The 143,420-nt window shown below is 43.3% G+C and overlaps 4 protein-coding genes and 2 non-coding genes across 13 annotated transcripts; 4 read left to right on the top strand and 2 right to left on the bottom strand.

Moving 5' to 3' along the window:
* Nucleotides 1-11,132: 11,132 nt before the first annotated feature.
* On the bottom strand, nucleotides 11,133-41,366 carry NDFIP1 (Nedd4 family interacting protein 1). Its single transcript, XM_012749050.3, has 8 exons — nucleotides 41,079-41,366; nucleotides 29,173-29,260; nucleotides 28,733-28,863; nucleotides 25,391-25,478; nucleotides 24,384-24,508; nucleotides 22,246-22,312; nucleotides 18,122-18,227; nucleotides 11,133-12,184 (listed from the first exon to the last, which is right to left on the bottom strand). Exons 1-7 carry the CDS (start codon nucleotides 41,139-41,141, stop codon nucleotides 18,124-18,126), a joined length of 666 nt encoding a protein of 221 aa, XP_012604504.1. The 5' UTR covers nucleotides 41,142-41,366; the 3' UTR covers nucleotides 11,133-12,184; nucleotides 18,122-18,123.
* A 3,411-nt stretch (nucleotides 41,367-44,777) lies between these two features.
* On the top strand, nucleotides 44,778-44,905 carry LOC142863443 (U11 spliceosomal RNA). The gene has a single exon (XR_012914209.1). It is a non-coding gene; the product is annotated as a U11 spliceosomal RNA (small nuclear RNA).
* Nucleotides 44,906-60,353: 15,448 nt separating this feature from the next.
* LOC142863041 (serine/arginine-rich splicing factor 5) lies at nucleotides 60,354-60,818 on the top strand. Its single transcript, XM_075995974.1, has one exon. The coding sequence runs from the start codon at nucleotides 60,442-60,444 to the stop codon at nucleotides 60,763-60,765; it is 324 nt and encodes a 107-aa protein (XP_075852089.1). The 5' UTR covers nucleotides 60,354-60,441; the 3' UTR covers nucleotides 60,766-60,818.
* Nucleotides 60,819-67,090: 6,272 nt separating this feature from the next.
* On the top strand, nucleotides 67,091-67,197 carry LOC142863410 (U6 spliceosomal RNA). The gene has a single exon (XR_012914178.1). It is a non-coding gene; the product is annotated as a U6 spliceosomal RNA (small nuclear RNA).
* Nucleotides 67,198-90,654: 23,457 nt separating this feature from the next.
* GNPDA1 (glucosamine-6-phosphate deaminase 1) lies at nucleotides 90,655-103,450 on the top strand. 2 transcript variants are annotated; one of them, XM_012749090.3, is made up of 7 exons: nucleotides 90,655-90,806; nucleotides 91,714-91,843; nucleotides 95,424-95,525; nucleotides 97,114-97,296; nucleotides 98,323-98,507; nucleotides 100,335-100,509; nucleotides 101,183-103,450. In XM_012749090.3, exons 2-7 carry the CDS (start codon nucleotides 91,720-91,722, stop codon nucleotides 101,281-101,283), a joined length of 870 nt encoding a protein of 289 aa, XP_012604544.1. In that variant the 5' UTR covers nucleotides 90,655-90,806; nucleotides 91,714-91,719; the 3' UTR covers nucleotides 101,284-103,450. The 2 variants fall into 2 exon arrangements, with proteins under 2 accessions (XP_012604544.1, XP_012604545.1); XM_012749091.3 differs by lacking the exon at nucleotides 90,655-90,806 and adding an exon at nucleotides 91,389-91,407.
* Nucleotides 103,451-113,007: 9,557 nt separating this feature from the next.
* RNF14 (ring finger protein 14) lies at nucleotides 113,008-136,975 on the bottom strand. Of its 7 annotated transcripts, XM_012749082.2 has the most exons (10): nucleotides 136,959-136,975; nucleotides 132,704-133,019; nucleotides 130,326-130,496; nucleotides 128,272-128,441; nucleotides 126,715-126,866; nucleotides 123,401-123,928; nucleotides 122,250-122,478; nucleotides 119,184-119,356; nucleotides 117,781-117,911; nucleotides 113,008-115,386 (listed from the first exon to the last, which is right to left on the bottom strand). In XM_012749082.2, exons 4-10 carry the CDS (start codon nucleotides 128,423-128,425, stop codon nucleotides 115,329-115,331), a joined length of 1,425 nt encoding a protein of 474 aa, XP_012604536.1. In that variant the 5' UTR covers nucleotides 128,426-128,441; nucleotides 130,326-130,496; nucleotides 132,704-133,019; nucleotides 136,959-136,975; the 3' UTR covers nucleotides 113,008-115,328. The 7 variants fall into 7 exon arrangements, 6 of the variants coding, with proteins under 6 accessions (XP_012604536.1, XP_012604529.2, XP_012604535.2 ...); XR_012913967.1 differs by lacking the exon at nucleotides 136,959-136,975 and having other exon boundaries at nucleotides 119,287-119,356; nucleotides 132,704-133,102; XM_012749075.2 differs by lacking the exon at nucleotides 136,959-136,975 and having other exon boundaries at nucleotides 132,771-133,102.
* Nucleotides 136,976-143,420: the final 6,445 nt, after the last annotated feature.

Raw genomic sequence — 143,420 nt, 5'->3', positions numbered from 1 at the left:
AGAGAGCTCTCCCGCCACTGTGGAAGGGGGGGTGTTCTGTGCCTGAAGACCAGAATCCCTCCATCTCTGCCTTCAGTGAAGGGGGCAGCGAAAGGAGTAAGGGTTGAAGATGGATCAAGAGGGGGCAGGAGGACAGAAGGGAGAAACAGAAGGTGAGCTCACAGGAAAGAGTGTTGAGAGCTCATGCTCTGACAACATAACCGTATGAGTCCCAGCCTCCGCTTACTCGAGAGGTAAGGGGCAAGTCAGTCAACCTCTCTGAGCCTTCATTTTTAAAACTATAAAATAAGGATAATAGTGCTATCAACCTCAAAGGGTTGGGGAGAAGATTAAATGAGGTAATGCCTGCAAAGAATGAAGCAGGGAGGCCAGGCACAGTGGTTCACGCCTATAATCCCAGCATTTTAGGAGGCTGCAGTGGGAGGATCGTTTTAGGCCAGGAGTTCGAGACCAGCCTGGGCAACATAGTGAGCCCCCATCTCTACTAAAAATAGAAAGATTAGCTGCGTGCGTTGGCACTTGCCTATAGTCCCAGCTACTCAGGAGGCTGAGGCGGGAGGATCCCTTAAGCCCAAGAGTTTGAGGTTGCTGTGAGCTACAGTGATGCCACAGCACTCCAGCCAGAGCAACAGAGTGAGACTCTGTCTCAAGAAAACAACAAAAACAAAAGGGGCAAGAAGGGGTGAGCCTATGAACATTGTGACAAAGGCCACATCTGTGAAAAGCTCCCCAGATCCCAAATAAAGGGGGAAATAGGCAGGGCCTCCCTGGGCAGGCTTGGATTGGCAGGTGTGGGCAGGGACCACCTACCTAGGGGCACTTGGGGAAGCGACCTGAAGGGCTTCAGGGAGAAGGTAAAGCACGTGGTCCTCTTGTTGGGTGGGGCTGAGTGGGATGAGAAGGGAGATGGACAGTACCTAGGGTTGGAATGGCCCAGGCAAGCCTCAGAGAAGTGGCCACCGAGAAAATGGCCCTATCCAAAGCTGTGTAGGTCACCTGACGGATGCGGTGCGTGCTTTCTGGGGGATGGACACGCCTGCAGCGCTGACTCAGGTGGTGCAAAGGCAATTCATGAAACCAAAGCACCTGTGCCCCCGTAACACTCCGAAATAAAGATAAATAAATGAATGAAGCTGTGTAGGAGTTTCAGGACACAGAAGGCAAAGGGACGGAGCGGTGACCTAAGGGAGGCGTTCTAGGCGGGTGACGGAGATGCGTGGAGAGCAGGGAAGCGGCGGAGAATGTCAGGCACGTGCAGGAAGAAACCAAGCAAAGGATAAGAAGTTCAAAGGATGCTTTGAAGACCTAAATCCCTACAAAGATAGTATATGGCAAATCTTGTAATACAATACAAGAAAAAAAGGGGCCAGAGTGTCAGCCTATAGAACTCAGGGAAGGAAGTGAGAATCACAGTTTATTGGATATTTAGAGTGTTTTGATGTGACTAAGTGTTGAAAAATTATTTGCCAGGGGGAGGGAGGCTTTGGTTGCCTGGTGGTAAAGAATGTGAAATAACCCCTTTTATAGTAATCTGCGAGCATCAAATGAACATGTCTGTGAGTTCCTACATAAACATGTGATGGCATTACCAGAAAAGCAAGAGTAAGTCATATTTTCATCTGGGCTGCAGGAATTTAGGAGGAAACCAGTGGTCTGATTGATCAGGGATGGTCTAATGATAGCCTTTAGGAAAGAAGGAGTGAACAAAGGCAGAGTTTATGGAAGCTATATGGTTCTGAGAAGGAAAGGAATGCCCTTGGTTTGAACTCGTAAGTCCTGCCCTCGGACCCAATGCTATAGCTGGTCAGAGAGCTGCCACGAGCTGTCCTCTATGTGCCAGGCACTTTGCCTGCGTTAACCTATTTAGAACTAAAAACGGCCCTGTGAGAAAATATTCTGGCACACAGATTAGCAAAGCAAAGCTTGGACAGGGCAAGCTAATGACCCAAGATTATGAAACTGCCCTTCATAAAGTTAATAAAGGGCCATAAGGTGGGAACTGGGGAAGGGGCCTGAATTCTGCACAGGTATAGGCTTAGTTAAAAATATATATAACCAGCCGTTGTCCCCTTGCTTGCTTTCCTGTAATTGCGTACGGCTCAGGAGCCACACGGCTGATGGTCATGGAGAGTCTCAGTTTTCCTCATTGCTCCCATAGGTAACATCACCCCTGTGAAACCCAAGGCTGGTCTTAGACATATCTTCCAGGCTCTGCATTCTGCTGGACCAACTGACCCAACTAGACCATACCAAGGAACCAACTCAACTGGTCAGTCTGGGAACTGACCCAGCACAAGAAGACAATTTCTGCTCCCTGACCCTATGAGTTCATGCCCAGCCAGTCAGCAGACCCAATTCCCCGGCCCTCTGCCCACCAAACTATCTTTAAAAATCCTTTCTTCCCAAATTCTCAGGGACACCGATTTGAGCAGTTCTTCCCATCCCCTTGCATGGTGCCCGCGATGTTAAGCTCTTTCTCTGCTGTAACCCCTGCTGTCTCAGTGTACTGGCTTCCTCTTGCGCAGCGCGATGAACCTGGTTGGGCTGCAGCAATTACACGGGCGGCAGGTGGGGAGCCAGGGGAGCCAGGGCTCAAGCCCGAGCCTGGCAGACTCATGCTCACATAACCCCGGCAGCTGGTTTTCCAGGTCCTGGCCTCACAACACCCTGAGACGTTCCCCCTGCATCCTTCTCGGCCCTTTTGGGGGTAGCTTCTCCAGGTGGTAGTACTCTCTCCTTCGAGGGTGTTTGGTTTTATGAAGATTTTTAAAAGTGCCCTTCTGGTGAAAATTAAACTAGCAGCAAATAAGCATAGCTTGAAAAGTATAAAAAGCTTCTTCCATCACTATGAAAATAAAGCAGAGAAACATTAGTACATATTAAGATGTCCAGTCTTAGAACTTAGCACAGTTATTGTCATGTAGACAGTTTTCAGTGAAAACTTAAGTATATTAAAATTTCTAGATTCACAACATGGAAAATTTATGAAAGGATCCAGGGGACGCTGAGTCATGGCTTAAGCTGAGAACCCTAGTCCCTAAGACTGAGAAGTTTGTGTGTCTACTTAATAAACCTGGATTGAAGCCTTTCCTTGTGGGATTTACCATTTTGAGGTACACCTGTCACTTGGTGCCCATGCAAAATTGGTTCCAGGACTCCTGGGGATACCAAAATCTACGGATGCTCAAGTCCCTTGTACAAAAAGACATAGTATTTGCATATAACCTACATGTATCCTCCCATATACTTTAAATCATCTCTAGCTTAATTAGAATACCTAATACAATGTAAATGTTATGTAAGTAGTTGTTTACTGCACTGATTTTGATTTGTATTTTTTTTTTTTTGGTTTTCTTTTAGAATATATATATATTTTTTTGAGACAGAGTCTCACTTTGTTGCCCAGGCTAGAGTGAATGCCATGGCATCAGCCCAGCTCACAGCAACCTCAATTTCCTGGGCCAAGGGATCCTCCTGCCTCAGCCTCCCGAGTAGCTGGGACTACAGACATGCGCCACCATGCCCGGCTAATTTTTTCTGTATATATTAGTTGGCCAATTAATTCCTTTCCATTTATAGTTGAGACGGGGTCTCGTTCTTGCTCAGGCTGGTTTCGAACTCCTGACCTAGAGCAATCCGCCCGCCTCGGCCTCCCAGAGTGCTAGGATTACAGGCGTGAGCCACCGCGCCTGGCTCTTTTTGAATATTTTTGATCCTCAGTTGGTTAAATCTACAGATTCAGAACCTACAGATGCAGAGGGCCAACCATACTTACATTCTTACTGATGGAAGAGTTGCTACCTTAATAAGGAGTCTATTTCTGAGAGTCAGGTGGGCCAGCAGAAGGTATTGATCTGCAGAAGGTGTCTTCTTAGGCAATATACCCCACCACTATGCCTCAAGGCAGGACCAGACTAAACAGCTTCAGATGGCTATTATGAATATTATTAAAATCTCCCCAAAAGCTAAAAAAAAAAAAAAAAATATGTCCAAGAAAACAGGAAAGTACTTTTGTCATATGTCCTACCCAAGCCCACCCTAGACTCAAACCTCCTTGTGGTCAGAGGCTGTCTTGTATACTATCAACCTTTGTATTCACTATATTTAGCATAAGGTCATATATATCATAATGGGCTAATAAAAATTAATATTTATCCAATGAAGGCCCAAAACAACTATATGCAAGAAGCCAGAGTGCAATTATTTATAATATATGGAAACTATATTTATCAAAAGAAGAACTTTATCACTTCTGACACAGGTGATTTTCCAGATTTCATCTGTGATTCTTTCTTAGGGGAATAAAATACCATGGACGGAGGCAAAGCCAAGGCCACATGGAATTTGAAGATGTAGGGAATGTTTCTTGGCTTCTCTTCAGCTGTCTGGTGTCACCAAAGAAATACTCTAGAGGCCCAGCTTGGATAAACTTATGACCTCTGTTTGGCCCTGTGTTCCTAAAAATTTTATGGGAAGGTCACTAATAAACCAAGTGTGTAAATGCTCCACCATCTAGTTAAAAAATAACTGCTACTGGAGCTGACTTATACTACATATTTTCTGCAAAACACATTTATTTACCTTTCCTTCTAATAAAATACACCCGGCAATAAATAAAAGGCAGTAAAAGTATCCATGGCTTGCTATTAAACTTGATATATTTTTAATGACAAGTTTTAGTATACTGTTTTTGGAAGGATCAGGTATTTGAAAATAAGCACCCAATAAGGACATGATTGAGATTGGCACCAAGGTACAAATATAATAATTTGTCCTAAGTACAGTGTCTGTACTCAGAGAATTTAAACGTCTCCCTCTGAAAGATCAGATTGCACTTTAAAATGGTCAATATACTTCTAGCAATGAGTCACTTGTACAAAAATGCCACCATAAAACACATTAGTCTTTTTGGGGGTTTTTTTGTTTTTGTTTTTTTAAGTTTAAACTACAGTCTAGTGAATTCAGTTCATCATGCTCTTACATAAGTGCTACAGTGGCAGGGAAAGAGCCTTTGGAATTTCAGAGAATTTTTTCTTTCTATTTTGTAAAGTAAACCCCTCAAGAGGGTACCCAACCACTTCTTGGAGACATAAGCATATGTAAAGCAAAGTGACCCAAATAAAGGAGGAATTAAAAAAAAAATCCTTAGTCACTCTTAAATTTACTCTTCAATTTAGGCCAATCCTCTTTTACAGGGGCTCCTAGTAATCAGCCGACAGCCTGACTCTGTGGGTCTCAAGGATTAAGCAGGAGCACAGGACAAAAGGAACAGATTTGCTCACTCCTCCTTCAGCGCTTTCTGAACAAATCAGACTTCACTTCCTCTGGCGCCCTCCTTACGCACCTTACCTTTTTCCTCTACCCATAGCCCCTTAGAGGAAGGACTGTTAAAGATAACATGAGGTATGCCACCCAAACAAAATTCCTTTGGAAGCAACAAAAGTTTGAAAATAGCTCTAGAAATGTAGAGCGTGGTTTTTTGGTTTCTCATTTTGGAATTCTGGGCTAAGCACAACTTTTTTGGATCACTGGATCTGCAAAAAAAAAAAAAAAAAAAAAAAAAAAATGGTAGCACCAGGTAATAAGCCACCCAAATTAGGTTTACCAGAGGTTTAGATACACTCCTTTCCCTCTTGCAGACAATGTAGGACAATGCTCCCCGAAGGTCACCACATTAAAGGAAGCATCGCCTGGGAATGGCAGACGTGACATCTGTTGAACTTACTGTTCCATCTGTCACTGACATGGGCCACGTGCAAACCTCTAGAGCTCTAGGGGTCTTTAGGAAGCCTGCTAATCCATTCCTTTCCCCTTACCCGTAAGCCACTCCAAACAGAAGAGGATCTGCCCTGTGTTTAAAGACCTCCAAGGAAGAGTCCCCAGTCACTCTTAGCCAAATATTTAGAAATCAATTTCCCTGTAGCCATTCCCCATTGCTCAGGATACACATTCCTTCCCATAGTCCTGCCATAAAAAGGAAAATATTGTAGCCATGAGCTTTGAGAAGACCTACATAAGACAAAATAATTCTTAATCTTACCCAATAATCAATGCCATGAAAATATTATTAATGAAAAACTAACTCATAAAGTATAGATAATACACATTCTGCAAGTCTGCTCTATTCAACCTTCTTCTATGGAAAGTGAAGATTAAAGATGAGTACTTACCCATTATCCTTATCCTTACTCGGAAGCTTTGTGGAAATGCTGTAGAAACTAAGCCTGACCATGCATAGTTTAATGGGATGGACATTGGAAAAACATTAAAAATTTAATTTCAATCCCTGGAGAACTGCTAAATCACAAAAGAGCTTAGGGCCCAAAATAGGTTGTATAGATTAAACCCCATTTCACACCCATAGCTTCATGGACAAAATATATAATTAACCAAGAAGAGGAAAAACGATGATTTTTGTTACATACATGACCATAGGTACACAGATCTATGGCTTGAGAGCCACTGAGTCAAACCTAGAAGAAAATGGACTGCTAATTCTGCTTCTTCAGTGTTCACACTACTTTTGGCAGCCACGCAGTACCAAACTATGCTAGTAATAAAAGGGTTGGTGAAAACACTGATCCATCCAAAGGCCCACTTACTAATTTACCGGCAATTTCAGTTAAAATATAAACTGGAAATAAATCATATATGTAAAAATTCTCAACGTTGATAACCAGAGAAAAAAAGCAACATGCTAAAATGACCACAAACAACATCTCAAAAGAGCAACTGCCTGGGAAATGTTCCTTCGAAATAAAGACGTAATCAGGAAGCAGATGGCAGCATTCTAAAAGCTCACTTAAGGAACATTTTAGGCATTTCTGACTGTTCTGCAAATGAAAAGAGGGGTGTTTCATCAAGAGTAACTCTAGCCGGGTCATGATAATAATAGGTTGCCCGGATCCTCTTCACTCAGCTCAGGAAGTAACTGGCTTAAATTGAGGTGCGGGCAAGGGAGGGGCGGCCCTCAGCCTCTCGGCAGGGGACAGGAATGCAAACTCTAATCACGCAAGGTGAAAGTCACCACAGCCCTGGCATCTTGCATGAATTTCAGAAAAGCAGCTGGGTTTCATAATCAGAAGGCAGCACTTCCATAGCTCCATACTCTTTCCAATAATGCTTTGTTAGGGAATCACCTTCTCTATTTAATTGATTTCTTTTAGGTTTTTGACCCATTTTCTTGTTTCCCAGGCTGCATATACCACCTTCCAAACAACTAAAGAATAACAAGGAATACTGCCTCCTTTCCAGAGCTCCAGCACTAATCTTTGTAAGACTTAAAGGAAACCACTTTTCTCAGTTTTGGGGTCTATAAACCCACAATCACTAATAGATGGGGAAAAGTCTGAAAAATATTTCATTTCCCACATGATTAAGTGTTTTTGGAGCAAAATGAACATACAAAGCAGGCTGGACAACTGCATCTCTGTTTCTGACCTGGGTGAAATCCTGCATAAAATCCTACGTTTCATACATTCTGTATTCAGGTGTAAGCAATTTGTATCTAAATTTACATTTTACTAATTTGTCAACTGATGAACACAAGAATTAAAACTCTCAAAATCATTAGACAATGCTTTTGGTAAAGAAAAAAAACTAGCTTTTAAGTAAAACATATCAAATTAAAACAAAACCTTTGAGTAATATATTCTACAGGTGGCAAATTCTGAGTATAACCGGAGGGCTGAGGGGATTAAAATACCATGGTAGATGGACTAGTTCAGGTTTTGGAGGCAGTGAAATTGGCCTCAGGGCAGCTTGCCATTCATATATTTTGCATAACAGCAATTCTTTCTATAGGCCAGAAAGTTGGGGATACAATAAACTGGGTTATTAAATACCCTCTTTTTAGAATGAGGATGATACAGAATCAATTTCTGTAACCACCTTTCCCTCCTGAAAACCACTTTTACCCTCAACCTAAATTTACTCTCCCCTTCAGGAATTCCCAGTGTATTTCTTTGAGGTGTCTTCCACTTTAGTAGTGGACCCTACAGAGAACCAATATTCAGAGGCCACTTGTAGAAGAGCACTTCTTGTGGGTGGTCTAAATGAAGACAACTATACACATATAAAAGCACACAGGTATATGCAAAAGGGAAAGGGACATGCAAGAGTACTTTAAATGCTGGTTTAGGCTGGGCGTGGTGGCTTGCGCCTATAATCCTAGCACTCTGGGAGGCCCAAAGTGGGAGTATCATTTGAGCTCCAGAGTTCGAGACCAGCCAGAGCAAGAGCGAGACCCCCATCTCTATCAAAAATAGAAAAAATTAGCTGGGCATGGTGGCACATGCCTGTAGTCCCAGCTACTCAGTAGGCTGAGGCAGAAGGATTACTTGAGCCCAGGAGTTTGAGATTTCTGTGAGCTAGGCTGATGCCATGGTACTCTAGTTGGGGCATCAGAGTGAGACTCTATCACAATAAATAAATAAATAAATGCTGGTTTAATAAATGCTCTCACTCTGCAGTATAGCTCATTCTGCTAGAAAAAAACAAACAAACCATAAAACAAATGCTCTCACTCAATCCACCTTATCTACCTTACAAATTATAAATACTATTTAGGCCTAAAAATATACAAAAGTATGCAAATGGACTAGGTGCAGTGGCTCACCCCTGTAATCCCAGCATTTGGGGAGGATGAGGCAGGATTGCTTGAGGCCAGGAGTTTTGAGACCAGCCCAGGCAATATAGTGAGACCCCACCTCTACAAAAAATAAAAAACTTAGCTGGGTGTGTTGGCATGTGCCTACAGTCCCAGCTACTCAGGAGACTGAGGCAGAAAGATCCTTTGAGCCCAGGAGTTTGAGGTTACAGTGAGCTATGATCAGGCCAGGCTACTGCACCCCAGCCTGGGTGACACAGTGAGACCCTGTCTCAAAAAAAAAAAAAAAAAAAGAAAATGAAAAAAAAAAAAAAAAACACAAACCATCTATGGAAACATATTTTGCATTTTGTTATGTCCTTCATCATTCCTCAGATCATCTTCAAAAAGTCTGAAAGGTGAAAACTTCTATAATAAATAGCTGAAACACCAGCAGAACCTAAAATGTATTAAACTACATTTTGCACATGATTTACCTAAATTCAGTGTTGATGTTTAACCAAGAACCAGATTCAGGTAGGTAACAGGGGCCATAACTGCTTTTCCATAAAATATACCCTCCTACTTTACATAAATGTACAGTTTTCTACCCCTTCTTAGTATGTTTTAAGTTAAAATTCGATTACTGATGTTTATAAGAATCAGGGACAAGTGATTTTTTTTTCCCGCTATGTCAGTATCTACTGTGACAGATATCTCACGGTCAGGACAATGAAAGAAATTTCATCTGTGCTACTAATGACTCATGGTGGGCCACAGCTCAAGTCAGGTATTTAATAAGAAAGAAAAAAATTAGATTATCATTTCCTTCACTAAAAATGTCATTTCTTTAAAACAAAATTGATACTATTAGTAAAGATATTGGTTCTTATTTTTTACAAATTTTATTAGTGTCTTTTATTTCCACATAAAGCAATCTAACTTTCTGAAAAAAAAAAAAAGAAAAGAAATGGCTACACAGAACCCTTTAAAGCTAAGAGTGCATAATTCCAAATGGCAACAAGTAAAGAGACATAGGGACCTCTGTCATCATGGGTGAGTCCTACTTGTCCTTGCAGCTCAGGGTCCAAGCCAGTTTATTTCATAACCATAGGCAAATAACTCAAATGGTGCCTCTGTATCCCCTTTCAAAATAATTTATCATAAAGACCCACCCTTTGTCTGTTATCATTATTAACCTATAGGCTAGGTTAATAATGAACACATGAAGGGAGAAAGAAAAATGAGAAGTGCAGCATAAACATTTTCACCCTACTGGTAAGACCTCTAGCTGACATATGATACCAACTTTAAGTACCTCAAAAGAATTTAATTTTCAGAACATTTAAGAGAATAAAGAGAGCTCATCATCTTGACTAAGTGTTTTAAAGCACATCAAACAGTAACTTTATGTTTGACAAAGTCTTACAGGCCACCAAATACATAGAAATAGGAATTCCAAATATTTCAGTTCACTGAATATACAAAACCAAATAAGGCACAAGGACCTAAAGAATAAACACAAAGCTAGTCTACAATGTTTGAGTTAATGTGATTTAGGACCCTTCTATTTTGTTCTGCAAGATAATTTACATAGTTCTCTCTGCTGTACATGTCCACGTTTATTCAGATTGTTAATCTTTTCATTCTGGAACTTAGAACATTACGGGCCATAAAAACTTCCAAACTCTGTTGGTATAATCTGATTCAAAATGAAAACAAAACAAAACCTTCAAAGAGACTTTTCTCTGCCTTTTCAACTGCAAACTATAACTTTTGAACAAGAACATACTATATACTATTACTCATAATAATCAATAAACTGGTGAGAATGATCATTGAAACGTCATTCCAGGAGGCTCTTAATTTTCCTGTTTGGTTTTCAAACAACCTACACTTCTGTGCATTATATACTGACACCCCTAAACACACGTTCTATACTGATTCCGGATGTTCACACACAGCAAATGAACGAACATTTGCAGCTAGTGCTGGTTTGTGTAATAATGTGACCATCTTGCTGTATTTTTCTTTATATTTCTTAAGTAGAAAATGAAAAAAATCAAATGGCGGTTATTATAAAAAACCCTGGTCTCTAAATTTATGACCAAGACAAGAATAGAAATCAGGAGGAATGAGAAATCCTTAGCTTTAACTGAGTGCTCACAGAACTTAAACCAATGGGCTGTGTTCAAATGAGAAAAACAGTGAATGCAGAGAACATACAGAAAACACTGGAAATAAATTGTCTAAAATTATGTCTAAAAATTGAAGCATAATTGGGAATTCCAAAATGACTTAAGATCTCTACACCTCCTCTTTTTTTGGTCCATTATCTTCTGCAGAGCCAATGTTCACATACATTTTTAGGAATGCATTGAGTAGAATATGAAAGAAGGGGACTTTCTCTATAGAAAGTGAAGAAAAAATTGACCCAAGACCAGTTTTCTTTTTATTTACTGAATGATTCTGTAATATTAGAAAAAACATTGCCTTAGCAATCAAATGCAAACCAAGAAATTAAACACTAATCTACAGTAAAAGGTGCTACACAAGAGACATTTATTAATGTTCTGTTGTATTTACAGTTTTAACATAGCAAACCAAGGTGAATTACCATTTGGGCAGAAAGCACATCATTCTACATTTATAACCATTGGTTTCTGCTAACACATTGTAAAAGCAAGTAGTACAGTATGTTAGGGATCATCTCAAAAGTTCCAAGCTAATTCTTTCTTTGTTCCAAGTATCTAATCCTCTCCCTACTCGAGCCTTTGGCCTAATCATGAAGAGACAAAAGAAAAAGAAAAAAAGAGATAGGGATTCTAATCATACAGAGAGTGTCAAGAATTACATTTTAGTAATTAAGCTGCATTTGTCCTAGAGTCCTTTCTATTTTATACAGTGACAACACCTTTAGAATCCATTGGGTACACACCACAGACCACAAACAATAAGGTACTGCAGAATTTTGAATATAGACTATAAAAAGTTAATGCTTATTATTTACCAATTAAGGATGTATTTTTTGACCACACCTTAAATGTATTTTGCACTATGATTTTGCTTCCAGGTGTTCACACAGTACAATTGAATAAATTTCTAGATTAATTTTAACAGCATATATGGTATATGTGCAGAAATGCAGTCATAAAAGTTTTAACTTTTGAGAAAACCCCTTTAAAGTGGCCAGCATTATACATATCTTACAATAAAATATTTAATTCCAAATTCATTTTGAGATGGAGGATGAATAAAGCAAGACTGCCCCCTACTGACTACAGGGACATGGCTCATGCTACTTAAAATGACTACAAACAATATATAAGGCATTATTAATACATCACAGACTTGATTGCAAGAGCTTTTTCAAACATTAACCACTAATGATTCAATGATTACAGAATTCTGCATTAACTATTAAAATTTTACACCTAGGAACAAATAGAGAGAAATGATCTTTTTCAACAGTACTTTTATTTTTTAAAGCAGGTGATTATTCCTCTGTGTTCTGCATCTTGATTCACTTCCTGCAGGTGTTCTCTTGCTTCTGGAGAGAGAATTCATAAATGCAGGAAGGCCTTCACCAGAAAACATCTGCCAGAGAAGGATATTGAATATTGAAACTCTAGTTAGCTTGTTATTTTGGCTAAGAGAAGGATGTAGTCACAAAAGAAGGCAGGATATTTAGAGACACAAGAAGTACATTTTAACATAGTTTTAAGATTACTCTATAATGACATCATAGTATTCAATAAACATTAACATTTCAGTTTTTAAAGTTACCAAGGCCTCCAGAACTAGAAAGACCTGGAATGTTTTCTCTAAAAACTCATCAGGTCAGGAATCTCTTTCTCCAAACCTTCTAACAAAAGAACAGAATGGAAGCAACATTTCTTCATCCAATACTTACTCCTGTCAGTAATAACTGAAACTTAGGACAGAGAAGGAGTAGAATTCAAGTGCACAGGTAATTTTCCTAATACACCTGAGGCTACTGTTTACTCTAAAAATTCTGCCAAATCTCACACAAGGAAGACTTCCAATAAGGATGCCAATGATGTCATACTATACTTAAACAGAGCATGGCAAAATTAAAAAACAAAACAAAAAAACCCTGTAAATTCACAAGTATCACAAATACTTTTTAAAGATACATTTTCTTAAAAAGTCAATGTATTTTGGGGGCATGTTTCTCTGAAAATAATAAGTATATGTAATAATAAGTAGGCTCAAAGAGGCTTTAAGTTTAAGAAAGGAATATATATGACAGAAATAAATGCTCCCCAAACAATGCCTATATATTTTATTAAATGCAGTTTTCATCTTAATACTTTGAGGCATTTCTATACTGGCATACTATACTGTTTTGGTTCTCATGGAAATAACTTAAGAAAAACTATAAGTAACTCCCTATATTAATGCTAAAAAGGGAAATACTAAGGAGGTACATTAACAACCTAATGAAGATTTGCTGAGAAACTACTTTGTGGTACCCAGCACCAAGTGAAGAGTTGGATGGGCTCATATACAGGCCCTTAGCTTACTTTTCCATCTCTCCAAATTACTATAAGAGCCACAAGAAGCCCTTTTGTATCTTTTTTGATTAGACTACTGCATAAATCTTTAAAAGGCAGCCAAAATGCAGAGAAGCTACAATACTGGAGGAAATGAACATTCTTTTAAAACTGTCAACATTTTTCCAAACTCCAAATTCAACTGTGTTTTGATGTCAAGTAAACCAATGAAATGAACACACGGGGAACTTTTCTTTAGACTGGGATACATATAAGAGACTGAGAGACTTCAGAATGTGCAGAGAATCAGACACAAGAATATAAGGAACACTAAAAGCCAAGCAGAAACAAAATTAGGACACTGATGTTGAATGGAGGTTTTTGCAACAAGACCAGACTCATTACAAACCTAATTTCAGTTTTATCAGTTTCTGTTAAATAGATGAAAATGGATGAAACAAACACTATTAGGTCAAAACACTAGAGTCTGCAACAACATACAATATGGGACAATTACCTGGCCCCTTCTTTAGTTTACACTGCTTCAGCACAGGTTATCAGTTTTAATAGATCCCTCAAAGTCAAAGCCTGCCACCCAACACACATTAAAAATCCCTTAAGAGGACACAGATAAGTTACCAGTGAGTAATCTCAATGACCACACAAACTCCAAATGAAAGAGACTGCTAGAAAGGCACTGCTGTCTGAGACCTGGAAGCCTGGTTCAGACCAACCTGAAGTGTCATAGAAAGAGTGGTGGTACACGACTGTGGGCATCATTACTGAACTGTAGACAGGATCACTCTGGAAACAAAAGGAATCCAATAGCCTACAGATCGTTTAATCATAAGAGGAAGAAAATCAGTTCTTCTTGAAGACATTATGAGAATTCTTTTAGCAAAAATGCCACTGGAAACACCATTTCTACTGTCTTGCTACTATATAATACAGTCCAATAAATCAAGCTTTACCTTGAGATGAATTTCCTTTAATAAAACAAGAAATGTATTCAGAAACAGGAGGAAGCTATACAAAGGGAGAAATTAAAGTATCTGTCATCATATGAAAAAAATTAAAATATTTGATGCCTAATAGGTATAGCTTACTGGGTCAAAGGAATCACTTTTTTTAAAATTATGAAGAGCCCTAGCTCATTAATGCTAGGGCTTAATAAGATTTTTCCTTCAATTTCAGATGTGGTTAAAATAATAGATTTGAAAATATTTTATGCTTCATAAACATTTTTGGCACAAGTAGTGTTAAATATAACCAATTAACTGTGTTATCACCTTACAGTAACTGTACCTAACTCCTCATTTACCTGGCAGCTTCAGAGGCAGTATTCCATAAAAACCCATTTTCCAGTGACTGATAAATAAGAACAAGTATAAACACTTTATACTGTGCCCACCTTCAGCCATAGTTCCTCCTTTTGGCATTTTGTTATGACGTGGGAAACCGGATAACTGAGCTTACTAATGCACTTTCCCCTGTGGATTCTGACAGAGACCCTGACAGCTGCCTCTAGACAGTAGCATATGAGCTTTAGTGTTCAGCTTTTGTTAGCATCCATTTTGACCAGTCAGAAGGAGGTAGGTCTTTTGGGATCATTTTGAGATTTGGTTTATTTGTACTATACTTTCAGTAGCTGAAATAGAAAATTCACTATTCTTATACCCTATTCTAATAAAATGCACACTCTTAGTATAGCACAGAAAGTATGTTATTTTTCTATTATGGCAAAGTTATTTAAAAAATTCCCTACCTTGTGTATTTCTAGCAAAAAATAAGCCTACAGCTGACTTTTAACTAATGACATCTCCATCAAATACAGATGTCAATAAAAAGAAAACCATAGGCCGGGCGCTGTGGCTCACGCCTGTAATCCTAGCTCTTGGGAGGCCGAGGCGGGCGGATTGCTCAAGGTCAGGAGTTCAAAACCAGCCTGAGCAAGAGCGAGACCCCGTCTCTACTATAAATAGAAAGAAATTAATTGGCCAACTGATATATATATAAAAAATTAGCCGGGCATGGTGGCGCATGCCTGTAGTCCCAGCTACCCGGGAGGCTGAGGCAGAAGGATCACTTGAGCCCAGGAGTTTGAGGTTGCTGTGAGCTAGGCTGACGCCACGGCACTCACTCTAGCCTGGGCAACAAAGCGAGACTCTGTCTCAAAAAAAAAAAAAAAAAAAAAAAGAAAACCATAAAGCCTCCATACTTCACATGACAGTTTTTGAGTACATCCTCTAAACTAAATTTGCTCTGAACTGAAAGAAAGCACTCCGCATTTAGATCTGGATGAAGAGTTCTCACCCCTTTCAGTGGCCAAAGGGAACTCAGTCCCATAGGATGCTATGGCTTCTCAGGTTCCCCCTGGGGATCCCCTGACAATTAGTGAAGAAGTCATTAGAGTTCTAAATGCTGCTTTAAGTCCCCCAAACCCTTAATTTGGAACTCTTAATCCCATGGGTATGTCAGAAATAATTTCAAATCAACAGGATTATTGAATCTGGACAGAAGAGCAAATAAACTATATTATATCCTCCAACGGAGTGCACTCATTTACCTTGGAGTTAGTTTCTGACAGCCCTAAAGCACACTCCCAAAGCACTGTCAGGCTCCTGACTTCCAGCAATCTCCCTAACAGCTCCAAAGCATTATTACTAAGGACTGGCTTACTTCAAATCACAACCCTAAAGAAGCATTGTTTTAAATTTAGAACACTCTCATAAAATATTTAAGAAATTTTAGAAAAGAAAACAGAATAACAACAATAAGATTCTCATAAGTCTCCCACAATACAGGAAAGCTGAGAATTTCAGGCTTTCTCTCAACCTGGCTGCATTTGTTATGCATTAAAAGCAAGACGAAGAAGGTATTCAATCCTCTAAAAAGATTCAAATTTCCTTCTAACTGAAGAATGGACAGAGATGTGACCTCAGTCCACTTAGAAATTTTGAGCTACCATTAAAGTAGACCTACAGAATCTATTATTTAAAAAAAGAAAGAAAACCAATGAGGTTCAACTCACAGTTGTAAAAAGAAATATAAAAAAATAGAAATGTATTAATATATTTATTTATATTTTAAAAACAAAAAAAATTTAAAAAAGAAATAAAAAAAGAAAGAAAGAAAGAAAGGAAAGGAAAGATAAAATAATATAAATTATCCCCTCAGGATATTTGGGGCACTGATGGATTAGGGGAAATCTTTGGGTGATTCTAGCACCCTTTGTAAGGAGGACTTGTAGCAACCCCAAACTATTAACTTTTGAATTTGTGATAGGTAAGAGTAAACCTAATGCTAACTATAGATTACAGTCAGATATGTACACGAAAGATGACAATGGTAGCTGAATAAAAGCACACAAAACATTTGATAAGCCTTCCAAGTTAGAATGTCCTAGACACAAAGACGCATAATAGGCGTTAGGGCCCAGGCCAGTGATGACAATGTCCGTCTGTGTCCAGATTTTGTGACTGAATTAAAATTGATGTCATACCACATATTTAAAAATATGTAATAAAAGATTCCCCCCCCTTAAAAAAAATCATAAACACAAGTATAAACTCCCTTAAAGAAACTAATTTTAACACAAGCCTAAAAGCCATCTTTACTTACTGAAGTACATTTAATTATTCATGCAAAATGCTTAATACCGTATCTGATACATGAAAAACTCCATAAATGCTAATGTTAGTTATTAATATATTAATATATTATGAACTATGCTTGAAGAAACTTTTGTTACATTCAAGAAGGTCTCATATTGTTGTTTAAAGGCTTTCAATACTGTCCCATCACCTGGCAAATTAAATATGGTGGATACCTTATTTTCTTGAAGCATACATGCTGAGACGACAGTCTTCAAAACTGAGAACGCCACTCTTAGTGTAAGATTACCTATAACTATGATACTCAACAGCAAATACAGAACAAATTGATGTTCACCTGGCTTAGCCTTGCACTGAGGCAACATGTCAATGGGTTTAAAGGGCAGCTCTATGAATCTGATGGTTCCACTGCAAACAGGCTTGGTACTCCAGATATTCGAGAACACTGTTTCAAAATGACTTTCTAGCCTTGACTCTCAATACTCCCTTCTTTCCCTAGAGTTGCTGTCCCTTGAACAAGCTCCATGGTTCCCTGTCTCTATTTCTGTTCATTCTGCCCCAGGTGATTCTGAAATTTCCCCCACATTATCCAGGGTCCACTAGTTGAAATTCTATCCATCCTTTAGGGTTTGTCTCAACTGGTACATACACCCTATACAAAGCCTTGCCTGAGGTCTTCAAGTGGAATAACCTCTAGGTGGTGCTCGATATTCCCCTCCATGATCCACCAAGTCCCCAAATCCCCAAGGAACAAAGAGCCAAGTCCAAGAAGGCTATTCGATCTCTTCCTTCAGGTAGTTGCTAATGAAAGATAGAGTCAGCCTCGGGGAAAACCATGTGTGAATCAAAGAAGAGCCCTGGCAGGGCTTAGTGCTCCTGTTCTAGGCCAGGGAAAAGGGCCTTTCTCCTCTTCCTTTCCTGGGGTTTGACCCTCCTCTCCAAGGGCCAAACATCTTGTTATGATAATATCAAGGTGTGAACCTGAAGAAAGGTACCAGAAAGCCTCAATGACTGATTTTATGAAATGGAAGCCTTGGTGAGCTTGTCAGTAGCTCAGGCTAAAGGAGTTCCTGAAGTGCCCTACAGTCTCTCCTCACTCTGGGGATTGGGGGCAGGGAAGGGTAATTGGGCCTTGAAGGTTCCTTCCCAATCTCGTCCTCTGGAACTGCCTATAATGCACTGTCAAAACTCCTATGGCAGTTTTTTTAAACTTGCCTTGTCAACAGCTTTTTGTAGAACCCTCCTCTTTACGATATTAAACTAGAAACTGCTAAAACGCAGGAACTATGCACCTTTCTTAACGTGTCTATATCCCCTAACACAGATACTTCCTTTAAAAACTGAATGGAAATCTGCATTGTCTCACATGATTACACCGGGACTAGAATAAATTTTTTTAATACCTTTAATAAATAAAGAGAACTCTGGTCCTGGGGAGATTTGAGAACGTTTCTGGCATCTTCCGAACTTTTGCATAATTGATAAATCCTCTGAGAAACAGGAGAAAGCCTAATTTAAAAAAGAAAAGTCAAGAATAAATTTATAATTTCCATGTTAAGTACCCCCCTGCCTCCTGATAATAATGTTTTTCTCCTAAAGGCTATCAAAATATAAGCAATTTCTTCCAGGATCTCTCAAGGATTTTCATACCAAATTGTCTATCCTTCAATGAAAAGGTATAATCACAAGAGTCTCTTTAGCATATTGAGAATCTAATTGGTCTAAAAAAGGAAATAAAACATAAGATGGGCCAAACTTTTACGTGTGAAAACCTCACTGAGAGACATAGCAAAATCTACCTCCTATGTCCCAAAAAAGTATTCCAGGATAATTAACAAGAAAGAAGTTTATAACTGTGCTTTTTTTTCTTGAGTTAAAAAAAATATTTTTCCCCTTTCTTGTCATGGGATATTTTTCTGTCGACAGTACATAATGTTGTCCACTAGATGTCAGGATCCCCTTACCTGTGACAGAAATTTTCATAGTCTCAACTCTAAAATTATTGCTTTGTTCTTAGTAAGACTGATCTGTATGACTATACCAGAATCTATACACTCACAGAAGTTTGCACCTCTTGAAATAGTGGGGAGGTGATGTGCCCCTCCAATGGAAATTCAGACACTCCTGGCCCTCCTTCTTCAGAGATGGTCCCTTAGTCTTTAGAACATTTTTAAAAACACTTTTAATGAGACACAATTTACATACCATAAAGTTCACCCGTGGACAATCCACTGGGTTTTAGTGTATTTATAGAGTCATACAACCAAGACCACAATCTAATTTTAGAACATTTTCATCACCTCCCAAAAAACCTGTACTCATTAGTCACGTCCCATTCATTCACCTGCTCCCTCTTCCCCTTTCCCTGGCCCCAGGCAACCACTGATCTACTTTCTGTTGAACATATTTTAAAATATACTCAAGTGGAGGAAAACTCTTTGTACTCAGACAGTGGAACTGATGTTGAGCTTGGTGAACACCATTATGTTTGACACCACAAGCAACAAGTAACTACAGATGAGGGGCCACCCCTTCAAATGCTGGTTGTGTATGTATTGGGGGAGGGCTCTTAGGGAACTGAACAGCACACATCTGTATGGAGGGAACAACTCAGCTCTAGCCAAAGGGTATCAAGTGGGAATGTAGGCCAGCTTTGCTGGATATTTCAACTTTTGGGAAAATTTTTTTTAAAAAATGCAGATGTTTTACCTGAAATGTTTATTTTTAGATGTTATCAAGTAATAAAAAAAAAAAAAACAGTTGGGGGCTGGGGCCAAAAAAAAGTGATTAAAGAAAAACCTTTTAAAATAACTGTGGAACAAGCAAACCACAACTCCAGGTTAGCTGCGGCTCATGAGCAGCTGGCCTGAGAGCTCGGCATAGACTCCTGCAGGAGAAAACCCCCCAAAACTGGTTCTCTTCGAAAGAGAAATTGCAAAAATGACCCATGCACTGGGTCACAGAGATGTAGCCAAAGTCTTATCTTTTTTTTTTTACTTATAAATAAATGGTACCTAGCAAGAATGATCAATAATAATGTATTATAAATCCCTCTCCCATGAAACTTGAACATACAAAAGAAATAAATCCATTAAACTTCTTTCAGTTATTTATGCTGTAAACAATCAATCTGAAAATATGCTTAAGGGCTCTTCTTTGGTCCATGAGGATTAGATTTGACTTTAGGCCTGGGGGAAGAGGAGTGGTCAGCATTTGTCTGAAAGGTACAGTTTAGAAAATAAGCAAGCCAAGGAACTATTCCTAAGTTATTCTGTCTGTCATTTTTATTATTAAACTTCTCAATAATCAAGGGAGGAAAAAAATCACTATTTCTTTTTTCTTAGAATTCTAATGCCCAATAGTGGAGTAAATGATGCTATTTGAGGTGGCGAAAGAATGCTGTGATGGATGATTTCTTTTTTTTTTAAGAGACAGGGTCCCCCACTGTCACCTAGGCTAGGGTGCAGTGAGACAATCATAGCTCACTGCAGCCTTGAACTCCTGGGCTCAAGCCATCTTCCTGCCTCAGCCTCCCAAGTAGTTAGGACTACAAGCACATACTACCACACCTGGCTAATTTTCAATTTTTGGGTTGGGGGGGTAAAGATGAGGTATCACTATGTTGCCCAGGCTGGTCTTGAAATCCTGGGCTCAAGCAATTCTCCCACCTCAGCCTCCCCAAATGCTGGGATTACAGACATGAGCCACCATGCCTGGCCAGTATTTTCTAAGTAAAATTTAAGGTCAGCAATGCATGGCTCTGTCAGTCTTGGCAAGGCAGATCCTGAATCTACTAAGCACCTATTGGGCATGGGTGCTAGGATGTGCTAGCCAGACCCATTAACAGTATCACCACCACCAAGGATCTTAACAAGGAAGCAACAAGAAGGCCTGAAACAGGAGATAGAAGAAAGGATGTCACAGAAGAGCAGTGAGGCAATCACACCACCTTTAACAGCCACAAGATGGCCCTGCCGTTGTTCTGTGGAAATGACAGCAGTGATAGTGGGCTCTCTCACTGTATCATATACATTTTCTATACAAATAATGAAGCAGCCAACATTAAAATAACTCACCCAATGTCCATTTCTTTGTTCTAATGTCTAGGACATTAGATTTTTAAAGGGTATTGCCTAAGACATTGAGAAGATTTTAAAATAAATATTTTTATTTTTTAAAAATTTTAAAGATTTTTAAAAGATTTTGAAATAAATAAGTAAAAAATAGTCTGAAAAATACAATCTGAAGTAAAAAATATAATCTGAAGATCAATAACATGAAATATGTGGTATATGTTTTTTTTAAAAGCCTCTTCCTCTCTGCATCCACACCAGCATCTGTTGTTTGGGACTTTTTGACAGAAGCCATTCTCAGTGGTCGTAGGTGATTATCTCATTGTGGTTTTCATTTGCATTTCCCTGATGATTAGAGACCTTGAGCATTTTTTCATGTTTACTGGCCATTAGTCAGTCTATCTTCTTTTGAAAAGTTTCTGTTCATGTTTTTTGCCGACGTTTTAATGGGGCTGTTTGATTTTTTTCTTGTTGATTTGCTTGTAAATTCTGGTTGTTAGTCCTTTATTGGATGTATAGCATGCAAATATTCTCTCCCATTCTGTAGTTTGCCTATTCGCTCTATTGATTATTTCCTTGGCTATGCAAAACCTTTTTTATTTAATAAGGTCCCATTTATTTATTTTTGCTATTGCTGTAATTTTAACAACCTGGATAGAACTGGAGACCATTCTTCTAAGTATTGCAAGAATGGAAAATAAAACACCACACGTACTCACTATTAAATTGGAACTAATTAATCAATACTCATGTACACATATGATAGTAAAATTCAATGGAAATCAAGCAGGTGGGAGGAGGAATGAGGGGATGGGTAAATACACAATGGGTATAATGCTATCTGGATGATAGACACACTTATAACTTTGACTCAAACTGTACAAAAGCAATTCATGTAACCAAAATGTTTGTAATATTCTGAAAATAAATAAAAATTAAAATTTTAAAAATAAATAAAAAGCATCTTCCCCATTGTAAAATACTTCTTATTTTCACCAATGGTGAACTACAGAATTCTGGAAAACCAGTAGTTCTTTTAGAAGTTATGCCTAGCAAGGCTATATATTTTCTGTTTTCCACTGACAGATTCAACCAAAGATGGGCCACATAAACTTACGAGTTAGTCCAGTTGGTTACAATATGCTTATAATATGCAATTTGGAGTTAAGTTTATGAATGCTTTGTGGCAATAACTTACAAGAAGAAAAAATCCACAGACTTTTCTCATCGGTATACCCCTTTGATCACATGGGGGAGAAGTATATATATATACAGGTTAGAGAAAACCTACTATCACAGAATCTTTATTAACGTGTAAGTTTCTTTGATGGTAAGAATAATCTTTAAGAAAGAAACGTTTAAAAAATTATACTTATTATTTATAATTAATATATAGTACTAAAATGAGGTTTTACTAAAAGTACATTTTTCTCCTTTATGTTAAAAACACTTACCTAAAACCAGGAACACCCACCAGAGCCAGTACTGACCATCAAAGTATCCAGGGAAATAGGTGGAAAACTAAAAAATAAAGCAAAATGCTTTATAGCAGCTTAACGGACACAATTTCACATTTTAACTCAAGAAGCACACAAGACATAAGACGTTTATTATTTGTTATACCAATGTCATTTAGCCCTTATGATAATTTAAAAAATATAAGTGAAAATATTTTATATATTACTGATTAGATATGGTTAGGATAAATGCAAATCTATTTCCTTTCATGGAAGACTAATTGTTAAATACGCTAGCTTTCAGCTTTATAAATTCCTTGTTTTCAAAATGTACAAAATTTGTTTTTTTTTAAAAAAACTTTTCTTTTTCCCCACATATATTTGCCCTTCTAGAAATATGTTTAAATGATAGTATTACTTTGCTTATTTAGTACCAAAATCAATTATTTGGCTAGTATCATTGCCTCCTTACTAATGTGGCCTGATTTTGTTTCTATTCCTCCAGCCTTGCCTTGACTTTGGCAGCTTTATCACGTAGGACACTTTAATCCCACTCCCTTGCCTGTAACTGGTTTAGGAAGGGCATCCTGGGCAATGGGAATTTAGGAGTTATGAGAAAGCTTCCTTGCTCTTACAGAAAAAAGAGAAGAAATAACTAACCTCCAGGACTTATTTTTATGGGAAATAAACTTTTCCTATTGTTTTATTTTCTAAGCCATTTGAACTAGGTTTTCTGTTACAGTCAAAAGAATCTTACTGACACAAGTTCATTCATTCAATCTAGCTAAAAAATTTAGTAAACTTAGTTAAAAATTTAGTTTAAAAAAAACACTAGTAACTAATTTTATTTTTGTTTTCTTTGGAGGCTTTGGTGTCCACAGTTTACCATAGTTTGAGAAAAGGAATGAAAACCTCCTTTGGCTTGAGTTCTTAACCTAAAATCTATGCTTTAGATGAGTACTTATTAGCTGCCTGGGAGAAAAGTTTATAACTTTCCTCAGATTCTCAAAGGCTTCTGGAACCCAAAATGTGAACAACTGCTTTAGAATAAAAAAGGAGGAACTAAGGCCGGGCGCTGTGGCTCACGCCTGTAATCCTAGCTCTTGGGAGGCCGAGGCGGGCGGATTGCTCAAGGTCAGGAGTTCAAAACCAGCCTGAGCGAGACCCCGTCTCTACTATAAAAATAGAAAGAAATTAATTGGCCAACTGATATATATATAAAAAAATTAGCCGGGCATGGTGGCTCGTGCCTGTAGTCCCAGCTACTCGGGAGGCTGAGGCAGAAGGATCACTCGAGCCCAGGAGTTTGAGGTTGCTGTGAGCTAGGCTGACGCCACGGCACTCACTCTAGCCTGGGCAACAAAGCGAGACTCTGTCTCAAAAAAAAAAAAAAGGAGGAACTAAAACTACAGTGGTCAAATCGAAACCTATTAATTAGTTAAGTAAGCAAATTTATGATAAATAAAGTGGTTTTGTCCATAAGGTTGACAACAGTAATAAATTAATCTGAAATCAGAGGATACTTTAAAAGCTTAGATCTTTTACAACTTTAAATGATTTCATTCATTTTTAACTAACAGGTAACCCCCCAAATCACCAAATACATTTCTCTAATTTACCTCAGAGATAGGCCCCTAATGGCACTAATACCTGTTAAACATTTTGGCTCCCCAAACATTTTGGCATAACCAATTCTGGAAGGGAGGGAGAAAGAGAAGGAGAAAAGAAGGAAAAAGAAAGCTAGATTAAAAAAAATTTCAGTAGAATTAATGAGAGGAATGCCTGTTTTTGATGAGATACCAAAGAGGTAATATCCTTCCTCTTATTATAAAAACAACTAATTTCAAAAAATGCACACATATATTATCATATTATAAACATCATAAACAAAGAAAGCAGCTGGTGCTAGACCAATATCCAATAGACATGACTACAATATTTGTATGCATGAGCCACTTGCAACTGATTTTAGTTCAACTTCATTATGAAACCAGAAAAAAGACAAACCAGAACAAAGACCAAAATCATTTAAAATGTTTAAGTAACTTAAAAAATGCAAATAAAAAATCAAACATTCAAAATCATTCTAATTATTGTCTCTCTGCCAAGTCTATCTTTTCTGTTGTACAACTTACCCTGACAATCAGGATCCATTTAATTAGAGAGAGACCAAATCCTGAAATGGCTCCATACCTTCCTGCAGCTGAGGTGGTCAGGCAAAAAGACAGGAAAAACCCAATCCAGTTAAAGAGGAATGCCACTGTAACAGCAGAGGGAGGAAAAAAAGTAGTCAGACATGTCCATTACCCAAGAAATCAGAGTGTGTTCCCCAGGATAAAAGAAAGCCCGCCCTCCACAACCTTCACCTATATTCCCCCAAAACACCTGTCCTTCTGTCTTTCCCCCAAAAGCAAACAAGAAAACATCCTCTCTGAATATCAGGTTTAACATTACTGTGTCTACTGCTGTTCACTTTCAAAAATGCCTTAACATTTACCTAACTGTGTACTTATGATCTGTGCTCTGTACTATGTTATATACTTCAATAAATAAATGCTTTTAACATTAAATTAGTGCCCCCAAATAATCTAAGTTATTCATCCTCCTGTTCTATGAATTTTGACAGCTTATATAACATCACCTCTAAGAGCACTGCATTTTCTTTATCATTCTAATACAGCAAATGAAAGATGTAGTTGCTCACTTCTAAGTTGAGGCACATAAAAAATAAATGCAAAAGAAATAACATCAAGGGGGGAAAATCAGGCTGACTTTGCTCTATCAGAAATAGAAGCTTGCAGAACAAAATTCATCAGACAAAGGCACTTAATCACTATTCCATGGGTTAGGTATGAGTAGGATTGCAAAGGAGTCCCATAGAACTGGAAGATGAGGCTTAGCTTATGTAAAAATGCAGCATCCCCATAAAGGCTTTAATTATATTTTCCATAGGTATTCATGGAAATAGAAGAAGAAAAGGGATATTAAGACAAAAGTATACTAAGTTCAGAACATTCTAGTGAAGGCACCAAATAACGTATTAATGTATTAGCTCAATCAGTTATTTTAATTCAGTCACATTCACCCATAATCCAAGCACCCTGGTTTGTGGGAAGTGGCTCTGCTATGCGTTTATACTTACTGAAAAAAGTTAACATGAAAATCCCATCATTTCCTATCCTCAGCTGGTCAGCATCATCAAAATCATCCCGACCCACAAAATCCTCATCCTAAATGAAAAGAAAAAGAATTATTTCCAGGCAAACAAAGACATAACAAAAATAAAGAAAGGAGTAAACAAGTACCAAGAAGAAAAGTTATTGCTTTGGCTCAATTCAAAACTATGAGAATTAAAGGATCAGTAAGTGTTAAAAATTTCATTTTGCATTAAAAGTAAAATATATAATTAGAGAAGAAACATATCTTCCTTCTATCACCATAGTTTTCTCTTTTTTTTGAGATGGAGTCTTGCTCTGTCACCTGGGCTACAGTGCTGTAGCATAAGCCTAGCTCAAAGCAACCTCAAATTCCTGGCCTCAAGCAATCCTCCTGCTTCAGCCTCCCAAGTAGCTGGGATTATAGGCGCATGCCACCACACCCAGCTAATTTTTCTATTTTGGTAGAGACCACATCTCGCTCTTGTTCAGGCTGGTCTTGATCTCCTGACCTCAAGCGATCCTCCTGTGTTAGCCTCCCAGAGTGCTAGGATTATGGGTGTGAGCCACCGTGCCAGTCCTATCATCATAGTTTTCTAAATGAAATTTTCATTTTATAACCCTTAATTCTTTAACAATACACTTCAAAAATTTTAAAAGTTCACAAAGAACTATTTACTATTCCTTTTTAAAAATATACATCAAGAAAAGAAAAAACGCAAAATTTACTTACACATTTGTCTTAAATTCTAGATTATCAGTAATCCAAGGTCTGTTTTAGGGTTTAGAATATTAGTAACCCAGGGCCTAGTAAGGAGATAAAATCGACCAGCTTAAGTGCTTTATGAGACTGACATGGGGGAGAAAGGACAGCATGATCATACATGAAGAATCAACATAGCTGCCCACTAAGCATTTCTTTGTATTGGTATACAGGTCTGAAACTATCTCATGTCTAATCTTATCAGCAGGTAGGATCTCTTCGATCCTAACTTGGAAACACAATATTGCAGTCTAGAAGGAACATGATCTTGACCAACGCTAACACATGTGGCCTTTCTCTTCAACTGATGTAGGTTATGTGTTGCAATATTAAAAAATAAAGGAATATACACTAAAAAACATAAAAGTGATAGACTTCAATTAAGGCTCCACAAATGAAAAGAAAACATTTTAGGGGCAATCAAAACTTGTCCTACACAGAAAGGGGCTGGAAGATCCATACCAAACTGTTAACAGTGGTTCCCCTGGGGAGTGAGAACTAGAGAAAAAGGCATTACGCAAAACTTTTTACCTATCTACCTTGTATTTAAAAAAGTGCTCTGTAGATGTCTGCTGAATATTAGAGTCCTTTAAAAGGTTTCTAAATACATATATTTATCAAATAAAAGTATTCTGAAGAGTTCTGTGATTAGTTAGAGTTAATTTCCATACTAGTCTATTTACCATATATTCTAACAGGTCTGCGAAATACAGTGAAACCTAAAGGAATATTTGGGTTTCACCTTACTTCTGCTACTTATCAGCCATATGACTGGGCAAATTAAAATTACTTAATCTCTCAGGACCTCAATTTTTGCATCTGTAAAATGGACATAATACAATCTCTACCATTTGAAGTTATTGTGAGGACTGGAAACAATATATAAAATATATAAAAGCATCGAGCACAGGACCACGTATATCACTTGCTTCTAATATAGGGCAGTTACATTATGACTATTTTACCCTCAGATAGTAAGCTCCATGAAGGTTCTTTAGTTTCTTCCTGGCACCTACAAGAACTGAATGCATATCACCATGTAGGATTAGCCTTGACTGAGCTCATAAACTATTTCTGTCAAGCAGTGGTTTTAGGAGCTTCACTCCTCATAGCAGGTGTGGTCTGTAAGCAGCCTACTGCCCTTAAGCCAGGCCAGGGGGAACCTCTGGGACGTATGCCATTGCAATTTCCAGATTGGGCTTCTTTTTTCTTTTTTTGAGAGTCTTACTCTGACACCCTGGCTAGAGTGCAGTGGCATCACGCTAGCTCACTATACCCTCAAATTCCTGGGCTCAAGCCATCCTCCTGCCTCAGTCTCCCAAGTAGCTGGTACTACCAGTATGTGCCACCACTCATAGCTAATTTTTTCTATTTAGTAGAGATGGGGTCTCACTCTTGCTCAGGCTGATCTCAAACTACTGAGCACAACCAATCCTTCCACCACAGCCTCCCAGAGTGCTATTAATAGGATTACTGGCGTGAGCCACCTCACCTGGCCTGGGCTTCTCTTCTTATTCTTATCATTCACTCCAGTATCTTGCACGACTAGAGCCTAGAGCTCTAATGGTCCCCACATCCATGGGGTCTTACCCTGCTTCCATTCGCCCAATATTTGACCCAAGGCCCTACATGCATCAGCCCAAACTTGGATGAATATTTACAAAATCACACTTAGCACTTATAGATCTGACATCAAAAACCAAGGATGAGGCCGGGCACTGGTGGTTCACGCCTGTAATCCTAGCACTCTGGGAGGCCAAGTCAGGCAGACTGCTCAAGGTCAGGAGTTTGAAACCAGCCTGAGCAAGAGCGAGACCCTGTCTCTACCATAATTAGAAAGAAATTAATTGGCCAACTGATATATATAGAAAAAATTAGCTGGGCATGGTGGCACATGCCTGTAATCCCAGCTACTCAGGAGGCTGAGGCAGAAGGATTGCTTGAGCCCAGGAGTTTGAGGTTGCTGTGAGCTAGGCTGACTCCATGGCACTCACTCTAGCCTGAACAACAAAGCGAGACTCTGTCTCAAAAAAAAAAAAAGGGCCTGGCGTGGTGGCTCACGCCTGTAATCCTAGCTCTCTGGGAGGCCGAGGCGGGCGGATTGCTCGGGGTCAGGAGTTTAAAACCAGCCTGAGCAAGAGCGAGACCCCATCTCTACTATAAATAGAAAGAAATTAATTGGTCAACTGATATATAAAAAAAATAGAGAGAGAGAGAAAGTGGTGGTAGTAGGAGAGATACAGGAAAAATGAGCTGGCTTGACTAGTGATTCTCTGCTCATTTACTCAACTTTACCTCATCATTTTCAGGAAGAGATGAGCTTATTGTCCTAGAAGAAAATGTACTTTAAAAAAATTTAACTGTACTTTTACTAATCAATACAATTTTAAGTAATAAATGAAAATTAGATAATGAAAGTTGGTGAAGATCTTCTGAGTGGAAGTGGGGGTGGGACCAGGGCCTTGTTGGCAAATAAAGTTTAAGCATGTAAAAAAAAAAATTAGATGATGAAAATAATGTAAGTGTCATAAAGCAGCCATCAAGTAATATGGTAAATTGTACTTACTCTTCCAGGAACCAAAGGAATAGTAGCTTCGGCCTTGGTTCGCTCAGCTTCATCATAACTGGGCAGTGTTGTAGCCACATTGTAAGATGGGGGCTTTGGAAACCCAGACTCATCCTTGTAGTCAAAATATGCTGCAGAATAAAAGAGCCACAATTATCTGATCAGTAGCTGAATTCAAAAAATAAAAGGATTTTCACTAACTCTGGCAAACAAAACCCAGCCATTCCCAAGAGTACATACATAATAAGTGAACCAAAAGATATTTATAGATGAATGTAAGAGACTGGGGGCGATTTTTAAATTTAGCCACTTTTCAATTATTTAAAATTCAGACTCACTTTGTACCCTTCCTTCCAACTGCTTTTGAACCACTTTTTTAACCGTCATGTCAAAGCATAGAGTGTTTTGAAGGTCAGTAATCACCTTGCCTTGTTACCTACCTGCACTCTCTGCAGAGATGCTGCTGTAAGGTGGAGGAGCATCACCTGCAGCCTGTTCAGGCTCTCCAGACTCTTCTTCATTCTGCAACTAAATAAAAATTTCATATTTTAGGGCCAGGTGCTGTGGTTTACGCCTGTAATCTCAGCGCTTTGGGAGGCCAAGGCGGGAGGATTACTTGAGGCCAGGAGTTCAAGACCAGCCTAACCAAAATAGTGAGACCCTGTCTCTAAAAAATGGAAAAAAGTAGGCAGGCGTGGTGGCATGCCTGGAGTCTCAGCTACTTGGGAGGCTGAGGCAAGAGGAATGCTTGAGTCCAGGAGTTTGTTACAGTGAGCTATGATGACACCACTGCACTCTAGCCCCAGAAACAGAATGAGACCCTGTCTCAAAACAAAACAAGAAAATTCCTATTTTAATGCAAGTATAAAGACAATTAGAAATATGAGACAATTAGAAATCTGAGGCAAGAGTGAGACTCCGTCTCTACTAAAAAAATAGAAATAAATTAGCTTGACAACTAAAAATATACAGAAAACATTAGCCGGGTATCGGACATGGTGGCACATGCCTGTAGTCCCAGCTACTTGGGAGGCTGAGGCAGAAGGATTGCTTGAGCCCAAGAATTTGAGGTTGCTGTGAGCTAGGATGATGTCACGGCACTGTAGCCCAGGCAACAGAGTAAGACGCTGTCTCAAAAAAAAAAAAAGAAAAGACATTTCAATTAATTTTTCCAGTGTGACAATAGACTACATTAACTCAAAAGATTAGTTGGCTGAGACTGGGAATCAGTTAGGAAAGGAATAACAGAATATTTATTTTTTGAAAGACAGAAGGAAAAACAAGAATATTTAGTGTCAGCAGAATAGGATTTGGACTAAAAAAAAAAGAAAAAAAAAAAAAAGAAGAATATTTAGTGATGTAACTGACATGAGGGTCTGGTCCTGGCTTCAGTACTACCATGATATATAGAACCAGCTGAAGTACTATATAATAGAACACACACAACTTCTAAATCACACTGCTACAAAGAACTCTATCTTGAGTTGAAACAGAAAAACAGAAAGCCTGAGGTGTCATAACATGAAGTAGAGCACTCTAATCCATTAAATTTTAACTGACAATCTCAATCTCCACTTCCTATGCCATTCAAAACCAGAGCCCAACAAACTTTCTGATTAATATTGCATAGCATTCAATTTCAAATGAATTCTTATGTCAGATTCTCATCAGCATTTACCATCTGGGCACATTTTTGGGGGCCCTAGTAATCTAATGTTAAACTTAAGACACTCCCAAAATAATTGCATCATAACCTAAAATAATTTTTTCCTTTAAACAAAGGTATATGGGCAAAATAGCTCTAGTAAAGTCAAATGTTCCTAGAACACCCAATCAATGAATTATTTAAAGAGAACTTCTAGGACAATGGTTCACCTGAAATACTAGTTTTAGCATAATTTGAAGCTCTAGTCAGGGTATTCTGAGCCTCCGCACACATAACCACTTTTGTGCCATGGGAAAGTTGCAAAAAGCAGCAAGAGTCAGCAGCAAGAATAGAAGCAAATACAGACTTTTATTTATTTATTTTCTTTAGAGATGGTCTCGCTCCATCGCTCAGGCTGGAGTGCAGTGGCTTGAGAACGTTGCGTCAATACGCTGTACAGCCAGTTATGTCCTTCATTTAGGCCTAGCTTGGTATTTCTAACCCGTGTTCTAACTCCTGAGCTTGGTCAAAGTAATCACGTTACCTATGCATAATGTAGGTTTCAGAAAGGAAGCATGGAAATTCTAAGAAACATAGAAGTCCAAAGAATAAAGAAGTAAAAAGGTCTTATACGCCAGTATCTGTAAGACAGGTTACCTGCTCTCCTGGCAACCTGGAAATGTTAAATTCAATCATTTAACACAACGGGTACAGTAAAAGATAACAGAGCAAAGAAATTCCAACCTCAAACACCTCAATTTTCTCTTTGGTTAGGAAAAAAAGAATTCCAGGTGAAGATTTTTGCTCCATCAAAATTCACTAGTTTAGTGGTTCCCTCATTAATACCAGCACTTTGGGTGGCTGAGATGGGAGGATGGCTTGAGGCCAAGAGTTCAAGACTACCCTGGGCAACACAGCAAGACCTCATTTCATTCATTCATTCATAAATAAATAAATATTAGCCAGGCATGGTGGCATGTGCCTGTAGTCCCAGCCACTCGGGAGGCTGAGGTTGGAGCATGGCTTTAGTCCAGGAGTTTGAGGCTGCAGTGAGCTATGATTGAGCCACTGCATTCCAGCCTGGGTGACAGAGTGAAACATTGTCTCTAAAAATAAACAAAATTCACTACTTTAGAATCATGTCAAAAACAACAATTAAAAACACTCATTATGACTATGGGATAATCCTAAAACGTCAGTGGACAGCCCTCCCACTCTGGCTTGTTTCTATAATGCTGGTGATAAGATTAAGCTCCATCAAGAAAGCTATTTAAAACACTACAATGTGGGGGGAAAGAGGCACTCACCCTCAAAAAGAGGTATTTAGCAACTACTGTCTGTGTGAATAACAACTTGCTGAGCAACAGAATCCTTAAACATACATCTTTTTACACTTTGGGGACAAGTCAGACATTCGCTAGCTTGGGGGTGTGGAGCATGTGCCTTAGAACCAAAGTGAACAATAAAATTAGTTGCTTGGTTCCAAAATGTATTTTTGAGATAGAGTCTCAAAACCTAAAACTTTGCCGGGCGTGGTGGCTCACGCCTGTAATCCTAGCACTCTGGGAGGCTGAGGCGGGTGGATTGTTTGAGTGACTGGCTTCTTTAACTATAATGTTTTCAAGTTTCACCCACATAGCATCTATCAGTATTTCATCCTTTTTGCTGGCTGAATAATATTCCATTATACTGGTATACTACATTTTGTTTAGCCATTTGTCAGTTGATGAACATTTTGTCTATTATGAATAATGCCACTATCAATGTTCATGTACAAGTTTTTCAGGGGACTTTCACTGTGCTCAAGGGAAAGTAACCTAATGGCAGGGGACAGGGAGGAGGTACTCAAAGTCCCCTTAGGGCAGATGAGTACACTAAGATGGGAGGGGCACTAGTTAGAGCAGCCAACCTTTTTGGTGTCAGGGACCAGTTTCATGGAAGACAATTTTTCTAAGGGGTGGGGGAGGGGGAGGCAGAGCTCTGCAGTTCACTCCCTAACAGGCCGAGGCCAGGGGAGTGGGGACCACAGAGGGGGAGGAAATAGAGGGAGAGGTGGCCTCCAGGTCAGACAAGGTAATGCATTCTAGGAACACAAACGAATTCCCCATGGAAAAAACAAATCATGAGAGCCCACCCCTTCCCCCAAAGCCCTATCTCCCTGTTTACATCTTACCCATCCTTTAAGGCAGGCTCAAGTTTCATCTTCTTAGAAGCTTTCCTAGAAGTCTCTGGAACTAGGTGCTCCCTTCCTTCTCTAATGTCCATCCCAGAATGATGCCTTTTATCTAGTATCTCATTCTCTCAATTAGTACAACATTACACCTGACTCTATGTCAATACTATAATACGTTCTCATGGATTGGAGTCACTCAATAGGTATTTAGTGAGTACCAACTATATGCATAAAGTTGTGCTGGGTGCTATTAAATAAAGAAAGGAAAAAAGGAAGGAGAAAAAGAGAGAAAGACAACAAAACAGCAGTACACATTTAGTGAACAGGCATTTAGTGAACTCCTTTTAACTAAGAAGGCCTATGGCACACACTTTTGAATTCCATAATATTTGGGGTTTTTTGTTTTTGTTTTTTTTTTTTTTAAAGACAGAGTCTGGCTCTGTTGCCCAGGTTATAGTGGAGTGGCGCCATCACAGCTTACTGTAACCTCAAACTCCTGGGTTCAAGGGATCCTCCCACCTAAGCCTATTGAGTAGCTGGGACTATAGGCACACACCACCACTACAGGCTAATTTTTCTATTTTTTATAGAGATGGGATCTCATTTGTTGCCCAAGTTGGTCCAAACTCCTAGCCTCAAGCAATCCTCCAGCCTCAGCCTCCCACAGTGCTGAGATTATAAGCAAGAGCCACTGCCTGGCCTACGTTTGAGATTTTAAATATAAATTACATTATTTAGAAAAATAATAACTCCTATTATAACAGCAGGATGCACTGAGTGATGTCTGAGTATACCTGCTTTTTTTTTTTTTTTTTGAGACAGTCTCACTCTGTTGTCCAAGCTAGAGTACCTTGGGGTAAGCCTAGCTCACAGTAACCTCAAACTCCTGGGCTCAAGTGATCCTCCTGCCTGAGCCTCCCAAGTAGCTGGGACTACAGGCATGCACCACCCTGCCAGGCTAATTTTTTATACATTTACATTTTTAGTTGTCCAGCTAATTTCTTTCTATTTTTTTTAGTAGACATAGGTCTCGCTCTTGCTCAGGCTGGTCTCGAACTACTGAGCTCAAATGATCCATATGCCTCGACCTCCCAGAGTGCTAGGATTACAGGCGTGAGCCACCACGCCCAGTCTACACTTGCTTTTTATTACTATACTTGATGAAGTCAGCAACACATACCGTATAATCATCCCTTGGTATCCACAGGGTAAGGTTCCAGGACACGCCCTCATTACCAAAATCCATGGATGCTCAAGTCCCTGATATAAAATGGTGCAGTATTTGCATATAGCTTACACACATCTTCCCATATACTTTAAATCATCTCCAGATCACTTATAATACCTAATATAATATAAATGCTATGTAAATAGTTGTTATACTACATTTATTTGTGTTATGTTTTATAACTATATTGTTATTTCCCTCAAAGTATTTTCGATCTATAGTTGGTTAAATCCGTGGATAAACAACCTGTAGATACAGAGAACTGACTGGTACTTCCACCTAGCCAGCCACTGCAAGCAATTATAACTGAAAAGTATGCAAAACCCAACATATTTGATATTACTAGTTGCCTAGCTTATTGGCAATAATGACTTGAGTAAAAAAAGGTAAAACCATCAAGTCAATTTTTAGCATTAATCTCTTGTAAAAGTGTTAAAAGTTGCTTTATCTAAATGGGTATCATCCATTACCACCAAAATATGGCAGCTGTATTTATTCAAAGATAACATAAGAATAAATTAAGAAACCAATGCATTTATTTATTTTTTTTTTGGAGACAGAGTCTCACTCTGTTGCCCAGGCTAGAGTGAGTGCTGTGGCATCAGCCTAGCTCACAGCAACCCCAAACTCCTGGGCTCAAGCAATCCTTCTGCCTCAGTCTCCCAAGTAGCTGGGACTACAGTCATGCGCCACCATGCTCGGCTCACTTTTTCTATATATTTTTAGTCAGCCAATTAATTTTCGTTCTATTTTTAGTAGAGATGGGGTCTTGCTCTTGCTCAGGCTGGTCTCAAACTCCTGGCCTTGAGGGATCCTCCCACCTTGGCCTCCCAGAGTGCCAGGATTACAGGCGTGAGCCACCACGCCCGGCCCCCAATGCATTTATTTTAAAGCCCTAAGAACAAATAAATCAGAGGACGTCATTTGAATCTCTTCAAGCCTTTCTGTTTTCTCTTAATAAAAAGTGATTCTCGGCCAGGCGCGGTGGCTCACGCCTGTAATCCTAGCACTTTGGGAGGCCGAGGCGGGTGGATCGCTCAAGGTCAGGAGTTCGAAACCAGCCTGAGCGAGACCCCGTCTCTACCAAAAAAAATAAAAAGAAATTAATTGACCAACTAAAAATATATATACAAAAAATTAGCCGGGCATGGTGGCGCATGCCTGTAGTCCCAGCTACTCGGGAGGCTGAGGCAGTAGGATCGCTGAGCCCAGGAGTTTGAGGTTGCTGTGAACTAGGCTGACGCCACGGCACTCACTCTAGCCTGGGCAATAAAGAGAGACTCTGTCTCAAAAAAAAAAAAAAAAAGTGATTCTCGTGTAGGATTTATTTTATAATATAATTTAACACAATTTAATATAATTGATGTCCAGGATAAAGTATTTAAAGTTATGTACGGGCAAACCAGTAGATGGCATCCGCTTAGAGCAGGATTCCCTAGAGCACCTCAACCAAGCCTTAGTCTCTGCCCGGAAGTTCTGCCCTGTTTCCAGAGTACAGATAAAATGATTAAGCCAAATGAATCTCCCTTAACAAGTGGTCACCAGTGGGATCAGGGAAGAAAATAAGAAAATATCAACAGGAGTTCATCACTGCTACAAAACAACACAAAGCGTGAGGCTTGCCAAGAGTGAGTCAAATCAAATACAAGGGACAGTTACACATCTGCAGCCCCTAACACTGACAAATCCTGTTTCCATAGGCCTAACAGACTACAAAAAAGCTCCTTCATGATATATTCCTCATGTGATAATACCTGCTTAAAATATCATACCATATGTTATCTTTAGAGTTAGACACAGAAATATCTATAGATGAAATGATATGATAATTTCCAGGATTTACTTCAAAATAATGGTGGAGAGTATAAACAAGATGAGATTAGCCATTAATTGATAACTGCTGAAGCTGGGTGATGGGTGCATAAGGCTTATGATACTCTATTTTTGTTATGTGTTGCACATTTCCATAGTAAAATGTTGAAAACATAAATATTAAGAAATAATTCTACTTCTATAACTCAACCACAAAAAGCCCAATTCAAAAATGAACAAAGCTAGCACTCTGGGAGGCTGAGGTGGGCGGATTGCTTGAGGTCAGGAGTTTGAAACCAGCCTGAGCAAGAGTGAGACCCCGTCTCTACTATAAATTAAAAAAAAAAAAGAAATTAATTGGCCAACTATTATATATAGAAAAAATTAGCCGGGCATGGTGGTGCATGCCTGTAGTTGTTAGCCGGGCATGGTGGTGCATGCCTGTAGTCCCAGCTACTTGGGAGGCTGAGGCAGCAGGATTGCTTGAGCCCAGGAGTTTGGGGTTGCTGTGAGCTAGGCTGATGCCACAGCACTCACTCTAGCCTGGGCAACAAAGTGAGACTCTGTCTCAAACAAACAAACAAACAAACAAAAAATGAACAAAGGACTTGAATAGACATTTCTCCAAAAAAGATACATGACCAAATAAGCACATGAAAAGATGCTCAACATCAGGGCCCAGCACAGTGGGCCTATAATCCTAGCACTCTGGGAGGTGGAGACGGGAGGACTGCTTGAGCTCAAGAGTTCCAGACCAGCCTGAGCAAGAGCGAGATGCCATCTCTACTAAAAAAATAGGAAGAAATTGCTGGACAACTAAAAATATATATATATTAAAAAAAAATTAGTTGGGCATGGTGGTGCATGCCTGTAGTCCCAGCTACTTGGGAAGCTGAGGCAGTAGGATTGCTTGAGCCCAGGAGTTTGAGGTTGCTGTGAGCTCGGCTGATGCCATGGCACTCTAGCCCAAGCAACAAAGTGAGACTGTCTCAAAAAAAAAAAGATGCTCAACATTACTAATTATTAGGGAAATGTTAATCAATACTACAATGAGATACCATTTCATACCCATCAGACAGCTACTATCACAAAAAAAAAAAACAAAAACAGAACATAACAAGTGTTGTGGAAGATATGGAGAAATCAGAACCCATCTGCACTGTGGAGATCTAAAATGGTGCTATGGAAAACAGTATGGTGGCTCCTCAGAAACTTAAAAATAGAATTACCATATGACCAATCAATTCAACTTCTGGGTATATCCAAAAGAAACGAACGCAGGGACTCAAACAAAAGGTGGAAGCAAATCAAGTCTCCATCAGCAGATGAATGTTTAAACAAAAAGTGGTATATACATAGATGGAATGCTATTCAGCTTTAAAGAGGAAGGAAATTCTGACACATGCTATAACATGGATGAACCTTGAAGACATTATATACTAAGTGAAATAAGCCAGCCACAGAATGGGTACAGCATTTCAGTTCTGCAAGGTGAAAAAAATTCCAGCATATTAATAGATTGGTTACACAAAAATGTGAATGTACTTAATGTCACTGAACTACATACTTAAAAATGGTTAACATGACAAATTTTATGTGTATTTTACCACAATTAAATAAAGTTTCCAAAGGAGTAATGTACTCATCTTCTCAATATTTTTATAAGTTTTCCTTGATCACTGACCACAAAGGCCATTAAAAAAAGCAAATAACCTAAAAAATCTTGACGTAACATTCTAAGGGGCATTATATAATTACTTTTGAAACTAAAAAATTAAAATAAAGCAAACCACATAGGCTCTATTCACTCTTTTCCTCCAGGATCATGAGTTTATCTAATACCTTAACGTGAATATGTTTTGATCTGTCAGAGATAAAATCTTTTCCCTGATCTATCAAAATGTTCCTCCACAATCCTGAGAGAACTTACCCAAAAACCTATCATTCCCAAAGCTGCTCCATAATTGTCATAAGACTACACTATGAACTTATTGGTGATACAAATGAGTAACTTCTTTAGCAGGCAGTAAGTCCAAAACTAAACATTCTGCAGTCTGTTTTTAAGTCAACATGACAGTGTCATCACAACTCACCTATATCAAATTCAAAATCCAAATATCTCAAAATACTTGGTATGAATTGGCAAAATTTATGATATAGGCAAAGATCTGTTGCAGTAAGGCAAAGAGAGTTTAGGACCCACAAACAGGAATGAACATCCTCAGAAAGAGCAGCACATAACAGGTTTCTCAATAAAACCTAGACCTTTCTGAAACAGTGGTTCCATATGTTTGGACACACAATTTCAGTTTCAAAATGCAAAAAAACAAAAAAATAAAATAATGCCACAGGGAACCTATTAGCCTGAACTTTCTGCATTGTCTGTCACTATGCTAAATTCAAGTTGCACAGATATTGCACTACCAATAAAAAGACCATAAAGACAAAGTTGTGGCCCAGAGCGGTGGCTCACGCCTATTATCCTAGCACTCTGGGAGGCCGAGGTGGGCAGATTGCTCAAGGTCAGGAGTTCAAAACTAGCCTGAGAAAGAGTGAGACCCTGTCTCTACTATAAATAGAAAGAAATTAATTGACCAACTAATATATAGAGAAAAAATTAGCTGGGCATGATGGCACATGCCTGTAGTCCCAGCCACTCGGGAGGCTGAGGCAGTAGGATTGCTTTAGCTCAGGATTTTGAGGTTGCTGTGAGCTAGGCTGATGCCATGGCACTCACTCTAGCCTGGGCAACAAAGCAAGACTCTGTCTCAAAAAAAAAAAAAAAAAGAACAAACAAACAAAAAAGACAAAATTGTGTTTGCATTTATGAATGAATCATACAGCTTTCTGTTACATTTACTTGGCTAGAAGACTAGCTCAATTTGATTAACCAGGTCAAACAAGTCAGAATAGCCTTTTGTGACGACCATACTATCATGCTCCTATCAAGTTGCCTGGACAATTCACCAACATTCTATAATTCAAAAGTCTTTTTTTAAATATGCATATTCTCTGATCAAGCATGGAAAGATATTCATAACATATTATGTGATGAACATTACAAAACAGTATTCCAATATGAACTCATTTAATTACATATCTAGATTTTGTCCCTTTGTACATACATGTGCACAATATACATATACGCAAATTTGCAATGCACATATGCCTAAGAATATGATACACTGGACATATGTGCAAAAGTATGTGCAAGTATAATCAGGGGCTCATAGAATTGGACAAGTGTACCAAGATGTACCTATATTTTATGCACCCATATGTATATATGGGTGCATAAAATAATACATATGCATGTGTATGTAACTGCTAATGCATGTCTGTATTTGTGAGCCTGTGTTTTAAGTAGGTGAGTATAAGTGTGTGTATATCCTTATAATCTCTACTTAGCAGCTTTGTGACCTTGGACAAGTTACTGAGCCTCTTTGAATCGTGACTTTGCCATCTATCTATACAATGATGAACAAACCCTGACTCATAAGAGTTTTGTAAAGATTAAATGAAAAAAAATGGATGTAAACCACTTAGTACTGGGATTGGTGAACAGTAAATCAATATTAGCTTTCCTTATCTGTACAGATGTATACTGATCTATACCTATGTATATTTGCATAGCTATAAACCCACAATGCACATCAAAATGTTAACTTTGATTATCTATGGGTGATAGTTTTTTGATCGGTTTTTGTTTGGAGAAGTTTTTTTCCTAAATGTTTTACAGTTTTTCTAGGAAGACTATTTTTCATTCTTTCTTGAAGATTATTTCTTCAAAATAATTATTTAAAAAAGAATGAAATAAAGACGGCCCATCCCTGACATACCTCAATTCTACATAATTAAAAGCTATTCAATACTACACTAAGGAATATACAATTTTCATACTCCAGGAAATTTTTTGTATTCTAGCAGTATTATCAGCATTACCTAAAAGCTCAAGAAGATGGCAGTACAAAGAAAAAACCACAGCTCCTTTGCTTGTTTGCCTTATCCAAGTCAGGATGAAAAGAATGAATCAGATGACACTATACAGTACAAGCGATTTGCAAACACCGCTGTCACAGTTAAGTGACATCTGTCATTCGAATTTTACTAAAGCAGGGAAGAACCCCAAGTCTTGCCCGATGTCATACAAAAAAAAAAAAAAAAAAAGCATGTGCTAGACCCCAGGCTGTAAAGAGATCTAATGATTAACTGCATTGCCACAATGTGGGGCGTGTTTATGAAACCAAGAAGCTAAATTCTTAACTAGTCATTTCGGGAGTCCCAGCGGGAAGGGGTAGGATGGATTACAACACACGGCTGACAGCAAAACAAACCAGTAACTGGGCGCTCCAGGGTTAATCTACATGTTTTAATCGCATTCGTTTTCCTCACTTTTAAAATATAAAACTGTACATCATCTAAGATAGGCCATTTGATTTCATAAACAGGACTGACATTTGTATGCAAATCATACCGTAAGAATCTGAAACATGACAGAACACAAGCAGTTATTTGCGGTTCCAATTAACATCAGTTACATCTGGCTCCATTCCCACAATTACAATGTGTTAGATTAATACCTCTAAAAACCCTGCAAAAGGTCTCTCTACATTTCCGGGGGAACTCAGCTACAGACGGAGAGTAAAACAAGCAGCTCTTTTCCCTGGGGCCTAAATTTATATATCATACCAGAGATAATAATCCAATCATCCTCTATGCATTTCCTTCCCAGCAATGCCATGAAATATCTTAAAACGTCACTTCTGAGCATTTAAAATACACCCAGGCCACCATGCTGAAATTCTGGTATAAAAAAATAATAAAATAAAATAAAATACACCCAGGCACACGCCCTGCAGCCTTCGCTGTAGCTCTACATTTGGGGGCAACACCGCCGCCAAACATCACCGCCTTTCCCAAATCTTCTGCAAACTGCAGGCTCCTCTCTCGCTTCATTTTTGACTTTTGTCTTAAAACAGAGGCAAGGGGGATGGGTTTCCACAACCAGACCAGGCGCTGAAACCCTGAGTAATCGTATCTCGCGGCGGGGAGCTGTCGGCTGCAGTAGCAGCGATTTTAATCTCTTCCCTCCACCCAGTTTCCCCTTCCATTTTCAGGCTTTCTTTTTTTGTTTCTTTCTTTCCGATGACATCAAACCAAAGGTGGAAAAAACAAAAACGAATGCCCTCAAGAGGGTCGCGGGTTCTGACTCAGGGACCCGCCCGCCCTAGGAAACGGGAGAAACACCAGGCCGGGAGGAGGTTTTTCCCCCGCCCGGGTCCCGCCCGGGGTCGCGAGGGGCGGGCCCGGCCCGCGGCGTCCTGGAATCCCAGCCCGGGGCCAGCCCGGCCCGCCCAGGCCCCGCGCGGCCTGCCAGGCCCCAGCGTCGAGCTGGCCGCGGGCCGGCGCGGGAGGCCTGAGGCGGCTGGCGGGGAGGGCAGGGCCGGGGTTCGGGGTCCGGGGCGGGACCCGGGCGCTGCTTACTTACCTGCTGGTACCGGCTGCCGCAGGCCGGCTCGACAGCCGCCAGCGCCGCCAACGCCAACGCCATGGCGCAGCCGGCCGCAGGGAGAGGGCGAGCGAACGAGCTGGAGGGGCGCGCGCTGCAACCTGGGAGCGCCGCGAGGCTGAGGGAGACGGGCCTCGGGCGGGTCTCGATGGCCGCCGCCGCGCCCGGGCCAAACGCACTCCTTCGGCTGTAACCGCCGCCGCCGCTGAGGCTCCGACGCGGGCCCTGGAGAGGAGGCGGGGACGACGACTACGACGACGACGCTGCGCCGCCGCCCCGCCCCTGAGTCGCGCCGCCCTGCCCGGCCCGGCCTCGCCCTGCGCCGCCGCCGCCGCCGCCGCCGCCGCCGTCGCCGCAGTGCCCGGCCCGGGTGCAGTCGGCCTCGGCCCCGCGCCTCCGGGGCTACAGGGTCGGGTTCGACTCCACTAAAAACGCATTACTAAGAGGCCATCTCACAGACAGGGTGACGCTGGTGAGGAGGACCTGGTGCCAAGCCCCGAGCTTCACCTGCGCGTTTCCAACCCTTGTCACAGCCCCCTGACACAGGGACCACAGCCCCATGCTAGAGGTCGGCGGCAACCTGGGAGGCTGAGGATTGATCTGATCCCTGGTGTCTGGCCACAGAATCGCTGCTCACATCCACTCCCCTCCTGTCAGCCGTCCTCGTAAAGCAGGGGTCAGCCAACCACAGGGTGGGGGCCAAATCCAGTCCCTCGTCGTGACCATGAAAAGCGTATGAAATTCAAGTTTCAGTGTCCATAAATAAAGTTTTATTGGAACACAGCCACTCCCATTTGTTTAGGGTGGCCTGAAAACCCTAAAATACTTGCTGTCTGACTCTTTACAGAAAAAGCATGCTGACCCTGATAAATCCTGGAGAAACTCCTTAGATCTCAAATCCTACTTAGGGTGGATGATTAAACTAGCATCTTCGTGATTATGCAGTCCTTTATTTTTTTTTCTTTATTAATTTTTTTCTTTTTCTTTTCTTTATTAATTTTTTTAACCTCAAAATTACCCCTTATTAAGAACATGCAGTCTTTTAGAATTTTAATAGCATCGTCTGCGGATACAGAAACCCTATTTTCTAAAATAAAGCTCTCTGAGGAGGTGACATGAAAGTCCAAACTTAAAGGACAGAGCCATGCCAAGAGCTTTCCAGGCAGCAGGAACATGTGCAAAGGCGGTGACAAAGAGCTTGAAGAAATGAAAGGAGGCTGGCATAGCTGCCACACAGGAGACGGGAGTATTAGCATTCAGAATGAGGGAAGTTATGCCTGAAGAGATTAAATATTTCACCCAGTGACCCAGAGCTAGTAAGGGGTAAAGCTGGAATGCCAGCATGTTCAGCCGGCTTTCTGAACCACTGTCAATGCAACTAAATTATAAGCTTTGTGAAGACAAGAGTATTTGTCTTTTAAATCCTTTGATTATCACCCACAGCATCTAGCACAGTACAGCAGGCATGCAAGGTCTGTTTCTTTCTGTTACACCCAGCCATCTGCAATTGCTTCTACCCACATGTTCAACAGAAGGGGAAAAAAAACAACCCACAAAAACCCTCCATCTTTGGAGCTTCTTGCAATTCCCATTTCTTCTCGATTGCCTTTCCAAGTTGGTAGTGATGATTATTGTCTTATCTTCTAACTTTCTAGTTAACTATATATTAAATATTTTTAAACATAGCTGTGTTTTGAACCCCCCCGCCAAGGCTTCCATATGCAGGAGAGAATTGTAATCAATAGAACTTCTATTAATAGATATTTATCATTAATAAACTAACTATTGGATACTGAGTTCTCTCTCAATATCCGGACTCCTACATATCTGTCACTGTTTCCAAGTGTTGGCCTCACATGTTTACGTGCTGAGAAAGTGAACAAATCCAGCAACATGACAAATTTGAAAGGTCTCCTTACTCCGAGAGGCTCCTTATTCTGTCCTTCAGTTGTTTTTCATCCAGAAAAACAACCTTTAAATGTAATAAGTTACGGTGAGTCAAACAAACATAATGTCCTGCCATGTGGTCTTATATAAGTGGGAGGGGAGGCTAATTTGAAATTAAAAAAAAATATATCAGCAAAGTAGAAATCCAGACTTCTTTGTCCAGATTGTCTAAACTTATGTGTAAGAAAGAATAAAAAAGAATATGTCTTGCCACATATGGCTGTTGAAGCAACAACTGCCATCTTCACGCATGTCTGCAGCACTGTGGCTTTGCAGAAAAGTGGTTGCTACCCTTTCCGTCTACTTTCCTAGGTTACTTTCTTCCTCTGTATCAGTAGGCTTCCTGCACGTGAGCACAAATATTTATCATACTATAAATAATGGGCTTTCTCACAGAAATATTTTCTATCAAAAGAAAAAGAAAGTTAATCAACTTCCAGTTTCTCTTTCCTATTTCTTTTCTGATGTCTTCAACCAAAATGTTTTGTAATGACAATAAAAACTTTGGTCTTTTTTTTTTTTTCTTGAGTTCCCCAAAGCCTTTAATGAGTAAATTGAGATTTGCCTTGATTCAATGAGTGGATGCATTGGAGAATTGAGAAATTGAGTCACCACTATATAAGGCCTCCAGTTGGCAAGCAAATTGTACAATAAAGGGGAAAACTGAATTTCTGGCTCGCAGATCCATGCCTGGTACAAGCCAAGCAGACAGAGAAGATAATCCAAGGCCATAAAAATTGTGCTCTTTGGCTTCATCTTGAGATGTTGTCAAGAGAGTTTCCACAGAGAAAGTTATTAATTTCAGATTGCTGCACTTAGAAACTTATTTCCCCACAGAATAACAGTAATACTTTCCATGTGCAATATTTTTTATGTGAGTTGCTGACTCTGAATCATCCATCCTGAGAGAGAAGAGAAACATTATGGACAAGTAAGAGCATAGCTCATGTCTCTATCCTTTCCTCCCACCCCCAATTTGGATAAAAATCTCCAGTATAGACGTGGTCTTCTGTCCTTCACATCCACATGAGGCTTGACCTAGGTAGTGCTGAGCTCAGTAAGTAACCAAGAAGTGTTTGTTACATTTGCTTAAAGCCTCATTAGTCTAATATCTCATTTGAGGCCTTGAACTTCTCCAGCTAATCTTTTCAGGGATCCAACTGAACCATGAAGTTTCATTTCTACTGACTTACTACTTCTTTTAATTCTCACTACATTACTAGGAGTTTCATTAAGGGCAAAAAGTGCTATCTTCATATGACAAATAAATTATCCACTAGTGGCTGGGCATGGTGGTTCATGTCTGTAATCCCAGCACTTTTGGAGGCCAAGGCAGGAGGATCACTGGAGGACACGAGTTCAAGACCAACATGGACAACATAGCAAGGACTTGTCTTTACAAAAAAACAAAAACAAAGAAATTATTCACTGATAAATATTACTGTTGTGGAGCCCTTCCTGACTCTTACACCCTATCATACCTCATCTGTTAATCCCCATAACAAATCCATTCTACAGATGAAGAGATTCAAGACATTTACATCATTTGCTCAGCTGGTGAACGGTGGAGCTGAAATACAAACTCAGATTTGTCTGACTCCCAAATGTGAGCACTGCTCTGTGTGTGAAGGGAACTACAAGATTTGGAAGGAACCAGTCCTAACCTTTGGGGTATTCATGATGATATAGACAAAACAGTAAACTCATATTCAAGATACTTTTAAAATATAAAAAAGGGGCTTCTGTCATGAGTGGCACACATAGGGCAACTCAACTGCTCTTCGTGCGGAATTGACATCAAGATATTTTGGAAATATAATAATTGCACGTTAATTACAGCTGTGTTGAGCTATATTAACTAACACTGAGGGATGGTGACGAGAATTATATGACTAGGTGGGATAATCAGGTAAGGATTGGGAAAAAAGGGTTTTGAATGAGAAAAAGGCTTCACTGTCCTGGGAAGAGGGAAAGGTGTCAACCTAAAATAATAATGGAGAGATTCCCCAAAGATATTGAGTTTACTTGGGAGCAAGCGGAAGGACTGGGATCTGGGAACATGAGTGCCATGGCACTGCATGGGGCTCCACGGGGATACCCAGGGAGGCAGAGGAAGGTAAGGGTTTTTAAAGGCAAAATGAAGAAAGTTACAATAAGTTGTTTTGAAACTGTCATCCTTGGCTACAGAGACCAATAACAAGGGTGGCATCAATCCAAGGTTGAATAGACAGTTGCTGGGCAGATGTCCTTTTAAAAGCATTCTTTGTGTAAGGTTGTGGTGGCTTTTGTGCAATATTGTGATTTTCAGAGAGTCCTTGCAGTAGGTTTTTTTTTTTGTTTTTTTTTTTTTCTGAGACAGAGTCTCGCTTTGTTGCCCAGGCTAGAGTGAGTGCCATGGTGCCAGCCTAGTTCACAGCAACCTCAAACTCCTGGGCTCAAGCAATCCTACTGCCTCAGCCTCCCAAGTAGCTGGGACTACAGGCATGCACCACCATGCCCAGCTAATTTTTTCTATATATGTTAGTTGGCCAATTAATTTCTTTCTGTTTAGAGACTGGTCTCGCTCTTGCTCAGGCTGGTTTTGAACTCCTGACCTTGAGCAATCCACCCTCCTCGGCCTCCCAGAGTAACTAGGGTTACAGGCGTGAGCCACCACACCCGGCCTCCTTGCAGTAGTTTTGATCATAGGCATATGTGCATGAGAGCCCCTCTTGTATGGTGTCCTGACCCCACTTTGTCAGGGAATGGCATAAACAACTCTGTTTTGATTCTGACAGCTTTCCCAAAGGCATATCGAGTCACAAGTATGCTTGTCCAAAAGCTTAGAACAGGGCTTAGCGAACTTTTATGTTAAGAGATAGAAATATTTTGTGGAATTTGTGGACTGTAAGCTCTCCCTCACAACTACTGCCCTTTGCCAATGTATCACAAACACAGCCATAGATGATAATGAACAAATTGGCATGCCATTTGGCATTCCATTCCAATGGAATTTCATTTATGGACATTGGTATGTGAATTTCATATGATTTTCATGAAGTATTGTTTTTCTTTTGATTTTTTTCAACTATTTAAAAATGTAAAACTCTTCTTAACTCTCAAGCCATGCAAAAACAGTCAGTGGGCAAGATTTGACTCCTGGGCAGTAGTTTGCCAACCCCTAAGTTAGTAGCAAGACAAAAGAAGTTATTTAAGAGCTTGAGTGGGAAGTTTAAGCCAGAGACTATTGCAAAGACCTACCAGGAAGGGAAAGGAATGAGAGAGGAGGATAAGAATTTATAAAAGATCCTAAAGCACAGGCAGGTAAGTGGCTTTTACAAAAAAGTGAGTCAGAAGAATAGGGTTAATCAAATAGGACTCCAATGTTGGACTCCTGATTCCCTTGTTTACCTTTTTTCCGCTGGAATGCAACTGATTCATTCATTCAGTGAGTATTAATTTAGCACCACTATGGTTAATCACTGTGGCTTTCTGCCTAGAACCTAAAACTATAAAAAAAAAAAAAGTCTGTCATTTATTCTAAAAAATGAAATTAAGAAATGCCAAGGGTGGTTACTTGATTATTTTAGCTGCATATGTGTAAGTTTTGGTATGGTGTGTCTTATCTTAATTCATCTCAAAGTATTTTCTAATTTACTTTGTGATTTCTTCTTTGATCCATTGATTATTTAGGAATGTGTGGTTTAGTTACCATATATCTGCAAATTCACCAAATTTCTTCCTGTTATTGATTTCTAATTTTGTTCCATTGTGTTTGGAGAACATGCTTTGTATTATTTGAATCTTTTAAAATTTATTGAGGTTGGCTTTATGGCCTAGTGTATGGTTTTCCCTGAAGAATGTTCTGCATACTCTACAGAAAAAATATATATTCTGCTGTTCTTGTGTAGAGTGTTATGTAGGGAAGTTTAAACTTTCCCTCTGAAGGTTTGATAATTGAGTATGCTAAAATAAGTCGACAAAAGACAAATTAACAGGAGACAAGGCATACAGATTTATTAACATGCAAGCACATGGGAATCACACAAAGTATGAAACTCAGAGCAGGGCGGGATAGATGAAGCTTAAATACCCTCTTCAAAGGGAAGATGTAGGTAAGTTTAGAGGAAGACTAATTATTTTTAGGGGAGATGAATGGGCCTGAAGAACGGACAATAGCCTGGGACAAAGTTCCTCTGGGCTCTGGGGAAGGTGGTTACAAGCCACAGGAAGGTGAGGGGCAGAGCTGCACTACAAACAAAGGTCATTTTATTTATTTATTTACTTTTATTTATTTAATTTTTCTTTCTGAAGCAAAGCAGCAGGTAAAAGGCCATTTTATTATGCAGGTAGTCTCAGGAAGAATAGATGAAAAGTCTGTTTGGGTGGGTCTGGTGACAACCTTTAGTTTCTTTTTTATGACTATTCTTCCCCAGGTAATGAGACAGTGAGGTAATTTAGACAGTGGATTGAAGACAATGCTGTTTCTTTTGGAAGAACTTCCCTCAGATAACGGAACTTCAGAGAAAGCCCCTCCAAGCACTTGGGGAGAGAAACAAGGGAAGGTCAGGGGGACCTTGATTCTGAGGCGGGCTTCTAAGGCCTCCCAGTTTCCTTTAATTCAAAGTGCTCAGCATGTCGAAGCACCGGACTTTGGAGTATTGTTTTCTGAGCCCCAGAAGTTCTATAGGAGTCTATAAGCTCTAGTTGGTTTATGGTGTGAGAGCCGGTTTCCCTCAGCCCCAGGAACAGAAAGGCAGAGTAACCGAGGCTGCAAATAACAAAGGAGTTTATTGATGAGCTCGAGCTAGGGTCCAAGTCCCAGAGCACCAACGCTGTGACCTCCCTCCTGACGAGGACCCCACCCCGGGGTAAAGGTTGAGCTTTTATACTTTTTTCTGTGGGTTACATACGCAGGACACACCATCCCTCCTTCCTCCTTAGTTCATTCGCTCCTTTAAAAGTGGCAGGACTCTCCAGTTGTAATCAGCGTCATTTTGGGGAAGGGAGAGGACCCTCGTCAGGGAAAGCTAAACTTAGGCCTACTCCAGGAGGTTCAGCCTGTCATGGAGTCACTCCTACTCCCATTCCCGTTCTACAATAGTGTAGTTCAATGCTTCTATTTCCTTATTGGTCTTCTACCTGGTGGTCCTAGTCATTGTTTAGAGTGAGTTGTCGAAGTCTCCAACTGTTATTGTTGAATGGTCTATTTGTCCCTTCTATTGTGTCCGTTTTGCTTCATGTATTTTGGTGCTCTTTGTCAGGTACATATATGTCTATAATATCTTTTTATTTCATGCACTTTCTTAATCCAAAATGGATTTAAGTGGTTAGAGTATAGCAAGAAATCATAAACTGGAAGTAGATAAGAAAGAAAAAGCAAAACAGGAGGCGCAACATAAAATAGGTTTTTGTCTTCTTGTTTACCATTGTCATGTGAATAGAAACCTGTTACAGGTTTCTATAAACCTTCCACAGGTCCTTGTGGAATTATTATTATTTTGAGACAGTCTCTGTTGCCTGGGCTAGAGTGCCAGCGATCCTCCTGCCTCAGCCTCCCGAGTAGCTGGCACTACAGGTGCACACCACCATGCCTGGCTAATTTTTTCTATTTTTAGCCTGCCTGGCTAATTTTCTTTCTACTTTTAGTAGAGGCGGGGGTCTCACTCTTGCTCAGGCTGGTCTCAAACTCCTGAGCTCAAGCAATCCTCCCGCCTTGGCCTCCCAGAGTGCTAGGATTACAGGTATGAGCCACCACACCCGGCCTGGTCCTCCTGGAATTAAAATAACACCAGGAATAAGGTTAACACAAAAATGAAGTCATATATGTTACAAGTGCACCATAAATTTGGCATCCAATTAAAGTGGAAACCTGATTGGTTATCCAATTGTTGGTGCCCCTGAGCTAAATAAAACAAGAGATGATACCAAGAACAATAGAGAAATTTCTTCCTAGGGTCATCACTAAACTGAGTCCTCCATCCTAAACAGAATATATGCCTTAAGTTTAGGACTCCCCTCCCCCCCAGGAGTGATGTTACAGTTAGTCTATGTGGGCTGGCACATTTGAGTGTGCAAATTGTGTAGTGCCCAACTGCAAGATAGCCATAATATTGTAGTTTATGCAAACAACACCTGCCCCCACTCTGCATTTGGGCAATAATTAACCTGGGCAGCCATAGGAGGTCCATAAAACCTATGAGTGATCCCTGTTCTGATACTGTGCACTATATATTTAGGAATTGTAGGAGAACAGAGTATGCCACCCCAAAATATGCCCCTTTTGCATAAGAATTATTTTAAGCTAATTATTTTGAGAAACAGCAGACACAGGAGAAACTCTGAAAACAGAATAGATGTTACCCTTTTGTAAGAGAAATTCACATTTATAAAAGAAATCTCCATGTATGGGGATGTCTCCCTGTACTAGGAAGAGAAGGACATTCTAAATCACAAGAAACTCTTTATCAACGGAGAAAGCACTGACTTAAACCTGAATTACAAACCTTACCCTTATTTACTTTACATTTTCTGCTCACCTCATAATTTACCTCGCTCATACCTTTCTTTCTTTGATTTAGCTGAAGATGGTATTTATTTATTTATTTATTTATTTATTTATTTTTTTTTTTTGAGACAGAGTCTCACTCTGTTGCCCAGGCTAGAGTGAGTGCCGTGGCGTCAGCCTCGCTCACAGCAACCTCAAACTCCTGGGCTCAAGCGATCCTCCTGCCTCAGCCTCCCAAGTAGCTGGGACCACAGGCATGTGCCACCATGCCCGGCTAATTTTTTGTATATATTAGTTGGCCAATTAATTTCTTTCTATTTATAGTAGAGACGGGGTCTCACTCTTGCTCAGGCTGGTTTCGAACTCCTGACCTCGAGCAATCCGCCCGCCTCGGCCTCCCAGAGAGCTAGGATTACAGGCGTGAGCCACCGCGCCCGGCCTGAAGATGGTATTTAAGCCTGAATTCTAAGCCACCTCTTTGAGAGTGACTCATTTCCCTTGGTCTCTCCCATGTGTGTATGAGAGATACATGTTGATAAACTTCCGTTTTTCTCTTGTTCATCTGTCTTTTGTTACAGGGGCCCCAGTAGAGAACCTAGAAGAGTGGAGGGACAATTATTTCTTTTCCCCTACAAGGTGCTGTGGGTGGTGCCCAAGAAATAAGGAACAGCAAAGAGTCTGTCCAAAAGGAAATCAAGCCTCTGCACCTCATCTTTGGACACAATGTTCCAACCAGCTGGGTTAACCGAGTACCCTGAGAAAAGAAGGTGAGTAGGGAAGGTGCGTAGCTCCCCCAATCTCCCGGGCCGATTGAAAAAGTAAAGCAAGGGTTTCTCGCATTTCCCAGGATGAGCGTTTTCTTACTGTGTTTGGGGAGTATCATGAGAAACACGATTACATGAGGGCAATGCTAAAGCTAGGAGCTCTGCGCTGCCTGTGGTGTGTCCGGGGAGAAGCAATACGCGTTCATTATGACACATAAGAGAAGTGACCCTCGGGGGCCCTCCCTGGAGGAAGGTGACACAGGCTCACACCGCACAGCACCTGTGGGCACGCACGCTGCCACCTCCAGGTCTTCCAGGAACTCCGCCCAGGTGACTAGAGCAGGGGACTAGAACCAGTGGCTAGAGCAGGTGACCCGAGCAGGTGACTAGAGCAGGCCGCAGGCAAAGCATGAGAGAGAATCTCCAGTTCTAAATAAGATGACAGGAGCACCAAAAATAATACCTAAATGATGTTTTAAGTAGTATAGAAATCCTGGCCAAATTATTCAGGAACTCCTCTCTGACCTTTTCCCTGAGTTGGGACTCCCCTTCTCCGTAACATCTTCAGTAACCAAAGCCCATACACAGGGACAAAGACAAGCCCCGTTCTGTGTCCACTCTCTCCCCTGGAGCGAGCACTGTGATGGCAGAGTGCTGGGATAGCACCCTGGAAATGAGGCCTTTCCAGAGTGGATTGTGACAAAACAGGTCACAATAGCTCAGATGTCAATCTTAAATGGTATGATAGACCACCTGCTTACTGGCTAAAGGGAGGGTGTGTCCTGCCTTGTCTTCCCTTTACCTGTGAAGCCAGCATCACTCCATAACAAACATGGTCAATAGACTATTCATAGTCTACAGCTCATCCAGCTTCCATTCTCATTGATATATCTCACCACAAAAAAGTTTTAAGGCACATTTTTCATTGGCTAGTGCCCTAACAAAGGGGCCTCTGCTGCCATTGACCCCACTTCTTTTTTTTTTTTTTTTTTTTTTTTTTGAGACAGAGTCTCACTTTGTTGTCCAGGCTAGAGTGAGTGCCGTGGCGTCAGCCTAGCTCACAGCAACCTCAAACTCCTGGGCTCAAGCGATCCTCCTGCCTCAGCCTCCCGAGTAGCTAGGACTACAGGCGTGCGCCACCATGCCCGGCTAATTTTTTATATATATATCAGTTGGCCAATTAATTTCTTTCTATTTATGGTAGAGACGGGGTCTCGCTCTTGCTCAGGCTGGTTTTGAACTCCTGACCTTGAGCAATCCGCCCGCCTCGGCCTCCCAAGAGCTAGGATTACAGGCGTGAGCCACAGCCCACTTCTTTTTTATTTATTCATTTATTTATTTATTTTTATTTCATCATATTATGGGGGTACAAATGTTAAGGTTATGTATATTGCCCATGCCCCCCTCCCACCTCGAGTCAGAGCTTCAAGCGTGACCATCCCCCAAACGTTGCACATCTCACTCATTATGTCTGTATATACCCATCCCCTCCTCCCCCCTCCCACCTGCCCGACACTTCTTCCGTAACACGAGAGTTGAGCCCTTGCTGTGTGCCAGGGACTGTGCCAAGCAACTTCCATTTATTGTCTTTTTCACCATTCACAATAAATACATGATAGAGATATTTCTATCTCTAGTCTATGGATGAGGGAACAGGTCATATGGAGGTTAATTATCTTGTGTGTGTATGTTAGAAGATGCAGGCTAAAAGGACTTTAAAATCATTTGGTTTGAGCCTCTGTCACTGTGCTGTCCGTGGCTGGACTTTGAAGTGTTTCCCCAGTTCTTGGGCTCCTGGCTTGGAGGAATCACAAGCCCTGGCCCACGTGATGGAGAGAGGTGACAGGCACTCAGCAAGTGTGAGTGAAGAATGAATGGAAAGAAAGTTTAAGGGTGCAAAGCAAAAGTCGTTTCCTAAGGGGAAACGGGTCTGTCTCCTTGAGTGGAGAAGACACTGTCTTCTTCTGCGTTTCTCCTTTTATATGCTAGTAGTGTATGTATGTGGGGGAAAAGTCACCGTTGATGGTATTTTTCTGTTTTCTCATTGGTGGTCCGGCTAGCATGGAACCCCATGCTAGAATTAGAGAATTAAAGAATTACCCCATTCTTTAAGACTGAAATCATTGTTTTCCCTGGTTATTTTTCTCTATTTCCTTCTTATTGTTTCTTCTTTAACTCTTTCCTCCCTCTTGTTTTTCTGTCCCCATCATTCCATTATCCCTTTTTTTTCTGTCCCTAACACCTTCATTTTACAGATCAGGAAACTGAGCTAAAAGGAGTTAAGTCACATGGCCATGATCACACAGCCAGGAAGTGGCTCTGGGTTAACACCCATCACCGGGCCCCCAGTTCTGTGGGAGTCTGTGGCCTAATCTTTCATGATTTGAGGGTTTGTGCTGTCCCCGGGTATTTGGTCATCGTGCAACCAAACTACAACTCAAAAAAAAAAAAAAGGTACGGCAGCATTGAGAAGCAAACACACACATACACACACAGGGGCACCGTACTCCATCCACATCAGATTAACAAAGTCAAACTTTGTGACTCAGAACAGGGAGAAACTCTCTGGCCCTTATCAACTTTCCCCTCAGAAAATCTGCCAAGTGCTCCGTTACCTTTTGAGGTCTTCGTCGCTGTCAAAAAACACATCTAAAAATAGATCTGTCCCCAGCTCTCCCAGAAGAGGCTTCTAACCTAAAAGTGTCACTCCCTTCCTCTTTCCAAAACACAGGCTTCACTGCCCCTTCCTTCCCAACCCAGCGGCTACCTAAGAATATGCCTTCCCCGCACCTGGAAGCTAGACTTCCTTCTTGAGGAAGGGACCAAAGTGTCTCTTGCCAGGCAGGAAAGACCTTTTATGTTAACTTTGGCAAAAATTGCTTTCTCTAAAGCAGAATGACTTCAAGGAAAAGGGTGTGGGTCTTGGCCTAGTCTTTCGCCTCCTGAAGATCAGCTACACGGGACAATGTACGCAAACATACTTTGTAAGCTGCAAATGCCCGGCGCTGTCACGAGCCTCCGCATGTGTTCCCTACGTCTTCAGAATCGCAGGGAGTGGAAGGAAGACGTCTCTAGTGATGCTTCTGGTGACACAGATGTTCCAGCCACAGGAACCCGGGCAGTTTTCCCCGGCCTGGGCTTTCCGTGGGTAACTCCTGATGTGCTGATATGAGATTAGAGCCACCGCAGACAGCAGGCCCGAGACGGGACTCACGCTAGCTAAAACGGATTTTCATCTAAGCCAAAAGAATTGGGAGGAAGGGAAGGAGCCTTGTTCAGCCACGAGAGGACTTCCCGGTTGCTTCCGTGGCCTCGTTAACCTGGAGTCGGTCTTAATACAAAGACACGTTTGCCAGCTTCTTGCCAGGACCACGTGATGCTTGAGCTCCAATGCACACTTTGTCCTGTTAGAGGTGTTGTTCTTTTATTTGACTCATGCATTCACACACTTAATAAAATAGGTATTTAAGTATTTTTTGTTTTATTTTGTTTTGAGATAGAGTCTCACTCTTGCCCGGGCTAGAGTGCCATGGCATCAGCCTAGCTCACAGCAACCTCAAAGTCCTGGGCTCAAGTGACCCTCCTGCCTCAGCCTCCCGAGTACCTGGGACTACAGGCACGCACCACCATGCCCAGCTAATTTTTTGTATATATTTTTAGTTGTCTAGCTAATTTCTTTCTATTTTTTTAGTAGAGACAGGGTCTCGCTCTTGCTCAGGCTGGTCTCGAACTCCTGAGCTCAAACCATCCACTCACCTCGACCTCCCAGAGTGCCAGGATCACAGGCGTGAGCCACCGCGCCCAGCTAGACTTTAAATTCTTATAAACAAAGATTGTGTCTTGTTTGTGGTAGGGTGGTAGGCACACTGTAAATATTTGTTAAATAAAAGAATGAGGCTGGACACGGCGGCTCACGCCTGTCATCCTAGCACTTTGGGAGGCCGACTCAGGAGGATCGCTTGAGCTTGGGAGTTTGAGACTGCAGTGAGCTATGATTGCATCACTGTACTCTAGCCTGGGGACAGAGTGAGACCCCATCTTTAACAAAACAAAGCAAGGCCTGGCACGGTGGCTCACACCTGTAATGCTAGCACTCTGGGAGGCCGAGGGAGGTGGATTTCTCGAGGTCAGGAGTTCAAAACTAGCCTGAGCAAGAGCGAGACCCCATCTCTACTATAAATAAAAATTAATTGGCCAACTAGTATACATAGAAAAAATTAGCCGGGCATGGTGGCACATGCCTATAGTCCCAGCTACTTGGGAGGCTGAGGCAGCAGGATCGCTTGAGCCCAGGAGTTTGAGGTTGCTGTGAGCTAGGCTGATGCCACGGCACTCACTCTAGCCTGGGCAACACAGTGAGACTCTGTCTCAAAACAAAACAAAACAAAACAAAGCAAAGCAAAACAAGGATGAGAAAAGATATGTCCAGAATCAGACTTTCTGGCCTTTACCCTATCCATCCACCCCACCCTATTGTTTACTGTCTTCTAGACCCCAGCTCAACCCCATTCTGAGGGGCGAGGTAAGCAGATTCTCAAGTTATTCTTTATCTAAGGCAGGTGTGGTTGGAGGAGTGCATGTAATGTTGTGGAGAAGGGGAGGCTAGCATCAACACCAGAAAACCAAATGATCACATTCCGTCCTGTCCACCTCATCTGTCAATTTTGGAACGATAGTCATTTCTTTATACTTTGAAGTTTATACTGAGAAGAAAAAAAACCCAGAAAACCCAAAAAGCATTTCAATACTGAATTGAAATTATTTTTCTAGGTCCCAAAGCAGCTGTGGAGTTCTCTAAGCCTCTTCCCAAGGCTCCTTGACCCCTGAGTGTCATCTCATCATTGCAGCTCTGGGAGAAACAGGATGAGCAGATGGCTTGAGGCCGCTATTTTAGGCGCACAGTCTGGTGAGTCTATGTGGGCGGTGGACACGGGGCTCAGTGCAAGAAGCACCTTCAGGGACCAGACAGCCACGGGCGTACCCCGCCAGACCCAGGCCAGGAGAACTGGAGGAAAGTCCAAAAGCCCCTTTTGGCCAAAGGCCTCTTTGCCCCTTGTTAGTTAGTTAAACCTTGGCAGACACACTAGGCCAGGGAGGACATAGTCTGTAGGTGCCTGGAAAATCCCACGGAGCACAGACAGACTCACTCTGACTGGAAGCAGCGATTTTGGATCTGCCTGTGCTATCTTCTTCTTCTTCTTTTTTTTTTTTTTTTTGAGACAGAGTCTCGCTTTGTTGCCCAGGCTAGAGTGAGTGCCATGGCATCAGCCTAGCTCACAGCAACCTCAAACTCCTGGACTCAAGCAATCCTCCTGCCTCAGCCTCCCAAGTAACTGGGACTACAGGCATGCACCACCGTGCCCGGCTAATTTTTTCTATATATATTAGTTGGCCAATTAATTTATTTCTATTTATAGTAGGGACAGGGGTCTTGCTCTTGCTCAGGCTGGTTTCGAACTCCTGACCTGGAGCAATCCGCCAGCCTCGGCCTCCCAGAGTGCTAGGATTACAGGCGTGAGCCACCGCGCCTGGCAGCTATCTCCTTTGTGCCACATGCTAATCAGTTCAGATGTTACCGCCTCGGAGGAGCCTTCCCCAGCACCTCAAAAACCACGAGAAAGACATGCAACCCTACCGGTTGGACGCCCAAGCCAGGCTGGCATGCCACAGTGGCCCAGCTGTCTCCTTCTCAGCCACAGAAGCACAGTTACAGGTGACAGGTGGTGGTGAGTGGTAGGGCTGCCATCTGAAAGGGGGGTGTTGGTCCTTTTGATTAGTTGGCACTCGGTTTTTCTGTTTTGAGCTGCTATTCTGGTGGAATAATTGCAATTTTCACCCTGTTCCAGAACAAACAGCACCGTGGCTTATGTTTCCCAGCGTTTGTTCGTGGCTAATTTCGTGCACCATTAGTGTTCTCTCTCGCTTCCCTCTCTGGGATGTTGGGATGCGGTGGGGAGCACACTGTGATGCGTTGGCATGCTGGGGTAGGGGAGGCCACAACTGATTTGGGAGAGCTTGTCCTGTGGCGGCCCCGCCCACACTGAGCTTGCTCTCCAGATGGGGGGACAGACTCTCAGCACCACGCTGCTCGCTGGCCAATCACAGCCAAGCCCGAAGTGGCCCCTTGGTTCTTCTCATCCCGCGCTCATCCGGGCAGCCACCGCCAATTGAACCAAATCAGCACTATTTGGCAGTCCTGCCCAACTTATTATAATAATTGAAAAAGAAAAGATAGATCTGTCCTCCAAATTGGATTTGGTCACACTATTGCTCTGATCCATTGTATCACTTGGAGCCCTGCACACAGAGTGCTGTTTTGGGAATTTCTCCTAACAGCAAAAGTCTAGAGGGTGAGAGTGCTGCTTGTTCTTTCAAGGAGAAAGAAAATTTCTCTAAAAACATTTTAAAATAAATTTTAGGCTGGGCATGGTGGCTCATGCCTGTAATCCCAGCACTTTGGGAGGCCAATGTGGGAGGATTGCTTGAGCCCCAAGGAGTTTGAGACCAGTCTGGGCAACATAGTGAGACGCCAATCTCTACAAAAATTTAACTGGGGGTGGTGGCACGCACCTGTAGTCCTAACTAGTTGGGAGATTAAGGCAGGAAGATTGCGTGAGCCCAGGAGTTTAAGGTTAGAGTAAGCTATGATCTCAACACTGCATTCTAGACTGGGTGACAAAGTGAGACCCTGTATCTAAATAAAGAAATAAATGTTAATGTTTTTTAAGCATGAGAAGTATGGAGAAGAAAACATTTGATGGCCCACATTCTCATTGCCCAGCTCCCTTGTGTCAGTATTAGATAAGAACTGTGACATTACAGTAGTAATACATGTATACAGTTAGAAAATATATATATATATATATTTTTTTTTTTTTTGAGACAGAGTTTCGCTTTGTTGTCCAGGCTAGAGTGAGTGCCGTGGCGTCAGCCTAGCTCACAGCAACCTCAAACTCCTGGGCTCAAGCGATCCTCCTGCCTCAGCCTCCCGAGTAGCTGGGACTACAGGCATGTGCCACCATGCCCGGCTAATTTTTTATATATATATATCAGTTGGCCAATTAATTTCTTTCTATTTATAGTAGAGACGGGGTCTCACTCTTGCTCAGGCTGGTTTTGAACTCCTGACCTTGAGCAATCCGCCCGCCTCAGCCTCCCAAGAGCTAGGATTACAGGCGTGAGCCACAGCGCCCGGCCTATATATATTTTTTTGAGACAGTGTTTTGCTATGTTGCCTGGGCTAGAGTGCCATGGCGGTCAGCCTAGCTCAAAGCAACCTCAAACTCCTGGGCTCAAGTGATCCTCCTGCCTCAGCCTCCCGAGCAGCTGGAACTACAGGCATGCACCGCCATTCCCGGCTAATTTTTTCTATTTTTAGTAGAGACGGGGTCTCGCTCTTGCTCAGGCTGATCTCGGAACTCCTGACCTCAAATGATCCTCCCTCCTCGGCCTCCCAGAGTGCTGGGATTATAGGCATGAGCCACCGCACCAGGCCATAGTTAGAAATTTTAAACATGACAAGTGATGGCTTCTATTCCTTACTTTCTTAATGATAACATTTTTAATTATTAATAGTTTTTTATGGGTTCTTCTAATGTATGTATGTGTATTTTTTTCCTAAAATTTACCAAAAAGCATGCTCTACAATATGTTCTGCATCTTGGCTTTTTTCCTTCTAACTAAATAATGCATCTTGGCATTTTTCCCTGACAACCTCATTCATTCATTCACATGGTTTTCCACCATATGGATGTGCCATGATTTAATCAGTCCCTTATTAACAGCAAGACATCTTATTTTTTTAATTTTTTACCATGAAGCAGTGAAGAAAGGCCTTGACCCACTTTAAATGCTATTAATCAATATGGGAAAAGGGACCCCGATTTCACTCAAAATCTTACATTTCCAAAGATTATTCAGCTTGGTCCACAGTGTCTGGCAAATACAACTGCAAAGCAGAGTATCGGCCGAGCTGGGTGGGGGTGTGGTATGAATACAGTCATTTGCAGTGCACCAGTATGAGAGCCACTGCCATGGTCACCAGGAGTAAACACTGACAGTCCTAGAAGGCTGGTCATATGATGGGGCCAGGTGGTATCACCCTGGGTGACATCAACACAGCATCGCTTCACATACAGACTTCAGACTAACAGTGTCTCCCAGAAGCCTTACGGTGCTGAAAATGCTTTACTGTATTTCATGCATAATGGGCATATTCACTATAGCTGCTGAGTCTCCTGAGCTAGCCACGGTTTCCTTTACCAATGTGCCTGGATGGTAGGACCATCTTAAAATATATATATTTATATTTTAAAATATATATATAAATATATATTATATATAATATATATATATATTTTTTAATTTTCCAAAGAAAATCACCTTTGCTCTGTCAAATCCTAATTCTGCCAGGGAATTGAGCTTGTCAGTTCAGATAATACTGAAACTAGCCCCCTTTGACTACTTGCTAGCTGTGTGTCCTAGGGTATATCATCTAACCATTCTGAGCCCATAAAATGGAGATAGTGATGCCTACCTATCCCATAGGGTTTTTGGGCTGATTAAATAGGACAATTTATGTCTACAGAAAAACATATATGTTATGCTTCCACTTATGTATTTAAACATGTATCTGTATGTTTATCTGCAAAGAGTGATACCTGGAAAAATGTTTACCAAAATGTTAAGCCTGGTTTTCTCTGGGGGTAAGATTTCTGCAGATTTTATTTTTTTCTTAGTTCTTTTCCGTATTGCTTGGGTTTTGTTTTATTTATGCAATGATTAAGAATGATTTTTATTTTTTAAAAAGCCATTTTCAAAAGGAGATAATGTATATAGAGAAAACCACACATAGTAAATGTTCTATCAGTGGTAGACGTTATTACTGTGAAAGGCTATCAGGAAAAGATGGCTCCTTTGATCCCAGGAAATCACCACTTAACTATATTTAAGACTCACCAGAGCCCAATTCTTAAGAATATAGACCTTGGGCCTGGCAAGGTGGCTCACGCCTGTAACCCTAACACTCTGGGAGGCTGAGGAGAGAGGGATCAGTTGAGGTCAGGAGTTTGAGACCAGCCTGAGCAAGACTGAGATTCCATCTCTACTAAAAATAGAAAAATTAGCCAGGTGTGATGGCATGAACCTGTAGTACCAGGTACTCAGGAGCCTGAGGCAGTAGGATTGCTTGAGCCCAGGAGTTTGAGGTTGCTGTGAGGTAGGCTGATGCCACGGCACTCCAGCCCAGGCAAAAAAGAAAAAAGAAATATCTCCTCAAGGACTTAGGAGTCATCTCTTTGAAATGCAAACATCCAGGGAGCTTGCTCTCCTCCCTTTCAGTTCCTGCCTAACTTTGGTGGGTGCCTGGCTCCAATTTGCAAAACTACTTTCTATCCTAAAGATAGGAGAAGTTTGTTTCTCCTCCACATAACAATTAATCCTCCAATTAACAAATCCATACAGGCTGGGTGTAGTAGCTCAGGCCTGTAATCCTAGCTCTCTGGGAGGCTGAGGCTGGAGGATGGCTTGAGCTCAGGAGTTCGAGACCAGCCTGAGCATGAGTGAGACCCTGTCTCTACCAAAGAGAAAAAACGAAAACAAAAAGACACACACACAAAAAGTACACAAAACAACAAAACCCAGACGGATGTGTCGGTGCATGCCTGTAGTCCCAGCTACCTGGGAGGCTGAGGCAGAAGGATCACTTACAGCCCAGGAGTTGGAGCTTGTGGTGAGCTATAATGACATCACTAATCTACTCAGGGACACAGTGATATTCTGTCTCAAGAACAACAACAAAAAAAGGCAACTCAGGGCCAGGCATGGTAGCTCAGGCCTGTAATCCTAGCACTCTGGGAGGCTGAGGTAGGTAGATCATTTGAGCTCAGGGGATTGAGGTTGCTGTGAGCTAGGCTGACGCCACAGCACTCTAGCCTGGGCAACAGAGTGAGATTCTGTCTCAAAAAAAAAAAAAACAACTCAGTACCCCATCACAACCCCCCACCGCTTCATAATAAAACACAAAAAGGGAGTTGTGGAGAGACATAGAGGAGTTAAGTCCTGGTCTGTGTGGAGGCAGACTACGGACCTCACTGGGTCTCAGCCGCCAAAGATCCTGTCCGGTAGGAAATACTAGCCGGACATCATGAGTGGCTGTCGAGTATTCATCGGGAGGCTAAATCCGGCGGCCAGGGAGAAAGACGTGGAAAGATTTTTCAAGGGTTATGGACGAATAAGGGATATTGATCTGAAAAGAGGCTTTGGTTTTGTGGAATTTGAGGATCCGAGGGATGCGGATGATGCTGTATATGAACTTGATGGAAAAGAACTCTGTAGTGAAAGGGTTACTATTGAACATGCTCGGGCTCGGTCTCGAGGTGGAAGAGGTAGAGGACGATACTCTGATCGTTTTAGTAGTCGCAGACCTCGAAATGATAGACGGTATGTGATAGGTGGATGGCTGCTTTGAACAATCATAATCTTATGGGCAGTATTTATGGTTCAGGAATTAACAGGAATAAATGATTCTGGGACTTAAAAAAAAAAACACAAAAAGGAAAAAAACCCCACAAACCCATATAGCCTAATAGCGTAAACCAAGCCCCTTAACATCCTCTAGTACCTTTCTGTTAGTATACCCTAACATATATAAAAGGCCTCTCGCCTTTTGTTTTGGTAGAGTTGAGCTCAGTTTAAACTGAAGTCTCTCTTCCCTGCTGCAGTAGTAGTGAATAAAATCTATCTTACCACCTTTTTTTTTTTTTTTATTTTCCCACCCCCTATCTTACCATCTTTTTTTTTTTTTTTTTTTTTTTTTTTTTGAGACAGAGTCTCGCTTTGTTGTCCAGGCTAGAGTGAGTGCCATGGCGTCAGCCTAGCTCACAGCAACCTCAAACTCCTGGGCTCAAGCAATCCTGCTGCCTCAGCCTCCCTAGTAGCTGGGACTAACAGGTATGCGCCACCATGTCCAGCTAATTTTTTCTATATATATTACAATTAATTTGTTTCTATTTTTAGTAGAAACGGGTCTCGCTCTTGCTCAGGCTGGTTTCAAACTCCTGAATTCAAGCAATCCGCCCACCACGGCCTCAGAGAGAGCTAGGATTACAGGCGTGAGCCACCACGCCTGGCCCTATCTTAGCCTCTTTAACTAGGGTCTGGCTGTTTCTTTTCGGTGCCTTGGAGATAGACTCATAAGAAGGAGCTGAAGGAGCTGACTGCATGCAGAGGTGGGAGAGGAGTGCTGCAAGCTGAGGGAGGCTCATCGAAGGCCCTAACGAAGTTATGAGTTCGGTGTTTTGGAGGAATGGTCCTCCTGAAACAACCAAAGGTTTGCATTTGCAGCTACAGAGAGGAATGTGTGGGGCAGGGAAAAATCCACATTTGGCCTGAAACTTATACAATTTGGGTGACCCTCTTTAAGAAAAGGAATACAGCATTACAAATATAAAATGGGACTTTGGGAGGGACCTTTGTGAACGAGTGGCCCTGCAGCTTAAGCTTATGAACTTCATGGAGAATCTACTCTTGTTGAGACCTGAGCTGATAAAGAAAAGTAGATTTGAAGTATGAATTATTCAGAAACCCATTTGAGTTAGACTGAGTGAAAAAGGTAGACATTTATAAAAAGGATCCAGGGTAACTAGCAGGACCCAAGGATGAGAATTTAGCTGGGCCAAATAAAGATTGCAGCCAGAGACTCAAACACCAGCTGGACTCATCTTTCTTCTCTACCTCTCTAAACCTACACATGTGGCTTGTTCTTTTTTTTTTTTCCTTTGCAGATCAGCTCCATCTGCTTTTCTAATTATGGGCCACCTAGAGCACTCCAGTTTACATGCTACAGCTGCAGCCACCAGTTCCTAGTCCACATTTCCAGGGACACACTCTGATTGACAGGCTAGAGTCACATGTCCACCTCTGGGCCAAAAAACAGCACCATAGCAACTAGGAGGCCACTCAACCCTGGTATGAGGACAAAGGCAGTCAGCTGAAAGAGAGGAATCATTGTGCTCCAAAGACCAAATCCAAGAGGTGTCTGCCTCCCCTGATAGCCTCTGACTGCGGATCAGCTCTGCCCAAAAGAAATACAATGCAAGCCACAAATGTGAGCCACATATGTCATTTTACATTTTCTAGTAGACACATTAAAGAAGTGCAAAGAAACAGTGATATTAATTTTAATAATATATTTTATTTTGGCCAACATATCCAAAATATTAATATCTTAACATGTACTAAATACAAAAATGAGGCCGGGCACTGTGGCTCACGCCTGTAATCCTAGCATCCTGGGAGGACGAGGCGGGCGGATTGCTCAAGGTCAGGAGTTCGAAACCAGCCTGAGCAAGAGCGAGACCCCGTCTCTACCATAAATAGAAAGAAATTAATTGGCCAACTAACATATATAGAAAAAATTAGCTGGGCATGGTGGCACATGCCTGTAGTTCCAGCTACTCGGGAGGCTGAGGCAGAAGGATCGCTTGAGCCCAGGAGTTTGAGGTTGCTGTGAGCTAGGCTGACGCCATGGCACTCACTCTAGCCTGGGCAACAAAGTGAGACTCTGTCTGAAAAAATAAATAAATAAATACAAAAATGAGATATTTCAGTCTTTTTTTACATAACTATCTTCAAAATCTAGTGTGTGTTTTATACTTACAGCGTATCTCAATTTGGACTAGCCACATTTCAAGTGCTCAGTTGCCACACGTGGCAGGTGTCTACCACAGTGGACACGCAGGGCTGGATTTCCTGGCCGAGATCTGGTTGATGCTGCTACTCGTGTACATCACAGCAGGCCTGAGTCTGTAGTGATCAAACACAGCAATTCTCTTGCCTGATGCAGTTGTCATGATTGTGCTTCTGCTCTCGGGTGCAGATAAATGTGCAGGATTAATCATCATCGGCTTTCACAGTGCGTGCGGCAGAAGCACATTCACTGCCAAATCGCAATTACAGAGTTCTTTCTTTGATGGACTTAGAGTTAATGTCTTTGTATTTCCTTTATTCCAAAAATGAAATTAAAGCCACACACACACACACACACAGCAGAAACCTGCAGCTCCATCAGCAAATTGTGCAGGATGGGGAGGAAGATCATTAGACTGGTTTTATATGGAGGCCATAAAGCATCAGGAAAACAGATAAATGTCAAAACACTGGTTACTCAGCTGCACTTCAGCTCAGCCTCCCAAAGGTAATAAATGTGTTTCTCCAAAGTGCGTCTACTTTCTCTTCAATTTGCTGTATCCAAGTAAATAAATTCTATAAGGCATACTCCTTTCTCATTATATAATATTATACATATTTCTCATATATTTTATATATGTGTATATATATAGAGAAATATGTATTTCCACCCCTGACCCCAAGCTTGACAACACAGATATACACAGGTGAGGCCTGGCTCCATCTCACTCTGGGACCCTTTTCTATTTATAGATTTCTGTCTTTAGATATTCTTTTCTGTTTACAGATTTTTCAGGTGAATTTCATTGAAAAGATCACTTGTAGCTGGTTTAGAAGTCTCATTTTTCCTTCTGGAGGCAATTTGTAATGGTTGCCTATTCATTTGATAGTTACTGTACATGGAGTACTTATGTGCCAGCATCATGACAAGTGATTACAGACATTATCTAATTTGATTCTTGCAAACGATACCATAGGTAACTATTATTAATACCCCCATATTACAAAGAAGGAAACGGAGGCTCAAGAGAGAGTGATTTGCCCAAGGATACATAGCTACTCAACGATGAAATTAAGATTTGAACCCAAGTTTCCTGACTCCAAAGCCTTAATTGGCTGTGGCCTACATGCAAAGTGGGGTAATTCCTGAAACATAAGACCTTCAAACCTTGATTCAAAGGGCTAGCCCTTCCACCAGAGGACTTCTTGGGGCAAGGGGTCTGAGAAGAGAGGTTAGTGGGAACGATGCAGGGCTAAAAGGCAGCAACATGGGTCTCCTCTTATGCCAGAAAAATAAAGACAGCTGTGCAAAAATGCCTAGGGAGGGAGGCAGTTGACCAATCTTGGCAAAGTCGGGCTGGACTACAGTTGGCAGCCATTGCAAACCAGCTCTGACCTCACACGGCAGCCTTGAACAAGCCACCTGGCCTTGAGTAACGCAGAGATAACAGCTCTCCCAGGCCTCCCTGAGGACCTATTTGGATTAACTAGTTAATGGTTATATACTAGTTTGAACAGGCAAAGGGCCTAATAAAATCTCTATTCAAGTATTTTTAGCACAGAACTGAGCCTCTGTTGGTTATAAACGTTAAAGGAAGATTAAACCCTCTTGAGTTTTATTGCTTTAATTGAGCCATTTGGCAGTGCGGAGGCCAGACAAGAAAATAATAGCATGCCCACGTTAATTAGCCACTTGCCTCTGAGAGACAATGCCAGTCATGTTCTTGGAGCCTGAATTTAGTCCTGGTAACCTCAGGTGGAGGCCAGGCATTAAATAAATATTTGTTGACTGACTAAATGAAAGAATTTGATGTTTACTCAAGCACCTACTATGTGCCAGAGAGTGGATCACAAACATCAGACTTTAAAAGCCCCCTCTCTGATGTGAATATTTTGCCTGGAGATTGGGAATGTTATCACACTCTCTGAATGTGGATTTCTCCAACAGCCAGTGCACAAGCAGCAGTAAAGAAAACTACCACATTATCAAACAACCCTGCTTGGTAGCAAACTGTTAAACAATTGCTCATAGAGAAACTGAAACTCTTGACAATTGCTTTCTTAGCAGGATGCCTCCATTTGGCCTTCATTTGCCAAATACAGGGTAAATAACAGAATTTCAGCAGTTATTTTGATAATAAACATAAATAGAAAAAGTATGCAGAATAGACTATTTTCATCTTTAAAGGACCACATCTATTCATATTTCCATAAGGCAAGAGTAAGTAAATTCCCACTCAGAGGTGAAAGTCATAACTTAATCACGTACCACCCCCTCAACTGTTAACTATTAGAAAAACATGAAATGTGTAGGTTTCCATAGAAATAACCAGTCAATTGTTCAGCAGATTTCAAAAATGGCTACACCTTGTTAATCATTTAATGCCTTAAGCTCGTGTGAGATAAACATAAGAAAAATCATTGCCAGGGTATAGTATAATATTTTCCCAAACCATAATTTAGGTGGTCCTCCTCCTCCTCCCCCTCCTTCCCCTCTCCCCCTCCTCCTCCCCCTCCTCCTCCTCCTCCTTCTTTTTTTTTTTTTTTGAGACAGAGTCTCACTCCGTTGCCCTGAGTAGAGTGCTGTGGCATCAACCTCGCTTACAGCAACCTTCAACTCCTGGGCTCATGCGATCCTCCTGCCTCAGCCTCCCAAGTAGCTGGAACTACAGGCACACACCATGATGCCAGGCTAATTTTTCTATTTTTAGTAGAGACAGGGTCTTGCTCTTGCTCAGGCCGGTTTTCAAATTCCTAAGCTCTAGCAATCCTTCCACCTCAGCCTCCCATAGTGCTAGGATTATGGGTGTGAGCCACTGCACGTGGCCCTATGTATTTATTCTTCTATTCGTTCAACAAAAACACACTGAAGGCCTACTGCATGCCAGGCACTGTTCTAGGCATCAGTGAAGCATGAACAAAACAGATTACCTGTTCTCCTAGAATTTACATTTTAGCAACTACTTTCAATTCACCAACAGAACCAACAGAACTGAGTACACTTCAGTTGGTAGCTTAACAAAATGAAATTGCTTTGGGGGCTAGTATTCAGATTTGCTTAGGTTGATTCATTCTTTCCACAAATATTTACTGAGTAACTACTGGGCTACTTTGCAGCAATTCAAATGTGTATGAAGACGAGTATCATGCTTTCCCAGAGCTCACCATCTGGAGGGAAATGTAGCCGAGGACAAAGCCTTTTCCCTCTAGCTTTCTAGGTTCAATGGCTGAGACCTCCTAAATCAAACTGGTAAAAAGATTAACAAGAGAAAAATAAACAGAAGTTTATTAACATACACATCACACATACACAGGTGAGAACTCATTGATGAGTAATTCAAAGAGGTAGTTAGAATTCTTGATAAAAGAACAATAAATTTAGAGAAGTGACAAGACAAAGGAAAAGGACTTAGCATTTCTAGGGCAGCAAATGGTGGGAAGGTGAATATTTGGGGAAACTAATGGCAGGTAAGGGCTAGTTAGTAAAGTCTGATATATACCATGTTTCCCCCAAAATAAGACAGGGTCTTATATTTATCTTTCCTCAAGAAGACACCCTAGGGCTTATTTTCAGGGGATGTGTTATTTACCCCTCAAAGCCTCAGCTTGCAGCATGCACAGGATGGCCGGGATCTGACAGGGGTAGCCGACCTTGTTGTTGGGGCTGCCCGCACCTTTCCAGTCACCTCTGGGATAGCAGCTGTCACAATGGGGCAGATGAGAAGGGCTGCTCGTCTTCTTTACTGCTCCGCATACGAAATGCATGGGTTGTGCAGATACGTTGTGTAGCCATGCCCATCACTAAGTCTTATTTTTGGGGTAGGGCTTATATTACGCAAATGCTTAGAAATCCTGCTAGGGCTTATTTTATGGGTAGGTCTTATTTTCGGGGAAACACAGTAGATTCCTCTGGTACCTTCTCTGGGCTGATAAGGGTTTAGAATTGTCTCTGGTGATTAACTTCTGTCCTTCCTTGTAGAGAAAGGAGGGGGACACTTTTACAAATATATGTCCTGCTTTTAGGTAAATAGGGTATCTTAGTCCACTTTGTGCTGCTATAACAGAATACCAGAGACTGGATAATTTATAATGAACAGAAATTTATTGTGCTCGCTTCAGCAGCACATATACTAAAATGAGAACAATACAGAGAAGATTAGCAGAGTCCCTGTGCAAGGATGACACAAATTTTAGAATTAAAAAGAAAATTTATTGGCTTATAGTTTTGGAGGCCAGGATGTCCAATGTCAAGGTGTCGACATCTGGTGAGTGCCTTCTTGCTGTGTCATCACATGGTAGAAGGCAAGAGGGCAAGAGAGGGCTGAACTTGCCCTTTTAAAATGGCACCAATCGAACCCATGTGAATGGGGTCCTCACGGCCTAATTACTTCTTAAAAGTCTCACCTCTTAATACTGTTACAAGCCTGGCACGGTGACTCGCACCTGTAATCTTAGCACTCTGGGAGGCTGAGGCGGATGGATCGCTCAAGGTCAGGAGTTCAAAACCAGCCTGAGCAAGAGTGAGATTCCCATCTCTACTAAAAAATAGAAAGAAATTAATTGGCCAACTAAAAATATATAGAAAAAATTAGCCAGGCATGGTGGCGCATGCCTGTAGTCCCAGCTACTCAGGAGGCTGAGGCAAAAGGATTGCTTTAGCCCAGGAGTTTGAAGTTGCTGTGAGCTAGGCTAACGCCATGGCACTCACTCTAGCCCAGGCAACAGAGTGAGACTCTGTCTCAAAAAAAAAAAAAAAAAGAAAAGAAAAATACTGTTACAATGGCAATTAAATTTCAACATGAGTTTTGGAGGGGACAAACATTCAAATCACAGCATAGAGGTAGGACAGAAAGCTTTTCTTGTATCCACTTCTCAGTTGCCTTCATCTCAAAATAGTCCTTGTGCCAAAGTGGTGTATTTTGGGGTAGCATATTCTGCTACCCTTCAGAAACATATGGAATTTATTTTAAAAACAACAACAATAATACAAAGCATTAAATGCCATGAGCAAAGCCAATAATGCTGTGAAAATTCAGAGGAGAAAATTGAGCCTCATAGAGGAAGTAACTAAATGGTGCTTGAGTTGAGATTTAAAGCTACTCGGAAGGCTGAGGCAAAAGAATTTAGTATGATTTGCACATGCAAAATGAGAAGAGAGTGGGTCATATTAGCATCAAGAACAGTCTGTAATTAACCTTATTTTCTAATATATAGGTTAGTAAACAGGTTGAAAGCATATTTCAACTTTGCTTTAACACTTATTTATCCAAATGAAGTTTTTGAACAGCTATTGCCCTCAATTCAACTGAACACTCAAGGTCAATCTATGGTAAAGAGTCAAAACAGTAGAAAATTGGTTTCATCTCACATGTCCTGCATGGAACCAACTCCTAGAAGTATTATGTTGCAAATAATTTTGAGGCTTTATTAAAGTTCAGCAGAAAAGGGCCCATGATTGATTAGTGATGTCTGACACAGGCACTGGATGTGGTGTTGGATCTGTTTGCCATCTCTGAGCTAAGGTCATATATCTGAATTGCCCAGTTATAGAATGCTCCATAACACAGTAGTTTTCAAACTTTTTGAGCAGCAGAATCCTTTGCTCAAACGAAATCTTACTCAGAATTGCAATCTATTAAAGAGTAAAGCTATCCTCATTGAAGCAGGGAACCGAGGGGCCTACAGTCCCACCCACTCACCCTCCTTTTCTTCCAGCACAGGGGCCCCAGTGCACTGCCTGAAAAATCACTACTTTATAAGATTGTTGCTTTTCATGTGACAAGAAGAAAAGTATGTGATGATATGTTCATATTAAATTCTACAAAAGGGAAGATAATCACCATTTTACAGATGCAGAAAACTGAGATCCAAAGAGGTTAAGTGATCAGCCCTGGGCTCCTGACAGGTGGTGAGTGGTGAAGTCGAGAGCTAGAAGCCAGGGCTCCTTCCTCCTGCTTGGGCTAGGGTGCCGCTGCTCTCTAGCTCTGCAGCTCCACTGGAACTTGCCAGGGGGCTGAACACCGAAGAAGAGAGCTGAGTTTGGGTTGAAATAAATGCAACGGAAGGGGAGAGTCCTACCTAGCTGTCTGAAATGCTGCTTCAACTACATAACATTTCCAAAAGCTCCTAAGTCATTGACACATGGGAGGTGCTCCACCCTGAGCGGCTCATGGCTCCAGCTCAGGCTCAAGTTTCCTCCTCACTTCGAGGGACTCACAGGAGCTGCGGCAACCTGAGCGCAGGCCTCCTCTTGTTTCCTCCGCTATTTCTAAGGACAGACCGTCTCTGCGGGGACTGGAGCAGAGGGTGGAGCTGCAAAGGGCCACCACAGGGACAGAGGCTGGTCACAGTGAGTCAAACGGAGGGCATTATGCAAATTACAAAGCACTTTCAATATCCCGGCAAACCCACCCTAGGCATCCGCTCCGCCATGGCGTCTAGCCTGGACCACCGCGGCGGCCTACTATCTCTCCTGTCGTCATCCCCTCTGGCCTCACTAAGATCCCTTCCATTTCCCACACTGCAGGCAAAGAGACCTTTTAATAATGCAAGTCTGATCAGGCCACTCCCTTGCTTAAAACCCTTCAAGAGCTTCCCATTGTCCTTGGTACCCAGTTGGAAGACCATTTGCATGTGAAAAATTGTGCGTGTGCACACGTAGACTGTCTCCAAGGAAGGTAGTTTATCTTATTCGAACTGGAACATGACTTTAGCATAGGCTCCGTCTGACACAGAGCTGGGTATACTTATTTATTCATGTACATTTATTTAGGTTCTGGCTCATCCACAGAGGAATCGGACTGCCTGGGCATAGAATATGATGTCTCCCTGGCAGGCAACAACAGGAAGCCTTCTCAGCTACATTTTGGAAGCTTCAATCCTGTGGCATGAAGCAGCTACAGTGTAAAATAACAATAAATTAGCGTTCCATTATCTTGAAGATTCTGAAGGGAAACTAAGGGATGAGATGCCCACAGAGGTGCTCTATCCCAGCCAAAGATGATCTCTAGGTCACCGACGGGCATTCCAGCGTGCATTCGGAAAAGCTGTGTCATTACCTACGAGAGTAGCCTTGTGTGTCGATGCCATCCTAGTGGTGGTCCCTGGGCCCCCGCCAAGGGGGCCTTCCCACAGGCATGTCTCCCATAATTTAGAAAAGGGCCCTTTAGGATAGTATCTCCTTGGTGGACCAATTTATAAAAAACTTTTTTTGAAGTTGCTTCTTTTTTTTTTTTTTTTTTTGAGACAGAGCCTCACTTTGTTGCCCAGGTCAAAATGCCGTGACGTCAGCCTAGCTCACAGCAACCTCAAACTCCTGGGCTCAAGCGATCCTCCTGCCTCAGCCTCCCGAGTAGCTGGGACTACAGGCATGCGCCACCATGCCCGGCTAGTTTTTTCTATACATATATTTTTAGTTGTTCAGCTAATTTCTTTCTATTTTCAGTAGAGACAGAGTCTCGCTCAGGCTGGTCTCGAACTCCTGAGCTCAAACAATGCACCCACCTCGGCCTCCCAGAGGGCTAAGGATTACAGGCGTGAGCCACCGCGCCTGTCCAGAAGTTGCTTCTTTTAAATCAGGTAACACAAAACATTTCAAAATTCCAAAGGTCCAAGAGTGCCTAAAACAAAGGCTTCTTTCCACCCCTGTCTTTCAGCCACCCGGTCACCCTCTCCAGAGCAGTCACTGTTATAGTTTCTAGAAACAGTCTATGCATGCACACGCCTGTGTGTTTGTGGCCTTTGTTTTCATTCCAGTAGTGAAACGCCGTTCCCTATGCCCTGCACTTTCCTTTTCCCCACTGTGCCGTCCTACTCTGTGGCTTATCCTGAGGCCCGGCGTCACCACACATGACTGTTCTGAACTGTGGCAGGCCTCTGTGCTCAGAGTTCTCAAAGGACGTGAGGGATGTGGTTCCCACCAGACTCGAACTGTCTGACTTGGGGCGGCGGGTTCGGCCCACGTGTCCAGGCCGACCTGGGCTTCTCATCTGCCGGAAGGGCGGGTCTAGGGTCATCAGCACCGGCCTTCTGCGCATCACTCCGGGATGTGAGCTTATTTTCAGAGCTTTTTAGTAATTTTTAATTATACGGGAAATACACCAATATGTTCCTGCTGGAAAAAAGAGCCAAACAACACAGTTGAGGTGAAAGCCCATTTAAGTCCCCAAAGCCCAGTCCATTTTCTACCCAGAAGCATTCACCATGGCCATTTGGAATTTGCTGTGTTTTGAGCCTTTTATTCTGGGGGAGGTTGTTTTTGTTGTTTTCCTACGTGGAACCATATTCTACACACTCTACAACTTGCTTTTTTTATTCAGCATTTTGTCTTGTCCTTATTTCCGTTCGGTGTATGCAGATCAACTTTATTCTTTACAGCTGCCACATTATTATCAATATTTTATTGTATGGTCATACCATAATTTATTTAAGGATTTTCCTCACGATGGACATTTAGGTTGTTTCTAATTTTTTTATTACACACAATGTTGTCTGTGAAAACTACGCATAGGTAAAATAATTCCTGTAAAATCGGGAGAAGAGGAATTTCTGAAGAAAAGAAAAATTTAAATGTTTAAGCAATATACCCAAATTGCCTTCCAAAGAGCAAGTTCATCGGGTACCCACTAGGCAGAAGCATAGCAAGTTATACAGGACTGTGATTTTGCCCTTGGACATTGTGATCTCAACTGACATCAGCATCCACAAGCAAAAAAGCGGCATGCAAATCCACAGGGTAATGCAAACCCTAAAAAAATCCATAAAGCACCACTTGTACTGTCCACAAGGATTGAGGGCAGAGAATGGAGAGTGCAGGGGACCTGTCAGGAGAGCAGGCCCCTCCTCGTTCTGGCGTCCTCAGGCCCTGCTCCTCTTCCCTCCCAGTCTCTGCCTTAGTGAGGCAATCTGGAAACATGAGGGGGGCGCTGTGGGGTGCAGTGATGCCGCGCAGATGTGGACGTTTGCTCTAACAGACTTCAGGGGGCTGCCAGCACCAGACCCTTTGAGGCCAGCGGCCTCCCCAGGACGTCTGTGGATTCCCAAGTTGCTTGTGTGTCCCTGGTCACCTCCCGCCCCTCCTTCCTGCTCTGGGATCTGCCGTTGGCCTCTCTGTTCTCACCTCTCTCCCCACACTCTCCAGCGCCACTGTCCCTTCTTTAGTCTCCCAGACGCCAACCATTTTGCTGAGGTCTGTGGGTAAACCAGAGGGGCTAAGGCACAGTGCCAAACAGGAAGCAATGTCACAGTGAATACCAGGCATCACTCTTCTGAAAAACTGCACCCTGCGGAAGAACCACTGGCTGAAACTCCTCAAGTCCTGGCCTCATGACAACTTACTGCGTTCCCTCCTCTCTCCTAAGAGCCCTCTGCCAGCTCCCCAGCGCTCTTCCCACTCAACTCTCCAGGACACCGTCTCTAAATTCCTACTGTTTTATCTGGTCCAGCAATTTAACTCTCTTGGTATCACAGAATAGTTAAATGGCTCCATCTGTTTAAATCCAGGCTCTGTCACCTGCTGCCTGTGTGACTTTCGGCAACTTACTTAACCTATCTCAGCTCCAGTTTCTTAATATGTAACAGAGGTTAAATTAGAAAGTATTTAAAGCAGTTTGCACAGTGTCTGGCAGATAGTAAGTTAGTTCATACTACGTCCAAGAAGACCTCACCTTTCACACTGGAAAGTGACTCATTTAGGTGTTTACTTTGCAAAAAGAGAGTTATTACCCTAAATGAGTTGTGCCACTAACTTAGGACATTGAGCAGTTAGCTTTTAAAATAATTGTTTGCTTCCCCATTAGTGTGTTGTAAGCATGCTTCCTTTCAGCTTAGCTCCTTAGAAATGTTGCTTATGAGGCTGGATGCGGTGGCTCACACCTGTAATCCTAGCACTTGGGAGGCTGAGGCCGAAGGATTGCTCAAGGTCAGGTGTTTGAGACCAGCCTGAGCAAGAGCAAACCCTGTCTCTACTAAAAATAGAAAGAAATTAATTGGCCAACTAAAAATATATAGAAAAAATTAGCTGCGCATGGTGGCCCATGCCTGTAGTCCCAGCCACTTGAGAGGCTGAGGCAGGAGGATCATTTGAGCCCAGGAGTTTGAGGTTGCTGTGAGCTAGGCTGACACAACGGCACACTAGCCGGGGTAACAAAGTGAGACTCTGTTTCAAAAAAAAAAAAAAAGAGAAAGAAATATTGCTTATGAAATGCTCCAGTTCTCAGGGGTTTCATGGAGAACATGAAAAAGTGGCTCTTGCGGCCAGGCGCAGTGGCTCACACCTATAATCCTAGCACTCTGGGAGGCCAAGGCGGGCGGATTGCTCAAGGTCAGGAGTTCGAAACCAGCCTGAGCAAGAGCGAGACCCCATCTCTACTAAAAATAGAAAGAAATTAATTGGCCAACTAATATATATAGAAAAAATTAGCTGGGCATGGTGGCGCATGCCTGTAGTCCCAGCTACTTGGGAGGCTGAGGCAGAAGGATTGCTTGAGCCCAGGAGTTTGAGGTTGCTGTGAGCTAGGCTGACGCCATGGCATTCATTCTAGCCTGGGCAACAAAGCAAGACTCTGTCTCAAAAAAAGAAAGAAAAGAAAAAGCGGCTCTTGGACAACTGGATGGTGTTTGACCCAGGCCCCGGAGCTGGGGTGCAGTGCAATTCCTCCCCATGCATTCTGCACAGATGGCTTGCCCCCCCACCAAAAGCTCAAATCTGACATTTAGGAGTCATCCTTGAGTCCTCTTTCTATCATCCTATACCCTCGGCACCCCAGCAAGGCCTGCTGGGCGTACCTGCAAATCCTCCATCTCCACCTCCACCACCCCAGGCAGGGCCTGTCAGCTCTCACTGGGGCCATGGCAGGGCTCCTTGCCAGTCCCCTGCTTCAATTCTTGCCTTCCTGCAGGAAGTCCACGGCCCACTAGGCTGGCAGAGGGAGCATTTAAAAGCAGCAGTCAGATCACTGTGAGCCTATGCGCTTACTCGTGCCTGAACCACTTCCTGCCCACACCTGCAGCTCCTTCTCAGCTTCAGAAAGCCCTTTACTGACCACACGTTCTAAATGGGCCCACCCCTTCCAATCTCTCTGGACCGTACTGCCTATGATCTTCAGAGTCTCTCTTCCTACTTATTTATTTGTTTCCTGTGTTTACCCCGCTAAACCAGCAGCTCCATGAGGGCAGGAGCCTTGTCTGTCTCGTTCACTGCTCTGGCCCAGCACCTTACACGGTATGTACCTGTTCAATGAATGAACAAACATATGAATGAATCAATGAGGAAGATAAAGAGCAACTCCCCAGGCGAGTATGTGGTCTAAGGAGATGCTCCAAGGCAGGGGTCCCCAGGGAACTACTTCTCCATACAGGAGCCTGGTTCCTCACTGTGATCTGAGCCAGGAGTGACAGCCCTGAAGTCCCAGGGGCCTCCTGTGTGGCCTCCTGAGATGGCAAAGGAACGTCCCCTCAGCCTCCGTCAGAACTGCCTTGACTACTGCAGCGAGAGGGCAAAGCTGCTGCCTCCAGTGCGGATTTCCACGCAGCTGCTGCCTTCTTCCACCCACCCGAGAGCCCACCGCGTTGCCATAGCAGCGAAGACTGTGCCAGAGTCCAAACAGGGATCACTGCGTCTGCCCATACTTCTGGCTGGGGAGGGAAGGGGCAGCCAGTCCACAGCTGTGTCCTTGTCCTGTCTGCCTCTGGCCTGCCCTGGTCTCTAGGCAAAGCACCCTCCTTGGCCTCCCCTCACCCCACTTCCTCACTGGGAAATCTGGGGAGGCACTCACTTCACCTCTGCTTTCTCTCCCCACTGTAGGGGGAGACGGCAGCGGCGGCCTCACCTTTGTGCCCTGCCCAGGCCCACAGATTGGGCAGAAGAACAAAGGAGAGGGATTCTCCATCGCTGACAGCTCCCAAGACAGCCTTAAGAATGTTTTCCATTTAAATACCACTTTGCTGGTCTAACTGGTCACCTCCTGGAGTTGTTGAGTCTCACTGGCTGCCTCTTGGGTACCCCTAAAGAGGCAAAACCTGGCATTTACTCCCCAGAAGCTAAGAGCCTTTTGGGGAAGCTGCTGTCGTCTGTCAAAATGATGACAACAGGATCTACCACTCACTGAGAGAATGTGTGATGTGCCACTTCTTTCAATCCCTACAGCCACTCTGCAAAAAGGGTATCGGTGGTCCTTCTTTGCATGTAAGGAAACTGAGGCTCCATTGTCCCTCGGGTCACACAGCTGCTAAGAGGCCGATCTGCGATCAGGACCTGGGCTCCCAGTCGCAGAAACCGAGCCATCGGTCACTGCTCTCCGAGAGGCAGAGACAGCTACACGCAACGACACGTTTGGCAGCCCCAGCCCCCGCCAGCCCCCCGGGTCCTCACGGGCCCCCTCCCGCCACGCTGGCCAGCAGTTGTTGGCTTTGTCCCTTAGCTGCGTCACCCCCACAGGGACCCGAAGGCAGCTCGCTCCAAGTGGGAACAAAGGCAGCATTTTTAGTCCCTTCCTCAGAAACCTTGACTCCTCGCCACATGAGCGGCCCCTGGATTGGCTGTCACCATGGCAACCCTCTGTCCAATTACGTCAGCCCTGAACTGCAGGGCTTCCGCGCCCGTTTCCTGCCCCATCTCCCCAGCCGCCAGCCCAGCCCCTCTGACCTCCAGGCAGCTTTGAATGCCTACGCTTTCTAATTACAGCGCCTTTCAATCTCCTGGTCCCTTCTGAAACCTTTGTGATCTGCACTGAACTTCTCCCAACAGCCGTTAGTCACACCCGGCCCCTGGCCCTTCCCCTGCGGTTTACGAAGCACTGATGGTGCATCCAGTCTGCACCCAGCATATCCACACCCCCAGTGTGCACGCAGCTCCGACTCACAGATTTCAAACATTCCCGACTCGGTATCTGGCACCGAGATGTGACCTTGTCGGGGGTCTACAGTGGCCTGATTTCAAGCCAGCTTCTTTGTACATTCATTTATTCATGCAATAACTTATCAGCACCTAATTTTGTTCCAGGCACTAGATGTACCGTGTTAAACAAGACAAAGTGGAACTTGACGTTTTCCTGGGAGTGAAGGAGTGATAGTACTTCCATCACCCCTTACTAACAGGTAAACAAACAAATAAATAGATACACCTTTGGATCATGTTAAGTGTGGTTAAGAAGAAAGAAGCAGGGAGCCCCATTCCTAGGGTGGACACTTGCTGCTGTCCTCGAAGGCTCATCACTTCCAGCCAGCAGGGCACACCAGATGACAGGGTGAGGAGGAGGCGCTTGGTGTATTGGGCGCTTCGGATACAAATGGCAGAGACCCAACTTCAGCCAGCTTAGGGAACAGGGTGCTCTAGGCAGGGCTGCAGCTGGGGCTCTGAGGCCCACCAGTCTCCAGAACTGAGTTGCTGTCCCTTCTCTCTGCCTCCCTCTCTCCAGACATCAGCTGCCTCCTCCCCTCTCCTTGCAGTGGCTTTCCCCACAAGATGGAAGGCGTGGCTGCTGACAAATCCCGTGATTCTTACTTTCCACAGCCTCAGTCTTGGGAGACAGCCCGACCTCCAGCATCCTCCTCTGGGGAAGAGACTCAGTGGCCCAGGTCAGAGGTCTCCACCCCTAGACTAATCAGCCAAGGCCAGGGCTGGGGTCACAGAGCACAGGCAAGCAGGGTCCCTAGTTCCTAGTCAGCGCACTGTGGCTGGGGAAGGCTGGCGATCCCAGCGGCCAGGACGCCCTGATGAAGGGAGAGCCCTCCGGATGTGTGTCCTCCACGCCCTCACATCCCACCCGCCCCACTCCTGCTTTCGCACTTTTATCATCTCACTTCTGCTCCTGAGAGGCAATCTCGGGGCCTGTGTCCCAGCTCGGCCCCAGCTCTTAAGGTCACTCTCTGCGCTGGGGACTTCTCTGCTCACCTCCATTGTGTTGCCCTCATGTGGAGTCCCACCCACTCCCTGCGTGACCCCAGGTCACCACTGACACAGACTGCTGTATACAGCAGGTCTTACCGAAGGTCTGGGGGTGACAGATGGGGAACCCCCACAGCTCACAAGACCAACTTCTGCTCCACCCGCAGAATCATTTCTCTCTGTCCTCTATCCTTCAGTACTCAGACTAAGGATGTTGCATTGGTTCCTCCTTGACCTCCCCCAGAACTCCCAGCATGTCCCCCAAATTCCTTGGTACTTTCTAATGCAGCTTTCAGCCTCCACCAAACCAAGCTCCTGAGCCTGCCTTGGCATAGTCTAAAAATTCATTCAGGTGCTTTGCTAAACAAAAGAATCTTCATTCTGAACCTGAAAAGGACAGGAGAAGCTTTGGAAATGTAGTTATTTAACTACAAATTCTCAAGGGTTCCATTTCCAACAACCATTGCAAGGACAGGAGGTGGGGGGTGGAGGGGTTCACACATAAACTCTGGTTTGGCCCCAGGATAAAGTGCTGTTCCCCTCAGTGCTGAGCTCTTATAAGGTCGATTGGGAAACTTATCCGTGGTATAGCCCATGATGTATCCTTTGGGGTTGGATGGGGGCTGCCTGCTCAGATCCCTTAGCCTTCCTTTGAGAGAGGGGCTCAAAAAGCTACGCAGTAGCCCAGCACCCTGACGGGCACACAGAGGAGAGATGAGCAGCTCCCAGACTGCAGGGGACAGGACACCTCAGCAAAAGACACAGCTCCGGTTCCTTCATAGACGAGAGTCATGGAACACGGGAAGAGTAACCCCCACTGTCAGCTGTATTTTCCAGTGGAAGAAGCTCAAGTCCAGGTCTGCATTTCCATCGCTGGCCCTTTTTACTCAGTGCTAAAATTCTAACAGAGTTGCCTCCTCTGAACCTCCCTATTGGGTCTGTGAAGATTTGAAGACAACAGTCGTCTGAGAAGCTGTGCACTTACGTGCATCCAGCTGCCTAATGCGATTTCTGTGAACAATCCATCGGGACCATCCTTGTCCCCGGAAGAGCTGGTGCAGAGTCGACGGGGCCCACGGAGCGTGTGTGCAGGGGTCCGAGAGCCCAGCTGTGGTCTTCCCGAGGGAGGAGAGGCAGGGTGGGGGAACCAGCTGCCCACTCTGCTCCCGTCCTCGTCTCTGCCAGAGATTTCGTATGAAGAGAATTACGAAGATCTTGGTGTCCACTCCTTAGAAATCTGCTTTTTCCTTATTAATTCAGATTTCCTGGAGCCCAGACCTACTAATGGACTCCTTCTGACACTGTGGTTTAGCCTGAGTGAGCTGTGGCTGTTTCCGCAAATGCATTTGACTTTGAATCTAGAGCTAGGCTAGTGGGATCTCTTCCCCTTCTTACAAGAGGGAAGTAACAGGCATACTGGAGCAAGCACTGGGCCAGGAACCGGGTAACTCTGGGGATCTGGTCTTAACTCCGATGAGGTCTAACCTGGAGCAAGCCGCTTGCATCATAGGGCCTCAGATCCCTCGTCTGTTAAATGCATGGTTTGCCTGGGGCAGTTTTCTAAGATCTCAGTCACTCGTATCCACCGTTATACTTTTTGTTTTTGTTTTCTTCACTGTTCCCAATCTTTATTCACCTAGCATCTGAAGGACTTCAAATCTGTGTCTGGGCGATGGAGACAGAAACCTGTGCATCAACCCGCAGGGCTTGAATCCTTCCTTTTCCGACCCGCCCCCACCTTGCTCCCTGGCGGGCTCCGATTCCTCAGTCCAGATGCAGCAGGGCCTTCTTGGATGCCTCAGAACAAAGGGCTACCTTTAAGACCTGACTCCCAGGCCCACCCTCCGGGGTCTGGCGCCACATACTCGCCGCCACACGCCGTGGACTTTGCTCTGAGCCCCATCTCCCGTACTCTGCGCCATTGCTCGAGTCCTGGCCAGAGCCCAGAGTCCCCTGCTGCACCCGCTCCACTCCCGCCAACCTAGGTTTCATTATACTTTTTGTCACTCCTGTGTGTCATCTGTACTATTATATACTTAATACTGTTGTGAGAATTGAATTAGCTTTTCTATTTTTATTTATTTTTTTTTGAGACCGGGTCTCACTCTGTTGCCTGGGCGAGAGTGGAGTGGCATCATGATGGCTCACAGCAACCTCAAACTCCTAGCCTCAGCCTCCTGGTAGCTGGGACTACAGGCACCCACCACTGCACCCAGCTAAATTTTCTTTCTTTCCTTTTCTTTTTTTCTGGAAGAGACAGTCTCAATATGTTGCTCAAGCTGGTCTTGAACTCCTTACCTCAAGCAATCCTCCTACCTCGGCCTCCAAATGCTAGAATTACAGGCATGAGCCACTACACCTGGCCCTGAATTAGCTTTTAACTTGGCTTCATGCTAAGCAATATATCCAAGAAATCACATATTTATTGTGCTAGTTGTACTTCTACTACTATGTGCTAAAACGAAAACTTATTTTTAGTCATATTCATCTGCAAAACCCCTGAAACCATCCTGAGTAGCATACACACGTAGGTAAAACCCTTTGGGAAACACTGGATTAGAGAATCACTTTGGCTCTCAAATGTCTTTCCCTCTACTGCAAAATTGTAATAATCCCAAAAAGGAAAAGCAATGTCCAAAAGAAAAAATGTGTATAATTCCTGAGCCAACAGTTAGCATGATGCTTGGAACAAGATGGTTGTGTTTTGACAGCTTTCTCTCTCTTAGAATTAAAGTTACAGGACCCAGTTCTGACTTCCGTTTCCTGAGCCTGCAGAGTCTACTGGGCCCTGCTCACTGCTCTTCCCTGGAAGTGCCACAGAGTTACACATGGCCTACTGCCTCCCCAGGGCACAAGTCCCAAACCACCCCAGGCCTGCATGCTGTGACCCAGTGGGAAAGGGTTGACCCCCACCCCCTACCCCAGGGACCAAGGGTGGAGCCTTTGCATCCTGAGCTGGCAAGGCAATAGTGAGGTTAGAGCAAGCCTTTAGTGGGTGGTGGCCTCATCTGGTCCCCTTCACCCCCACTGCTTCCTGGAACTATTTGGATGACACTATCCAAAAGACCCATGGGGATCCTTGGCCCAGAACTCTCTGCCCTGGGAGGAGATTGGCAAGTGAGAGGAAAATTGGGCTCCTCAGCGGGGAGAGAGAGAACAGAAGGTATTTCCCTGGTGAAAGTTGTCTCCGATACCTGCACAACAAAATGGCAACAGAACAAATCACCAGTCGAATCAGGAAGATTGATCTTTTGCTACCTCAAGGATTCCCAAATCTGGCTGGTCATCAGGATCATTTGAAGCATTTTTTGAAATAAAATTAAACATACCCCTATGCTAGTGCTCAGCAATGACACTCCTAGGTATTTACTCATCACAAATGAAAACATGGCCAGGCGTGGTGGCTCACCCCTGTAATCCTAGCACTCTGGGAGGCCAAGGTGCATGGATCGTTTGAGCTCAGGAGTTTGAGACCAGCCTGAGCAGGAGCGAGACCCGTCTCTCCTAAAAAAAAAAGAAAAGAAAAGAAAAGAAAAGAAAAGAAAAGAAAAGAAAAGAAAGGAAAGGAAAGGAAAGGAAAGGAAAGGAAAGGAAAGGAAAGGAAAGGAAAGGAAAGGAAAAGAAAAGAAAAGAAAAGAAAAGAAAAGAAAAGAAAAGAAAAGAAAAGAAATAAATTAATTGGCTAACTAAAAATATATAGAAAAAATTAGCCAGGCATGGTGGCGCATGCCTGTAGTCCCAGCTACTCGGGAGGCTGAGGCAGGAGGATTGCTTGAGCCCAGGAGTTTGAGGTTGCTGTGAGCTAGGCTGATGCCATGGCACTCCAGCCAGGGCAACAAGAGTGAGACTCTGTCTCCAAAAAAAAAATGAAAATATATTTACAGCAGCTTATTCATAATTGCCAAAAACATCCCTCAAAGGTCCAGATAGGTGAAGAGATAAACTGAGGCATAGCCACAGAGTGGAACACCACTCAGCAGTAACAAGGAATGTGCTATTGACATGACACATACAACAACGTGGTAAATTCCCAAAACATATAAGAAGCAAAAGAAACTAGACACACACAAAAATGCATATTGTTGGATTCCATTGACAGCACACTTAAGAACAGGCCAAACTAATCTATGGTGACAGAAATCAGATAGTGATTGTCTATGCAGGATGGGGTTTGGCAGGAAGGGGAAATGTCTGGAACCATGGAAATGTTGTCTATCTTGATCAGGGTGTTGGATATACAAGTGCATACATTCTTCAAAACTCATCCACTTATACTCTGAAGATCTGTACATTTCACTGTACATAATTTTATCTCAATTTAAAAAACAAACTAGAAAACCACATTCTCTGGCCCCACCCTACTGAATTCCTGCCGAATCAGAATCCATGGAGGAAAACCCCACAAAATTATATTTTTAAAAACCTCCCCAGGTGATTCTGACACACAGGCAGGTTTGAGAAGCTTTGGCTGCTGGGAAAGCTCTGGCTGACACACAGTTAACCAGATTTGGGGAAGTTACATGGCTGCTACTAGGGAGAAAGACCATAAAAACAGCCGTTGCTTACTGAGCACTTACTATCCTCTCAAATTCTCCCAATAAGCCAGCAAGGCAGGTGTTATTATCTTCATTTCACAGATAAAGAAACTGAGACACTTGCCCAAGTCGCCCAGCTGATAAAGCTGATAAATAGCAAAACTACTTAGCCCAGCTCTTCCTTACTACAAATACCTCATTCTTTCCATCATTCATTCATGCATTCATTCAACAGTCAAAATCAAATAAGTTCCGTGTGCCTTCCATAGCACCTGCCCGGCGCTGTGCTGGCTGTTATGCTGTTACAACCTCCCCGAGACGCCAGTGGTGAGGGGTGGTGAGGAGCGGCTGAGGTAGATGTAGCCCGTAAAGCAGCCTGGTGGGATTGGAGAGGGAAAGGGATCCCAGACCTCTTCTGATTTTAGTTATGTGGGTAGTTTCGGAGAAAGGTAGGAGGTTTATGGTTATATAAGCATGACTAAAGAAAACCTCCGTGTTGCTTACTTTGGGGAGTTTCCAGAAGCTAACACCAATAGCAGGTCATGTTAAAAATGGGTTAAAATCATTATCAGATTATGAATAATTCACCAGGCACCCCCTGTTACCCATTACATTTTGTTCTACATAATTGCTTCCTGGAAGTCTGCTCCCAGTGCAGGGAATAGGGAGTACCCATGAAATTGAATATCTCTACTTTTGACAAGTAAATTTAAACAAAATTGTGAATTCGTTTCAGTCCACTGCTGCCAGTCCCCTTTGAGTTGATAAGCCTGGTTCTTTACCCCAGCAAGATAACTGAGCAAAAAAAAAAAAAAATTAATTAATTAAAAAAAAAAAAAACCCACTAAAAACAGGTCTAGCTCCTTTGAAAGGGAAATCAGCCCCAGATCCTATTCATACGAGCCAGTGTCCCTGGGACTATTAGTATTTTGGAAGACTCAGGGTGGGCCGGGAGCTGGAGGAGGGATGTCCAGGGAGAATCAGAGTCAAAACACAAAATGTACTCTGGGTGGCATGATATAAGAAAGGGAATGACAAGGATAACAAGAGCAATCATGTCTTTTTTTACATCCAGATATAATTCATGAACCAAAAATTCATCCTTTTAAAGGGTATGAGCCACTGGATTTTAGTATAGTCGAAAGATAGTTTAATCATAACTATTATCTAATTCCAGAACATTTTCATCCCCCCAAAGAAACCCTATTCCCATCAGCAGCCACTCTCCATTCCCCTCTCTCATGGAAATGTTGTCTATCTTGATCAGGGTGTTGGATATACAAGTGCATACATTCTTTAAAACTCATCCACTTATACTCTGAAGATCTGTACATTTCACTGTACATAATTTTATCTCAATTTAAAAAACAAACTAGAAAACCACATTCTCTGGCCCCACCCTACTGAATTCCTGCCGAATCAGAATCCATGGAGGAAAACCCCACAAAATTATATTTTTAAAAACCTTCCCAGGTGATTCTGACACACAGGCAGGTTTGAGAAGCTTTGGCTGCTGGGAAAGCAGCCCATGGTAACCCGTGAGCTACCTTCTGTCTCTATAGATTTGCCTGTTCTGGACATTCCATATAAATGGAATCATGTGATATGTTGCCTTTTGTTAATGGATCCTTTCACTTAGCATAATATTCTCAAAGTTGGGCCGGGTGCAGTGGCTCACGCCTGTAATCATAGCACTCTGGGAGGCCGAGATGGGAGGATTGCTTGAGCTTGGGAGGATGAGACCAGCCTGAGCAAGACTGAAACCCCCATTTCCATTTCTACTAAAAAAAATAGAAAGCAATTAGCCAGACAACTAAAAATAGAAAAAAAATTAGCCAGGCATGGTGGCACATGCCTGTAGTCTCAGCTACTTGGGAGGCTGAGGCAGGAGGATCACCTGAGCCCAGGAGTCTGAGGTTGCTGTGAGCTAGGCTGACACCACGGCACTCTAGCCTGGCAACAGAGTGAGACTCTGCTTCAATATATATATTCTCAAAGTTTATCCATGTTGTAGCATGTATCAAAAATGATACATGTAGCATGTATCATTCCTTTTTATTTGCTGACTAGTATTCTGTTGTATGGATAGACCATATTTTGTTTATCCATTCATCCACTGATGAACAATTGATCTGTTTCTATATTTTTACTATTGTGAATAATGCTGCTGTGAACATTTACATACATGTTTTTGTGTGAAAATATGTTTTTAATTCTCTTAGGTATATACCTAGGAGTGCGTTGCTGGGTCATATGTATCGGCCCTATGTACTGTTCACAGCTTGTGTGAAAACCTAATCAACCTTACTGGTTCCATGAGTCATCCCTTCCGGGTAACACTTTCGTGGTTTAAGAAGAGCTTCCAGGAGATAACAATATTACATTGATCAGGACACTCCCAAACCCAAATGGTCTGAGGATTTATTTACTTATCTAGCTGGGAAGATAGTGGGGCAGCTTAGAGACTCCAAGGGGAGTTATAGGAACCAAAGCGTCAGGGTGAATCAATCTTTCTGTCTCTTTCTCTCTCTGCTCTTTGGTGCCCCCTTTCTTTGGCTTTCTCTCTACCTCTCATCTTTGTTGCTTCCACTTGGCCTCACTCCATTGTCAGTTTCTTTCTGTATGTAAGAATTATGTTTGGGCCAGGCAGAGTGGCTCATGCCTGTAATCCTAGCACTCTGGGAGACTGAGGTGGGAGGATCACTTGAGGTCAGGAGTTCGAGACCAGCCTGAGCAAGAGCGAGACCTATCTCTACTAAAAACAGAAAATTAGCCAGGCCTCATCATGCATGCCTGTAGTCCCAGTTACTCAGAAGGCTGAGGCAGGAGGATCACTTGAGCTGAGGAGTTTGAGGTTGCTGTGAGCTAGGCTTACCCCAAGGTACTCTAGCTCGGGCAACAGAGTGTGACTGTCTCAAAAAAAAAAAAAGAATTATTTCGGGCAGAAGCCTTATACTTCCACCCTCCCAGTTTAGCAACCCAGTGGCAGGGACCCTTTCTCTTGAGCATTGGCTATGTCATGCCCATCCTGAACCAATCATGTGTGCAGGAAATTGAAGTCTAATGTTTGGGCCACGAGTCCCATGCCCACATCTGTGGCCAGATCAGAAGGGGGACAGACGTGCAGGTGGTGGGAGGCACAGGCTGGGCAACCAGAATTAATGGCTGCCAAAGACCTTAATTCAAAGGAGAAGCTCCCGTGTTAGAAACTTCAGACACCATGGCAGACAGGGAGAAGGACATTTTGGGACAGGAAGGACCTTCAATCGACCCCACACCTCACTCTGTCTGGGTCTGGAGCCAGCCCTGCTCTGGACAGTCTCCTGAGATAGCAGGGTATACCGAGCCCTGGAAACCCAGCAGGCGCTTTCCAAATTCTAGGGCAACACTCACCACCGCAGCAAACCTGGACCAGGCCAGACCTGTCACTTAACCTCACTACCGCCTTAGTCGTTTCATTCTGTGTGCAATTTCACTTTCTCCAAATGAGTGGAGCAGAGTCTTTTTTAGAAAATGAAGAAATAACTTCAGTAATTGAAAATAGTTCCTTTACTCTCAGTGGGTTCCACAATTTCAAAAGGACTCTTAAGGGGCTTCGAAACACTTCTCAAATAAGGTTGAACCAGATATTAGAGCCAGCTTGCACGTTAAAAAGAGGAAATGAACTGAAGCCCCGGTTGTCAGAGCGGGAGGAGCCCATGGGGACCATCAGTTCCCGCACTTGCTTTACAGAACAAGAAACTGAGGACCGGCCTGGCCTGCAGATCAAAAACAGCAGAGCTAGCACTAAAGCTGGATCTCCCAGCCCAGAACCCTTCCTCCCCGACCAGGCCTCTTCTTGTCTGCACTCTTGCTCAGGAGCACAAACTCAGATAAAAAATACAGCTCCAGATACATAGTAAGGGCATAACAATGAGATGCGGAATGAATGCAAAGACTTACCCATTTTAATTTTCTCTTTGGGCATTGCAGGAACGCAATCTACGCCTAGGGAGGGTTTCTTGCTGAAATCAGCACTGCCTGTGCCATAATCTAGCTGTGAGTCACACACAGCACAGGAAGCATCTTAATGACATTGCTCCGAGAGAGACAAGAGGAGAGTACTTGAGGGTAGGAACAGAAAGAGAAGTAGACATTTTGGAAGCGGGATAAAGAACTGAAATCAATGGATTCATGAGTACTGACAACGGGTAATGTTCTGTGGGCAGCACAAAGGCATTTCAGACACAATCCTCTCTTGCGCATTTATAATTTAGTTACCCAGGAAAGGAGACGTTCTGCTGGGACGTGTTTTGGAGTCCTTTTTAAAAATTCTTTTGTTTATGTGTGTGTGGTGGTTTCTTTTTTTTTTTTTTTGCATAAAATGTAAGAGCCCTTTATTTAAGGGCTTAGTTCTTGCCTGTGTTACAGGCTGCAAATATTTCTCTTCAGCTTTCATTTGTCCTTCAACTTGTTTTTTGCTTCTGAAGTATCTGATTTGCATGTGTGATCATATCTGTCAATCTTCCCTTTGGTGTTGCCTAAGCTTTGGTGTCATGATTCAATATCCTTTTCTTTTCTCTTTTAATAGCTGTTCTTCACAGAAAAAAAGCAATATCCTTTTCTACTTCAACTTTCTTTATCTGAATTTTCTTTCTTTTCTTTTTTTTTTTTGAGACAGAGTCTCACTTTGTTGCCCAGACTACAGTGAGTGCCGTGGCGTCAGCCTTGCTCACAGCAACCTCAAACTCCTGGGCTCAAGCAATCCTCCTGCCTCAGCCTCCCGAGTAGCTGGGACTACAGGCACGCGCCACCATGCCCAGCTAATTTTTTTCTATCTATATTAGTTGGCCAATTAATTTCTTTCTATTTATAGTAGAGACGGGGTCTCGCTCTTGCTCAGGCTGGTCTCGAACTCCTGAACTCAAACAATCCGCCTGCCTTGGCCTCCCAGAGAGCTAAGATTACAGGCGTGAGCCACCGCACCCAGCCTGAATTTTCTTCCAGTACTTTTTTTTTTTTTTTTAACTCAGCATCACAGGGAAGATCTTCCAGTACTTTTGAACACTTAAATGTTTAAACAAACTGAAATTTATTTTGGTGTAAAATGTGAAGTAGGAATCTAAGGTTTTTCTTTTTTTGGTATCATTTTGTTTATTTCCCAATGGCTAATCAGTTATCACAATAACATTTATTGATCAGTAATTCTCTTTACCCCTCAGTAATGTTTTACAGAGGTGCAGACTGTGAAAATATGTAACTAATTTTTGTTTTCTTAAAATGTATGCATAAGGCCAGGTGCAGTGGCTCACACTTGTAATCTCAGCACTTTGGGAGGCTGAAGCAGCAGGATCACCTGAGCCTAGAAGTTTGAGACCAGCCTGAGCAACATAGTGAGACTCTATCTCCAGAAAAAATAAGAAATAAAAAAATTAGATGGGTGTGGTGGTGCACACCTATAGTCACAACTACTTTGGAGGCTGAGGCAGGAGGATAGCTTGAGCCCAGGAGTTTGAGGTTGTAGTGAGCTATGATTGAGCCACTGCACTCCAGCCTGGACAACAGAGTGAGACACTGTCTCAAATAAATAAATAAATGTGGTAGGAAAGGCATCTTATTTCTTTTAATACTCACAACAGCCACGCGGGGTCACTATTACTTAATTTCCCCTCAATTCCCACGTTACAGATAAGAAAACCAAGACCTGGAGATGAGTCATTTGGTTTGAGTTACTCACTCAAGAACCAGAGATTAGCCAGACCAGAGTTCAAACCAGATCCTTCTGATTCGTTCCCAGGCTGTCTGACTGCAGAGCCTCCAGGTTTTACAGAGACTCTGCAATGGTTCCCTGCAGCAGGGGTGACTCAGGGGAAACGGGCTCAATTAAAGTCACATGAAGTCACTCTCCTCCAGGAATGATCTGGATGCAGATGCTGTAGACCAGGCCCAGTGTTATCTGATGAGTCTGGAGATTAGAGTGGGAACATTGTGAAACATGTAATTCTCCTGCTGGGATGAGATTTGATTGAATTTAAAAACAAACAAACAAAAACTATACTGACACTGAGGCCAACGAACAAGTCCTCCAAACTGTAAAGGTATCAGCTCGACCACCCCGATCTCACCCGGGCTTCCCCAGCAGAAGCCCACCCGTCAAGCTGGTCAGAGCTGCCGGGTGAGCCCCGAGGGCTGTCCGCAGTGAGCAGAGTCACGAGGACTGCAGAATGTGACCTCCCAGCTAATTGAGGAAGGCCCTGTCACCGAGGCATGAAGCCAGGGATCCTTTGGCCTTTTGCTGCTAGAGACCTCAGCTGATTCGGGCCTCTCCCCTGCTCCCTGGAGCTGACCATAGTCCAGATTGTCCCAGACTGTGAGGTCATACACTACAAGTCTCTGCACTTTTTCTTTGTTAACAACTGCTAATCAATTTATTGAAGCAGTTGACTTAAGCATCTGCAGTGGTGACTTCAACCTCAACTGGTGGCGCAATACTAATGGAAATAATTCTGCTTAACAATCTCAGAAGGACTGTGCAAGTCAATGAGTCGCTTGTGGATTCTCATCTGCAAGCGGTCCCAAGTTTCATTCTTTATTTCATTATTTTTTTAATCTTTTTAAAATTTATTTTATTTCATTATTATTATTTTTTTGAGGCAGAGTCTCACTCTGTTGCCCGGGCTAGAGTGCCATGGCATCAGCCTAGCTTACAGCAACCTCAAACTCCTGGGCTCAAGCGATCCTTCTGCCTCAGCCTCCTGAGTAGCTGGGACTACAGGCATGCGCCACCATGCCAGGCTAATTTTTTCTGTATGTTTTTAGTTGGCCAATTAATTTCTTTCTATTTTTTTTAGTAGAGACGGGTCTCGCTCTTGCTCAGGCTGGTTTCGAACTCCTGACCTTGAGCGATCCTCCTGCCTGGGCCTCCCAGAGTGCTAGGTTGACAGGTGTGAGCCACCTCGCAGGTCCCAAGTTTTAGAACCTTCAGTACGAGGGGTTTTTCTTGTGGTGATTCTCAAAGTCTTGGTTAAGCATCAGAATGGGTCCTTTCACTTTGATGTTCTTTTCCTTTGTGCCTCTGATCAAGTCAGCACACACCTTCTCCAGGGTCTTTACATTGTGGCTGGTTAGGGTAATTCTAATTTGGTGAATCGCCTCCTCTGGCTCCACAGGTGTTTTTCGGGTATCTTTAAAAACCATGACTGCAGCGCGGCTTCCTGACCGACTTGTTCCTCACCAGGAGCGAACAGCGGTGAGTCAGGAGCGGAAGCAGGCACAACAGGGCTCCGCCACACCTGCGACCCCGTCTTCCTCACAAAGAGGAGTCTCTGTACTTCTTTGAGCCCCGGTTTCTGCATCTATAAAATGGCAATAATCATAGCTGCCTATTGAGAGAGATCCTATGAAACCAAGGGCATCGAGGCTCTTAGCAAAGCCCTATGCAGTGGAAGGTGATACTGATAACCAGTCAAGTCCTTCCTCCCAGCCTCAGCATGGAAGATTCCCAAATGTTTCCAGAAGTCTGGGACGCTTGGATGTTGACTCAAAAGAATAAGATGGATCTCTTTCCTTACATAAAGGTATCCAGAATCTGCAGTCAGACTGTCAAGGTTTTAGTCTGAAATGTAGGTTCTTGGCATGCTCATGGCCAAAGAATGACTAGAAGCACCAAAGTTAGCCAAGCATGAAAACGAGGTTCATTGAGGAAAGATGGGATTATGGGGCAGGGGCAAGATATAGGTTCCATAGCATGATACATATGCCACAGGTGATGACCGGGCCCACTGTTGCTGCAAAGGGAGAGCCAACGGAAGGGTGCAAAAAGGGACTTTGTTATGTCTGGGTCTTGTTTTATAGTGCCCAGATTGGGATCTCCCTAGTGGCTCAGACATGACCATGGAACCACTTTGATTAGAGAGCTGGGAGTTGCATTACTATGCATGTGGTTTGCTCTAGGTCAATTTCAGGACTCTACAGGTGCTGCTTGTCCCCTGGGCTAGGGGATCCTTTGCATTCTTTTGCAGCTGGAGTGTAAGTTCTTTTTTTTTTTTTTTTTTTTTTTTTTTTTTTGAGACAGAGTCTCACTTTGTTGCCTAGGCTAGAGTGAGTGCCGTGGCGTCAGCCTAGCTCACAGCAACCTCAGACTCCTGGGCTCAAGCGATCCTTCTGTCTCAGCCTCCCAAGTAGCTGGGACTACAGGCATGCGCCACCATGCCCGGCTAATTTTTTCTATATATATTAGTTGGCCAATTAGTTTCTTTCTATTTATAGTAGAGACGGGGTCTCGCTCTTGCTCAGGTTGGTTTTGAACTCCTGACCTCGAGCAATCCGCCCGCCTCGGCCTCCCAGAGAGCTAGGATTACAGGCGTGAGCCACCGCGCCCGGCCCGGAGTGTAAGTTCTGATTGGCAGATTCGTAGGGTATTCCCTCCTCCCCAGATATGGCAGTCCTTGGGGAGATTAGGGTGGAGCAGGACCAGGATGGGGGCCATAGCACCCACCTTCATCCCTAGGTGACCCGCAATCCCTTGGTATCTACCTAACGATACCAGCTGAGAGGCAACTAGGCTAGTGGTAAAAAGCGTGGCTTTTGGACTTGGACAGATCCCCAAGAACTGAAGTCTTATGAAAGCCACCTGTGCCTCTGGCTAAGTTCATTTCTCTCTCCAAGCCTCAGTTTCCTCACCTGTAAATAAGTAATGGTAAACTTACCTCGGGGGGTTTCATAGGATTACATGAAATAACATAGGTCAAACACCTGACTCTTGGTATAGATCCCCTGGATGTATAATGCGTTTCCATTTCTGTAAAATAATAGTATATGCATACTCATGGGAAACAATTTAGAATATTCTCTAAACTGTAAGCAATATCTTGGTGTAGGAGTTGGGGAAAACAGGGACCTGCCTTTTTCTCTAGCAAAATTTCTGCTGCAAAGTTTAATCTGAAAAAAAAAAAAACATACAAAATTCAACTATATTTAAAACAAAAACTCGTCTAATATCGAGGTAAAAAATAAATCACATTTAAAAAAATAAATGAAGAAAGCGAAGGCAGAGCCAGGTGCAACTCTGGGAGACTGAGGAAGCATTTCTGCTCTCCGGCCCCCAGCCCAACCCCCGCCCTACAATCCCGCCCGCCGGGGGCCAGAGGGCTGCCTCCCTCCCTCACGAGACCCGCGCAGCCGGGCTGCAACCCCGCCGGCCACGGGGGGTGTTTCCAGGCTCCCCTGCAGGCCTGCCCGCCCCCAGGCCGCGACGAGACGGCGGGCGGGCGGGCGACACGCGGTGCCGGGCGGAGCCGGTCCCGGCCCGCGGCCCTGCTGAGTCAGCCCGGCGGGCGGCGCGCGCCACCGCGTGACCCGCGCCCACGTGACCCGCGCCGGGCCGCCCGCGCCGTCGCCACAGCAGCCGCGGGAGGCGTCCGCGTAAGTGGGGAGCGGGCTGGGGGGACCCTCCCCGCGGGTGGGGAGGCGCTGCCCCCGTCCTCCGACACCCCGGGGCCGGGGCCGGGGCCGGGCCCTGGGCGAGCCGCTCTCACGCCTTTCCCGGGCGGGCCCGCAGGGGCGATGGGACGGTAATCGGGGTGAGGGAAACGCGGCACCCCGCCGACGGCCGCGCCGGCCCCTCCGCCTGGGCCTTCCCGCTCCGGCGGACCGCAGCGCTGGGGGAGCAGACGCCCCCCTCCCGGAGCGGTTGCCTTTACCCCGTTGTGCTTTGGGGGAAACTGAGGACCCTCAAGGCAAGGCAGGCCGGTGGGTGCACTCCTCCGCTAGTACTCACCGGGCACACACCTCCCAGCCAAAGCCTGCATCGCGCCGCCTCTTCTAGTGGCCCAGGACCATCCCACGACCCCTCTGCTTGAGGAGGAGTCCGGGGGCAGGGTGTCCAGCCCGGGGGAGGCAGGGGTGTGGGAAATTGGGGCCGAGTGGAGCTGCAGGACAATGATAACAGCCAACGGGTCGAGTATTAACTGTGTGGTGTACACGCATTCTGTCATTTAGTATCCCCCATCGTGAAATCTGCCAGGTAGGTACTATGGTCCCCATTTTTACGTGGGAGGAAGGAGGGTCTGAGAAGCTGCTGCTGAGAGGAGCTGAGATTAGAACCCAGGTCCGTCCCGCGGTAGCGCCTCCTGGCGGCCGGTGCGTGGCGGAGGCGGTTGGCCTAGCCTGTTGCTCTGTGCGCTGAAAGGGACTTTTCCTGGCTGGAACAGCTTGGGAAGGGGGTTTGTTGCCGGGCGAGAGGGGCGTCTCCCACCCCCTCAGCCACCTCCATCCCCATCTCTGCCCTTTGCAATCGATTCCTATTGTCATGCCCTCTGCCCCGCTGCAGGACAAGATGAAGCTCATCATCCTGGACGACTATTCTCAGGCCAGCGAGTGGGCGGCCAAATACATCAGGAACCGCATCATCCAGTTTAACCCAGGGCCAGACAAGTACTTCACCCTGGGGCTCCCCACTGGTGCGTTGTTGGGTGGAGGGAGTGGGCACCGGGGGCTTTTAAGGGGCCAGGTACCGGGACTCACTCAGCCAGGGGACGTCGCGGAGGGCTCTGAGGTCGTGTTGCCATGAGAGAACACCTCCAACTGCCCCCTTCGCCTACAAAACGGAGGACTCAGCTTCCTCTGTGGGTGGGTTTGGTTGCTGCCTGCTCTTGCTGAATCCTGGAGCAGGAGGGATCTTGGTTAGGGAGGAGGAACTTGGTTTTCGAGCTACATCCTAAGTCAGCCCTGTCAGTCAGGGTTCCTTAACAGAATTAAGTCCCCATGCCTTAAGGCATCCATTTTATGTAATGAATCGATTCCCCTTGCGTGCATCTAGAAGGTACTAGCTAAGCACTATCCTTGGGAGAACTGAGAAGATAGTCATTCAGATAATTTTCTGTAAGGCTTAATTAAACACTGAACTGAAATAAGAAAGTTCCAGTGTCTTTTGGAAAAAGTCAGAATGTTGCCTATTCAGGAAGATATTTTGACTCCAGTTCCTCAAGGCAAATGTCTTATTTCTTTCAGAAATGGGTGGATTTGCCCAAATGGCGCCATACCTGACCCATCCACTAGAGTGGGGGAGTCATCAAATTTTTTCTTTAAATGACCAAATAGTAAATATTTTAGGTTTCACTGGCCATATGATCTCCATTGCAGTGACTTAACTCTGCCGTTGTAGTGTGAAAGCAGCTACAGACAACATATAAATGAATGAGTGTGGCCATATGCCAATAAAACTGTGTGTATGGACACTGAATTTGAATTTATATAATTTTCACATGTTACAAAACATTCTTCTTTGACTTTTGAAAATGATTTAAAAATGTAAAAACCATTCTTAACTCATACACTTTACAAAAACAGGCAGCAGGTCAGATTTGGCCTGTGGGCTGAAGTTTGCACTGGAGGTTTGCAGGAGCAGCATCCACCTGTACCTGTGAAACCGCAGCCTCGGGCCCTGTGGGTGCTGTGCTCACATCCTAACTGTGGCCCCACCCAACCTCTGCTTGGGTCAGACTCTGGGCTTTGCTGAAACCCCTGCCTAGTTCCCATCATTGCAGAATCAGATCCAAGCTCTTCAGAGTAGCATTCAAGACTCTCCAAGACCTGGCCTTGCCCTGCCTGTCATGCTTGAACCAGCATACAGTTTCCATACGGGTTCCTTGGAACATTCCTTCTGTTAGATGCAGCACCAGTCAGGCTTCTGGGTTGAAACCACAGAAACCAACTCCAGCTAAATTAAGCAGAAAAGGAGCTTGTTGGCTAGATATTGGGGGAGCTCACAGAATGGATGGGAAGGCTAGAGGTCTGCAGAATGGCAGGAGTGGGGAAGCTGTGTGGCTCAGGCATGGCTAAGGCCATGTCACAGGGACTGATTACTTTGGGTGGGGTAGGGGGAGCTGCCACTGTCACTCATTCAGCAGATATTTATTGAATCTCCTCTGTATGCAAAGCTATTCTAGGCTCTGGGGATACAGTAATGAACAAAAAGGATATGAATTCCTACCTTCCTGACATTTAAATTACAGTGGGAGAGACAGATAACAAATAAGTTAATTAGCAAAATATAGAGTATGTCAGATGGTGATAAGAGGGAAAGAGAAAAGTGAAGCAGGAAAGAAGACTAGGGGATGTCCAGGTGCAGGGGTAGGGGGTTGCAGTGTTGGATATGGTGGCAGGGAAGGGCTCTCTGAGAAAGTAGAATTTGAGGAGAGGCCTGAAGGGGTGAGAGTTAGCCATGCAGATACTCAAAGACCATCTCTGGTAGAGGGGAAAGCATGTGCAAAGGCCCTGAGGTCGAAGTGCCTGGAGCAATCAGGGAGAGGTAGCCAGGGACCAAGTTATGTGGAGCCTTTGTAAGGACTGGTTATTACTGAAGGTGAAATGAGATGCCATTGGGGGGGTTTTTAAAAAGGAGTAACACAATCTGATTTGGATGGGGTTTTTGCCTTCCAACCTTTTTGTTTTAAAAAATTGCAAATACTCAGAAAAGTTGAAAAACCAGTGCAGTATCAGTCACCTAACTTCCCCAATTGTTAACATTTTGCCACATTTGCATTTCTCTTTCTCTGGCTCATGTTTCATGTTCTCTGTCAACACGTTTTTTTCTGATCTATTTGAAATTAAGTTTCATATATCCTGACACTTTAAACCCTTCAGCATGTATCTCCTGGGATTAAGAATATTCTCTTACATAGTTATGATGCCATTATCATGCCTAAGAAAATGAAAAATCATCCTATATCATCTAATATACAAACTGTATTCAAAATTTTTTCCTAATTGTCCACATTTATCTTTTTTGGGTGTTTTTTTTTTGAGTCTTGCTCTGCCACCCAGGCTAGAGTGCAGTGGCATCATCATAGCTCACAGCAATCTCAAACTCATGGGCTCAAGTGATCCTCCTGCCTCAGCTTCCCGCTGGGACTATAGACATGTGCCACCATGCCCGGCTAATTTTTTTATTTTTAGTAGAGACAGGGGTCTCTGTCTTGCTTAGGCTGATCTCGAACTCCTGACCACAAGCAGTCTTCCCACCTCAGCCTTCTAGAGTGTTAGGATTACAGGCATGAGCCACTGTGCTTGGCTGGGTATTATCTTTTATAGTTTTTTTTTTTAATTAATCGGTGTCCAGGCCAGGCACGGTGGCTCACACCTGTAATCCTAGCACTCTGGGAGGCTGAGGCGGGCAGATCGCTCAAGGTCAGGAGTTCGAAATCAGCCTGAGCAAGAGCGAGATCCTGTCTCTACTAAAATAGAAAGAAATTAATTGGACAACTAAATATAGAAAAAAAATGAGCAGGACATGGCACATTTCTGTAGTCCCAGCTACTCGGGAGGCTGAGGCAGGAGGATCACTTGAGCCAGGAGTTTGAGGTTGCTGTGAGCTAGGCTGACGCCATGGCATTCTAGCCTGGGCAGCAGAGTGAGACTCTGTCTCAAAAAAAAAAAAAAATCGGTGTCCAGTCAGGGTTCATGCATCTTTATTCTTGATATACAGTGTCCTCCTGCCTTTTATTATGTGTGTGTTTTATGACTTTTTTTTTAGGTAAACTTCTTTGTTATATAACCAATAATCTTAAATCTTAGAACATTACCATTTTAACAGGTCACCTTTTAGTCTTTATGTGCAGTTTTCACATAGTTTTATTCAATATGTTTAAAATGTAGTTAACATTGGAGACATTTTAGCTACTGTGTCTTGCTCCTCTGCATCCTTATCTCATGGCCCTTTCCTCGCACGTAGTAGTTGTTCAGGGAGCATCATGTCAGTCGTTAAGTCTGACGTTCACTCGGGTGTTAATCAGAGTGATTTCAATCATCAGTGTGCTGGGCACTGGGCAGTCAATAAGGCAGACACAGCCCTGCCCTCCTGCAGCTTGCAGTCTAGTGGGGAAAGCAGCACTAAACAAGCAGTTAATGGATGGATGGCAGTTAGGATTGGAGCACTGGGTAGGACTTCACATCTGGCAGGTCTTGTAGAGCAGCCCTGATTCACTTGTGTGTGCCGCCTGGGCATGCAGGAGCTGGGGGCTGACGGGGCCTCTCTTGCAGGGAGCACCCCCCTTGGCTGCTATAAGAAGCTGATTGAATACTACAAGAATGGGGACCTGTCCTTTAAATATGTGAAGACCTTCAACATGGACGAGTATGTGGGTGAGTCTTCCCTGACTGCAGGAGAATCAGGCTGTTCTCACTGGTCCAGCCCTGGAGAGGGATGGTGTTTGGTTATAAGCTCGGTTATCAGTACCTATCTCTTTCAGGCTGTGGTTCACTCAGCTGTAAAATGGGGCAAATAAAGCTGCCCTTTTAGGTTGTAAGCATTAAATGATATAATTCATATAGAAATTTCTTATATATAACACTTAATAAATATTAGTGTATATTTTCCCCCTCCGCCAGCTCCTCAACTCCATGCCATTTGTTTCTGGAACAAATGATTGCAGATGGGATCCTGGCTGGGGCGTGTCCCCAGGGTCCATATCTGGACTTTCTCTCCAGGGTGCATCCTCCAGCTCCCCTTTCTGCCTTGGAGGGGAGCTGAGACTGGTGTTCGTTCTGCTGCTGAAAAGCTATATACCTTTATCACCCCCCCTTCCCCCCAGTCATTTTGTAATGGCTTCACTTTAAGCACTTTTTAAAAAAAAATTGTGGTAAAATACACATAACATGAAATTTACCATCTTAACCACTTTTATATGTACAGTTCAGTAGTGTTAAGTACCTTCACATTGGTGTGCAACCAATTTCTAGAACACTTTTCACATTGTAAAACTGAGACTCTATACCCATTAAACAACAACTTCCCATTTCCCCCTTTCCCCAGCCCCGGAAACCACCGTTTTACTTTCTGTTTCTATGAATTTGACTACTCATATAAGTAGAATCATAAAGTATTTGTCTTTTTGTAACTGGCTTCTTTCACTTGGCAAAATGTTCTCAAAGTTCACCCATGTTATAGCATCTGAATCTCCCTCCTTTTTAAGGCTGACTTTAAATATTCTAATATTCTTTTTTTTTTTTTTTGAGTTATATGTCTTTTTAAAAAAAATATTCTAATAGGATTAGGGGTACAAGTTGAATTCCGTGACATGTATATGTTGTGTAGTGGTGGAGTCTGGGCTTTTGGTGTACCCATCATGAGAGTGGTGTCCATTGTACCCCGTAGATAATTTTTTATTCCTCAACTTTAAATATTCTTAATGTTTAACATTAAACATTATATATTTTCTTTAAACATTCTTTTCCTTCCTGGCTAAAAAAAAAAAAAAAAATTTTGGGAAGCCTGGAGGTCATTCTCTCCAACCACCTGGTATTCAAGTTGGGATTCAGGCTGATCAGGGTAACGGGGTGGATGGTGGGGGGAGGGGTGTGCTTGCTTTCTTTCCAGATGGGCCCGCCCTACCCCAGTGGCCAGGCCACTGCCAGAGGCCCAGAGCATCCCCAACCTCTGGCTTATGGTCATTCCCTTGTGAAAAGGAGATCAGAATGTGGGGATTTCCCAGGCCTCTGGTGTGTAACTACTCCAGCCCAGCCCTGTGGTCACAGATGGTGGCAGTGGGTGGGTAGACACTTACGCACTCCAGCTTAGCCTGTTCCAAGTGGCTGGAGGTCAGAGGACTGGTGTCCAAGGCTCCCTGATGGGCAGTGCAATCCCTGAAGTCTCTGCAGGTCAGGATGGTGTCCTGGCATCGTCCTTTGGAGGAGGGCTCTGGCTCAGCCTGAGTGTCCCATGTCCCCATAGGCCTTCCTCGAGAACACCCAGAGAGTTACCACTCCTTCATGTGGAACAACTTCTTCAAGCACATTGACATCCACCCGGAAAACACCCACATTCTGGACGGGAATGCAGCTGACCTACAGGCTGAATGTGATGCCTTTGAAGAGAAGATCAAGGCTGCAGGCGGGATCGAGCTATTTGTTGGAGGTGAGTATGGGAAGGAGGACCAGCTGTCATCCCTGTCTCCAAACAGCATCCTCTGTTTGCTAGTGACAGTAGGGCCACTCACCGCTATGCTATGTGGAGGCAGGGAAGGCATGGAGAAAGCGGGAGCCCTAGGTCCCTGCCCTGGCTCTGCTACTCAGGAGCTGGGTTATCGTGGAGATCGCCTATTCCTGCATTTGATGCGTTGTCTGTAAATTGAGAGGTTTGGTTTTGGACTCTGAGAATCTCTGTACTCCCCAGTCTTGAGATTTTATGGGTCAGTCATGGAACTTATCTAAACATTTAAAGTCATGGACTCATGTAGTTTCAGAAGATTCCACACAGCCTCTGCATGCTATATAGATAGCCAGTTGAACCCCAGAGAAGTTATGTGATTCACTCAAAGGCAGCCGGCTGGGAGCAGTGGCGAGAAAGTGGGATCCTCAGGTGTCTGCCTCTCAGATCAGTGCTCTTGTTCCTACTTTGGGCTGCCCTTTTATGTGTCCATCTGTTGCCACCTCTGGCGTCCCCCACAGGGGCGTAAAGTTGGGCTGCCTTTTACCACTCTAGATTTAACTCTTCGGTACCTCAAGGTGGGGAAGAGGAGAGCAGGAGCTCTCATGTTCTGAGATTTTTAAAGCTTGGAAGCCCCTGTCTGGGTCCTGTGTGTGTTTTATTTGCTGCAACTCTGTCCCAGCAGTAGGACCCCCCAGACTACAGGCAGGAGAGACATAGAAGTTACACTTTCCTGACAATCTGGGGAGGCAGAAACTATTGGGAGTGCTCCTTTCTTAGGTTTTTGAGGGTGATGGCAAGTCCGCAGTGTCTCTGCGTGCCTCAGAAGTGGCTGGGGATGGGGTGGGTCACATGCTTCCTTAAGGCATACCTGCCCAGGGCTGCAGTGGGAAAAGAGATATGGTTTTCAAGGATTTGTTTTTTCCAGATCCTAGTTAGGGAAGGAGAGATGGTACATCCTTGAAATCTTGGATCCCCAGCACTCACCACACTGCCCTGGCTCTCTCCCTGTAGGAATTGGCCCCGATGGACACATAGCCTTCAATGAGCCGGGCTCCAGTCTGGTGTCCAGGACCCGTGTGAAGACGCTGGCCATGGACACCATCCTGGCCAACGCCAGGTTCTTTGATGGAAAGCTCGCCAACGTGCCCACCATGGCCTTGACGGTGGGCGTGGGCACTGTCATGGATGCTAGAGAGGTAAGGGCGCAAGGGGTCCACCAGCCTTGGCATCTTTTTGTTGTTAACTATAACTATGAAGGTGCCACCTGAATCCATTCTTAAGATGAAGACATTATAAAAAAAAGCTAAAATCCCAGCTGACCCTGTCACCGTTCTTTCCTCTCTAGAGGTAACCATTGTTCCCAGCGTGAGGCAAATCCTTTGAGCACTTTTTCCCTGCCTTTGACCAACCGCCCAGGGGCTGCAGGCTCCCTCGTCCCTGCTCTTGTGCCCCTTTGTGCCGCTCCCAGGCAGAGAGGAGCCAGTACCACTAATGTCTGAATCTGAATTTGGACCTGCCCAGGTACTGAGAGAGGGACTTTCTTGTTCCCTGTTGGTGGAGGTCATTGTTTGAAGGGAGGTCAGGGATGTGTGTGGTTATAACCCTATGATCAGAGATTAATAAATATGACAAAGTGTGATTAAAATATAAAGTGTCTCAAACTGAATTTAGTGAGTTTTTCCCCTAAAAAATTTGGTATCATTTGAACTTGAATTTACTGCAGTTCTAATTTCCTTACTGTCTTTCATTAGAATTTAAGAAGCATTTTCTCTTTCTTTCTTTTTTTTTTTTTGAGACAGAGTCTTGCTTTGTTGCTTAGGCTAGAGTGAGTGCCGTGACGTCAGCCTAGCTCACAGCAACCTCAAACTCTTGGGCTCAAGCAATCCTTCTGCCTCAGCCTCCCGAGTAGCTGGGACTACAAGCATGCGCCACCATGCCCGGCTAATTTTTTTCTCTATATATTAGTTGGCCAATTAATTTCTTTTTATTTATAGTAGAGACGGGGTCTCGCTCTTGCTCAGGCTGGTTTTGAACTCTTGACCTTGAGCAATCCGCCCGCCTCGGCCTCCCAGAGTGCTAGGATTATAGGCGTGAGCCACTGTGCCCAGCCTAGAGCTGAGTTTTTTTGTTTTTTGTTTTTTTTTTGAGACAGAGTCTCACTCTGTTGCCGGGGCTAGAGTGCTGTGGCATCAGCCTAGCTCACAGCAACCTCAAATTCCTGGGCTCAAGCAATCCTTCTGCCTCAGCCTCCCGAGTAGCTGGGACTACAGGCACATGCCACCATGCCTGGCTAATTTTTTCTATATATTTTTAGTTGACCGATTAATTTCTTTCTATTTTTAGTAGAGATGGGGGTCTTGCTCTTAGGTTGGTTTCGAACTCCTGACCTTGAGCGATCCTCCTGCCTGACCTTCCCAGAGTGCTAGGATTATAGGCGTGAGCCACCACACCTGCCTAGAGCTGAGTTCTTTAGGATCCCTTATGCTATTGATATTTTTTAACTGTTAAGTGGAGTCTGTACCTTTCTTTTATACAAACAAAAAGCATCACCCCCCAAGTCACGTTAGTTAGTAGGTTTACTGCTCAGAACTGAAAGTGACTGTATTAAGGGACAGCCTTTCTGGGATTGAGTCGTAGGGGCCCCACAGATAATTCCCACCATTGCTTCCAGAGCCACTCTGTGGGTGGTGCAGATTGGGACCTCTCTTTCACAGACTGAAAAGTCACCCAGCTGTTGGGGTAAGAGGTGTGTGCCTTTGCATGGCATGTCTGATCACAGGGCACCTTCACAGTCATCATCAGAGATGCCTGGAAGCCCTGTCAGGTGGTGGTCAGGAGCATGGACTGTGGGGTCACAACCCTGGGCAAGTGACTTAAGCCCCTGGAGCCCCATTTCCTTCCTCAGGTTATTTGGGTGGGTGGGGCACTGATCGTGGAGTATGTTGCATAGCAACTACTTACAGCCATTTGGTACAGCTGGCCTCCTCCTCCCCTCCATCACGGGCTTGTTTTCTGATCCCCAGGTGATGATCCTCATCACAGGTGCTCACAAGGCGTTTGCTCTGTACAAGGCCATCGAGGAGGGAGTGAACCACATGTGGACCGTGTCTGCCTTCCAGCAGCATCCCTGCACTGTGTTCGTGTGTGACGAGGATGCCACCTTGGAGCTGAAAGTGAAGACTGTCAAGTATTTCAAAGGTGAGGGGGGTGGCTCTGGGAGGAGGTGCTTAAGTTCAGGGTGTGCCAGGAGTGAGGAGAGGATCTAGCTTTCATCCTCTGGCCATTTTTATTGACAGTAAAAAATGATCTTAATAAAAATCACAGTATACAGCCATTTCTCTTCCACCCATAACTGCAAGGGTCCATTTTTGGAGATCTGTTTGCTCTGAGGAGGAAAGAAAAATGCAAAGTTGTAGTCCAAGGGCTATGCAGTGATGTCCTTGCAGGGGTGTTGAGCTTCAGGTTTTCTCCTTCCAGTCTCATACAGGCCTTTACCCTGTACTCGAAGAGCTGAACTAGTTATGACGATCTTCTCTTTTACTTTAAAAGGCTATGTACTGGTTTAAGCAGACTTAGGTGAAGATCCTCCTTTACTAAGCAGGTAAATTAGGAATTTGTTTTTTGCTGAAAAGATTAACCTTTAAATAGCCAACTCCCATAGTGATTGAATTTACAAAAGTTCCATGAACTCTAGCACAGAGAATAACAAATTATTTTCCTACCCTTGGGGTGTTTATCATTTGGGAATCACAGAGGAAAGATAGAAGTGTCACTTCAAGGACAAAATTTGAGAGCTCCTGGATGTTGTTGTTGATGATGGTGGAACTCTTGCTTCTACTTGCATTAACTATTTGTTTTTAATTTTTTGTAGGTTTAATGCTTGTTCATAACAAGTTGGTGGACCCCTTGTACAGTATCAAAGAGAAAGAAATTGAGAAAAGCCAGTCTTCTAAGAAACCATACAGCGACTAGCCTGTGCTGGGGCCTACTATCAAGTACCTCATTGGGACAGGCAGGTCTTTCTGGAAATCGTCTTTAGGAGAACAGAATTGTATTTCTTTAATCCAGTATGGTTACGTCAGATAAGTGGATGAAACCTATTGTTCTTGGCTTTCAGGCTAGGAGCCTAGTCATGAGGTTTAGCTACAGGGAGAATAATTATAACTTAATCAGGAAAAAAAAAAAAATCTCTGAAAAATGTATAGCATCATTTTGATGTCTACCAAACCCAGGTTAGGAGTTTTTAACTTTTTGTTATGCCTCAGCCACTGTTGATATGTACAACACACTCCCGTCATAAATTCCTATCCTTATGTGCACCGATTCTCAAGTGGGAGGGAATTAGGGGTTTGTGTGTATTGAACACAGCCTCTCTGGAGAGTCTTGGCAGCTCCTCTATATGGGCCTGCCCCTATTTGAGAATCATTGTTCCAGATTAAGGCACAAGCTCTCTCAGTGCAAGGAAGCAGTCTCTGTTCGGTAACAAGTGCTGTGGAAGACAGTATCCTTGCAGCTGGCCCTTCCATGAACTGGGAGGACTCCTTGGGGGAAGGATCTGGGTGGGTGGGGCCAAAGAGGTGGCTTTTGCTGATAAACTCCAGGGGCCCAGCCACGTCAAACTTCTCTCCCTCAGGGACCCCCCGGCACCAAGAGGGGGAAGGCGGAAGCCCTTTTCCCACCAGAGCCCTATGTTTTTGTCAGAGGTCTCACTGTGGCTCCTCTCTTGTATACTCATTAGTAAGGAGGTGGCCCGCTGGGTCAGTAGACACTGCCACGACTTCAGTGTTGCGTGTAGCCGGAGTGACGTGAGTTCCGTTGCAACACACAAATGTCATGCTCTCCTGCTTCCCTAAGAGCTGAGTGCCAAGACAACATACCGAATGCTTCTAATACTGTTCCCCCACTTAAAACACCCTGCTCTTCTAGCCCTCTTGGGTTCACATGGTGTGGCCTGATGCTCTCAGAGCATCAGGAAATACAACCCTTTTGCCCATTTCTCCTTCACCCCTGGCTCCCAAGATGGTTTGTTGCTCCGCCTTCCTTTTACTCTTTAAGCCTTGTGGAGTGGATGCTGCTGCCTCCTCCCTGTTCTGGTGCCTGTTTGAAGCTACTGCTGCCTCTAATTCTGGGAGAGACCTTTCAGAGCCTGGCTCAGGCCTCTCTGTAAGTGTTGTGTTTGGTACCAGTGTTTCTTCTTTAGCTTTTGTATGTAATTGTGCTGGTAATCTGTTTTAAGCTAATGGATCAATGGATTTGTTTATAATGTGATATTTTCTATTAAATCCAATATTTTCAAATAAAAATCTGTCATTTGTAAATTTCAACCCCCTAAATTTCAAGTTTTCTGGGCTGATAATTATATATTTTAGAAACGGCTGGTCAGCAAAGCCTCAACATGAGTTGCAGGAAGGTCATAAGCACAGCCAACTATCTATCTATTGATCTCTTCTACAGTCATGACAAATAATCAAAAGATTTTATGAAAATGAAGCACCTATGTGAAAAAGAGCAGGAATGAACAGATGAGCAATAAATTGTGATGTTCTGGCTATACTTGCAATCCAAACAGGAATAGCTGTTAAAAAGAATAAGATGGCTAGGCATGGTGGCTCACACCTATAATCCTAGCACTCTGGGAGGCCGAGAATGGAGGATTGCTCAAGGTCAGGAGTTTAAAACCAGCCTGAGCAAGACCCCATCTCTACTAAAAATAGTAAGAAATTAATTGGACAACTAAAAATATAGAGAAAAAATTAGCCAGGCATGATGGTGCATGCCTGTAGTCCCAGCTACTCGGGAGACTGAGGCAGTAGGATCGCTTGAGCCCAGGCGTTTGAGGTTGCTGTGAGCTAGGCTGACGCCACGACACTCTAAACCAGGCAACAGAGTGAGACTCTGTGTCAAAAAAAACAAAAAGGATTTATGATGAGGGACACAAGAACTGCAAGGTATGGAAAAATACATTTAGGTTTTGTTTTTGTTAAAGTCAATGTAATGGACTATCTGGGGTCAATATAACCAATTAAGGAGGTACAAGTAGAAGTTGGAAGAAGGGTTTAATTTTTTAAACAATTTTGAGATATAATTTGCATGCTGATAAAATGTTATTTTTAAATAAAGTCCAGGGATTTTTATCAGGTTTACAGAGTTGTGCAATTCCTTACCACAATTCCTTGCCAATTCTATCATTCTCAGAAGCTCCCTACTTCAAAAAAACTCTAGCCCCAGGTGACCACTGATCTGCTTTGTGTCTACAGATTTACCTTTTTTGGACATTTCATATAAATGGAATCATAAGGTATGACTTGGTGAACCTGGAACCTTGAAAAGATCTGATCTCTTTTCCAGGTCTGTGTTTGCCTGGTGGCCCAAGGGCAGCGTCCTGCTGTAATCATGCTTATGTGGATCAAGTGGGATGTACACCCCTGTGCTAGCTTGGGCCTCTAATACTACTCAGGGCTCCTTAGAGAAGTGCTAATTATGTTTAGGGTCAGGGATCACAGTGGGTCTGGAATATCTTGTTAATGAAAATAAGGGTGCTTTCCAAAATGTCTGAGGCAGTGTTGAGAGGACAAAACAGTCAGTTAAATGGAGTTCCCACTGGCCAGGTTATGATAAGAAAGTATTAGATATAGCTGATTGAGCTGGGCACAGTAGATCACACCTGCAATGCCAGTACTTTCGAAGGCTGAGGCAAGAGGATTGCTCGAGCCAGGAGTTTGAGGTTGCACTGAGCTATATTTACACCACTGCACTCCAGCCTGGGCAACAAAGCAAGGTCTTGTCTTCAAAACAAAAAAACAACAACAGCTGATTGGAACAAGTTGAATTGGTAAAAAGTTTGGTAATCAAAAAGGGAAAAGAGAGGAAAAGATATTAAGTATACACACAGTTGTATTTCAGGAAGAGTAGTAGGCAGAATGTGTTTAAGGTTTTATCACATTTAGTAAAAAGTGGCAAGAGTGTGGACACCAAGGGGTATCACCTTCCTTCTACTAAGAATGTTTATACTACAGAGATGGATACAAAAGCCTGGCCTACTGTTCCACCACAGCCTGCTCTCTTTCTTCCTTCAGGCCTCTACTCAAATGTCAGGTATCAGATCTCTGACCCTCCTTGCCCTGCTCTATTTTCTCAGAACCATTTATTTACCATGGGACATGTATTTTGTTTCCCACTAACTGTAAGCTCCATGAAGGCAGACATTGTTAAATATTGCTCTATTCCGCCCCTCTAATAGTGCCTTGATATGTAGAAGGCACTGTTATTTGTTGACTATAAGCCTGATAATTCTCCCAAGAAGAGTGGTCATACACAAAACCAGGGGGAAATAATAGCATATCGTATGATAATGGATTAGCAAATTGGCCCACTGAGGAGTGCAAATTTGATGCTTCTTCCTTGGGAACCAAAAGCCTTACTGTGAAGTGTGCACAAGTTTCCAGTAAGACAGACTGTGAAAGGACTGAGTTATAGAATAATGGGCAAGTACAACAACATAGTAATTCGGACCTCAAGGGGGCCCTTAAGACTAGCTGGCAATCATACTATGTTATTAAATAATCATACCTAGAGTCCACTTAGTCTCCTCTAAGACTAATTCATAAGGTCTCTAACCTCTACACCAGCTTTTCTCTCAGGTGATGACCTCGAGTCAGAAAAGAACACCCATGAGTCTCCGTCACACACACACACACACACACACACACACACACACACACACACACACGTGCCAGCCCCGCTCACCCTCTGCCGTCTTCCTGTTACCTGCTCCTTGGCCGAGCCCTTTGTGCTCTAGATCCCATCCGCTCCTGCCTCCTCGAAGACACTGCTCCCCTCTCTCACCTGCAGCATCCAGCTGTCCACTCCCATCAGCATGCAAAACAAGATTTGAAAACAAGACTCTTTACCCTATCTGCCCCTGCTCCTTACAGCCTCATTTCTCTGCTTCCCTTCATAGCAAAATGTCTGGAGTGCCCTATACCCTGACTACACCCTTCCACTCTCTTTCTTCTTCTGGTACGGTAGCTCCCCCTTCTCCACAGGGGACACGTTCTGGGACCCTCAGTGGATGGCTGAAACCATGGATAGTCCTGAACCCTGTATATACGTACTATGCTTTTCCCTACACGTGCAGACCGATGATTTATAAATAAGGCACAGTAAGAGATGAACAATAATATAACGATTAGAACAATAGACTAATAAAAATTATGTGACTATTATGTGACAAAATGTACTGAACTGTTTTCGGACATTAGTTGACTGCGGGCAACTGAAACCAAGGAAAGGGAAACTGCAGATAAAGGGGAACCGCTTTATTCCTGTTACGCACAGTTACATCTTTTGTAATTGTCTACAGTTCTCGGATAGCCTGTTCTGCACAGTTTTTCTCATTCCCTTTTCAAATCTTTAGGTTTCAGTTTGGGAAGTTTCTCTTAACATATTTTTAAGCTCACTAATTCTTTCCTGGCTGTGTTCAGTCTCCGGACAAGCCCATCAAAGGCATTCATCTCTGTTACGACGTTTTATTTCTAGCACTTTTTGATCCTAGGGGTTTCCATCTCTTGCTTATATTACCTGACTATTCTTTCATGTTGTTCACCTTTTCTATTAGACACCTGAGCACTTTAATCATCATTATTTTATTAATAAATTCACGGTCAGATAACTCCAAAATCTCTGCCACATCTGAGTCTTGTTCTGGTGCTTGCTTTGTCTCACTTTTTTCCCCTTTAGAAGGCCTTGTACTTTACTGTATGCTTATCTGGCCAACAGGCTGTGTGCTGTAGGTGCTGGAGGCTTCAGTTTCCCTGTGTCCTTGTTTTTGTCTCCCCTGTTGTCTTTAGGTTTCCTTAGAAACTCCTTCTTAAAATAGAGTGTCTTGCGGCTCTCTCAGTGGTAATCCATTGTTCTTATCCCGGAGCCCTATTGATGATATAGTATTGGTGAGGGAAAGCATTTTTAATGAGTAAATCTGTTGTCTTTTTTTTTTTTTTTTTTTTTTTTAATGAGAGAGAGTCCCTAGGCTAGGGCCTTCAGAATTTTTTTTCTTTTCTTTTTTTGAGTCTCATCACACTCTGTTGCCCAGGCCAGAGTGCTGTGGCATTAGCCAAGCTCACAGCAACCTCCAACTCCTGGGCTCAAGCAGTCCTCCAGCCTGGCCTCCCAGGGTGTTAGGATTACAGGCATGAGCCACCACGCCAGGCCAAGAAATTTTAGTCTTTTTTTCCCCCTCTTCCTCTTTTGTGAGACAGGAAGGCTGGAGGGAGCTTGAGCCATCCAACTGCCCTTCCCTTAGGTCAGAGAAGGCTCCAGCAAGCATTTTCCCCTGAGGGCAGGACTCTGCCATGGGGAATAGAAAGCTCTGGAGCCACCTTCCTCCTGGATGGATTTTAAAATGTTTTGTTACATCCCCTAACTCCCACTCCACCCCAAAGCACAAGGGGATTTTTCTGCCATCTTCACTGAGAGAACCTAGTGGGGCTTCAAGGTAAAACCCACAAGGTGTGGGGGCTCCGTGGACTCGCTCCCAGTTTTTAACTCTCAAACTAGGTCACAGTCCCCAGCAATTTGTTTAAATCCCAATTACTGTCTCCAGCAGCTTCTGCATTAGGTGAGCTGATCTGTATTTTCTTGTCTCTCGTTTTCTGTGGCGGTGGTTTCCCCTGTGACCTCAGTTCTCCCTCCGGTCAGCCTAAGAAAAGTTGACATGCAGTTTGCTCAGCTTTTTGCTTGTTACGAGGGCGCCTCATTCTTTCTCAAACACACTCCAGATCTTCAGTTCCCCTCCACTGAAACAGCACTTGTCAAAGTCCCCAGTGACCTCAATATTGGTCGCCTAAGTCGATTGTTAAAGCTCAGATTACTTGATCTATTTGCAGCATCTGACACAGTTGATTACTGCTTCCTTCAAACTTGACTTCCAAGACATCTGCTGGTTTTCTTATTTTACTGGCCACTCTCTTGTCTCCTCTGCTGGTTCTTCCTCATCTCCTTGACCTCTTAGTGTATGGAGTGACCCAAACACTTAAGTGACTCAGTCCCTGGACCTTTATCTATATACAACTCACTCCCTTGGTAATCTCATCTAGTCTCATGGCTTTAAATATCATCTGTATGTTGATTCCCGTATTCCCATCTCTAGCCTGAGTGGCTTCCCGGAACTCGAGACTGAATACCCAGCTGCCTCTCTAGCATCCTCACTGGGGTAACTACCAGGCATCCCAAATTTGTCTTTATACAACTAAATGACTGATCTTCACCACAAACCCGTGCTACCTACAAGTTTCTCCATCTCAACTGCTCAGCAAAAATACCTAGAAATCAACCCTGATGCCTCACTTTTTCACACTATATATCCAATCTATCAGCAAAACCTATTAGTTTTACCTTCAAGGTATGCCAGTTCTCAAGATTCCAACTGCTGGCACACCGGTACAAGCCACCTGGACTTCTGAGCTACTGCAGCGGCCTCCTAACTGGTTGATTCCACCCTTGCTCACCCCGTTCCCCAGAACATGGGTCAGATCCTATCACTCCTGTGCTCCAAGCCCTCCAGAGGCTCCCCATCTCGGGGTAGAAGGCAAAGTTCTCACAAGCTCTACATAGTCTACAGCACCACCCACCCACATCCTGTCTCACTCTTACCTCTTTCTCGGTCTGCTTCAGCCCTCACTGGCTGCTGTGCTGTCCCTGGTATCCTCTCACGTGCTACTGTCCTCTTTGCCTGAACTTCTCCCCTCCCGGGTGTTCGAGGGTTCACTCCCACACTGCCAAGCCTTAGTCCAAGTGCAATCTTCATGAAGTCTTCTCCAATCTTTAAAATCCCAATGCTGCCTTGCCTCCCCCTATCTCCCTATTCCTTCCCCCAACTTCTCCCCATAGCACTTATCTTTTTTTTTTTTTTTTTAAGACAGAATCTTACTCTGTTACCCAGGCTAGAGTGAGTGCCATGGCATCAGCCTAGCTCACAGCAACCTCAAACTCCTGGGCTCAAGCAATCCTTCTGCCTCAGCCTCCCAAGTAGCTGGGACTACAGGCATGCACCACCATGCCTTGCTAAGTTTTTTTATATATATATTTTTTAGTTGGCCAATTAATTTCTATTTTTTAGTAGAGACGGGGTCTCACTCTTGCTCAGGCTGGTTTCGAACTCCTGACCTTGAGCGATCCATCTGCCTCAGCCTCCTAGAGTGCTAGGATTACAGGCATGAGCCACCGTGCCCAGCCATAGCACTTATCTTTTGACAAACCAGGTAATTTACGTAGTGTCTGTCTCCTTCCAACAGATTTTAAGTTCCATGGTGTTACAATTCCTTAGTTGTACTTAGGAGCTTCATATATAACTTAATTTCCTCTCTTCAGTGTCTGAGGGTAAGGGAAGGAGTGACACTTTGCTATGCAACAATCGCATAAGATGTCAACTGTGGTTCAAGTACTGTTTAAAGTGGCCTTAAAGTTTCTAGTAATACTGCTGTTCCTTACCTTGCTGGTATCATTAGATAACATTCTGTCTACCAAGGTATAAAACAAACTATAAGGAAACAGTGAAAATTTAAATCCCAGAAATGAAATCTCCTGTAACAAAACAACATACCACGCCTAACAATTTACTGCATTTTTATAACATGGAACTGCTGCCACCTGCTGGTGATAGCATGACAAAGTCAATACTTGGCAGGAGACCCAAATTCCAGTCAAAATTTTGAAATTCCCATTTCACAGCAGGCAGCCATATGAGTAACTTTATGATTCTCCCTCTGCCTCTCATTACTCTTATTTTTTTTTTTTGAGACAAAGTCTCACTTTGTTGCCCAGGCTAAAGTGAGTGCCATGGCGTCAGCCTAGCTCACAGCAACCTCAAACTCCTGGGCTCAAGCCATCCTACTGTCCCAGCCGCCCGAGTAGCTGGGACTACAGGCATGCGCCACCATGCCCGGCTAATTTATATATATATATATTAGTTGGCCAATTAATTTCTTTCTATTTATAGTAGAGACGGGGTCTCGCTCTTGCTCAGGCTGGTTTCGAACTCCTGACCTTGAGCAATTTGCCCACCTTGGCCTCCCAGAATGCTAGGATTAAAGGCGTGAGCCACTGCATCCAGCCCTCTCATTACTCTTGACAGAAATATAAATATTAAGGGACTTCTAATGTAAATTAGAACCTTCTACTACTCAAAAAATGACCTTGCTGGCAAAGCTACAGGCCTGGGAACACGGCTTCTGAGCCTTTCCTGTGTTCGGTTCATCGACAGAAGGGCTGCGTTTCAGAGCCTGACAGAGATCCAGGCCAACCCTCTCCACCAGCGCAGAGCCTCGAGGTCCAGCTGCCTCTCAGAACAGTCTGCTCAACTTGTCTAGTGATTAGTGACTCTTTCATGAAGGTGAGCAGGAAAATGTTTACCACAACAGGTGAACAGCCTAAGATCGTATGCACAGCCAGTGAAACATCCTGACAAACTGATTTAGAGTGAAAAAAGGGCTGGGCGCGGTGGCTCACACCTGTAATCCTAGCACTCTGGGAGGCCGAGGTGGGCAGATTGCTCAAGGTCAGGAGTTCGAGACCAGCCTGCCATAGCACTCTAGCCAGGGCAACAGAGTGAGACTCTGTCTCAAAAATAAATAATAAATAAATAAATAGATCAATCTACAAAAAGGCTGGGAGAGGTGGCTTACGCCTGTAATCCTAGCACTCTGGGAGGCTGAGGTGGGAGGATCGCTCAAGGTCAGAAGTTCCAGACCAGCCTGAGCAAGAGCGAGACCCCATCTCTACTAAAAAAATACAAAGAAATTAATTGGCCAACTAAAAATATATAGAAAAAGTTAGCCGGGCATGGTAGCGCATGCCTGTAGTCCCAGCTACTCAGGAGGTTGAGGCAGAAGGATTGCTTTAGCCCAGGAGCTTGAGGTTGCTGTGAGCTAGGCTGACACCACAGCACTCTAGCCTGGGCAACTCAAAACATAAATAAATAAAAATAAAGAGACACAGCCTCTTAAAATTCCCACCAAAGAGACCCATGAACTTCATGTGTGGGGCGCGGTGTCAACGCCATTACAAGTTGGCGCCTGTTTCCGGCTTTGCCTAAAGCAGCTAACAAGTTCAGCGCAGGCACAATTGTCCGTTGCCCTGTGGTGCGAGAATGCAAACAAAGGGTCCTGATATGGGCTAATGCTTTGGTGGCTCGACAGTTGAGCGGCCTATCGCAGCTTAGGGGTTGTACTTCTGGGGTATATAGCAGCTTGCACGCTGCCGGGCTGGGTCTTCCGCATCATGTAAGTTTAAAGGGAACCCCATTAAAGCACAGTCAGAAGAACTCCTGTTGCCGCGTCTTCCTTGCTGGCGAGGCGGGCGCGACAAGTGGTGCCGAAACCCGAGACCTCCGGGACCTCGTACAACTTTGAAGCACCAGCAGAGACGACCTCGACAAAAGTGAGTTCAGAACTGACGTGTGGGACAGCCAAAACTCCCCTGCTTCCAAAAAATGGGTAATATTCTGCTGCGGCGCTTTTTGTGGCCTATTATCATAAAATGCCTGTATGATAAGACTTCAGGCCCGCGCGTAGCAGCTAGCCAAAGTGCACTGAGTGACTTGCAAGACGCAAGCTCAGAGAGAAGCAGTAAGGGAAGTACCGCGGTAAAAGGTGGAAAAAAGGAATATAGAGCTCAAAAAAGGAAAATGCAGGGAGGGATAGCGCAGCCCGACCTGCAAAGGGAGAGAAAGAAGAAAAGGGAGAGAAAGAAGAAAAGGGAGAGAAAGAAGAAAAGGGAGAGAAAGAAATGTAAAGGTACCAGGAATAAAAATAACAAAGGAAAGGACAAGACAAAAGACACAGTGTTAATGAGATCCAGGGGAGCTATTTGTATTTTTCCACAGGACCAGGACAATCCCATCTGGGTGCCCACGCGGCTAACTAGAACGGTGCGGCAGCCTCCAGAGCAGCATAGAGACCCAGTGGCTACTCCTCCTGACGACAGCATAGATGATCGCGAGGACGGCAGCGGAGCCACGCTAAAAGATCCTGTCAGTGCCTCCCCTGCCAATGCCTGTGACACATAACTCACCAATTTTCCCTCGCTTCTCTTCTACTAATGTTTCCTTGGACACTACGTACATGCCGTTGGACACACAGAGTAGTAATCTAAAAAAAAATAGATCCTTCTCCTTAAAAAAGACTTTGTGTTTTGTGTGGGGTTAACAAAAGCTGCACAGACTTGGCTCCCCTGTCCATTAGTGGCTAAAAATATGGCAAAAAATGCTAGTTTCGCATAAAATCTTAGCGACTCTTTTAAAGGTTCTGTGAGGGTGATTGCGAGAGGGCAAAACGCAACCTTTGCCCCTACACCTGTCTGGGTTTAGCCCCCGTTTATCTAAATAGTATCCACAGAAAAACCCTCTAGTACACATGTAAACTGTTCTTCTAATACATGCAATTATACATTGTGTTAAAATGCCACGTCTCACCCCTCTGCCATTGTTACTTGCTTGCCTAGATACATTCCTGTTCCTGTTAAAGCTCTTAACTCTATAACTTTGTTTCAGTCTTGCAGCCACGGACCATGTGATATTAGCACAAACATTTGCTGCGCTTGAACTGAGACAGTCTGCACAAGTGTAATTGACCATGCTAAAAGGTTAGCCTAGTTTTGGGTTGCACCCGCTCCTACCCCCAGGTATTTTAGCAGACATGGCCTTTATACTCTGAGGGGTCTCTCCCATTGCACCAAATAAGGCATGTCTCCTATCCCACAGCCAGCCTTTGCACACCTCCGAGTTGTGCTCATTGCACAAAAATAAGTAGTTGCTAATAAAAGTGAGGCTCTGCAACCTTAATCACACAGTCAAAAAATGGTGCTAAACAATTGCTCAGCTCTCATTAAATTAATAAAACAGGGGGAGATGTGGGGCGCGGTGTCAACGCCATTACAAGTTGGCGCCTGTTTCCGGCTTTGCCTAGAGCAGCTAACAAGTTCAGCGCACGCATAATTGTCGGTTGCCCTGTGGCGCGAGAATGCAAACAAAGGGTCCTGATATGGGCTAATGCTTTAGTGGCTCGACAGTTGAGCGGCCTATCGCAGCTTAGGGGTTGTACTTCTGGGGTTTATAGCAGCCTGCGCGCTGCTGGGCTGGGTCTTTCGCATCATGTAAGTCTAAAGGGAACCCCATTAAAGCACGGTCAGAAGAACTCCTGTTGCCGCGTCTTCCTTGCTGGCGAGGCGGGCGCGACATTCATGTCAATTTATGGTAAATCTGAGTTCACTTGTAAAAAAGGCTTTCATGGAATAAGCTAGGTACAAAACTCTTTATCATATCCTTTTTTGACACAGCAACTTTCCACAAACCCAGGTTTCAGAGGGCATTCAGGCAGTTACCCAAATCTTTCATTTACTCAGAGAAAAAAGTACTCTATCAAAACTATACCATCTTAAAATTCGCTCATAACTCATGCCTCAAAAATAAGATTTTACAAGCCCTACTGTCTTTGCTATAATTGGGGGATGAAGACATTGTACCTAAGGAAGAAACATACACACAGTTGGAAAAACAAGTCTCTGAGACTAAACACCTGTGTTTTTAAAATCATAAATGGAAAACCCTACCACTTCTTTCATAAAACTATATTATAAAGGTGCCTTTCCAGCTTGGCGCGGTGGCTCATGCCTGTAATCCTATAAAAATTTAAAACTCCAAAATATTAAATTCAAACATTTTAATATCAATCCAGCTACATGTTTGTATGTGTTGTGTTTATCAGAAGAGATTGTGCCAACTAGTTAGTTACAGGAACACCTGCCAGATAATTTCTGTATTTTACTTGTAATACAAAATAGTGGCTGGGCGCGGTGGCTCATGCCTGTAATGCTAGCTCTCTGGGAGGCCAAGGCGGTGGATTGCTCAAGGTCAGGAGTTTCAAACTTGCCTGAGCAAGAGCAAGACCCCGTCTCTACTATAAATAGAAAGAAATTAATTGGCCAACTAATATATATAGAAAAAAAATTAGCCGGGCATGGTGGTGCATGCTTGTAGTCCCAGCTACTCAGGAGGCTGAGGCAGGAGGATCACTTGAGTCCAGGAGTTTGAGGTTGCTGTGAGCACAAGGCTGACGCCTCGGCATTCACGCTAGCCTGGACAACAAAGTGAGACTCTGTCTCAAAAAAAAAAAAAAGGTGCCTTTCCTATTTCCATGACATCATCAAAATAAGTATAGTAGTTCAAAATAAAATAAAATGATCTCTCGCAAATATCAACCAGCTCATGAACTAAAGAGCTTCTGAATGGCTACTACTGAAAAACTCTGAATTGAACTATCCAAAGAAGTCTCAGATATATATTGTTTGACTAATTTTAATTTCCATTTCTTATCTTCAAATTATTCTTTAAATTAACTTCAGGCTTTTCTCCTCGTACTAACTTTGGCATAACTTTAGTTTTTATATAAAATGGTCTGAGTGGAATTCCATGAAATTATTTTGTTTAAACAAAACATGGGCCCCTAAAACCTAAGCTAAGTCACAAGCCCAGGTAAAAGAGGTGCTATCCCATGACTTTTTCTTTTCACTTTAAGAATATGTCATATGCCAGAGTTTTAAAATGTAACCAGTTGCACTGGTGACAGAAAAAACAGCAGCAACTCTGTTCTAATTATAAGATGATTTTTAAAATTCTTTTTATTTTTAAGATTAAACATCCTTATTGAAATTCCAGAAACATAGTCCTTGCTGATTCTTTGGACATACACACCTAAAAGTTAAAAGTGATTCCTCAATTTTTAATGACAAAGTAGAAAAAAAGAACGTGTTTATAAGCTACAGTTCAATTCTTCTGTCTTTTCCAAAAAAAAAAAAATTCTTACTTTGCTACAAGGCTGCTCACCAAACCTTAAGGAAAGACAATTTTTCAAAAAGCCAACAAAACCCAGAAATACGAATCTAGGTAGGTATCAATCCAAAATTATCACCCAGAACACTGTTGTTGCAAAAAAGAGTAGGAAGCCAATTTCCCATAGCTCATTAGAGAAGACCTTTAAAAAGGATTCAAAAAGTTAGGATGGAACTACAGTGGTATAGCCAGATTCAAAATGCAGATATTTAAAGAACATTCAGCTTGGGAATATACTAGGCTTTTTCGTATTCCAACTGGTGAAATAAAAACATGTGTTGCTGGAATATTAAAATTGTTCTTCCTAACTGAAGAAAGGGAGAGAGTGTGGAACAGAAGGTAGCAAAGACAAGTTCGTTTTGAATCTAGGCTCTACTGCCCAGGAAAGGTGACTAGAGCTGAAACTCAGAAGTCTGAGCCAGTATGACTAAATTCTACATTTGGCCTAAAACCAGTGGACTATACACACCACTAATAAATATCAAGTGACCAATAGTGTTTGTGGTTTTAAAAAATACTTCTTAAATTATTATAAGTTTCTATTCTGAAAAGCAGACTAAAATGACACTGGGCCATCCAGTCAGTTATAGAATAAAGGGCTCACTCCAAAGAGACCTAATTTAGCAGAAATTTAGGTTGGAAGGAAAGTGAGTAACATGGAGTAAATGAGACCAGGCTGTCAGCGATAAGGCTTCTCACCAACCCCGTTGTAAGGAGTAGTGCTGAGGGGGCACCAACAGAGTGTCTTAGAGTGATGCTTCTCAGAGATAAAACCAGAGGCAAAAAGGATCTGTCAGTTTAACTCTCGACCTTCTTCTCCTTGAAGCTTGGGGAAGAAAATAAATATTTAATTTTTAACTATTCAGAGCTTTGGGCACATTAAACTATTTAATATTCTGTAGCTTTCACTTTCTGAACCTTTGGCTTATAATTTTTCTCAATTTATGTTACAATTTAAATATGTATGACTGTGCCTTCATCAGTAGTACCACATGAAAATATAAACCTTGTTCTTCCATAGCGTCTACACAGGAAGAGTGAATGAATGGTACCCTAAATATTCTTCAGGGATACTGTGTTTGTGACAAAACATTAGGGCAAACCATTCCACTTCCGTATCTTGGGCAGGAGTTAACTAGTCTTCAATCTCATCTTCCCAAATATCTCCATTAACATCCACAGCATGAAACAACCTGGAAACATAAAATAAGGTATATTTTTATGTGCTTTGACAAAACTGAATATAATTTGCCTTTCCTTCTCTCAAATGTATTTTCTGCACTCATCTGATAACATCTTTGTATATCTTTTATTCTCCTTTAATCATTCCACTAAGGAGGGCTGAAATCTGAGTCCCTCTGAATAAGCTGCTTTACAGGTTATAAGAACAGCCCGTTTAAGGCCGGGTGTGGTGGCTCATGCCTGTAATCCTAGCACTCTGGGAGGCTGAGGTGGGCAGATTGCTTGAGGTCAGGAGTTCAAAACCAGCCTGAGCAAGAGCGAGACCCCGTCTCTACTATAAATAGAAAGAAATTAATTGGCCAACTAATATATATATAGAGAAAAAATTAGACGGGCATGGTGGTGCATGCCTGTAGTGCCAGCTACTCGGGAGGCTGAGGCAGAAGGATTGATTGCTTGAGCACAGGAGTTTGAGGTTGCTGTGAGCTAGGCTGACGCCATGGCACTCACTCTAGGCGACAAAGCGAGACTCTGTCTCAAAAAAAAAAGAAAGAGAACAGCCCTTTTAGAACCCAGACAAACCCTCTAAGGCCAAGAACAAACAATAATAGGGGATGGGTAAGACAAAACAGATATTCAATGTATATAATATATGAAGTAAACCAATATGGAGAAAGTGAAGTGATACACTAGATGTCCAATAGTCTATGGGCAGAGCTATTTCTTCAATTTCTTTTATTTATTTATTTATTTTTGAGACAGAGTCTCGCTTTGTTGCCCAGGCTAGAGTGAGTGCCATGGCGTCAGCCTAGCTCACAGCAACCTCAAACTCCTGGGCTCAAACAATCCTACTGCTTCAGCCTCCTGAGTAGCTGGGACTACAGGCATGCGCCACCATGCCTGGCTGATTTTTTTTTTTATATATATATATATTAGTTGGCCAATTAATTTCTTTCTATTTATAGTAGAGACGGGGTCTCACTCTTGCTCAGGCTGGTTTCGAACTCCTGACCTCGAGCAATCCGCCCGCCTCAGCCTCCCAGAGAGCTAGGATTACAGGCGTGAGCCACCGCGCCCGGCCTCTTCAATTTCTCTTATAGTTTCATAACACCAATGTAGGTACTCTATAGGCACCTAATAACAAAGATCATCAACTGATGCTGAAAACGGAGAGCTGTTGGACAACATGATATTCACATTATGCCAAGGAATCGCCCAACAGATTACTTACTAATAACAAGGAAAACTTACTTTTTTTTTTTTTTTTTTTTGAGACTGAGTCTCACTCTGTCGCCTGGGCTAGAGTACAATGGTATTAGCCTAGCTCACAACAACCTCAAACTCTTCAGCTCTAGCGATTCTCCTGCCTCAGCCTCCTGAGTAGTTGGGATTACAGGCACATCCCCTCATACCCAGCTAATTTTTCTATTTTTAGTAGAGATGAGGTCTCACTCTTGCTCAGGCAACTCCTGAACTCCTGACCTCAAGTAATCCTCCCACCTTAGCCTCCCAGAATGCTAGGATTACAGGTGTGAGCCACTGCACCCAGCCATAACGAGAAAAACTTACCTTTACAATGAAGCAAATGATACAACTGAACATCACACTAATAGAGGGACAAAGTGACATCATGGGCCTTCCGATGTGATACCATGTGGAGTATACATCACTCCTCATGAAGTATTCTCCTCAAAATTGTTACTCTAAATCTCATCACAATTCAGTCTAGACCGCATTTCCAGTTTATATCCTCTCTAGATATAGAGAGGATAGAAGAACAAACTGAAAAACACCATGGAGAAACAAAACTCTAGAAGGTAAGACATTATATAGGACAACTAGCCTGGACTCTTCAAAATGTGAATGTTGCCCTCAACACACACACAGAAAAAGAGGGCCAAAACTGTTCTGTATTGAGAGACTACAGAGGCAGAACCAGATACAATGAATGAACTTGATTAGACCCTGGTTCAGTAAAATAGCCTTAAAAGATATTTTTAGGGATAACTGGTAAGTTTTAAACATGTTGTGTTTACTAGATGATACTATGCCATTATCATTAACTGTTTTAAAATATTGTTTTGTATTATGGAAACTATCAATTGTTAATTTGGGTGGAAGGTGTCCTACTATTCATAATCCTATCCTTTCAAATTTTCTGTATGTTTGAAAATTTTCACCATAAAAAGTTAAAAGGATAAAAAAATAAAAATTCCTAAATAGCGTATATTCTCATTATAAAACTCATTTTCAAGAAAATAATATAAAAATTCCTGTATGTGGGAAAACATGTAAGAGAATTCTCTAAATAAGTCCAAGGACTTAAGTAAAAAGCTGGATTTGTGGTCTGCAAGTCAGGTACTAAAAACTGCGGCCAAGCCTAAGGAATGCTGTTTTGTACATACCGGTTAAAACACGGGGAAGCAGGATCAGTGAAATGTTTGTAAGGGTTCGCTCTAGAGAGAGAGCCCATGCAAATCCAGCAGAAATACTGCATACAGCCAGTACATGTCATCTTGTTACAGCCGTCCAATTTCTGGTGGGAAGGATAGAAAGAGAAAAATATCAAGGCTGTAAAAGCAAAGAAGAAATGCACATGCCAAAAAGATTCAGTACAACATTCTCCTAGTTTCCTCCTTTTTTCTCATGCAGGGTTGAGATATACATGTAACACACATAACTATTTAGTGCTTACTATTTTGTTTTTTGGTTTTTTTTGAGACAGAGTCTTGCTTTGTTGCCCAGGCTAGAGTGAGTGCCGTGGCGTCAGCCTAGCTCACAGCAACCTCAAACTCCTGGGCTCAAGTGATCCTCCTGCCTCAGCCTCCTGAGTAGCTAGGACTACAGGCACGCACCACCATGCCTGGCTAATTTTTTCTCTATATATTAGTTGGCCAATTAATTTCTTTCTATTTATAGTAGAGATGGGGTCTTGCTTTTGCTCAGGCTGATTTCAAACTTCTGACCTCAAGCAATTTGCCCGCCTCGGCCTCCCACAGTGCTAGGATTACAGGCATGAGCCACCGCGCCCAGCCACTATTTTGTATTACAAGTAAAATACAGAAATTATCTGGCAGGTGTTCCTGTAACTAACTAGTTGGCACAATCTCTTCTGATAAACACAACACATACAAACCTGTAGCTAGATTGATATTAAAATGTTTGAATTTAATATTTTTGAGTTTTAAATTTTTATATAAATCTAAGTAAACATTTGGTATCAAGTCCTCCACTCTATTATAGGGCTAAAGCATGTCAAAAGTGGCTAAATATGATGCCAGTTTCCTTAATGGAGTAACTGGGGACAAATATAATGGATTGGAATAGGAGAATCAAATACAAAGACATATTTTGATTTTAAAAGCTATTAAGATTTTGTCAAGAAGCAATAGACTTAATTATTTTAGCTCAGATTAATAGAAAAATGTTTCCATTTCCTGAGTGTATAGTAGTTTAACAGGTATGCTGCAATTCCAGTATAAATAGTTCTAAGAGGTCAGATTTTTTTCTTTAATCACATAGATAAGAGTTGACTGCCGCTTTAGTATGCCTTTCTCATAACCCATTCAATTTTGAGGTAGATACGATGTGAGAACAATTGTCATTGTATGAAAGTACTCTGAAAGACAAAGTCTACATACATTTAGGGTCAATAATATTTAGTAGTAAATTTGGATCTTCTAAGATGGATTAATAAATACCAACATGTGTTTTCTTAATAAATCATAAAATTGACTAACAGACTCCCTGAGGCAATCATAACAAGCTTGCAAGTCTTTTGCCTCCAAGTCTGTACCAGAACATTTACCTCTATGGGAGTCCCACAACACGGGCAGCTCTTAGAGTTCTTTTCTAGCCACTCCTTACTTTCCATCTCTTCCAGTGCCTTCTGAATGACCCTCTTACCATACCTCTGTTCCAAAAATCTTTTATTGGCTTCATCTGCTTGCAGGTACTCATTTCGTAAGTCTATTAATTTCTCTAGAAAGTAAAATGGAAAATTAACTTTTATACAACTTTGCAATGCTGACTAAAAATCATTAAAAATGGCCATAATCTTTGACTACTCAGTAACACTATTCTTGGGACTTTATCATAAGGAAATAATCCAAAGTCAAGTCATATGCATGGAGATGCATATAACAATGGCAAATAAATTAACTTTCAAAAAAATATTGTGTGAAAGAACCAACTAATGACATAATATCCAGTTACTAAAACCTATAATTAGGATGGCTACAATCCAATTAAAACACTCATTATAGAATCCAGAAAAAAGTATACTTATAACTGGGTAAAAATTACACATGTACAAATGACAAAGAACAGAAAGGAATCCCTCAACTAGAAAAGTTGGACTTGCTAAAGGTGGTAGAATAATAGGTTACTTTTTCCTTTGATTTCTTAATGTTGATATGTTTGTGCAACTAATAGTATACGGTAAAGACTGACATATCTACAAGACACGAAGGCTGAAACAGACACTGATTTTCCACTAAGTCAGCGTCATTCACCATTTGATAATGAACAAGGCCTATAAAATACACAAAAGCACCATTGGCTTAAGGGCAAAGACTAACTGTTCAATTCTCTCTCTCTCTCGCTCTATCTATCTATATATATGTACATTAAAAAAAAGACACCCTAGTCTCACCCTATACTATGCTTTGTCACAAGTGCTAAAAAGTTTTCCCTTGATACTCTTCAACCTGGCTTCTATCGCTCTATCACTCAACTCAAATGCAACAGGCAACTATTCCCAAAGGCTTTACGTGTAGACAAAAGGCTTTTGTTCACAATTCTATTACCTTAATTTTCAACACAATTAATTAAAGACTTCTCTCAATGATGTTCAGTTATTTTATTGGTTTACTTTCCTCGTATTTAGAGCTTTGTCTCCCTTTTAAAGCAATGGACATCTTTCGAGACAGAATTCTATCTGCACTCTTTGCCTTCACCTGTGAATCCTTTCTCTGTGCTAGGCATTCTAAAGGCTCCATCACCTCTACTTCGATGTAGCAGAGATCTTGTTAATCCTGTCATTTCTATCCCTCTAATAATTCAAGCATTTTTGTCTTCCTACATATATCAAGGACAAAGGTTATTGCTCTAATGTTCTCAAAATAATAAAATTGTTAGTTTTATATTTTATATGATTATATATATATATATATATATATTTTTTTTTTTTTTGAGACAGAGTCTCACTTCTGTTGCCTAGGCTAGAGTACCGTGGCATCAGCCTAGCTCACAGCAACCTCAAACTCCTGGACTCAAGCAATCCTCCTGCCTCAGCCTCCCAAGTAGCTGGGACTACAGGCATGCGCCACCATGCCTGGCTAATTTTTTCTATATATTTTTAGTTGGCCAATTAATTTCTTTCTGTTTTTAGTAGAGACGGGGTCTTGCTCTTGCTCAGGCTGGTCTTGAACTCCTGAGCTCTAATGATCCTCCCGCCTCAGCCTCCCAGAGTGCTAGGATGACAGGTGTGAGCCACCACGCCCAGTTTATTTATTTATATAGATAGTGAAAGAGAATGAGAGATTGATTCCTCATTTTGCTGAAGCCCCAAACCTCTCTTTAATTTCTTCCCTGAACACTGTGAAATACCTGAAATGTACTGTAGCCTCTCAACAATAATGTTATGGAAGCCTAAAGTAAAGGCTTATGTTACACTTAGGTAAACTGTCCATCGCTTCTGCCCTGACCTTCCACAAAACTTTCTCCTAGGCAACTGGAACCGTCTACTTACTCCTTCCCCACAGGGTACTTTCTTGGAAATAATGACACTCTGCTGACATTAGCAATTAGTAACTATACCAATAATAGCATTAACAGTTAACATCCCACATTTCACATGTATTATGTTTCTCAAACTATAGTGAAGGACAAGTTTTCTTTCCCTGATCTGTCAAGGATCAACACTTTCATAAAATACAACCAAATGTATTGTTGGAAAAATGAAAGACAAAAAGTACAAACCTAAATTTTTATTAGATTTGACTGACATAAAATTCTGTGAAATCACTATAAAGTTCCTAACCGTCTTTATTTCTACATTTATCTCATCATACACCAGTGTAACAAATATAACAACTTTGAGTAGCACTATATTAGCTCTCTCAATCCTTGGAATACTGTCAGCTATTACCACCCCTGCTAGTTTGAGAGGGACTAAGACACCAAAGTCCAGGGAAATCGACACTAAGGGCCTGCTATCCTTATCTAGATCAGAAATGGAAACAGGTTTGCCTCCTGTGCCTACTTCAACAGACGGTGGCTTTCTGGAGCGACGTGTTGAGGGAGATTCTGAGGCCTCCTGGGCTCAATGAGAAAGCACTTGATGACTGACCAGGCTCATGTGCCATGGAGACAAACGTGGCAGCGTAGATGCCCTGCATCTGCCACCCAGGATCGACATCGTTCCACGTTCATAGGTAGAATTTGCCTTGCCATTCCTTTTCCTGGAATATTCTGCCAATACATGTACAGTTTTCCTTACTTCTTTCAAGTCTTTACTTAAACCACTTTGCCAGTGAGGCCTCCCCTGGTTTCCCTAACTAAAATCCCAAGCCCCTTCCCCTTCAGAACATCAGACTCTGTTCCCTGCTTTCTTTCTTTTTCCTCCTCCGCACTGACTACCACCTAATATCCTTATTTATTTTGTTTGCCTGTCTCTGCCACTATAACGTACATTCTATGAGGGCAGAGATTTTGTCTCTTCTGGTCACTACGACATCCCCAGAGCCTTTAGGGCAGTAACTGACGTGGAAATATCTGTCGAGTAAATACTTCCAAACTGAAGCAATGAAATCATAAGGCTTTGGGGGTGGGGCGGGCGGTGGGAGTTTGGGCTCACACAGTGAAAACATACCTGCAGTCACCTTGCACGGGGAGACCCCGTGGTAGGTCAGTCTGCACAGGGTGCAGAAGGCAAAGTTGCAGCTGGAGCAGATGCCCATGGTGCCGCCGGGCTCCTGCATCACGGGCAGCTGGCAGCACGGGCGGGGACAGTACACGACGTCTGCCATCAGGTCCAAGGTGGACTGGAGGAGAAGGCGGTCGTAACGGGCAAATAACTCTGCTTCCACTAGCTCTTTGACCTGGAGGAAAATACGAAACACCACAGGTGTGATGATTCCACAGCCAGTTCTGATCCCGGGAGATTCTTACACGATGTTGGCGTAAACCAGATGGACATATAGATTAAAACCTCTACCCCAGCCTGAGTACCAGTGAGACATCCCTCATCTCTACAAAAAAATAGAAAAAGTAGCCGGGCATGGTGGTGCACACCTATAGACCCAGCTACTCGGGAGGCTGATGCAGGAGGATCACTAGAGACCAGGAGTTCAAGGCTGCAGTGAGCTATGATGAGACCACCCATACTCCTGCCTAGGTGACAGAGGAAGACCCTACCTCAAAAGCTAAAACAAAACAAAAAAACCACTCTATCTTACTTCAGTATCAAACCAAGTATGGCACTAGTCCATACCTTGACTGAGATGGTAGTTACATGGGGCTATGTATTTGTCAAAACTAAGCAAACTGTACAATTTAAATGGGCACAGTTTATTGTAACCAAAATTATGCCTTTATAAAGTTGAGTAAAAAAACCAAAACACCGAGTAGGCTATATTTATGCTAAAGTCTGTAAACAAGTGGGGTAACCATTCCAAGGGATGCCCCCTTCAGATCCCAGCCTCACACAAAGACAGGCTAGTGATTCCCAAAGGCTGAAGGGATCCCATGATATACGCAAAGTAAATCACCAGAATTACTTCATGATTACTTTTTAACACTCATCCTTGCCTAGGACCCCCCCCCCCAATTTCAAGGCCAGCAAAGGAAACATTTACATTTGCTGAAAAGGTAGAGTAAGACCACAGTATTGTTACTGGATACAGTGAAACAACTTGTGAGTTGGCTTCAAGGCCTTCAACTGCTCCCTGGGAAGCTCTTAAGAAGGTATCTTCCTTTGTGAAAGATAACCAAGAGGCAACTGTCAGCAGGGTAAATATTTACCTGACCAGGAGTGGCCACTGAAGGGCACTTTGGTTCTGGGCAGTTGAGGCACTGAACCTGGCCATCTCTGATCTGGATCTCAAAGTAGTCCTTCAGACAGGCTTTGCAGTACACGTGCCTGCACTCCAAGAAGTACATGCATTCACTGCCCAGCTTCTCACAGAAACAGATATTGCACAGGAACAATTTACTATTAAAGCATTTTATCTGCTGAGCTTGATCAAAGTCCAAGATTTCCTGGATCAGACTTGACAATGATTCCACATCCTGCACAGCTCTCTCGTCCACAACTTCCTCTTGGTCTACATCAGATCCAGCAGCTCCTCCAAAATCTAGCTCTGTGTTGGGAGAGGCTTGAGCTATCCTTCTCTGCACTTTTTTCTGAGAACCCATTTTAAGCTCAAAAGGAGAGACAATATTCAGGTATGCTAGGGTCTCTTCCTTAAGAAACTGCATCCAGGCAAACAGGACCACGCTGCCACGGTGTTCTTCCCATAGGTTGTCTAAGTGCTTGCATAGGGCAGATAGCTAGGAGAAAACACACAAGGATGCTGGTGAGTTTGGAAAGATGATGCTCTTGCCAACTCCTGGTTTCCCTAGAAATCTTTTTAGGGAAATCTTGTCAGTTAGGCCCTTACACTTTGTAACACTGTGTTTTACTGCTGTGATACACTGTGCTACTAAATAGTACCAACATTCTTATCGAAGCACTTTTTAAACTATTCAGCAACAAGAGCCAGAGTAGAATATAAAGTCAGAAGCCAGAAGTGCTGTGAAAACAAGAAAAACAGCAAGACTCCATAAGGTGAAAAACTAAATTAATATTTGAGCCACTGAAACAGAGGACTTTTTTCTCTTCTTTACTTGTTCTTTTAGTATTGCTATACTATCTCAAGTAGGAGAAAGAGCTCTAGTTCTAAACTGAACTCTCTCTCTTCCTCTTGGAGTCCTAGCCCTTTAGGTATCGTGGAATAACGGTTAGAAACAACAGTTTAAAAATTAAATTCTAACTCTGAGTCTTATCAAAAAGCCAACTCATCTGAAAAAATTACTAACAGAATTCAACCTTGGTCCTAATTTTTCAAATTTACAAGCTGCTTTTAACTAAGCAATCTGGGCTTACACGAGAGACTGGTTAACGGAGGGAAGACAGACTGACACTGACTCTAGACATAATCACAAGCCCTCAACATGGCGTGGCTGCCACAGAGAAAGCTCACACTTCCTAAGCTAAGCAACAAAAGTTAAATTATTTTGACTTCTTCCTCTTTAAAAGTGGTCTGTTCAATTTGAAAGGCAAACATAAGAGGATTTTTCCATTAGAAATATAAAATATTTGTAAGTACAGCTCAGGAATTATAAGCAGCTTTTCTTTTTTAGGTAAACATCTAAAAATAAGCCTTCCAGATGGCAAACAAAATTTGTAAATTTAAAAAACAAGTGAAAGAAGACTACATTTTTCATTTCTTGCTCTGTACAGTGCTGCACAGGAACTACCTTAAATACTTACAGATGAATTAAGACTGGACAACTAATGCTTTTTCACATTTACATGAATATGATTACAAGACCAACCATGCTTTTTAGGAATCTGCTAAAATCCGTAAATGTGATAAATACTAAAAGGGAAGCTGTGAGTGCTGTGTGACCCACCAAGTCCAATGAAGAAGCCATTCTCCTCCATCCTTTCTACTCCAGTCCCTTCTCAAAAGAGGCAGCTGGGATGCATGCAAATATGAAGGGTGGGAGAGAGAGAGGAAAAGAGCAAGAGAGAAACTGTGTGTACGCACACTGAGGGAGGAATAATGGAAAATACTAGAAAACTAAACCTACTTCCCTCTATCTACCCACCCCAATTCAGGGAATGACAGATCCATGTGTCAATTTCACTATCGACAAGTCAGATTCATAATGCCAAGGAATCAGGGTGCAGCAATGAAGAAATAAACCAGGAAGGAACATAAGAGGCCAATTAAAATGTCAATTATATGCAGAGAAATTTATTTGACAAAGAATTCTAATTTTAGCTGTAAAACAAAAAATGAACCACCCTTCTCCCCAGCATACCTCTCCCCCAAAGCCAGCATTAGGTAGATGTGCTAATTGGCTGTCATCTGAAATGCAACCATACATCCAGTTACTCTATCCCTGTTCCGTGCATGTGTTTGCATGCACATGCGTAGATGCAAAGTATCAAGAGTTCTCTGGAGAAATGGAACTATAAATATCTAAATAATTCAGTCAACTACCAGTGACTAAAGGTCAAACTGTCTTGATATTCCTGGGCAAATAATCAACTGTCTTGCATCTATTGCTTCTGGTACAGATAATAGAATGCAAAGTAATCTTCCTTTTTATTCTACACATATTGTCCTTTTTTAAAGTTTAATCTTCTTTTTAAACCATACACTCGATTTTGTAAGAGCACTCTCCTCTAAAAGATTAGACTGGACTAGTGGGTGGGGGCATGAAAACTAGATGATCAAAAGGGAAAAAACTGATGAGCTATTCCTTGAGGTCAGCAACTCTTGACAGCTTTTGTCTTAATATACATCAGCCTATCAATCTTCCTCAAGATTTCTTTCAATCTCCATCAAGATTTCTAGAAAAGTAGCTGCTATCGATCCATTATCTATCCCAGAATACTTTAGATTAGCTTAAAGTCATATTTATGTCTCAATCAAGAGTTGAGGTTGTTACTATAAAAGGATATATAACCCAGAGGAAATGAAGGTTCTTAATATAAGGTCTCAGGCCTTACTTAATGAGCTCTCTATAGGAATTATACACATTTCTATTTGTGTGCATTTATGTCTATGGGACACCAGTCAACATTTGTTATTAACATACAGATTTTTCTTTTAAAGAAAAGCAATCATATTTACTCAGAAAATTTGATTATAACTACATTAACTCAAACTTTAGTCCTAATTACAATTAAATCTTTCATTTAAGGAATGGATAAGAAACTAAGGAAAAAAGTAAGGACAGTGAGGAAGACCTCATAGTCTCCATTACAATACAGTTTAAATTAAAAATAGCAAGACAAGAAAGGAAACAATACACTCGATTAAAAAATTACTCCTACCACAATTCATAATGATTAATTGTTTTAATCACTGCCATTCCTTTTTAAAACACCAAACATTTTCAATTCATCAACATTAGGATTCATGAAGGGGGTAAAATTATAAAATCAAAGCCATTTGTTCTCTTCATGCACTGAATTTAAGATCATCAAGGTAGTCTTCAATTAAAGATGATTTTTTAAAGTTTCTAAAAATGGATAGGAAAAATTAAGTTTCGGGTCTAACCTGAGTTGGTGACAGCCATTTGCCACTAAGTGTGAATGAAGGTGGGGAGGAGGATGGATAATCTGGTGGCAGTTCAAAGTTCAGCACAAGAGGAGGCAGAAAGCAAATGGTGTATTCAAAGCCACTATTCTGGAGACACTCATTTGAATTGCCTGAACCAAAAACAAAGATTAGAAAGGATCAGTTGGTCAACACTTGAGTGTCTATTGCTGTTGAGCAGTGCTCAGGAAAGACTTAATGCTTTAGTTGAGGGAATAAAAACCCTCCCATAAAGCACTATTTCCTAATTGTAACTTCATAGCCACCACCTTAAAAAAAATCTTATAAACCCTTGAAAAATCTACCAAGCACCATGAAATGTATAATGAAGATACACAACTTATTCTTGTATACATTTCTGAGTACAATTCCTAACACTCATGGCCAAGTAACAACACAATGTTGTGTTTTGTTGTTGGTTTGGTTTACAGATGATTAAAGGCACACTCTAGAGAAAAGGATGTTTATTTCTACCATACAGCCATGACCTACTTAGACCAGTATGCACTAACCATGAATCATAGTTGAGAAAATCTGTACCAAAACGGTGATCTCAGGCTTGAGGGCACGGATACAACACACAACACTCTCATAATCAAAGCTTCATTTAAATTATCACACTTACTTCCTTTACTCAATCCATTTCTAGTAGAAACATTTTGAAAAAATATATACATCAAGGTCTTCTGAATATACTTTGATACATTCTGTGAATGTATCAAAAGCAGTTTTGTTTTTTCTGAAGCGAAAGGTCACAGAGTAACAGCATGTATCACATGTTTATGGCAGTTGAAATGATTCTGGAAACCCAAATAGTATTAACAACCACCACGGTACTTTAGAGTTTTTCAAGTATTTTCACATACATTATTTCACTTTCTCTTTGATTATCTCTATTTAACAGCCAATCGGCTGGGCACAGTGCCTCACGCCTATAATCCTAGCACTCTAGGAGGCCAAGGCAGGAGGAATGTTTGAGGTCAGGAGTTTGAGACCAGCCTGAACAAGAGCGAGATGCTGGCTCTACTAAAAAAAATTAGCTGGGCAACTAAAAATAGGAAAAATTAGCTGGGCACGATGGCATGTGCCTGTAGTCCCGCTACTCAGGAGGCTGAGGCAGGAGGATCGCTTGAGCCCAGGAGTTTGAGATTGCTGTGAGCTAGGCTGACCCCACAGTGCTCAAGCCCAGGCAACAGAGGGAGATTCTGTCTCAAAAAAAAAAAAAAAAAAAAAAAACCAGCCAATGACTCATGGCTGATAAACTGTTATTAGAAGAAGACTAGGATGTATGAAATATGCAAGATAATGGTTCATGTCAGCGGTCAAAAAGGTGGAATCAAACTGAAAACTGTTTAGCCCCCATTCCAATTTTCATTTAAAACAGAAATAGTCACTAAATCTGTAATGCTATCATCTATCACTAATGCCTGAAAACACAAAATGACAAATAGTTTAGGGTACATTAAGAAATCAGGAATATTTTTATTAGGAAAAATCTGTTTAATATTATTAACTAACCGCTCACAAATATCTTGAAATTTTGTGGCAAATCCAAATAGATCCTGGTTTCTCCACCTTGGACAGATTCTGCTTTTCTAAATTCATCTCCATCATAAATACTCGCCAGGGCCAGCAATTCATCCTCCTGAGCTTCCCGATCTTCTGACGACATTTAATTTTCTGAGGAACTGAAGATAATCATTCAAATCAGTAAAGAATAGAAAATGCACAGAGTTAGGAAAGTTTAATGGCACTTAAAAAACAAGTTCTTCACAAACAACTACAAAGAATTAATCAATATTCTCACTTTTCTGCTAAACCAAAAATGACAGACATATTTTAAAATTCCATTAGCTCTGCAACAGTAATAGTCTTTTTCTTTTTTTTTTCTTTCTTTCTTTTTTTTTTTTTTTGAGACGGAGTCTCACTCTGTTGCCCAGGCTAGAGTGCCATGGCGTCAGCCTAGCTCTTGGCAACCTCAAACTCCTGGGCTCAAGGGATCCTCCTGCCTCAGCCTTTCCAGTAGCTGGGACTACAGGCATGTGCCGCTATGCTCTGCTAATTTTTTCTATATATTTTTAGTTGGCCAATTAATTTCTATTTTTAGTAGAGATGGGATCTTGCTCTTGCTCAGGCTGGTCTCGAACTCCTGACCTTGAGCGATCCGCCCGCCTCAGCCTCCCAGAGTGCTAGGATTACAGGTGTGAGCCACCATGCCCGGCCAATAGTCTTTTCCAAAAGAGATGGTTGTGGTGCTTTTAATTGCTGACTTTACAAGTTATTTTATGACTAATTTGGGGGAAAACGTTCAACTTAAAAATTTTTTTGGAAAAGTACAAATCACAAATTACTTTGACTTGTCCACTGAATCTAGCAAAGTGCCTTGCTCACAAAAGCAGACAAAATATATTTGATATAGATGTTTAAAAGATAAGTGAATTTTAAAAAAACAATATCTAGGGCAGGTTATCTCAGCCTCAGCACTCCTAACATTTTGGAGCAAACTGTTTTCTGTTTTGGAGGAGCTGTGTTGTGCATTGTAGAATGTCTGACAGCATTTCCTGGCTTCTACCCACTAGATGCCCCCCCAACCCTCAAGAGTTGTGACAGTCAAAAATATCTCCAGATACAGCCAAATGTCCTGGGGGGTGGGGGTAAATTGCTCCTAGTTAAGAACACCCTGTGCTAGAGGATAATACAGGCATACGCACTATCTAAGAAAGTTAGACAACGGAGCAAACAGCAAAATATTAAGTTTTTGAAATAGCAATGTTTGTCAACTCTAAAATGTCATCAAGTTTAATATTTACCATTATGTGAGGTTATACTAAGAATGAAAATAGGTTCCAATTAAAGAATGAATCAATGTTTTTTTTTTTTTTTTTTTTTTTGAGACAGAGTCTCACTTTGTTGTCCAGGCTAGAGTGAGTGCCATGGCGTCAGCCTAGCTCACAGCAACCTCAAACTCCTGGGCTCAAGCGATCCTACTGCCTCAGCCTCCCGAGTAGCTGGGACTACAGGCATGTGCCACGATGCCCCGCTAATTTTTTATATATATATCAGTTGGCCAATTAATTTCTTTGTATTTATAGTAGAGACGGGGTCTTGCTCTTGCTCAGGCTGGTTTTGAACTCCTGACCTCGAGCAATCCGCCCGCCTCGGCCTCCCAGAGAGCTAGGATTACAGGCGTGAGCCACCACGCCCGGCTGAATCAATGTTTTTAATCGTAACAACTAAAAGATGCAGCAAAATTTCAGAGAATTTAAATGTGGAAAAATATGTAATGAGAATTTGTGAAAATTAACAAAAATATTACCATTTTATCAATTATCATATTAGACTACAATTACAAATATGTTCCCTCTCAATTATTTTTAAAATTGACATATACAAAATCAAAAAGACATGGTTTTGCACATTATAAAGGGTGACACTACAATATATAAACAAATTTAAAATAATTCAATTTTCAAAAAATAATTTTTTTCCAACAGAAGTTAATGGCTCTGCTTAAGCTGCATGCCTATCTAAGTAAGATACAGTGACATGTTCTGTTTGACATCAGTTAGTACCTGTTAACAATCAGAAGAAAAGGATATTAAGACTGCCGTCTATATTTCAGTTCAGTGTGAAATTCATGCAAATCCCATTTAATTTCCAGCTGGTAGATCTGAGACTGTTGAAGCTGGGTAAGAGGCTGAGATGTGGAACTCATACTACATATACTATGGAAATCCTGCCATCTGCAGAAAAGAAACAGGAAAGATGGTGTTAGGATCCTCTCCAAATTAAAAATCTGAATTTCCACTATCACCACTTAAGTCAAACACATCCTACATATATAACTAATCCTAATCTATAACTGCATATTACTCTCCTAGGACAGGCTGAGTCATGTGGCTAAAGAAACATTTGCATGTTCCCAGCAATGACCAAGGCCTCCTTATCTGACTGTCCTCAGCTCTGGGAGGAGCTAAGGTGGAACACCAAGGTCATGTGAGAGAACAGGACACCCACCATAATAAACACCCTCTTAAATTTTGTTTTCTCCTCCTTTTCTCTTCTGCTTCTTCTATTCCTTCATTTCCCATCTCCCTCCAGTTTTTCCTTTCTCCTGCTCATGAATTAACCCTGCCAGTGAAACTCAAGGTTAGGGTAACTTTGATAGAATATTTAAAAATAAAACAAGAACACACACACACACACACACACACACACTTTTATTCTAAATGGATTAGAGTTAGGCTTAACTGGGATGAGGGGAAAAGGGAGTGTGGTCCAAGATGGGTTATGGAGTCCTATGAACACCCTACAATTACATGCAAAATATCATACAAAGCCATAATTTTTAAACTAGATTTTCAAATGTGTGACTCCCAAATACACTAAGAATGAGATTCAGAATCGATTTACATTTTTGAGCACTTACTATGTGCTGTATTAGGCCCTTTCACATTATCTTATTTAATAATAAACAGTTTTACCAAGTGGTAGTATATGGTGCTTAAGCTTTTGTTTCTTCCCGTTAAAACATTTACAAATGGGATGAGAGAGGAATTTATACAGTTTTTGGTTTTGGGTTGGTGTTCTCCATCTTGTCTGCACATTAGAATCTTCTGAGGAACTGTTTTTTAAAAATCCCAATACTGAAGCCACTACAACAAGTAAATTAGGCCTCAGTAGTTTCCCATGCTCTCCAGGTGATTCCAATAAGCAGCTAGGGCTGAGAACCCCTATTCCAAGTACTGTTTCCCTTCAACAGTTCTTCGTGACCTACCCCACCAGACCTCAGCTTGTGAAGCTGCCACCTGAACTCAGTTCCTTAATTCAGTTCCATAACCTCCATTTACCTTCTGATTCTATCCATTTAGACTTCAAGGGCCACTGCCAAAGCCCCAGTTCCACCCAGCATTTCCCAATTAGACAGCACGTTTCTTTCTTTAAAATCCAGGCATACTAACTTTCCTATGACACTGTCTCATCTCATTCTGCATTACAATAGTTTATGAACTTGCACTTCCTCTCCTATCAGACTGTATTAGTTCCTCAAGGGGGAGATCATCAGGTCTTATCCGTCTGTGTATCGTTCTCGGCATCTAACAGCTCTTGCATTAGACACTGGAAAAAAAAATAACTGAATTGGGGTGAAATAAAGTGTGCTGGAATGGGGCACCAGGACCATAGCGTTCAGTGACCACTACCCACATTCCACTAGAAGCAGGAGGTTAGGTGGGTCGTAACAACAACATTAAGAACAGTAACAATTACTGAGCTCTTACCGTCGTTAGGCACTGTGCTAAACCCTTTCCATGCATTAACTGATAGCAAGTCTTATAACTATATTATACAAATGAGAAAAATGACAGGTCAGGTCCCTTTTGGGCACAAGGTCACACAGCTCACAACTAAACCTGGATTCAGAATCGCCCTGTTTCTTCATCTGTAACACAGGAACAAGAACCAACCCCAGCGCCACCAGACAGGAGGAGATCGATCATTCAAGTTTAATGTTAGTTTTGGCAAACCGGAAACCGCTACAACAGCGAGGGAAGCCCCTCCTCCGCCGTGTTTCCCTTCCGCCTGGGAAAATCCTACTCATTCCTCCAGGCCACGCCGTGCGGACTCCAGCCTGGGGTCAGGGTCTGGGGTGATCCCGCCACCGGCGTCTCCACCGCGACACCGGGCTGGCGGAGTCGTCCGTGCGGCTGGCCCGCACCCCGGGGCACGCCGGAGTCTAGCGGTCTGCCCCGGCGCCGGGACGCGGAGGGCGCTGTGCGCGCAGGAGCAGGGCCCGGGCCTTCCCCTTCCTCCGGGGCGCGCCGAAGGGAGTCCTGGCTGGGCAGAGCTGCGGGCGCCCCGTCCCGGGTTTGGGGGGCTGAGGCCCACGGAGCACTCCCGGCCCGGCCGCCCTTCCCGGCCTCGCGCGCCCAGAGCGCGGTCCCCGCCGTACCTTCCGGCCGCCCCGCCGTGCCGGGCCCGAAAGTTCCGCTCTCCGCCCTTGCCCCGGGTCCCCTCACCGCCACTCGTGGACCAGGCCTAGACACGCCGGGCTCAACCTGCACGCCGCCTCTTCCGTTCCCGGGAGCTGTCAGCTGAGCGGGGCGGGTCCGGCGGGCGCGGCCGCGGCGGCGGGAGGGCTCTGCGCAGCCGCCGTGACCACCCGGCTCTCGGGCGCTCTCCGCAGGCCGGAGGCAGCGCTGCGCCCTGTGCGCAGGGGGTCCTTTCTGTCGTTCTCACGCGGCCGGGAAGTCCAACTCTTACCGTGCCTAGGGGAGATCAGGAGGCAGTGGTCTGCGGGGGCAGAAACTCCCATAGCAATTCCAGATCTGCTTCTCTAAGTGGACTATGCAAGCTCTCCCCCATTCCAACTACCTTCTCAGAAGCGCTGCCCAAACATTTGGGGGATGGACACGCTTGAAGCTCTTACTTAAGGGGCCAGGGGGCTTGGGCAATATATGTAACCTTAACACTTGTACCCCCATAATACGCTAAAACAAAAATAAAATAAAATAAAAAGGAGTGCTGCCCATCTTTCTGGTACCTCCACTATGAACGCATGCATTCATTGCTCAGCAATGAATCATAACAGCAATAACCACCACATTTCTGGAGCAGATAGGGTGCTTCAAGTACTGTGCCAAGTGCTGTATGTACATTTTAGCTTCACTGTAGCCTTATGATTTAGGTACCGTTTGTTATTCTCACTTTACAAGTGAGGAAATTGAGACTTAGGGGAGGTTCAAGAACTTACCAAAGGTCACATGATTAAAACAAGGCTGAGTGGGAATGAAAATTATATGCCCACAACCTCACACCATATATAAAAACTGATTATAAATGGATCAAAGACCTAAATGTAAGAACTAAAATTATAAAACCCTTAGAAGAAAATGTAGGAGTAAATCTTTGTTAGCTTGGATTAGGCAGTAGTTTCTTACATATGACACCAAAAGCACAAGCAACAAAAGCAAAAATAGAGGCCAGGTGCGGTGGCTCAGGCCTGTAATCCTAGCACTCTGGGAGGCCGTCGAGTTCAGGAGTTCCAGACCAGCCTGAGCAAGAGTGAGACCCCATCTCTACTAAAAAATAGAAAGAAATTAATTGTGCAACATAAAAATATGTAGAAAAAATTAGCTGGGCATGGTGACTGTAGTCCCAGCTACTCGGGAGGCTGAGGCAGAAGGATTGCTTGAGCCCAGGAGTTTGAGGTTGCTGTGAACTAGGCTGACGCCACGGCACTCACTCCAGCCCAGGCAACAAAGTGAGACTCTGTCTCAAAAAAAAAAAAAAAAAAGCAAAAATAGGTAAATTGGATTCATCACAATTAAAAGCTTTTGTGCTTCAAAGGACACTATGAAGAAAGTGAAAAGACAACTTACAAAATAGAGGAAAATATCGCAAATTGCATATATCTGATAAAGGTCTGTTATCCAAAATACATAAAGAACTCCTGCAACTCAACAACAAAAAGATGAATAATTTCATTTAAAAATGGGCAAAGGATCTGAATGGGTAATTCTCCAAAGAACATGTGCAAATGGTCAGTAAGCACATGAAAATATGCTCAACATCTTTAGTTATCAAGGAAATGCAAATCAAAATCATCATGAGAAACCACTTTACACACTCAGGATGGCTTTACTAAATAAGACAGGTAATAAGTGTTGGTAAGGGTGCAGAGAAATTGGAACCTTCATACACTGCTGATGGGAGCAGCTACTTTAGAAAAGTTTGGCAGGTCCTCAAAAAGTTAAACATGGTGGCCGGGCACGGTGGCTCACGCCTGTAATCCTAGCACTCTTGGAGGCCGAGGCGGGCGGATTGCTCGAGGTCAGGAGTTCGAAACCAGCCTGAGCAAGAGCAAGACCTCGTCTCTACTATAAATAAAAAAGAAATTAATTGGCCAACTAATATACATAGAAAAAATTAGCCGGGCATGGTGGCGCATGCCTGTAGTCCCAGCTACTCGGGAGGCTGAGGCAGGAGGATCACTTGAGCCCAGGAGTTTGAGGTTGCTGTGAACTATGCTGACGCCATGCCACTCACTCTAGCCTAGGCAACAAAGTGAGACTCTGTCTCAAAAAAAAAAAAAAAAAAAAAAGTTAAACATGGTTATAATGAGACTCAGCAATTCTATACCTAGATACATATCCAAGAGAATTGAAAATATATTGTCACACAAAAACGTGTACATAAATGTTCATAGTAGCTGTATTCACAATAGCCCCCAAAATGGAAACAACCAAAATGCCAATCAATAAAATAGATAAACAAAATGTGTTATATTTATACAATGGAATATTATTCAGCTATAAAATGAATGAAGTAATGATGTATGCTACAACATGGATAAACCTTGAAAACATTATGCTAGTGAAAGAAGTCAGACATGAAAGGCCACATATAGTATTTTTTCATTGATATGAAATGTCCACAATAGGCAAATCCATAGAGACAGAAAGTAGATTAGTGGTTGCCAGGAGCTGAGGCAGGAGGGAATAGGAAGTGACTACTCATGAGTATGGGGTTTCTTTGAGGGATGAAAATATTGTGGAATTAGGGTGGTATTAATTGCATAACTTTGTGAATGTACTAGAAACCACTGGATTGTATACTTTTATTTTTATTTATTTATTTATTTTTGAGACAGAGTCTCGCTTTGTTGCCCAGGCTAGAGTGAGTGCAGTGGTGTCAGCCTAGCTCACAGCAACCTCAATCTCCTGGGCTCAAGCGATCCTCCTGCCTCAGCCTCCCAAGTAGCTGGGACTACAGGCATGTGCCACCATGCCCAGCTAATTTTTTTTTCTCTATATATTAGTTAGCCAATTAATTTCTTTCTATTTATAGTAGAGATGGGGTCTCGCTCTTGCTCAGGCTGGTTTCGAACTCTTGACCTTGAGCAATCCGCCCGCCTCAGCCTCCCAGAGTGCTAGGATTATAGGCATGAGCCACCACACCTGGCCAGGATTGTATACTTTTAAAGAGTTACTTTTATCATAGGTGAATTATATCTCAATTAAAAAAATTGTTTTAGGTATAAAGCATTGTTCTCAGCACTTAAGTGGAATATAAAAATGTTGGTACCTGTTCCTGGGAACCATCAAATTAATGTGCCCCTAATGATCTAATAAACTCCTGTGTCCTCATCATATATTTCTTCCACCCAAAAGAACAATTTTTACAGCTGGGATTCCAACCCAAACCTACAGGATGCTAAAGCTTTTTTTCTTTGAGACGGAGTCTCACTCTGTTGCCCTGGCATCAGCTCACAGCAACCTCAAACTCCTGGGCTCAAGTGATCCTTCTGCCTCAGCCTCCTGAGTAGCTGGGACTACAGGCATGTGCCACCATGCCTGGCTAATTTTTTCTATATATTTTTAGTTGGCCAATTAATTTGTTTCTATTTTTAGTAGAGATGGGATCTCGCTCTTGCTCAGGCTGGTTTCGAACTCCTGACCTTGAGGGATAACTCCCACTTCAGCCTCCCAGAGTGCTAGGAGATTATAGGCATGAGCCACCGTGCCTGGCCCAGGATGCTAAAGCTTTACCCACCACTGCCTCCCAGCAGGACTGGCTTCATGGGACAGCAAGCAACCTGTGCAGCCACCACACAGGGCCCTGCACTTTCAAGGGCCTCACGCTTAGAAGGGCCCTGCTCTTGATTTGATGCTGTGCTGTCACCATCTTGAAATTCTTAATAATTTTTAAACAAGAGGCTGCACTTTTTTTCTTTTCCTTTCTTTTTTTTAGAGAGTCTTGCTCTGTTGCCTAGGCTGGCCCCAAACTCCTGGCCTCAAGCGATCCTCCTGCCTCAGCCTCCCAAGTGGCTGGGATTACAGGTGTCAGCCGTGGTGCCCAGCCAAGAGGGTGCATTTTTATTTCGCCCTGAGCTCTACAAATTATATAGTTGGTCCTACACCCAGGAGAGAGGAAAAACCAAGTGAGTAAATCAGGGCACCCAAAGGCTTACCTGCCAGTCACAGAGAGAACACTGGAAATACAAATAATCACTCCTAATTTTCTGTGCTATAAATCTTGATTGTTGCAGAACAGAAACTTAACTACCCTTGTAATAGATACCAAAACATATCCCTTAAAAATGCAAAGGAGTGAAGAAGAATCTCCAAAGCCATTTCCCAATATCATTATTCATGTTTATCCAAAGGAACAAAAGACAAAGAGCAAGACACGCATGGCAACCCTACCTCAGTGCTCAGAGAGGTAAGACCAGAGACCTTCCAGAGACCTCTTAGATGCAAACAGTGAGGGAGCCCAAGAACCAGCTCGAGAAATTCTCACAAAGTTGGAGCAGGAGGTGAATTGTGACATCATGTTGTGACCTCAAGTCAGAGGTCACAGGATAGACAGAAGAAAGAATTTTAAAGCAGTGTTAATTTTGTGAATGTTTAGACTAAAGATTTAGAGTCCAGTTTTGAGGATAGGATTGGATAAAGAGATTCTTTCAATGAGCTTTGTTTTTAGACTCTATGAAAATAACAGTCTTTTGTGCCTGGTTAACCTTTCTTTCTTTTTTTTTCTTTTGTTTTTTTAGACATGGGATCTCACTCTGTCACCCAGACTGGAGTGCAGTGGCATGGTCATAGCTCACTGCAACCTTGAACAGATGGGCTCAAATTATCTTCCTGCCTCAGCCTCCCGAGTAGCTGGGACCATAGACACAAGCCACAGCACCCAGCCAATTTTTTTTTTCTTTCAATTTTTGTAGAGACAGGGGCTCACTATGTTGTCTATGTTGCCTAGGCTGGTCTCAAACTCCTGGCATCTCTCGCCTTGATGTCCCAAAGTGCTGGGATTATAGACATGAGCCACCGTGCCCAAGGTTAACCTTCCAAACTGAGCCTTTCTGTGTGCCCAGCCCTCCACTGTGCATGGCACCTCACATGCGTTGTCTCATTGAAATGCCCAGGACTGTATGACCTAGAAAATTGTGTCTCCCTACTCTACAGAGAAGGAAATTGAGGCTCTAAGGGGTGAAGTGATTTGACCAGTGTCACACAGTGGTGGAGCCAGAGTTAGGACCAATTCCTCATCAGTCTGACCCTCTAGAGTAGCCTGTAAGAGAATTAGGGTTTGTTGGAACAAGTACAGAGACAGCAGATAGTTATGGCTGTGAACGTTAAAAGGCAAGGGTCTAAGGAAATTAGGATGAGGGTTTACGAAATAATGATAGGTGAGAATGAGAACACAGGGAGAGAGAAAGAGGCCCAACTCCATCTCCCGGCCCCAGGGACACTACACAACGGAGCCTAGTCCTAGGAAAGTGGGGAGCGTAAACCTAGACCAGAGGTCAGGACCCAGGCCATGAGTAGAGAGTAGGAGTGAGTCACAAAATCTGGCTTGTCGCTGCAGGGGTGAGCAGGCCTCCCATCAGCGCCTGCACTTGCTCCCCTCCAGCACTGGCATCCCGTGGGTGCGGGAGGCTTTGCTGAGCTTACTCTCCTTCCCAGAGGGGACGGCCTCCTTCTCAGCGGCCACCACTCACAAGCGTGCCGAAACAGGTCCTCGACAGAGAGGCAGCAGAAGGGAGAGGAAAACCCTTCCCAACTCTCGGACAAGCCCTGGTGGTGGGAGCCCCACCCCCGTACGGAAGCATCATTGAATTCTTGCCGGTCTCTTGTTGTTGTGTATTTGTTCATGTAGATCTTAAAAGTCTATTAACACATGAGAATCTGAAAATGTTTTTTTTTTTTAAAGTAGGGGCTTACATCCTAAAAAAAAATTGGGAACCACTACATTAGAAGCAAAATTATAAATAACACTTTTTCTTTTTTGAGACAGAGTCTTGCTTTGTTGCCTAGACTAGAGTGAGTGCTGTGGCGTCAGCCTAGCTCACAGCAACCTCAATCTCCTGGGCTCAAGCGATCCTCCTGCCTCAGCCTCCCGAGTAGCTGGGATTACAGGCATGTGCCACCATGCCCGGCTCATTTTTTCCATATGTTTTTAGTCGGCCAATTATTTTCTTTCTATTTTTTTTTAGTAGAGACGGTGTCTCACTCTTGCTGAGGCTGGTTTTGAGCTCTTGGCCCTGAGCAATCCGCCTACCTCGGCCTCCCAGAGTGCTAGGATTACAGGCGGGAGCCACCGCGCCCAGCCAAATAAAACTTTTTGAGAGGCCTCACGTGGGGGGCTTTGGGCTGTGTGCAGAGGCCTCACCTGGGGAGTGTCAGGCCGTGGGCAGAGGGCTCATGTGGGGGTGTGGGGCCGTGCCCAGAGGGTTCATGTGGGGCGTGTCAGGGCCGTGGGCAGAGGGTTCACGTGAGGTGTGGGGCCGTGGGCAAAGGGGTCCCGTGGGGTGTCGGGCCGTGCGCTGAGGGCTCACGTGGGGCCTGTGGGGCCGTGCGCAGAGGGCTCACGTGGGGCCTGTGGGGCCGTGCGCAGAGGGCTCACGTGGGGCCTGTGGGACCGTGCGCAGAGGGCTCACGTGGTGGGCATGGGGCCGTGCGCAGAGGGCTCACGTGGGGGGCATGGGGCCGTGCGCAGAGGGCTCACGTGGGGCCTGTGGGACCGTGCGCAGAGGGCTCACGTGGGGGGCGTGGGGCCGTGCGCAGAGGGCTCACGTGGGGGGCGTGGGGCCGTGCGCAGAGGGCTCACGTGGGGGGCGTGGGGCCGTGCGCAGAGGGCTCACGTGGGGCGTGTGGGGGGTGTGGGGCCGTGCGCAGAGGGCTCACGTGGGGGGTGTCGGACCGTGTGCAGACGGTTCACATTGGGCGTGTGGGGCCGTGTGCAGGGCTCACGTGGGGCCTGTGGGACCGTGCGCAGAGGGTTCACGTGGGGGGCGTGGGGCCGTGGGCAGAGGGCTCACGTGGGGGGCGTGGGGCCGTGCGCAGAGGGCTCACGTGGGGGGCGTGGGGCCGTGCGCAGAGGGCTCACGTGGGGCGTGTGGGGCCGTGCGCAGAGGGCTCACGTGGGGGGTGTGGGGCCGTGCGCAGAGGGCTCACGTGGGGGGGGTGTGGGGCCGTGCCGCAGAGGGCTCACGTGGGGGGTGTGGGGCCGTGCACAGAGGGTTCACGTGGGGGGTGTGGGGCCGTGGGCAGAGGGCTCACGTGGGGGGTGTAGGGGCCGTGCGCAGAGGGCTCACGTGGGGCCTGTGGGGCCGTGGGCAGAGGGTTCACGTGGGGGCTGTGGTAGGGCCGTGCTCAGAGTGCTCACGTGGGGGGCGTGGGGCCGTGCGCAGAGGGCTCACGTGGGGCCTGTGGGGCCGTGGGCAGAGGGTTCACGTGGGGGCTGTGGGGCCGTGTGCAGAGGGCTCACGTGGGGGCTGTGGGGCCGTGTGCAGAGGGCTCACGTGGGGGTGTTGGGGTCGTGCGCAGAGGGCTCACGTGGGGCGTGTGGGGCCGTGGGCAGAGGGCTCACGTGGGGGGTGTGGGGCTGTGCGCAGAGGGCTCACGTGGGGGGTGTCGGACCGTGTGCAGACGGTTCACATTGGGCGTGTGGGGCCGTGTGCAGGGCTCACGTGGGGCGTGTGGGGCCGTGCGCAGAGGGCTCACGTGGGGGCTGTGGGGCCGTGCGCAGAGGGCTCACGTGGGGGGTGTCGGACCGTGTGCAGAGGGCTCACATGGGGGCTGTGGGGCTGTGCGCAGAGGGCTCACGTGGGGGTTCACATGTGGGGTGTCGGCCTGTGTGCAGAGGCCTCACCTCTCTGCCCACTTGCAGAGAATGAGAAGCAGAAAACGGTGAACATTTAGTAAGGGGGATAGTGAATATGGGTCTGGAAAGCCACATGCACAGTACCGTTATATTTAACAGTTTGAACTGCTCATTCTAAATTTCAGTTTTTTTAAAAGCCCTTTTGGTGAATTGAATTGCATGATTTTCTTTAAAGTTTACAACTACATTTTTGAAATAATATTTTTTGGCATTCTAGAGACCTTTAAAAATCTTTAAAAGAATGACAATAGAAATCAACTTGCAAACCTTACAGATGTAAATTAACACACGGTCAAAGTTAATGAAGAATAAAGATATTAGGAACTAACCTCTAGGTTAGCTAGAAGAAATTCTACATACCAGACCCAATATTAAATATTTTCCGTGCAAAAAAATAAATAAAAAGAAACAACACTTTTTATAAGTGCTAGGCCCTGCTCTAAGTGTTGTGTACTGACTAAGTTAAACCTGAGGACAGTCCTATAGCATAGTTACCATCATCACTCCTGTTTGAAAGCCCAGGAAACTGATCTCAGGGAAGTTAATTGACTTGCCATTGTCACACAGATGGTAAATTCTAGAGTCAAAATTTGAACCTAGGCAGTTGGTGTCCTGAGCTCACATCATTAAACCCAATGCTACACTTAGGCCAAGACAGCGTTTTGCTTGAGGAAAGTGGTCAGTTGGGTCTAAAGAAGAAACAGCCAGGTCACCCGTGTGACCATCTTCCCTGGTCAGTGCAGCTCAAACAATGCCTCAGGTCACCCCAGGCTTACATAAAGACAGACTGCTACCAAGGCTTGAGGTGGCTGACAGTACAAAATGTTTTCTGTGCTTCTGATGCAAGGTAAGATTTGATTTACAATAATAGGCAGAGAATGATCATGTTTATACTTGCAACCTGGCATTTTATTATTATTCCCCTGAATAACAGTGGAAAGAGTTTTGTAACCCCAAGGTAACATGGCTCTGTAAGAAGGAAAGAGGGGTGAGATTTAGCAGCAGCTGCCATCATAAATCAGTGTGTGACTGTTTCGCTCAGAGCTCTGGGCTCAACTCCTGGCTGTCATAAACTTATAAAGGGAAGCCCCATGAGAATTTATGTAACAACGGGAAGACTCATTTTCCTTCCTGCAAGAGCCTTTCTGAGCAAGGAGAGAATTAGGCTCATTAGATTCTATATGAAGAAAAATAAAAACCCCAAACCAGTGGTTTAGAAGAAGGGGAAATATGGGTCAACTTGAGCTACTTCCCTTGCCAAAAGCCCTGACCTTGTAAATAGAGAAGAACATGCTGAATTCCACCAAATAAACGTGTGACTGGATGACCGAGTGATTTGATGAATGATCTAGGCTTCCTCCAGGGCGGTTCTTTCCGTGTGAGAACAGTTCCATCTTGGAGCCACCCAGAAATGCTGAATACATAACAAGGCCAATCAACAGAGTCAGCTGCTGAATATTCATGCACAGATGATGCTCCCAGTCAATATGTTTGATTTTTCTGTTTACTGATAGATTTTCAAATTCACCGTGTAAACCAAAATTGCAAAAATAAAGAAAAGCAAAGGAACTCGTGTTGAGAGCATTACATTATTTCTGGACAGGGTTGTCAGATAAAAATATACTAAAAAAAAATTGTTCAGTATTTATCTGAAATTCAAATGTAACTGGGCATTCTGTGTTTTTATTTGCTAAATCTGGCAGCCTGTTTCTTCTGATCCAATAACCCTATGTAGAGGAGAGGGCTGAGGATGGTATCTGGGGGACAAGCCCACACCTGGGAGTCAGAAGGCAAGAAAACCAAAAGAGGAGTCAGAGGAGCAGGCAGAAAGCTGCAGAAATATGAAGAGAGAACCAGGTGAGCACAGAGCTTTGACACAGAGCAGTGACACAGGTGTGGGGGAAAGACGAGGACCTGGAGGAGCTGAGCTAGAAAGGCCTGATGGCTGTAGGGTTTGGCCTTTGCAAGGCTGCTAGTGCTTCTGAGAAGTGCTAATCAGTGGTTCTCGATGAGGCCGGGGTAGAGATGAGGGTGCATGTCAGAATCCCCTGTAGTACATCAGAATCAAAATCTACATACCAGCAGTAGCACCCTTCCTCTCTGAAGGTTAGGGACAGAGACGTGTGTGTAAGCTTTATCAACCTAGAACTCATGTGATCCGGTTTGGGGTCCATGTTATGGTTACTAATGCACAAAATAAATTTTGAAAAGAACATTAATCTTGCCGGGCGCGGTGGCTCACGCCTGTAATCCTAGCTCTCTGGGAGGCCGAGGAGGGCGGATTGCTCAAGGTCAGGAGTTCGAAACCAGCCTGAGCAAGAGCGAAACCCCGTCTCTACCATAAACAGAAAGAAATTAATTGGCCAACTAATATATATAGAAAAAATTAGCCGGGCATGGTGGTGCATGCCTGTAGTCCCAGCTCGGGAGGCTGAGGCAGCAGAATCGCTTGAGCCCAGGAGTTTGAGGTTGCTGTGAGCTAGGCTGACGCCATGGCACTCAGTCTAGCCTGGGCAACAAAGTGAGACTCTGTCTCAAAAATAAAAAAGAACATTAATCTTTTCTTGCATTGTTCTTGAAAATGATGGAGGCCATACTTTGCAACAACTCATTCACAAGTCCTCCTTATCGGCCAGGCTAGGTGGCTCACTCTGGGAGGCTGAGGTGGGTGGATTGCTCAAGGTCAGGAGTTCAAAATCAGCCTGAGCAAGAGCGAGACCCTGTTTCTACTAAAAAAAAGATAGAAATTAATTGGACAACTAAAAATATGTAGAAAAAATTAGCCGGGCATGGTGGGGCATGCCTGTAGTTCCAGCTAGTTGGGAGGCTGAGGCAGGAGGATCGCTTAAGCCCAGGAGTTTGAGGTTGCTGTAAACTAGGCTGATGCCACAGTACTCTAGCCCGGGCAACAGAGTGAGACTCAGTCTCAAAAAAAGAAAAAGAAATCTTGCTTATCTTCAATCTACCTTCCTTCCCAGCCTCTGCTGTTCTCTGGTGTG

The sequence above is a fragment of the Microcebus murinus genome, chromosome 21 (genome assembly GCF_040939455.1).
Source record: "Microcebus murinus isolate Inina chromosome 21, M.murinus_Inina_mat1.0, whole genome shotgun sequence".
NCBI lineage: Eukaryota > Metazoa > Chordata > Mammalia > Primates > Cheirogaleidae > Microcebus > Microcebus murinus.
The sequence above is the reverse complement of the archived record's forward strand: the minus strand, read 5'-3'. Positions and strand labels throughout refer to the sequence as shown.

Excerpts from the sequence above, each read along its gene's own strand:
- NDFIP1 (XM_012749050.3), bottom strand. The coding sequence starts at position 41,141 with ATGGCGTTGGCGTTGGCGGCGCTGGCGGCTGTCGAGCCGGCCTGCGGC. Across the intron at positions 29,261-41,078 it reads GCGGCAGCCGGTACCAGCAG|TTGCAGAATGAAGAAGAGTC; the intron begins GTAAGTAAGCAG and ends ATTTTTATTTAG. Across the intron at positions 28,864-29,172 it reads CATCTCTGCAGAGAGTGCAG|CATATTTTGACTACAAGGAT; the intron begins GTAGGTAACAAG and ends TTTATTCTGCAG.
- LOC142863041 (XM_075995974.1), top strand. The coding sequence starts at position 60,442 with ATGAGTGGCTGTCGAGTATTCATCGGGAGGCTAAATCCGGCGGCCAGG.
- GNPDA1 (XM_012749090.3), top strand. The coding sequence starts at position 91,720 with ATGAAGCTCATCATCCTGGACGACTATTCTCAGGCCAGCGAGTGGGCG. Across the intron at positions 98,508-100,334 it reads CTGTCATGGATGCTAGAGAG|GTGATGATCCTCATCACAGG; the intron begins GTAAGGGCGCAA and ends TCTGATCCCCAG. Across the intron at positions 100,510-101,182 it reads GACTGTCAAGTATTTCAAAG|GTTTAATGCTTGTTCATAAC; the intron begins GTGAGGGGGGTG and ends AATTTTTTGTAG.
- RNF14 (XM_012749082.2), bottom strand. The coding sequence starts at position 128,425 with ATGTCGTCAGAAGATCGGGAAGCTCAGGAGGATGAATTGCTGGCCCTG. Across the intron at positions 119,357-122,249 it reads CCCGTGCAAGGTGACTGCAG|AGAAATTAATAGACTTACGA; the intron begins GTATGTTTTCAC and ends TTTACTTTCTAG. Across the intron at positions 117,912-119,183 it reads GTTGTGGGACTCCCATAGAG|AAATTGGACGGCTGTAACAA; the intron begins GTAAATGTTCTG and ends CCTTCCCACCAG.